The sequence below is a fragment of the Bufo bufo genome, chromosome 3 (assembly GCF_905171765.1).
Source record: "Bufo bufo chromosome 3, aBufBuf1.1, whole genome shotgun sequence".
In the NCBI taxonomy this organism is placed as follows: Eukaryota; Metazoa; Chordata; class Amphibia; order Anura; family Bufonidae; genus Bufo; species Bufo bufo.
This window is the reverse complement of record NC_053391.1, coordinates 361,431,758-361,575,936: the sequence shown is the minus strand read 5'-3', so window position 1 is coordinate 361,575,936 and position 144,179 is coordinate 361,431,758. Positions and strand designations below refer to the sequence as shown.

Below are 144,179 nucleotides of genomic sequence, written 5' to 3'. Positions count from 1 at the left end.
AGGACAGCTGAGCATGACAAGCCGGAGGGAGAGGAGTTTGATGGTCCTGGCTTGTTATGGGAGACTTTTTCAGAGCTGGAGTTTGGGATCCCTACACAAGCCCGGTTCCGTGATCTCTTGGAATGGAGGGAGAACAGGTATGACTGGGACGACACTCATGAGATTGAGCAGGACCTGGTCCACTTGGTGACCCGGGAGATGGAGCTGGAACAGGGCTACCAGCAGCTGTTCCACTCCAGTGAGAAGTCTCAGCAGGAGAGCAGAGTGTCAGACCCAGGTCCAGAGCCCTTCAGCTGGGAGGATATTGTGGATGTTTACTGGGAAGAACCCCAGGTGGCCGGTGGAGATGGGACCGAGGTCTCTCCACTGCTCCTGCAGGGAATTGGGGGCCCAGTCTCCATTCCCCAGTGGCAGGCTGAGTTACAGGGGGCAGAGACAGTCAGTCCTGTCCCCCAGCGGCAGAGTGTCCTACAGGGAACAGAGAGACCAGTCTCCTTTCCCCAGCAACAGGACACTGTATTGGGAGCGGAAACAGTCGGTCTCCCTCCCCAGAGGCTGGAAGTATGTATGGGAGAGGAGCTTGTTACCCCCTCTCCCTATTGGCAGTGTGAATTGCAGGGAATTGGGAGCCAAGTCTCCATTCCCCAGTGGCTGGGTGATTTACAGGGAATTGGGAGCCCAGTCTCCATTCCCCAGCGGCAGGCGGAGTTACAGGGGGCAGAGACAGTCAGTCCTGTCCCCCAGCGGCAGAGTGTCCAGCAGTGAATAGAGAGCCCAGTCTCCTTTCCCCAGAAGCAGGACACTGTATTGGGAGCGGAGACGGTCGGTCGCCCTCCCCAGCGGCTGGAAGTATGTATAGGAGAGGAGCTCGTTACCCCCTCTCCCCAGCGGCAGCTTAACGCACCAGGGGGAGACAGTAAGCCCCACAACAGTGCAGATGGGACCGTGGTCTCTGCACTTACAGCACAGGGGGTAGGGACAGTCGGTCCTGTCCCCCAGCAACAGAGCTGGGTATCCAAAGGGGAGACAGTCGGTCTCCCCCTCCAACAACCAGGCTCCAACCAGGCTTCTTCCATGGTAACGCTGGCACCAGGGCAGAGTACCGCTGATCCCTGCCCACAAAGCAACCTCCACTCCAAGCCAGGGAGCAACACAGAGACCGGGAGTACCAGCTACCAACATAACCTTGGTGGACTCACTGGACAGAGACAGGCTACCAAATTCAACAGGTCCAGTATTTGGTTGTGGGTGGGCTGCCAGACTAACTCAGGTACCGACCGGCGTGAGGTCAGGTATCTGGTTAGTCTTCCCTGGGAGGGGGAGATGTGTGGCGAAAATAACCTCGCCACTGGGTTTTGGAGGGGCCTGTTTGCCAGCCTCTTGCCTCAGGATTATGGCCCATACTAACTTTAAAGGAGAAGACATACCGGCCGCACAGCTTAAATCTGTGGAACTGTTTTGGGCAGGAAAGCCATGCTTGCGGTCGGCCAAATGTGACTTCCATGGAATTCGGGAACCCCTGCTCGGATCTGGGTGATTTTTGGATATGTTGTTCACCCAGATCAGAGCTATCCATGGATTTATACATTATGGGGATATGTGGGGTTTTGAGGTGTGACAGAACCATCTGTCTTTGGAATTTGATTTGTATGTTATGTGAGGGTACCAAGATAGCTAATAATATGCACTCAGACTTGAGCTATCTGAGGATATGTTAAATGTCTGTGTTTACTGTAAGGGTTGTGACATTGTATGTTTAAATGGTGATTTCTGTCCTGTTGTCCCCACATGTGTATTTCCCTTTGTCCTGAGAGATAATTGAATTACTCCTCGGGTGTCTCCAGGGCAGAGAGGAGGAAACCATGATGCATTGTGGGGATGTATTGTGTCTGTGTATCCTGAATTGCTGCATATCTGTCCTGTGTCACAGTCTTCCATCTGGTCCCCTAGGGGAGTGTCCACCAGATGGGGACCTGCATAAATATGGGCGGGTAGCCCTCAATAAAGAGTTCCTGTTTTACATTCAACATAGAGCCTTGTCTCATGTGTGTGGGGATTGCTATACGTATATACTCCCCTGGCTATTACTCCTAGCTCTTGTAAGAGCTGTTCCTGTTCCTGGTTAAGGTGGTGGTATCGGTGTCGAGCGGAGTGCTTGGAGTCCTCGGGAGGCACTGGGAGCATTTATCAACGGAGGTACCCGGTTGGGGTGCTAGGAGATCCGTTACATTACGTAAGACAGGAGAGAATTGGCCAGTCTTCTGTTTATTCAACGACGTGGTGTTGCGATGGAGAAAGCATTCCAACAAAAAAATTACTCTCCTCCTGGAGCGAATCCTTTCAAGATTGATGCAAGTGCGGTATTGGCTGCTCATCCAGCAAGATACTTCTGGGGGAACCTGCCTGCCAGGCTTAGGCCTCTACTAGTGACAGACAATGAGAAGAAGACAAAGCTGGCCTGCAGTAAAATTTATATCTAAAGACCGTCTAATATACCTACAGCCACATAATCACTTGATGTTTTCTGTCCAGTGAATGCCTTATGTTTGGGGCCTGTACTCCTATGGCCTAAAATAAAAATCTTCAAGGCTCCAGCATGGCACATTTTTGAGAGTTTCAATTTAAGACGCATAAAAATGGCCCCTGATTAAAATACATATTTTTTGTGGGAATTTTTGCCATTGATCCCCCTCTGGTATGTCACTGTCCATGTTGTGGGACGATTTGTGCACTTCTTGTAATTATTTAGTGGCTACAAATATGAGCTGAAGGTTTTTCAGGTTCGCCTGCCATTAAAGTGCATGGGGCCCGCCGCGAACTTGCGGTTCACGAACATTTGATCGCGTTTGTGAACCGTTCCGGCCGATGTTCGTCCATCACTATTGTCCCTTGCGCACGTGGATTTCTCGAGATTCTCAGAATCTTTATCTTTTGATAATATTACGTACTGTAGATGGTGGGATATTCAAAGTCTTCACAATTTCGCTTTGAGGAACATTTTTCTGAAATTGTTCCACAATTTTTAGACCCAGTTTTTCCCAGATTGGTGAACCTCTGCCCATCTTTGACTCTTCCTCTCTAAACCCAGTCATGTGACTTAGTAGCAAATTGCTCCTCCAGCTGTTTTTTATCAGTAGCACTTACTTTTCCATTCTTTTGTTGCTCCTGCCTGAACTTTTTTGAGATGTGTTCTAGATGAGTTTTTTTTATTATTATATTATTTTTGGAAATGGTAAAATGTCTCACTTTTAACATCTCATATGTGTTCTATGGTCTACAATGAATAAAATATGGGTTCATGAGATTTGCAAATAAATGCATTTTGTTTTCATTTACATTTATTCACATTTTCACACCGTCCCAACTTTTGGGGAATTGGGGTTGTACATTGTCAGGACTGCAGTGAATGTGCACAGGACTCCTCTCAATAATGCTAGCATAGTACAGCAATCCAGACTGTATTTCAGCACAGTTTTGAGGGGGCAGAAGGAAAAAAATATTTGATCTGGACTCCTTTTCTGCAGTACTACCAATGTATTGCTGCAGATAATAGTCCAGAATGGCAGTGACAGATTCCCTTTAAGAATATTAGTTTGGTAGTACATTTAATTGTTACAAGTGACAGAACAGATATCGCTTAAAATGAGTGTGTGTGTGTGTGTGTGAGGCGGGTGATTGTGGAGGACAATCTACATATTTTGTAAAGTGTAAACTTTAGATGACTGTATATGATAAATGATTTGTTCCAGTGCAAGCAGGAAGCTAATCATCAGATTATTTAAATGACAGATTAAAAAGAATAACTGAAATACTCAGAATTGAACTCTGCAAACATGAAAAACATAAAAAAAAGAGTTTACAAAGGGAGGGGAACATGCCCTAACATAAAAAATAATGATAACAGATCTAGCTAGTATACTAATTTTAAGGATTTTTTTTTTTTTTTACTCATAACATACAGCCTTTTAGTCAGAGTGCTAAAACTATTGATATTGAAATTATTGATTAAATAGTGTTTGGTGTCTATTCTCAAAGGGGGCTACAACCTTGTTAGTCATATAATAACTTACCTTGCTATGCTACAATGTACTGTATAGTACATAGTAAGAGAACTGAGTTACTTTTTGTAAAGGTCTTCAAGAACAAGGGTTATAGGACATCTGTTAGCAAATTTGTAACTATGTAACTGGGTGACCTATTACATGTGCACTTGCCGTCTGTGTTGGTCCCATGTTCATATGTGCCTGCATTGCTTAGAAAAAATATGTTTTAATATATGCAAATTAGCCTCTTGGAGCAATGGGGGCGTTGCTGTTACACCTAGGAGCTCTACTGTCTCTATAACTGCTGCATCCTCAGTACAGGGACTGACGCCCAGTTGTGGGGTTACTGCCTAGGGTGACCGTGCAGGTAGGTAGGAATAGTAGGTCCAGGAAGTTTTAGGGCTGCACTATCCCTGTTTGTGTGTGACGGTAGTCGCTTTATCCTGACAGATGTACGGGGTTCCTAACAGGAGGTACATGAGGTCACTAAATTAATATTCCTCTGTGTGCAATGCCAGAGGTACGACACATCACCAATGAGGCTAATGATTGACTGCAGTAGTCAAGTGCTGGTAGCTGGTGTACAAGAATTATCAGAGCATCTGAATTGAAGAAGTAAGTAATGTGTCATTTTTTTTTTTTTATGGAATGGATGTGGATTTTTTTCCCCCCGAAAACTGGACAACCCCCTTAACCCCTTAAGGACACAGCCTTTTTACACCTTAGGACCAGGCCATTTTTTGAAAATCTGACCAGAGTCCCTTTAAGTGCTGATAACTTTAAAACGCTTTGACTTATCCAGGCCGTTCTGAGATTGTTTTTTCGTCACATATTGTACTTCATGACACTGGTAAAATGGAGTCAAAAAAATAATTTTTTTTGCACCAAAAAATACCTAATTTAACAAAAATTTGGAAAAATTTGCAAATTTCAAAGTTTCAGTTTCTCTACTTCTGTAATACATAGTAATACCCCCAAAAATTGAGATGACTTTACATTCCCCATATGTCTACTTCATGTTTGAATTGTTTTGGGAATGATATTTTATTTTTTGGGGATGTTATAAGGCTTAGAAGTTTAGAAGCAAATCTTGAAATTTTTCAAAAATTTACAAAAACTCAATTTTTAGGGACCAGTTCAGGTCTCAAGTCACTTTGCGAGGCTTACATTATAGAAACCACCCAAAAATGACCCCATCTAAGAAACTACACCCCTCAAGGTATTCAAAACTGATTTTGCATACGTTGTTAACCCTTTAGGTGTTGCATAAGAGTTATTGGCAAATGGGGAGGAAATTTGAGAATTTCATTTTTTTGTCTAATTTTTCATTTTAACCCATTTTTTCCACTAACAAACCAAGGGTTAACAGCCAAACAAGACTGTATCTTTATTGCCCTGACTCTGTCGTTTACAGAAACACCCAATATGTGGCCGTAAACTACTGTACGGCCACACAGCGGGGCGTAGAGTGAAAGGTGCGCCGTTTGGTTTTTGGAAGGCTGATTTTTATGGACTGGTTTATTTACACCATGTCCCATTTGAAGCCCCCTGATGCACCCCTAGAGGAGAAACTCCCTAAAAGTGACCCCATCTAAGAAACTACACCCCTCAAGGTATTTAAAACTGATTTTACATACGTCGTTAACCCTTTAGGTGTTGCACAAGAGTTATTGGCAAATGGCGATGAAATTTGAGAATTTCATTTTTTTGCCTAATTTTCCATTTTAACCCATTTTTTCCACTAACAAAGCAAGGGTTAACAGCCAAACAAGACTGTATATTTATTGCCCTGACTCTGCTGTTTACAGAAACACCCCATATGTGGCCGTAAACTACTATACGGGCACACAGCGGGGCGTAGAGTGAATGGTGCGCCGTTTGGTTTTTGGAGGGCTGATTTTGCTGGACTGTTTTTTTGGCACCATGTCCCATTTGAAGCCCCCCTGATGCACCCCTAGATTATAAACTCCATAAAAGTAACCCCATCTAAGAAACTACACCCCTCAAGGTATTCAAAACTGATTTTACAAACTTTGTTAACCCTTTAGGTGTTGCACAAGATTTAATGGAAAATAGAGATACAATTTCAAAATTTCACTTTTTTGGCAGATTTTCCATTTTAATATTATTTTTCCAGTTACAAAGCAAGGGTTAACAGCCAAACAAAACTCATTATTTATGGCCCTAATTCTGTAGTTTACAGAAACACCCCATATGTGGCCGTAAACTACTGTACGGGCACACGGCAGGGCGCAGAAGGAAAGGAATGCCATACGGTTTTTGGAAGGCAGGTTTTGCTGGACAGTTTTTTTTTACACCATGTCCCATTTGAAGCCCCCCTGATGCTCCAAAAAAGTGACCCCATTTTAGAAACTATGGGATAGGTTGGCAGTTTTGTTGGTACTAGTTTAGGGTACATATGATTTTTGGTTGCTCTATATTACACTTTTTGTGCGGCAAGGTAACAAGAAATGGCTTTTTTGGCACCGTTTTTTTTTTTGTTATTTACAACATTCATCTGACAGGTTAGATCATGTGGTAATTTTATAGAGCAGGTTGTCACGGACGCGGCGATACCTAATATGTATACAATTTTTTTTATTTATGTAAGTTTTACACAATGATTTCATTTTTAAAACAAAAAAAATGTTTTAGTGTCTCCATAGTCTAAGAGCCATAGTTTTTTCAGTTTTTGGGCGATTATCTTAAGTAGGGTCTCATTTTTTGCGGGATGAGATGACTGTTTGATTGGCATCTATTTTGGGGTGCGTATGACTTTTTGATTGCTTGCTATTACACTTTTTGTGACGTAAGATGACAAAAAATTGCTTTTTTTACACCGTTTTTATTTTTATTTTTTTACGGTGATCATCTGAGGGGTTAGATTATGTGATATTTTTATAGAGCCGGGCGATACGGACGCGGCGATACCTAATATGTATACTTTTTTTTTTTATTTATGTAAGTTTTACACAATGATTTCATTTTTGAAACAAAAAAAATCATGTTTTAGTGTTTCCATAGTCTAAGAGCCATAGTTTTTTCAGTTTTTGGGCGATTATCTTGGGTAGGGTATGATTTTTGCGGGATGAGATGACGGTTTGATTGTTACAATTTTGGCGTACATGCGACTTTTTTGATCACTTTTATTACCTTTTTTGGGAAGTAAGGTGGGCAAAATTTCAATTTCATCATAGTTTTTTATTTTTTATTTTTATGGCGTTCACCGTTCGGGTAAAGTAACATGACCGTTTTATAGATCAGGTCGTTACGGACGCGGCGATACCAAACATGTGTAGGGAATTTTATTTTTTTCATTTTTTATCAGTGATAAATGTGTTTTTTGATTTTTACTTTTTTTTCACTTTTATTCACTTTTTTTTGACCCAGACCCACTTGGTTCTTGAAGATCCAGTGGGTCTGATGTCTGTATAATACAGTACAGTACAATATATATTGTACTGCACTGTATTTTACTTACACTGAACAGATCTATGCCTTTTAGCACAGATCTGTTCAGCACCATGGACAGCAGGACGCCTGAGAGGCGTCCTGTTGCCATGGGAACCTTCCCCGTCTGCTCAGTTCTGGTCAGAACTTCGCAGACGGGGAAGGGTAAGGAGGGGATCTGTCGGGGGGCTGTCTGGGGGCTCTCTCCCTCCCCATCGGGGGGCTGCAAAGGCACAGCAGCCCCCCGATGGGAGAGGGAGGGAGCTCCCTGCGCTGTTAACCTTTTCCATACAGCGGTCCGTACGGACCGCTGTATGGAAAGGGTTAAATGGCTGACATCGCATCGCAGATGTCAGCCGTTTATACCAGGGTGCCAGCAATGTGCTGGCACCCTGGTATACCCACTGGAAACCAACGATTATACAAGGGGAGGCGGGCGGGGGACCGCCTGCCGCACCGCCCGCCTCCCGCACCGCCCACACCGCCCGCAACCCTCCCCCTGCACCTCCCGCCACCATAAAATCATTCGGGGGTGCAGGGGGGGGTGACCGCGGGGACCAGAAACTGCAGAAATCGCAGCAAACCGCAGGTCTGAATTGACCTGCGGTTTGCCGCGATCGCCGACATGGGGGGGTCACGGGACCCCCCCGCGCATTTAGCCTAGGTGCCTGCTCAATGATTTGAGCAGGCACCGGGTTCCGATCACTGCCAGCCGCACGGCAGTGATCGAAAATACACAGGGCGTACATGTACGCCCTGTGTCCTTAAGTACCAGGGCACAATGGCGTACCTGTACGCCCTATGTCCTTAAGAGGTTATTAACCCTATGCACCTCACATAACCCCATAACAACAAGTCCCTTAATCTAGTAATCCTGTGTTTAAAATTCCCACAGCCCATGCAGTGCTTGGCAGAGACAGAAATGGGCACACATCAGATGTTCGTTGCCCATGCCTCTCTCTGTCTTTACCTCTTCTTTCTATCTTTCTCCCTTCCTCAATCTGTTAAGCAATTGGTGGCAGTGGTCACTGACTTAGTTGTAGAGAAACGTTCCGCCTCTCAAACAGCCATTATTACATGATGCTGCAGTAAAGGAGTGCTGTTTCTCCTTCACTGCCCAGTTTATCTGCTAGCTGTAATCTTGGCTGAACAGGATAAGTTTGGACACGGTGCTGTAACGGGGTGCCGAAGGCGCACTCGGTCTCCCATCAGCCGCAGACCTGCTGCTTAGCTTCGGGAGTAAGGATCTGTGTTTGACCTTGTTCCCAGGGCAGCTTTGCTAGCTGGGAGGCTCCCTGCTCCTAGGTCTACCTTGAGCGCCGAGCTGATCACTCGGTGCTCGACTGGTCGGTCTGTCGGTCATGTGATGCTGGCCACGTCACATGACCCTCACTCCCCACTATAAATACAGGCAGCCTGCTGGCCACAGGTTGCCTGTTAATTTTAGGTATCTGGTGATTGTTTTGTTCCTGCATACTTACCTGATCCTGTGTTCCCTGACGATTCTCTGCCTGCTCCTCCTGTACTGCGCATCTCTCCTGGTATCCTGACCCCGGCTTCCACCTGACGATTCTTTGCGGACTCCTGTTGTACTTCGTTTCTCTCCTGGTATTTGACCTCGGCTTTTCCTGACTATTCTCTGCTCATTCCTTAGTACTGCGTAGCTCTCTAGGTATTGACCCGGTCCGTTCACGTTCCGTTATTTGTCTTGTCTGTCTTCCCAGCACGTATCCTAAGTTAGGGACTGCCACCTAGTTGTCCCCTGTCATTAGGACTTGCGAGGCAAGTAGGCAGGGCCAGGGGTGAGGGTGGAGCGCAGTGGTCACTATCCTCCCCCCTATGTGTAGTGTACGTTACCGTCACAGGTACAGCCGCCAGCTAACACTGCTGCACTCCGGGTCTGGACAGCTGCCAAATCCCGACTGTAGTCAGCCAGCTGAGTACTCCTGGTATAACAGTTAGTACTCAGTATTACTCTAGTAGCCTGGCTACTGGAGTTAATAAAGGGGTTGCCTGGCTTAAGAGCTGACAAACCCATTCCTGAGAACCTGTGCCCAATAAAAAATAATAATATGTGCTCACCAGTCTACAGCCCCCCACTCCCACACCACGCCTCTGTTGCCAGCCACTTCACCATCATACCAGAAGAGGCTTGATTTCGTGACCGCTGTGGCTTATCACTGGCCGCAGTGGTCACATGTTCGAGAACAACACATCCTAGCAGGTCACTAGTACAGTAGTGAAGCCAGATGATAGGATTGCAGTTTTTTTTAATTGGGCACTGGTTCTGAGGATCAGGTTCTAGGCCGGACAACCCCTTTAATAACTCATGTTAGCCTCCTTGCCATTTTAACCAACAATGGTCAAAAAGAGCTTCAGTCTACAGGATACAGAGGTTTTTTTTGTAACAAATTTTTTATTAAGTTTTAAATTACATAAAAATAAATTAGTTGAGTAAAATGGCAGACGTTTTATATGATTTTAAATAATACTAAGGCTAGAAAACTTCTCTGCCAGGAAGTAAATCGGATACCACAATTCTGTTACTTGAAGGATATAAAGAGAGATTATAAAGCATGATTAAGTGAATACACAAACACATACACATGCACACATATTTATAATGTTCTTATTATACTGTATATATATATATATATATATATATATATATAATGTTCTTGATATTTACTAATACTGAAACCTTAGGTGTGCTAATGCGTTGGATGCATTAACATTGTCACTTGACATTTATTCTCTCCGTCTAATGCTACCTGGTTAAATGCATTTATCTTTCCTGAGTGCCATTATAGTACATTTTGCAGTATCACTTATGTCAGACAAACCTAGAGGGAAAACAATGACAAGATCCAGAAGCAGGGATTTCAGTGTCACGAGAAATATCTATGAAATACAGGTAGGATACAAACATCTAGAAGCCAGTGATTATGCTGCCTCATACAGGACCATCAGAAACACTGAAGGGGAAATTTACTAAGACTGGATTTTTATACTCTGGTCTTATTCCAAACTGCGCTGGAATAAGATACGACAAATTAAGAGGTCAAGTCCTCCTCCCACATTTGTTCCATCTTTGCCTATCCATGTATCAGGAAATCAAATCTATGCAACTATGAAATCTGTCAGACCAGCAGAGGTCACACACCTCCTACTCTGCAATGCCAACTTTTCTGAAATGAGAGAAGAGTGGCAGAAAACAACCAAATGGTGCATATTCTTATACAAATGAAGCAACTAAATATAGCCAATAATAATAAATGCCTCCCTTTCTCTTAAGGTGAATGTCCAAAAGTAAACAGAAAATTTTCCCAAAAAGTTTAAAAATTCTATGCTGACTTTTTATTTTTAACACATCTTTGTTTTTCTGAGGCAGCCCCAAATCCTATGCAAAGACATACATTTTAAAGAATAGCATGTAGGCCGTCTACAGCCACCACTACAAATTCAATGCAATAATAACACATCAGAGGAGAGACCTGCACCTATCAGACATTTATAGCATGTGCTATAAATGTTTCAGATGGAAATAGTCCTTTAAAAAATAATCAGCTCAAATTTTGGACCTAAAACAAAAATATAAAAAGTATTGATTCACTTGGCTGTGCTTAGGCTCCTCATAACCACCTTAATTATATGTAAAATCTGAGCCGAGGGTCAGGAGCATAAATAATAAATTAACCAATATTCAACTGTTTAACCCCTTAAGGACTCAGCCCTATTTCACCTTAAGGACTTGGCCATTTTTTGCAAATCTGACCAATGTCACTTTAAGTGCTAATAACTTTAAAACGCTTTGAATTATCCAGGCCATTCTGAGATTGTTTTTTCGTCACATATTGTACTTCATGACACTGGTAAAATGAAGTAAAAAAAAATTATTTTTATTTATAAAAAAAATACCAAATTTACCAAAAATTTGTAAATAATTGCAAAAGTTTCAATTTCTCTACTTCTATAATACATAGTAATACCTCCAAAAATAGTTATTACTTTACATTCCCCATATGTCTACTTCATGTTTGGATCATTTTTAGAATGATATTTTATTTTTTGGGGATGTTACAAAGCTTAGAAGTTTAGAAGCAAATCTTGAAATTTTTCTGAAATTTTCAAAAACCCAATTTTTAGGGACCAGTTCAGGTCTGAAGTCACTTTGCAAGGCTTACATAATAGAAACCACCCAAGCTATAAACTACACCCCTCAAGGTATTCAAAACAGATTTTACAAACTTTGTTAGCCCTTTAGGTGTTCCACAAGAATTAATGGAAAATAGAGATAAAATTTTAAAATTTCACTTTTTTGGCAGATTTTCCATTTTAATAGTTTTTTTTTCCAGTTACAAAGCAAGTGTTAACAGCTAAACAAAACTCAATATTTATGGCCCTGATTCTGTAGTTTACAGAAACACCCCATATGTGGTCGTAAACTGCTGTACGGGCACACGGCAGGGCGCAGAAGGAAAGGAATGCCATACGGTTTTTGGAAGGCAGATTTTGCTGGACTGGTTTTTTGACACCATGTCCCATTTGAAGCCCCCCTGATACACCCCTAGAGTAGAAACTCCAAAAAAGTGACCCCATTTTAGGAACTACACCCCTCAAGGTATACAAAACAGATTTTACTAATTTTGTTAACCCTTTAGGTGTTCCACAAGAATTAATGGAAAATAGAGATAAAATGTCAAAATGTAACTTTTTTGGCAGATTTTCCATTTTAATAATTCTTTCCCAGTTACAAAGCAAGGGTTAACAGCCTTGTAGTGAAATATAATTACACGCACTTCATACGTTTCAAAGGCTTTTATCGACAATTACATGACATTTATGCAAAGAGTCAGTATTTGCAGTGTTGGCCCTTCTTTTTCAGGACCTCTGCAATTCGACTGGGCATGCTCTCAAACAACTTCTGGGCCAATTTTGTGAGTGAGCCCACTCCCTTGGATGAGAAGCAACCCCACACATGAATGGTCTCAGGATGCTTCACTGTTGGCATGACACAGGACTGATGGTAGCGCTCACCTTTTCTTCTCCGGACAAGCCTTTTTCCAGATGCCCCAAACAATCAGAAAGAGGCTTCATCGGAGAATATGACTTTGCCCCAGTCCTCAGCAGTCCATTCACCATACTTTCTGCAGAAGATCAATCTGTCCCTGATGGGTTTTTTTGGAGAGAAGTGGCTTCTTTGCTGCCCTTCTTGACACCAGGCCATCTTCCAAAAGTCCTCCCTGTGCGTGCAGATGCGCTCACACCTGCCTGCTGCCATTCCTAAACAAGCTCTGCACTGGTGGCACTCCGATCCCGCAGCTGAATCCTCTTTAGGAGACGATCCTGGCGCTTGCTGGACTTTCTTGGACACCCTGAAGCCTTCTTAACAAGAATTGAACCTCTTTCCTTGAATTTCTTGATGATCCTATAAATTGTTGATTGAGGTGCAATCTTAGTAGCCACAATATCCTTGCCTGTGAAGCCATTTTTATGCAACGCTTAACAATGCATGGTTAACAATGGAAGAACAATGATTTCAAGCATCACCCTCCTTTTAACATGTCAAGTCTGCCATTTTAACACAATCAGCCTGACATAATGATCTCCAGCCTTGTGCTCGTCAACATTCTCACCTGAGTTAACAAGGCGATTACTGAAATGATCTCAGCAGGTCCTTTAATGACAGCAATGAAATGCAGTGGAAAGTTTTTTTGGGGATTAAGTTAATTTTCATGGCAAAGAAGGACTATGCAATTCATCTGATCACTCTTCATAACATTCTGGAGTATATGCAAATTGCTATTATAAAAACTTAAGCAGCAACTTTTCCAATTTCCAATATTTATGTAATTCTCAAAACTTTTGGCCACGACTGTACACCCCACAAGGTATTCAAAACTGATTTTACAAACTTTGTTAACCCTTTATGTGTTCCACAAGAATTAATGGAAAATAGAGATAAAATTTAAAAATGTCACTTTTTTGGCAGATTTTCCATTTTAATAATTTTTTTCCAGTTACAAAGCAAGGGTTAACAGCCAAATGAAACTCAATATTTATGGCTCAGATTCTGTAGTTTACAGAAACTCCCCATATTTGGTCGTAAACTGCTGTACAGGCACACGGCAGGGCGCAGAAGGAAAGGAATGCCATACGTTTTTTGGACAGCAGATTTGGCTGGACTGGTTTTTTGACACCATGTCCCATTTGAAGCCCCCCTGATGCACCCCTAGAGTAGAAACTCAAAAAAAGTGACCCCATTTTAGAAACTACGGGATAGGGTGGCAGTTTTGTTGGTACTATTTTAGGGTACATATGATTTTTGGTTGCTCTATATTACACTTTTTGTGAGGCAAGGTAACAAGAAATAGCTGTTTTGGCACCGTTTTTATTTTTTGTTATTTACAACATTCATCTGACAGGTTAGATCATGTGGTATTTTTATAGAGCAGGTTGTCACGGACGCGATAATACCAAATATGACTTTTTTTGGTTGTTTGTTTTAGTTTTACATAACAAAGCATTTTTTTTTTTTTATGATTCTTTAGTGTCTCCACATTCTGAAAGCCATAATTTTATTTATTTTTTTGGGGGCGACTGTCTTTTGTAGAAGCTAATTTTTTTTGGAATGAGATGACAGTTTGATTGGCACTATTTTCGGGTGCTTATGACTTTTTGATCGCTTGCTATTACACTTTTTGTGATGTAAGGTGACAAAAAAAGGCTTTTTTTACACAGTTTTTATTTTAATTTTTTTATGGTATTCACCTGAGGGGTTAGGTCATGTGATATTTTTATAGAGAAGGTTATTACGGACGCGGCGATACTTAATATGTTTACTATTTTTTTTATTTATGTACGTTTTACACAATTATTTCATTTTTTAAACAACAAAAAACTATGTTTTAGTGTCTCCATAGTCTGAGAGCCATAGTTTTTTCAGTTTTTGGGCGATTATGTTGGGTAGGGCATGACTTTTGCGGGATGGGATGACGGTTTGATTGGCACTATTTTGGGGTGCGTATCATTTTATGATCGCTTGCTATTACACTTTTTTTTTTTACGGTATTCACCTGAGGGGTTATGTCATGTGATATTTTTATAGAGCAGGTTATTATGGACGCGGAGATGCCTAATATGTATACTTTTTTTTATTTATGTAAGTTTTACACAATAATATCATTTTTGAAACAAAAAAAATCATGTTTTAGTGTCTCTCCATATTCTGAAAGCCATAGGTTTTTTAGTTTTTGGGCGATTATCTTAGGTAGGGTTTTATTTTTTGCGGGATGAGATGACGGTTTGATTGGTACTATTTTGGGGTGCATATTACTTTTTGATTGCTTGCTATTACGGACGCGGCAATACCTAATATGTGTACTTTTTTTTATTTACTTAAGTTTTACACAATAACAGCTTTTTTAAAACCCAAAAAAATTATGCTTTAGTGCAGGGCTGGCAAACCTGAGGCTCTCCAGCTGTTGTAAAACTACAATTCCCACCATGCCCTGCTGTAGGCTGATAGCTGTAGGCAGTCTTTGCATGCTGGGAGTTGTAGTTTTGCAACAGCTGGAGAGCCGCAGGTTGGCCATCCCTGCTTTAGTTTCTCCTTATTCTGAGCCATAGTTTTTTGTTTTTTTTTGGCGATTGTCTTTTTGGCGATTGTCATTTTTTGCAAGATGAGGTGACGGTTAGATTGGTACTATTTTGGTGGGCATACGCCTTTTTGATCACTTGCTGTTGTACTTTTAGTGATGTAAGGTGACCCCAAATTTTTTTTTAGCACAGTTTTTCTTTTTTACGGTGTTCATCTGAGGGGTTACGTCATGAGATATTTTTATAGAGCCGGTCGATACGGACACGGCGATACCTAATATGTCCAATTTTTTTAACTTTATTTGGGAAAAATTAGGTTTTTTATTTTACCTGAAACTTAATTTTTTTGGGGGAAACTTTTTTTTTCAACTTTCTTTTTCACTTTATTTTTTGTCCCACTTTGGGACTTCAACTTTTGGGGGTCTGATCCCCTTTACAATGCATTCCAATACTTCTGTATTGAAATGCATTGGCTATATGAGTAATACAGTGAGTATTACTGATACAGCTTCCTGCCTGTGAGATCCAGGGGGCTGGATCTCACAGGCTCTTTACCGGAAGGCAGCCCCGATGCCTAAGCAAGGCATCGCGCTGCCTTCCTTGCTATCGGGTCCCTGTCACAGCAGCACGGGAAGCCGATAGCCACTGCACTCGCCCCCCGAACCACCCGGAAACGCCACAAACCGCAGGTCTAAATTGACTCGATGCGATGAGGGACTTCCATGTGCTCCCTCAAACACAAACCTCTTCTATCCTGAAGGGGTTAATTCGCAGCGATTGCCGATACGGGGGGTCACAGGACCCCCCTCGGCATTGTCCCAGGGTGCCTGCTGATTGATTTTAGCAGGCACCCAGTTCCGATCACCGCCCGCCGGTGATCGGAACTACACATGACGTACTGGTACGTCATGTGTCCTTAAGTACCAGGACATCATGACGTACCGGTACGTCATATGTCCCCAACAGGTTAATAAGGCTCTTATCTCTATACATTTTTAAAAACTGCCTGTCATGGTTTGAATCTCTCTGTGACAGTGGCCACACCCATCTGCCTCCGAGCCAAGCTCTTGAACTAATCCCTGCTTACCTCATTTGCATAGCCAATCAGAGGGGGTTTTACAATTTACCAATTCAAAGAGGTGTTCCAACTGTCAATATAAATATATGTGGGGCATTCAATAAAGAATTTTGTCAGTTTGAACTCACATACAGCCTGACTGGTGTTAGTTCTGTGAGAATTAAAACGACACGAGCGGTCGTTTGAGGCCGGATCATCAACGGCGGAACCAGCAGATATTGTGGTCACATCAGGGAGTGCCGTGAGAGCAGAATAGAGCGAGCAGGGGCTCGTTACACAAAAACACATAATAAATTGGGGACACTATGTACTTACCCCACTATCCATTGTCACTGGAGTGCTGGCTCATGTGAGATTTAGTAATGGCTTACCTTGTTGTTTCAGATTTCCAGCAAGAGAATTTTATACTCATTGCCAAAGCGGTGATCTGTAGTCACCAAAATGATCTCATATGTATTTATGGTATCTACAGAATGTCACAATGTCATTTTGACTAAACTCCTCTGTAATATACAGGGTACATCTAACCAGGATCAGTGTGTCATAATCGTGCAGCTTGGGTGGAACGGGGTGTAGCATCCATGTGGCTTAGACTGCATCGATTTGTGAAAGCCATGGCAATCAGATAGAAATTATGCAAATGTTGCATAGGAATGAAGGGAAACATAGCTAAAGGGGAGAAAGAAAGAGAGAGAAAGGTAAAGGAAATAAATCACCCTACATCATTTATTAGCAATAAAAGGATCAGGGCATCCAGATTGTATTAAAGGGGTTGTCTGGGCTTTTAATATTGATGACCTATCCTCAGGATAGGTCATTAACATCAGAGCGGTGGGGGTCCGACACCCAGCACCCCCGCCAATCAGCTGTATGAGGAGACGACGTGCAGTGAGTAGGAAGAGAGAGGAAAGGCGGCACGTGCACACTGTGTGCCCCGTCTCCTAATACAGCTGATCAGCGGGGGTGCTGGGTGTCAGGCCCCAGCCGATCTGATATTGATGACCTATCATGAGGATAGGTCATCAATATTAAAAGCCCGGACATCCCCTTTTAGTTATGTTGTGTTATAATAGTACTACTACTACTAATAATAATAATAATAATAATAATAATAATAGTCCTTGATATCAACTTTATGGGGTTTTCCAAGACTAGGAATTTGAAATGAGCACCAACACACATGAAATGAATTAGAACTTATTTTGAGGAAACTCCGAAAGAGATTTTGTAATAACATTTCAGTATATGATTTTTGGATGTTTAACAAAAATATTAGAAATTATATATTTGAATGTAGAATGTTTGGATTTTTGAATGCATCCAACAGACATAGTCATGTCCTAACAATACCTGTGAAAATCTGCCTGTAGAAATATAGTTAGTCAGTCTCAAAGGGACACTGTGCTTTTTTTTAGTAACCCTTTATAATCTGCTTGGGTCAGGATTATGTTGATGGATGTCTTAGCGGTGGAGGGGGCAGTCTTCTAAGCACTTTTCCAGAGCCTGGATTTCTCCAGTTAGTCTCTCATTTGATTAATTAGATAAACGAGTCCCCGTCTGGGATCTGGTCATAAACTAAACACAAACTAAAAAGCAACCAGAAGCACAAATACATGGCTAAAATAATGATGCAATTTCATTGTAGGATATACTTTTTCGCTAATATAGTTCTGTGCATCCCCCACTCCTGTGGCTCATCTAGATTGCTCTCTCAGATGAGGCCCGGAAGCTGCACTGACCATTTCCCAATTTCCCACAGTGTCACTGTATATAATGTTATTTTATGATACTGTTGAGGGGGCCCTGACAATAAAATCTTTTAGTTCTCCTCCTGGATGGGCCTCTTCTGAGTTTGGGCCCCAAAGCATCCACTTCCCCTATAGCTACGCCCCCGGTGCTGTCCTTCCTGAAATGTTACTATTGTAACCTCCATCAGAAAACATAATCACAGGGATACTATATCCATGACCTCCCAAGGGTTCTCAGGGCAGCGGCATATTCTACATAATCTTTGAAGGCCTAGTTTACTTCAGTCAGTGAGATATTGCATACATTCCTAAAGCACACTGGAGTGTATTATGAAAGGTACCTTCCTGTAAACCAATAAATCATACTGAGGAACCAAAGCTGACATCAGCAGTTGGAGCTTGAACAGTGTTTTCTGCTGAAGTCATTAGTCTCCTATAGTTTTAGCTATCAGAGAACAGAAGGCTGAACGAGTTAATTAGGGAGCACCCCTCCATAGTTTGGCACAAACTAGTCAGAAGTTTGGGCAGTGATGGCATCTGTCTAGATCAGTTCAGCTTTCATTCAGTGTAAACAGCCGAGGATTTTTCTTGTACAAACTGCAGGGATTCCTCAGAGCACAGTAAACTGAATCTATGTCTATATGTTCCTGTAATAAAAGAAGAAAGCATCTGCAGATAGGTCTCTCAGTCCTAGTCAACGAAACCAGGTGTTGTTTCTTTTTGACAAATGTAATAGATTCTTCTCTTCTCAATAATCCACCTATGAAGCACAGACTATTAGCAGCACACAAAATAAGGTCCCACGCACATAACCGTATTTTTGGCCTGCATTCAATCCTCAATTGTTGCGGATTGGATGCAGACTCATTCATTTCAATGGGGCCTCAAAAATGCGGAAAGCACAATGTGTGCTGTCCGCATCCATATGTCTATGCTGTAGCCCAGCCAAAAAATTAGTACATGTGCTATACATTTCCATTGAAGGGAAAATGAAAATGGCGGCGTGCACATGGCTGGTATGTGTGTTTTGTGGATTTTTGGACTGCAAAGCATTTACGGTCATGTGCATAAGGCCCTAAGGACATTTAAATATATGCATGGACTAGGCACACCCAAAAAAACACAGCCAACAGAAAAAATCTCACACTCCCTAGAGAAAACCATCAGAAAGGGTCCCGAGTAGTTTCCCCTGACAGATGCTAGGAAGTATGTATGAGAAAATAGTGACTTATAGTATCACTCTCAATGCTGTGCACGGGGCAGCTGGCACATGATGGCCCCACTCCTTTCCATTTGATTGCATTCATATGGGCTGGGTTTCCACATTAAGGTGTTTTCATGTTGTTTTAGAAGCCAAAGCCAGGAGTAGATTCCCTCAGAGTGAAAACCCAACAGTAAATGTGGGTTCAAAAGAAATAAAAAGAAAAAAAAGAGTCAATAAGAGTTCAAAATAAAAAGAAGATTACTTTCCTAAACCATTCTCCAGCCGCTGCTGGTATGCTGCTCTTCCAGTCCGTGCTTTCTCCACTTTCTGGTCAAGACTTAAAGGGGTTATCTAAGACTAAAAAATGCTCTCCATATTCCAGGGCCCCTCTCATTGAATATACTTACCTGGCTCCCCATGCCACTCCTGGTCCCCACACCGCTGCTGCAGCTTCTCCCCGTGCACGGATTAAAACATCCGGTGTCGGCGGGTGGGGTCGTGCTGTCAGCCAATGTCAAGCAGGGACAGGCATGAGCCTCCCTAGCATTGCCCGTCCCCACCTGCTATTGGCTGCCCCAGCCCTGACATCGTATGTTTTCATCTGTGCACGGGGAGAAGCAGCAGCGGCGTTGCGGGGACCAGATGCGGTGCAGGGAGCGAGGAGCCAGGTAAGTATTAGTGTTGAGTGCGAATATTCAAATAGCGAATTTTAATCGCGAATATTGGCACTATGAGAATTCGCGAATATTTCAAATATAGCGTTATATATTCGTAAAATCGAATATTAGTTTTTTTTTTTAACACAGTACACATCAGGTGATCATCCCTCCCTTCTTCTAGCTTGTGGGCCAACGAGAAGGCTTTGTCACAGCTTAGCAACATCCCTAGCAACCAATAGAAAAGTTGCCAACCTCTTACTATAGCCGAAAATTCGCAAGCGCAAATATATTGGAGCACTCTATCTGCATATGAAGCTATTCTAATGTTCTGCTGGGCCAACCATTTTCTCCAGTCTCAGGAAACTTATACCAGCTTGAAAAATGTAGCATAAGTGACCCACGCCTGTATTTCGGGCGCTTTACGCGAATATTACATTGCCGATTTTCGCAATCAAGAATATAATCTTGAATTCTTGAATATATGACAAATATTCTACAAAATATTTGCGAAATATCGCGAATTCGAATATTACCCTTGCCGCTCATCACTAGCAAGTATATTCAATGTGAGGGGCCCAGGCATATGGGGGACATTTTTTCAGTCTGGGATAACCCCTTTAACACGCAGGAAATGCCAGGAAAGGCCTGCTCAGCCAACCACTGGCTCAAACCACCAAGAAATCTGAATATCAAACTCAAAATATTGGTGTATGTTTGTTTGTTTTGGCTGCTTTAACAATTCTTTAGGCAATAGCTGGCATGAATTGTTCCTGTTTGTCCATGCAAATAATATAATAATTCTTCAAAATACAATAAATATAGTGCAAATAAGAATGTAGCATGTGGTAGTCTACAAGATTTATAGTATAAAAAATTATTGAGTTTTGAAAAATGTTCACTTTTTTAAGCCTTGTAAACTGTTACTATGTTAGATTTCACCCTTTCAAAAAAAAATTTAAAATGCGTAGGGAAAGTGATACAGATCATTTTTGCAATATATTTTTTTTTTATTGATTTTGCACTTTTTCATGACAAAACTGCCTTGAAGATGTCTCTTCATTGTTCAGTACAGTGAAGTACTGAACAGTAAAGACGCTCCTCGCTCACTGCTGCTGTCCTCACTCTCTTCCTCATATATAGCTAAAACTGGTCAAAAATTCTTCATACAGGTGAAACTCCAAAAATTTGAATATCGTGAAAAGTTCATTTATTTCAATAATGCAACTTAAAAGGTGAAACTAATATATGAGATAGACTCCTTACATGCAAAGCTAGATATTTCAAGCCTTTATTTGTTATAATTTGGATGATTATGGCTTACAGTTTATAAAACCCCAAAGTCTCAATTTTGAGGTACCCTTTGCTCAGGGGGTATGGATTAATTAGCTGACTAGAGTGTGACACTTTGAGCCTAGAATATTGAAGGTTTCACAATATTCAAATTTTAAGTTGCATTACTGAAATAATTGAACTTTTGCACGATATTCTAATTTTTCGAGTTTCACCTGTATATGTCTGGCTGATATCAGTACACTGTCAGCAGTGAGCGTATATATGATCTGTATGCCTAGTGCTCTGAATAACTAACGAGCCGCCGGGAGATTCAGCAGCGCCAACAGTGATCTCCTGCATCTCCCAGCAGCTAGTTAGTTAGCGAGCGCACCAGGCATACAGATCACTGTCAGTGCTCACCTTGACAGGGAACTGATGTCTGCCAGACAGGGCAGTATATATAAAAATAAAATAAATAAATAAATACCGTATTTTTCGCTTTATAAGACGCACTTTTTTTCCCCCAAAAGAGGGGGGAAAATGACAGTGCGTCTTATAAAACGATGGTTGACTTTTTTTACAGGGCTGACACGGATGTATCGCCGGCCGCTATGCTGCACAGTCTGGCCGGCGATACATCAGTCACAGTGCGGGGAGGGAGGAGGGGCTGGAGGCAACTCACAGCGGGGCCCGGTGCAGTCACTGTATTACACCGGGCCCCGCGCACAGAAGTCTCTTTGTATGTAAAATCTTTCATTAATCCTTTATACCGTAAATCGCTCTCCTTTTGATAAACTTTACTAGCCTAATCGCCTGCATCAGTACTCACTATGAATGTAGCGTGCGGTCCGGCCGGCGTGTGACTGACTTCACGCTCCTCCCACTTCATTAATGAAGCAGGAGCAGGCTGAAGTCATGCGCCGGAGGGACCGCACGCTACATTCATAGTGAGTACTGATGCAGGCGATTAGGCTAGTAAAGTTTATCAAAAGGAGAGCGATTTACGGTATAAAGGATTAATGAAAGATTTTACATACAAAGAGACTTCTGTGCGCGGGGCCCGGTGTACTACAGTGACTGCACCGGGCCCCGCTGTGAGTTGCCTCCAGCCCCTCCTCCCTCCCCGCACTGTGACTGATGTATCGCCGGCCACACTGTGCAGCATAGCAGCCGGCGATATATATCAGTGTCAGCTAGTTTATCAAATGGAAAGCGATTGATTCAGGATTAAATAAATATTTTACATACAAAGAATAAAATACTGTAATGCTGTGAAACATAGGGCCATGAGGGGGACCAGCATAAGATACTATATGTGTGTCACCCACACATATAGCATCTTATGCTGGCCCCCCTCATGGCCCTATGTTTCACAGCACACATCCCCCATAACAGTGCATCATCCATAGATCCCCCCCATAACAGTGCATCATCTACAGATTCCCCCCCCCCATAACAGTGCATCATCCACAGATTCCCCCCCCATAACAGTGCATCATCCATAGATCCCCCCATAACAGTGTGTCATCCACAGATCCCCCATAACAGTGCGTCATCCACAGATCCCCATAACAGTGTCATCCCCAGACCATTAGTTCAAAATCCACCAAAAGCACACCTTTTGGTTCAAAATATTTTTTTTCTTATTTCCCTTACTCAAAAACCTAGGTGCGTCTAATAATCAGGTGCGTCTTATAAAGCGAAAAATACGGTATATATAGTATTTATGGCCGGTTTTAGCTATACATAAGGGAGGCAGTGAGGGCAGCAGCAGTGAGCGAGGAGCGTTTTCACTGCGCTGTGATGACAGATTAGGTAAAATGTCAGAGGCAGTTTTGCTATGACAAAGTGCAAAATCGACGAATAAAATATATTGTATAAATTACCCCACATTTAGCAAAAAAAAATCAAAAACAAACAAACAAAAAAAATTTACATTTCGTGGTTAAAAGACATGTTCTCCCATAAAGCCATAACAGGTTATATGCAGAGATGGGTTGCCCTCTTGTGGACACTGCAAGAAACACTAATTATTTTTCCAACCAGAATTCAGCTGTCCATACAGACGAAATAAAAGTTGGTTAAAATTGACAATTTTGGTCATTTTAGCCGATCATGAAAATTTAACACAAATGTTTGCGAAGACTGGCTGCAGCATTCTGTGTGCCACAAATTTTATCCATCAGGTTGGAAGATTTCGGCAGTGATCGTGGAAATATGGGAGCCATTTTTGTAGAGGTGGTGCAGTGTAATTACAACTGCTCATCCCATTCACTCGGATAGGAGCTATGTGAGGGCTAATTTTTTGCAGGGAAATGTGTACTTTTCATTGATATGATTTTGGGGTGTGCAAGAATTTTTTATCACTTTTTATTCCATTTTTTGGGGGGGGGGGGGAGGTGAAGTGAAGAAAAAACTGTGAATCGGCCACTTTGATTTTTCTTTATCCGTTGCGTCGTTCTCCGTATGTGATTTAAAAAATTTATGATAAGGCATTTTGGGATGTAGTGATGCTTATGATGTTTATTTTTTAATAGTTTACTTTCTTTTTTTACATCTTGAACAAGCAATCATCAGATCACCTCTTGAATCCAATGCATTAGATTTGAAATCTATGAGAAATTCGTTATTTCTCATAGGCAGGGTCTCCATAGGCACATAGTTGTGGCAGCCTCATATCCTTCACGGGGACAGAGGGTCCTGCAGGGAATGAACGGCTCTGCCAATCGCCGCTAGGAGGAGCTTTTCCAGCCCCGGGATCGCAGCGCTCAGATGCCATGGTCAAATTGGACCGTTGATCCGGACCGGAGAGTGAGCCACCTTTAAAAAGACGACATCTGGTTCTGGCATCGGGATGTGAGGACGCAGGAGAAGGTCTCTCTCATCTCCCCTTGTTATTTAGCCTAGTCAGGGACGCAAACTGGGCTACCACAAGCTGGGAGATCCGCCTGCAGGGGCGGATTGGCCATAGACCCTACAGGGAAATTTCCTGGTGTGCAGATGCCCCAGGGGGCCATCCAAGTCCTCCTCTCTGCCACTGACCAGGTACATAATGAGCTCTCAACAGTAATTATTGCTGTGAGAATCAGTTACTCATGTACCCAGCCAGCAGCCGAACATGCCCTCCTGAATTCAACTGCTGTGGCCCGCACCTCACCTCCTAAGCCCCCTGTCCCATAGACAACTGGAGGAGGAGGAGGAGGACAGAAGATGATAGCTATTAATGGCCACCACAGAGGGTGACATTTTGGGGCAGTATGTTGCGCTACACTGTTATTTGGTTCTGCTGGGATGGTGTTTTGCACCATGGTATTGTTAACCCTGCCTACTTGTGTTGCCCCGCCTTCTGTTCATTTGGGCCTTTCTACATGTTCCCAGGGCGACGTAAGTTCCCAGTCCGCTCCTGCCTCCCTGCAGCGTGATCGCTGGCAGCTGAGACTCCTGCTACTAGGAACTGAACGAAACAGTCAGCGGGGAGACAAGTGCATGCCGCCATCTGTCCAGGGACCACGTGTCGCACCTCTGCACCTGAGATGGCCAAGTCACTGGTGGTCTCTTGTTTAGTTCCATCTGGGGATCTGTCAGGAGTGCAGGTTGGCAGGTACAAGCCGTGACACAGCACAAGGACAGCACGGGCCTTTCATTACCTGGGACCCCCCACAGACAGAGGGAACTGCAGTTCATATTGTGACTGCAACACAAATAACAGACAGAGCGCCCACAGGCTGTCTACCTAAAGAACTTGACAAATACTGTAGTACAGACAGCTTCTGCCAGCATTGTGCCACGTTGAACTCTAAAGCTCATAGGAGCAGATGCTTTTGTAGGACGTGAAACAGCATTCCCTTTTGCTACAGTGCTCATTTCTCCACTTTATGGAGTGCTTCCTCCTGTATCAAAGATCTAACAACCCTCCTCAAGCCTGCAGTGGTGATATACCAGACTCTGGGGACCCCAAACAACCTGACCATGAGCACCTCTCAAGAGATATCTATAGGGGATCTAGTTCCCTCTCCTCCACCTCCATCATCCCCTGTTGCAAATGCTCATACAGTCCTGATCAAAAGTTTAAGACCACTTAAAAAATGGCAAAAAGTCATATTTAGCATGGCTTAACAAGGTTCCAAGTAGAGCTTCAACATGCAACAAGAAGAAATGGGAGTGAGACAAAACATTTTTTGAGCATTCAATTTAATGAAAACAACGAATAGACTGAAACAGGCTGTTATTCAGCTGATCAAAAGTTTAGGACCACACCTCCCAAAAACCCCTAAACCCCCCAAAACAGAAATCCAACTTCCAAACATGAACATAGTAATGAGTAGCTCCGCCGTTATTGTTAATCACTTAAAAAATTCGTTTCGCCATGCTTGATGCAAGCGTTTCCATGAGTTGAGTGGGAAAATTTCTCCAAGTGGTGAAGATGGCCGCACGAAGGCCATCTACTGTCTGGAACTGTTGTCCATTTTTGTAAACTTCCCTTGCTATCCATCCCCAAAGGTTCTCAATTGGATTTAGATCAGGGGAACACGCAGGATGGGCCAAAAGAGTGATGTTATTCTCCTGGAAGAAGTCCCTTGTCCTGCGGGCATTGTGTACTGTAGCGTTGTCCTGTTGAAAAACCCAGTTGTTACCACACAGACGAGGGCCCTCAGTCATGAGGAATGCTCTCTGCAACATCTGGACATAGCCAGCGGCCGTTTGACGCCCCTGCACTTCCTAAAGCTCCATTGTTCCACTGAAGGAAAAAGCACCCCAGACCATTATGGCGCCCCCTCCACTGTGGCGCGTAGAAAACATCTCAGGTGGGACTTGCTTGTCATGCCAGTAACGTTGGAAACCATCAGGACCATCAAGGTTACATTTTTTCTCATCAGAGAATAAAACTTTCTTCCACCTTTGAATGTCCCATGTTTGGTGCTCTCTTGCAAAGTCCAAACGAGCAGTTGTGGCGTTCAAGGAGACAAGGTCTTTGAAGACGTTTTTTGTTTTTGAAGCCCTTCAGTCTCAGATGCCATCTGATGGTTATGGGGCTGCAGTCAGCACCAGTAAGGGCCTTAATTTGGGTCGAGGATCGTCCAGTGTCTTGACGGACAGCCAATTGGATCCTCCGGCTCAGTGCTGATGAAGTTTTTTTGGGTCTTCCACTTGACATTTTTGTTCCATAACCCTCAGGATCATTTAAGAAATTCCAAATGACTGTCTTACTGCGTCCCACCTCAGCAGCGATGGCGCGCTGTGAGAGACCCTGCTTATGCAGTTCAACAACCCGACCACGTTCAAAAAGGGAGAGTTTTTTTGCCTTTGCCATCACAACGTGTGACTACCTGACAGAAAATGACAATGAATCCACATCTTTGCACAGATTTGGCCTTTTGAAGGCATGTGGTCCTAAAATTTGGATCAGCTGAAAAACAGCCTGTTTCAGTTTAATCTTTATTTTTAATTAATTGAATGCTCAAAAAATTTTTTGTCTCACTCTCATTTCTTCTTGTTGCATGTTGAAGCTCTACTTGGAACCTTGTTAAGATCCAACAATGTAAAATAAGATTTTTTGCCATTTTTCAAGTGGTCAACTTTTGATCAGGACTGTACTATAGATGACAAATTGTTACTATTGAAGAGGCTAGGCAACTTGCTACAGACAAATAGAAAACGCTAGAAGCCACGCTGAATGCGCCGCTCTCTAAACTCCAAGCCTAAGTAGAGCAAAATACAGCTAGAATTGAAAACATGGAGCAACGTCTGACTTTCTTGGAAGACAACTATGATTCTATAAGACAGAGCCTCATCTGTTCTTCACACAATTGACTACAAGATTTCTCACGTGTCTCTCCCCTACTCTGGAACTCACTACCCTAACACAACAGACTCCCCTCCAACATCCAAACTTTCAAGAGTAACCTGAACAGGCTGCCACCATGCAGCCACATGAGCAGCCTATATCCTCACCTACTGTGTTCTCCCCTTCCCTTATAGATTTTAAGCTTTTGTGGGCAAAGTCCTCTACCCCTCTGTATCAGTCTGTTAATAGTTTCTTGTATTTTTAGATTTGTGTAACCCCGTCGGGATGTACAGCACCATGGAATTAACGGCGCTTTAAAATAAATAATAATACTAATAAAGTGCTGAAAGAGAATACATGGCTACATGATAAAGTGGATGATATAAAAAATATCACCAGCAGAAATAACCTGTGTCTGGTAGGTTTGAAAGAATCAATATTACCCAAAGATCTACAAAATGTATGTGAAAAGGGTCTACCCTTCTGCTCTGGGTATAACAAACCTACCAAGTAGAGAGAGCCCCTAGAATTGGACTGGATCCATGTCTTTAGGGACCCCGAGCAAACAAAGACCTGCAGCATCCCAGACAGATCATTATGAAGTTCCTGGATTATAATGATAAAGTTGCCATTCTGAAAGCATACCGACCGCAAGATCTGCCTATTTGAGGACTTCTCGGCAGAAGCAGCATGGAAAAGGAGAGCCTTCAGCAAAGTGTGCACTTCCTTATTCCAAGCAAAGAAAAGGTTTCAGCTTCAATATCCAGCAACCCTGAGGATCTTCCATGGCAACGTCATGAAGTGGAAAAGGCTCTGGAAGATGATCATCTTTGGCAGCAAAAATCTCCACGTCCTCCAGGCGCTAGCAGCCCGTCGACCAAACATCACCTACAGGCAGAACTACTAGACGGGATGCAATGGTTTAGTTGGTTATGTGCCTGTTTGTGGGAGCAGTTAAGTTTACTGTATGCTGGGGGCATAAATCACAGACAGCCTCGCTATCTAGGAAAAAAGAGGTCCACAGCACAGTTGGGTGGATGATTTTAATGAGATCACCTTTAGGTGCTTCCATTTTTCTTCACTTTAGTATTGTTTTTTAGTTCTCATGTTTTCCTCTCTCGATGCACACACCACATTGTATGACCTATTACCTAACAGAAATCCTGCAGTTGCTTGTATGTTGAGCCCACGAGTCTGACCCAGGCTTCTTCTATATGTTTCTGCTAATTAACTGTCCCTACATACACTAAGATTATGAATATTATCACATGGAATGTTAAAGGACATAAGCCCCCAAATAAACAATTCAGGGTCTTATGACACCTAAAACAACTTCATCTCGAAATAGTATTATTGCAAGAAACTCATCTGGCAGAAGCTGATTTTCATTGAATGAGGAAGTTCTGGGTCAAACATGTCTTCAGATTGGCAGCTAAGGATGAGAGGGCAGGGGTCCTTTATATTAATCCACCAAAACCTTGTGTCTTCTGAATCTGAGGTATCTGACATACTGAGGGATTAGTAGTGTGTTCCCTCCTGGAGATTGGGGAGAGCTGTGTAGTTTTCACAGAATTTATGGGCCCAATGATGAAAGTATATTTTTTTTCCAGTCCCTAAGGAACTGCTTATAGCAAGCCCCCATTCGGTTACAGATGATGGGGGTGGGGACGACGACACATGAACACTGTCTTGACACCAGGGGAAGCTAGAATGGGATAGATTCCAAGACCTCAGAATCGGAGAGGTTGTGATTCTGTGTTTTCAACTTTATTAGACCCGATTGGCCTAACTGATATAAGTCGTATATTCCACCCTTGCACAGAGTATACTTACGTTTCCCATGTTCACAAGTCATGGTCACGTATAGATTACTTATTCACCAGTATAGAGGCTTTTAAGTGAACAGAGGAATCGTCAATTCACGATCTAGTCATTTCAGAGCATGCCCCAGTGCCAATGGATCTCCACACGCTGTACCCGAGGCTCAGACTATATTTGGAAATTCGCCTCCTTTCTTACCAAAGATACATTTCTAGAATTGGAGAGGTTGGTGGCTAGAGTTTGATGCAAACAACTCAGTGAGCAGATCTGACTTGAGTTAGAAACACCTATACTAGTTTTCTGGCCTCTCCTACTACGGCGAATAAACTGGCAAGGCAAGAGGCTTGGACATTGTACGAACTATCGGTGGATAGAAGGGATAGGTTTTATCTCTCTCAGTTTGAGGCAGAAGAGTTTCACTTTGGTAACAAAAGCGGGAAAGTTGGACACTGTGATACCAATTATCTTTATTTTATTTTTACTGTTTATTTTCATTTGTAAAATAGGGAAATGAGGCGATTTGAAATTTTTACATTTTGTTAAAAACTTTCCTTTTACTTGTTTTTACCTTTATTTATAGTCTCTATAGGGGACTTAAACATTTAATTATTTGATCGCTTACACCATTGAGGTCAATGATTTACCAGTGCAGTCTAAGGTAAAATCACTGCCTTTCTGTCAAGCATTCCCACAGGCCTTTTTACTATGGCAGGTCTCGGAGCCTTCAGAAGGTCGCAGGCGGCCACAAAATGAAATCGCTCCTGCCGTGTCATTGCCGGAGTGCAGAGCTCCCAATGAATAACTGCTCAGATACCGTGGTCACAATTGACCGTGGCATCTGAGGGGTTAAAATTCCATGATCACAGTTGTCTCTGATCAGACTCTGCCACTGGATGTCTGCTGTGTCAAACAGCAGGCACCCACTGGCTATCTTTAAGGACCGGAAATCCTCTGTACATGTACAATGCTATGTGAGCACTTCTCTCCTCGTTCTAGTGATTAATGCAGTCTCAGCATTCAGACCCCTACTGATAAAAAACCTTTGATATGTCACTTTGACATAAAAGTTTTTTCAGTGACACTTTAAATCAGGCATCCTCAAACTGCGGCCCTCCAGGTGTTGCAAAACGACAAGTCCCAGCATGCCCGAACAGCCTACAGGTATCAGCCTACAGCAGGGCATTGTGGGAGTTTTACAGCTGGAGGGCCGCAGTTTGAGGATGCCTGCTTTAAATGTTAGGGTAAGAACATATCTATGAACAGTCTATGGCCTTAAAAGGAATGCACACAGACAGCTATAACATTCACTTAAACTGTGGCATTTCAAGGGATTTTCTGGTTCAGCCAACCTTTGATCACTTGAGCAATTCTCTGACAACATGCTGAATGTCGCTAGTCAGCTGTTATCAATACTGCAGAATGGGGGCGGACAGGTTGTCCCACACAGGGGACTCAACGATATTGCATTTTTAAAAAGAAAACTTATTTTAATTATGCTTAAAGAGGCACTGTACTTTTTGTAAACGTTTGATTTGTCATAGGGACATACCAAAAGTTTAGACCGTGGGGGTCTGAGTGCTGACACCCCCAACGACCTGTAGAATGAGGGGAGAGAAGCAATCGCTTAGCCTGTTCTCTCTCCTCGATGCAGGACAGGAAGCGAGTCGGACTCAATAGAAAGTCTAAGGGCCTGTCTCGTAAAGAGTACAGACGTGCATAGAAAGCTCAGGAGATCAACAGTTTCTAAGTGACTTGGGTGAAAAGAACACTTAGGCTCCATTCACACGTCCGCAAATGGGGCCGCATTCGTTCCGCAATTTTGCGGAACGGGTGTGGACCCATTCATTTTCTATGGGGAAGGAAGGAATGGATGCGGACAGCACACAGTGTGCGGTCCGAATCCGCATTTCCGGAGCGCGGCCCCGATCTTCGGGTCCGCAAAAGATAGAACATGTCCTATTCTTGTCCGCAGCTTGCAGACAAGAATAGGCATTTCTATAGGGGTGCCGGGCGGGTGTGTTGCGGGTCCGCAACACACCACAGACGTGTGAATGGAGCCTTAGACCTGTTTCACATTTGCGGTAAGCAAATCTGGCAGGCTGTTCTGGCCAGCAACGGCCTACCAGATCCGTGAATAGCGGGTGCTGCCGACATACGGTCCGGCCCCATTCACTATAATGGGGACCCGGCAGAGATTCGGCCACTACCTGGCAAATATGCCAAGAAGCATACTGCTGCGTGCACCAATCCTTACCTGGTACCCTCTCTTCATCTGAAGATTCGCCAATTCCCAGGCTCCTGTTTTCTCATCCAAGATGGCCTCACCACTTCTCAGACTACCTAAGCATCGACAGTCCAAGACACTTCCTGCTTGTCAAGCCGTCCCTTTGGAGTGGCCAGCACTATCAATCGTACAATGTGCCATCTTGGATCAAAGAAAAGGAAACCAGGAATCAACGGATCTACAAAAGGGCACCAGATAAGTGTTCTATTTGCTCCCCAGTTAAAAAAATTCCCCCCCCCTTGAACCAGAGGGTCGCTTCAAAGAGAAACCACAAGTTTACCAATACTATACACAGTTTTAAATGGGTAACGAAAATGTGGTTATCTACATATAGGGGTATACATTTTTTCCTTTTTCTAATCACTTTGTTATTTTAAACCATTTTATTGGATGATAAAAAAAAATAAAAAATAACCCCTTTAAGGAACTAAGGGCTATCTGTTTGTAACTGCTGACCTATCCTCTTTACACGCATTGCCCCTCCCTTACCTTCAGATGCAGCCTATGTACATGGATGATAATCATCCAACTACCAACATTTTTCAATAAAGGTGCAAAAAGTAGATGGGGCCAGTGGCAATTATAATATGCTTGGCCTAACAAATATTCTGACAGGACCTGACAACCATGTAAAACCTGCGCATTTTAATTTTTTACATTTTACTGTATATAATTTTATTTTTTTACTATGTAGGCAAATTATGTGTTCCCTTCTGTCCCCATACACCGATCAGCTTCCTTTGATCTGTATAGGATAGACATGTACAGTAGACACCGATCACATCTTCACTTCATGCCACCAAACCCCCCCCCCCCCATGCACAGGTAATACCTGTGATACAAATCACTGACATTATGCCGTGTCCAAATGTGGCACTTCTGCATATGTGTACAGCGCTCAATGAGCGCTATTTCCAGGGGTTCTCGGTGACCAGGAACTGATTTACTTCCCTGTCATTGTACATGGAGAGCACGATTCTGCTGATGCCACCAAGTGCAGAAGCGCACGGTGACATCAAACTCAATTATTCTGTTTCTACGGGTTACATCTACCAGTGGGTCCAGGTTTTAGTGATCATGCTTGCACAGATTTCTGTCCTCAAGTCTGTCCGTTCCTAAGCTAGGGTTATGTGCAGTGCATTTTCTGTGCACGTGCCAAACGGATACTTCCTCTATCCTGTCCCCGACCCACTGTGAAGTCGGACAGCGGGAGTGACCAATGGGAGTGGAAACATGGCCCATATAAGAGAACCAGGCAGTAAGGGGTCATTAGAGGGGAAACAAGAAGCTGTAAACTAAAAGGGACGCAAGTGCTCATAAAAATTTTGATCTGTGGGGGTCTGAGTGCTGAGAACCCTACCAATAGCTACAACGAAGAGGGGAAGCGCTTGCATATTTTGCTCTTTCTTCTTGCAAAAGACAGGCTCAATAGAAGTCTAATGGCCCATCTCTATGGTCTTCTCTGCTGCGAGGAGAGTGCTGCTCTCAACTCATTCTAGGCATCAGTAATTAGAACGCTCTGAGCTGCACTTGTGCGTTTCTTACAAAGATTCCTCCTGTGTAGCGGCAGGCTGTTCTGCATTATGTAGATACATGCTTGTATGGTTGGAGTACTTCCCTTTCCCCCATGAAAAGCCACCTGGCATTAAATTTCAAGAGCCGAGTTAAACTTCATAAACTGGCTTGTTCTTGGGCAGCTGAGTGATGGCTGATGAAGTCAGGCCGTTGGAATTGCCAAGCTGATTTTTTATCCATCTGCATTAGGACTTTTTTCACTTGTTAGTTATGAATATACACTGCTACAGCAATCTTCTGGTTGCCCAACATGTTATTACACTAATGGGGTCTTTTATCAAACTGACAAAGTAGAACCAGCTTAGTCTACTTTCACACTCGCGTTTTTGCTTTCCATTTGTGAAATCCGTTCAGGGCTCTCACAAGTCATCCAAAACGGATCAGTTTGCATTCTGAATGGAAAAGCATCCGCTCAGAATGAAACAGTTCAGTCTCCATTCTGCTTTAGAGATGGACACCAAAACGCTGCTTGCAGCTGAGCCATGGAAACGAGAGGTGTATAATGTGATGGTAAAAAAAAAAAAGGAATCCAGCCAGAAAAGGAAGTAATGTGGATAAGTGCCTTTTATTAACTTTCTCTATATGATAAATGCCACTTGAAATGAGACAATCTCATGGGAAGACCCTCTCTCCTTCAGTATCAGTATGTAACTCGTCATGCTTATGGCAAATGTCTGTATTCTGTATGTACAACCCTTTACATATGTACAGCGTCATGGAATGAATGGCATAATAAATAATAATAACAACCCCCTTAACACCCCAGAAAATGTACGAGTACGTGACAATGGTTGGTTATATTCCCTGGTATAAATTTGCAAGAAAATGGGCAGCCCTTTTAAAGGCTACATGGGTCATACAGCAGTCATTTTGGATGTACAGATTGCCTCAGGGGCCTAAAAAAATCTACAGGTCTCTACCCACATATCCTCAAACTGTATCTCCACCACTGAACTCCATTTTGAAGATTATAGGTAGATTATTTCTGTATATAAAGTTAAGTGCTTCTGTAAATAGACTGCATTAACCTCTTAAAAGGGGTTTTCCAGGCTCCTGGTATTGATGATCTATGGTCATGCCATGTTACGGCAGATCAGCTCCCACTGAAGTGAATGGAAGATGAGATGCAGTACCCTGTTATGGCCACAACACTTTGAACGGAGCTGTGCTTCCTGCTTTATTCAATGTGCAAGTTCTGGAGCCGGAGGCCGCAGGGAAAACAGCTAAGCGGCAGGGTGTCGGATGTCCTCTAACTGCATACTGATGACCTACCGTGAGGAGAAGTCATCAATATTAGGAGCAAGCACTTTTTTTAAAAAAAAAATTCCTTTGTTTTCTCAGTCACATTCCAAGAGCAAAAATCCTTCCATGGTTTTGTTTTCCATGCAGCATAAGTTTCATAGTTAAAGGCACAATATTATTTCAGGGTACCCATAACCTTTTCTTTTAACCCTTTGTAGGGGAGGGGGAAACTGCAAATTTTTTTTCATTTTCAAATTCTGCACCATTTACTGTGAGGCATAAATAACTTTCATTATGCAGGTCAGTATGTGTAGAGATGCACCAATTATTTATGATTTACTACTTCTGCACCATAGAAACACTTAATAATGCATTTTAATGTGGAAAAGGTTTACCTTTTTTTATTTATTATGAAACAAACATTGTATACATTTTTGTTTCTACATTAACAAAAAAAACCTCTTGGTGTACACTTTGATTGCTAGTATAATACATTGCAATGCATAAGTACTGCAGTGTATTATGTCAGTTAAGAAATACAGAGAGGTATCCTGAGGCTGTGTCTGGAGCATGGCTAAGTACTAAGAAGGCAGTTACAGAGGGCGCCGGGGGGGCAATGGATTTGTCAGTTACCTTGCTGAACTCCTGATATGCCGTAGTCTGAGTTATCTCCAGTCTCGACCACAAGCCGAGGATAAGCACTATATTTAAAGTCACCTTTCTGTGCAGATTTTTTTTCCATATATACACATGTTGTAAAATTATGTCAATGGGTGACATAAAAAGAATTAAAACATATCTAAAAAGAAATTTTATTGCTGTGGAGTGCAAAGATTTCACATGCATTCAATGCAGACTAGCACAATACTTAAAATAAAAAAAGAAAATGAAAATATATACATTTATAACATTCAAACACCTGTTCACATTGACCAATTTGAATCACAAACATGAACAGAATAGGAAGCCAAAAAGGTTATAATAAATTGCCCTTCCTTCCATTAAATCTTTACAAAAAGGCAGAATTGAAAAAGACAAAAAACAAGGAAAAACTAGGAAAAAGGTACAAACGAAATGCAGGCCATATTCTGTTAATATATTTTAGCAGAGGGAGATAAACACTCTAGCCCTTCCAGGGGGGGATGCCATGTGGGACCCCAATGGCATTTTGAAATTGTTGCTCAAGTGTGTTTATTGTACAGTGTGAACAAGACGACTGCTAAAAAATACACAACGCAAACAAGTGCATTGGGCTTCTCAAGTTCTTTGTTGCGGGGCTGCTGGGTACAACTGTCCACCTTCCTTGTTGAGCACTACAGTGATTTTCAGGTCTTACTATGTGCACAAATATCCCGTAGGAGTAAATGTTCCATTTATTACGAATGGAGCATAAACTGCAGACTCTTATCCACTTAATGTGCTGAAGTCAAAGCATGCAGCAGTCTATCCGTGTGTTTGTGAATGCCTGTGCTCAGTATCCCATTGCCCCTTTCATTCCCTGGTCTTTCCATCAGTCTCCAGTGACCTGTGTAGCTTGTCCATCATTTCCCTGACCGCTCGACTGGATGAACAAGGGCTGTGTGATATCCTGGCCAGCAGGCATGGTAACTTGCTGGATCTGATATAATTGCTGAAAAACAGGAAATGGACATTACACGAAGCCATAACTGGGAGAGAACGGTTGTTTTAAGAGATTTAGAAATTCCGTTCTGGACTTTACCTGTCCATCAGTGAACTGGCTGAATTGCTGTTGACCTTGCTGCACTTCTGCTTGTGTTAACTAAAATAAATAAAAGGATCTATAAGTAACATATTTCTTTGGTATATACTGTACTAATACCTCTCAGCACTGATTCTGTATCTCCCATGATTAAAATATAAGAAATTGAAAATTTTTCACGAGAGCATTTGCCAGCAGTATTAACCCCATTAAAACCAGACATATGGTCTGATAGTGTTGATCCTGCTTACTCAAAGGATACCTTATTTACGGTTCTACATGGCTCTGTTCGTGAAAAATGTATTAATATGCAAATGAGGCAATTTGAGCACCAAGAGGCTGGACTGAGCCCCCAGAACACCACCCAGCAGCTCCAGCCACTCCCCTCTTGATCGTTAGGGCCAAACCCATCACCTGGTCCTGCATTCTTGTGCCTGTGCCGTTGTTTCGGGTATCAGCGCCCGTGCAAAGGATCTGCTGCTCTTTCCCAAGCAGTGAACACCATGAAGTGGGGGCCGCAGCTTCAGAAAGAGTTGAGCAAAGATCTGCTTGACTCCTTCACCTAAAGCAGCTGCATCCACTTGTGGGTCTATATTGATGTCATTGACATACATACCGATAACCAGAACAATAGCAAAAGGCACAAGAATACAGGGCCAGGGAGAATGTCTGGTCCTGTCAATCAAGGGGAAGGGGGCAAGTGGGCGGAGCTGCAGGGTGGCAATATGGTGTTCAAGGGTTCGGGCCAGCCCCTTGTTGCTCCAATGCTCTTACATGCATATAAATAAAAATCTTAGTTTCTTGGGAACAGTGCCAACAAAACATAAGTCGGGTATAGTTTGAATCAGCAGGATCAAACCTACTAGGCGGAATGCCTGGCTTAATAAAGTTGATCCTGCTGACAGAGGCACTAAGCAAATACAATTTCGGTTGGTGGTGGTGACTGCATGTGTGTCACCACCACCAGATGTACATAAATATATTGGTGCAGGTTCAGTAATGGATATAGGTATAAACCATACAAAAAACATGTATGATATACTAAGCCAAAAGTGCATACACTAAGTGCCAGAGATAAAACACCAGGGTACACACACCACACTTGAGGCATGTTTTGCCAACAGGTCATCCTGTACCCACACACCCATTTTCTTGGAACATCCATAACATGCCATGCTAAAGAGCTGTTTTTAAAAGAAAAAATGTGTACACACTTTAAACAGATCGAGTCATCTGGCTCCACAAGCCGTAACAGATGAGATCACCAAGAGGTAAAAGGCAGTGGCCTGACAGTCCCTCTGGAAACATATATCCTCCATATTTCTTGCCTTACTAAGGCTCCATTCACACGTCCGCAATTCCGTTACGCATTTTGCGGAACGGAATTGCGGACCCATTCATTTCAATTCCGATCTCGAAAAAATAGAACATGTTCTATTCTTGTCCGCAATTGCAGACAAGAATAGGCATTTTCTATTAAGTGCCGGCGATGTGCGGTCCGCAAAATGCGGAACGCACATTGCTGGCATCTGTGTTTTGCGGATCCGTAAAAAACACTGATGTGGACCCTAAATCTGATGCTGTGTTATTCTAATCAACAGCATTATATAGGAATATTGCTGACAAAAAGCCTTGTCACAGTTATACGTGAAATAACAATCTTACCTGCTGCGCATTGGCTGTTAAGGTCTGAATCTGTCCCTGCACAACCTGCGTTCCAGACACTGGCTGAGCAAGACGAATGTACTGAAGCTGCCCCGTGTTAAGCTGCACCTACAGGAAAGCCATCAAAAGCAAAGAAGCATGAGAGGCAATACAGATTCTCTGTCTAGTCCAATGGCCTGAGCATGCATGCTTCATCTGTAATGTTGTCCCATGTTCAAAAACAAGTTAAAAAAATATAAATAAATCACATATTAAGAAACGAAACAAACACAGTCAATGGTCAGATTCCCTAGTAATCACAGGATCTCAGCTAATGCACAACACGTGTCTATTAGGAGACATGGAAGCACTGAGATCTTGCATCACTGGCAAGGTATGACGACGCTGATAAGGATATACTAACATTAAAGAGAACCTGTCATACTGAACATGGTTTCTGAGCTGCAGGCAGATTATTATAGAGCAGGAGGAGCTGAGCAGATTAATGTTAGGTGTGTGGGAACAGATACAATAAAACTTGTATTTCACACATTTAAATTCTGCTCATTCTGGACTTAGGATCGCCTCCCTGACTTCAATCAGTGATTGACAGCTATCTCTGTATACACAGTCCTACAGGGAAGGCTGTCAATCACTGATAGGACCATCTCCTCCACTTCAAAGTGCAGAATGAGCAGGAATTTAAAGATTGTAATATTGATGACCTATCCCCAGGATAGGTCATCAGTATCTGACTGGTGGGGATCCGACACCCGAGACTTGTGCTGACTAGCTGTTCGAGGCGACAGCAGTGCTTGCAGTAACGCTGCGGCCTTCTTGCTGCTTTCCCTAGGACAGTGACGACACGTTCATCTGTCACGTGGCCTTGGTGCAGCTAAGCCCCACAGAAGTGAATGGGGCTGAGCTGCGATACTAAGCACAGCTGCTATACTATGTACGGAGCTGTGCTTGATGAGCATGGAGAAGGCCGTGGCTCTCACAGGAGCATCAGTGCCTTCTCAAACAGCTGATCTGCGGGTTTCCCCACTGATCAGATACTGGTGACCTATCAAGAGGATAGGTCATCAGTATTAAAATTTCAGAAAACAGTTTTAAAATTAATAAAATACACATTTTACTGAATCTTTTCCCATAAAACTATATATCAATCTGCTGAGCTCCTCCTGCTCTATTATATACTCCCTGCAGCTCACAGACCATGTTCAATATGTCATGTACATGTCCAAAGAAGTATGGTAGTTTATGGAGAAATGCAAAGGAACTCGAGCCCCTGAATCTCTTTATTAGCAAATCACTTAAAATCCAGTACAGGAAACATGTATAGTTGACGCTTGTCAGCTGAAAGTATGTGAAATAAATCTGGCAATGTTATGTCGCTCGCCAGTCCCTGTCATACTGTTAGAAGCGTACCTTTGGGCGAATTGGTTCGGGCCAAACAACAAACGATGTCTAGCTGTCAATGCTTGAGATCACGGGGATATCCCGGCTGGATGTTCAAACATGCCTCACATACTGTGATTAAGAACGGATTGGACCTGATCTGTCCCAAATTATTAGACTCCGATTCAGGCTCAAATAAAAATCCTTCCCCTATACCGTTTGGAATTTTCTTCCATCTGTAAACGTATTCACAAATAGCTACCTGTACTCCATCAGGATCCGGATCTGTCCTTTCTATAGGATACAAGTGTGTGTCCAGGAGGGCTCCTACACTGGGACAATTATGATCTCCTAGTTTGATCCTATCATCTAGAGGTTCCAATTTCATCATGGCTTTCCCCGAGGGGAACCTATAGATGCGGGCGTTGTTCTGTTATTAAGGTTTCACACTCTTGTACCACAGGCAGGAGTTGTAGATTACAAGATGTGCAAGTAGTCCAATCTACAATACATGTGTCGCCTGCACTACATGTACCTTGAAGACATGGATCAGACGGCATATTTCTGATGCATTTAAAGACCAGCCTATTTTAAAAACTTGACCTGCAGTATCTTTATATTTTTTGCAGGTTCACAATAAAAACATTTCTAGCATGTCTCTCGGCCATCTAGGGGAGGTGATCAGAGAACGTTGTTCGGAGAGACTTTTTGGCCTTTTCTGTTGAGGATATGTGCCCCCTTGGTCTGAATGGAAATAGAGATTTCATCTTGCACTACTAAGCTGTTCCTTATTTATTTCAGGGGTTTTGCCTTTGATTGTACCCAGTCATGTGCTACTCTGAAGGGTCATCATTGGTTCTTGGCACCTTTTAGTACCCATTTGTTCACGGTGTATTTTAGGTCTATACTGTTAGCCGAAAAGTGATTTGCCAATAAAGACTTGGAGATTCAGATGTTGGGGTTCTTTTGCATTTCTCCATTTACAGCGTTTCCTGCAGGTCCGTGCATCCTCCGGTAGTCGCTGAGCTGGCTTCTACTTTTTCTTTATGGTAGTTTACGGTTACACAAGTCAACACTTCATGTAGTATTACAGAGCGTATAGCAGCAAACCGGGGAACTAAGTACCTACCGTTGTTCCTAAAAGAAAATTTGCATCTAGTCCTCACCTAGGTATGGAATTACTTACATTTCGTATAAACCACATGCAAAGCATTAGCTAGTTTGAATACAGGAGATCTGAAAACAATGCAACTAAACCAGGCAAATAAATTATGAGAAAAGCAAGTCATACATACAGGAATCTGCTGGATCTCTCCGGTATTGGTGATTATTTGCTGCATAACTTGCATAGTTTGTCCTGTTCCACCCTGACCTTGCTGGTTCTGACCTTGTGGTTGAGCCTGGAGAATTTGCACTTGCTGACCTTCTCCCACCTGCATTGTTACGGGTGTATTCTGTACAGGAAACACAAATGGCAGATGAGAACACATTATTCAACCCTGCAAGCGTATACCAGGGCTGTCCGCAAAAATGCAGATCCGTTTTTTTTTTTTCGCGCATTAGATGCTGACCCATTCACTTCTATGGGGCCCTTTTCTTCCATTCTACGGCTTAGCAAAACAAATGAAACATGTCCTATACTAGTCAGTGAAAATCAAGACCTGGCCCAATTGAAATTTATGGGTCCGCAAAAAAACGGAATGCAATCCGTTTGTTGCGGACATGCTGAACTGTCCGCATAAAAATGGATCCGCATTTTTGAGGAAAACATATGTCCATCTGAATGAGCCTTTATAGATATAATATTAAATAAGGGGGGAATGGGGGGGGGGGGGGGGGTTTGTCAACTCCTAGTGAAGGAACCCTCACATTCCCTTTGAAAAATGCAACAGTGGACCTGATGGGGACATAAAAGGCAATTATTCTCTTTTTCCCTTGAACAAATTTTTGGAAGTCTTCTCCACAAACATTGCTTTAACTCCTGGAACAACAGAACCACATTCTTCTCAGCAATTTTGTGCACTTGGTGGTTTAATAGCTGAAATCTGCAGAGCTTCCAAAATAATTTTTGCAAAGTTTTTTTTTTTTACGTGACTCTTAGGGCCCTTGCACACGACCGTATGCCCTCCGAGGCATACAGTCCGTGAGCGGGCCACATGTCCCGGAGTGGCATTGATCGGGAGCACACAGCATCAAAGATTACAATGATGCTGTGCACGTCAGGCTGCCCCCGGTGCTATTGTTCTGCAGTCATATGATTTTATGAGTGCAGGACAACAGCATCACAGGCGGCCTGACGTGCACAGCATCATTGTAATCTATGATGCCACTCCGGGACATGTGGCCCGCTCACGGACTGTATGTCTCAGAGGGCATACGGTCGTGTGCAAGGGCCCTTAGGATGTTTTTATACTTTTGTGTGTTATTTTTATTTTTTATTATTAGTTTTATTAGCGGTAGGGCTACATTCACATCAGTGTTGGAGGCAGTTAGGAACCTCGTTGCAGAAGCTGTCAAAGCTGAACATCATATCACAGCATTCTGCACTACTACTGGTAAAATGGCATACTCCCTAAAAGAAAGCAGATGGACCCCATTAAAGTCAAAAGAGTCTGTCTGACCCGTTAGTTTCAGCTATGTTCTGAATATGGCACTTCAGTTATTTTCGTGGCTCTGCTTCTATAACAGCAAAAAAGAAATAACACTGGAGTGAATCCAGCTAAAGTAAAGTAAAAAAAACGAATTTTTCCTTCAAATATTCAACTGGACAAAGTACTAAACTGGATTCCCTACGCTGCTTCGGGTGCTCTGCTACACAGTATAAGGGCTCAGGCACACAAACGTATTTTCTTTCGGTGTCTGTTCCGTTTTTTTTTTGCGGACAGTATACAGAACTATTCATTTCAATAGGTCCGCAAAAAAAAAACCCGGAAGGTACTCTGTGTGCATTCCGTTTCCGTATGTCCATTCTGCAAAAAAATAGAACATGTCCTATTATTGTCCGCATTACGGGCAAGGATAGTACTGTTCTATTAGGGGCCAGCTGTTCCGTTCCGCAAACTACGGAACGCACACGGACGTCATCCATATTTTTTGCGGACCGCAAAATACATACGGTCGTGTGCATAAGGCCTAATAGATATAGGTAGCAGCAGTCTGGGTTGATATGGGCAGTGTTTTTCCCCCTTTATTTATATTGTATTTTTTCTTTAGATTTTTTCCACTGTAACTGGGCTCCCTACAGTGACATGCAGGGGGCATTCAGGGATAACATGTCTGCCAGGTCCAAATAAAGCAGCGGTATTGTCATTGCCTCTTTTCACCACCTAACGCTCATTGACGGCCGGGAATAATTACTTTTTATCTAATGCCTGCCTCTGTAAACAGAAAATTCATACTTACCTGCTTCCTGCCGCTACAGGGTCTCTATGTTCTGGCCCCTGGACTGTTTACATCCAGCAACGCATGGGCATGGTCACATGCTCTGCTGCCAATGACTGGCTTCAGCAGTGACAGGTACACAATAAGCAAGTCACCAATGAAGCATGTGACCATGGCCATGCTGTGATGGATGTCAAAACTGCGGGACCAGATCATGGCCACAACGTGGGTAACCAGAGCGCAGGTCAGTATAAATCTTCGGTTTACGGACACAGGTTGCGAGCATTAGATAAGTAGTTATTCCCAGAAAACCCCTTTAAAGCAGCCATGCCAAGAGACGTGGCTGGAGACTTAGAAGAACCTGCACCATCAGCGTTCAAAAGATAGCCTAATGTAATAAGGGTGTCTCACTTCTAACACCTTACCAATACAAAAAGAAGTGTAACAGAAGCAGCAAATATTCATCTGACCTGTCCCTGCTGCGGCTGGGCAATAATGATCTGGCCAGGCTGAAGGGTAGTTGAAGTTGTAGTCTGCTGGCCTGCTGCCTGCCCCTGGACTTGCACAGCTGTTGGCTGTTGGGCCAGAGTAAAGTAGTACTGGATGGGTTCTGCTGGGGTCACTGCTTGCCGAACTTCTTCCTAATCAATACAACAGCATAAAATAAAAGATGAATAAGAGTAAAACCTTTATTACCGTAATTTAGCGCACGTGTTATGATTTAGTGTACTTCATCTTACCATGATACACCAAAATGTGCAGGTTATTCCATGCCAGGGGGGGTAAACACCCTTCTCCCAGCCGCCCCATATTCACAGCTGAGAGTGTAGGATGTTTACAAGCCCTGCACACAGGCTTAACTCCAGGAGAAGAAAGATTTCATCCGTCCTTTACCTTACCTGTCACCCGCACAGCTGGCAAACACCCAGACAAGTCTCAAAGGTCTCCATTGTGTCTTGCCTTGTTATTCAGAAGCAAGGGGCAAGGTGTAAGAGATGCTCCCCACTAATAATTATCAGAGTCTCACTGCTGGAGGAAAGTCAGCCGAATGAAAGATGCAGACAAGGTAGCTATTATGTTACAATAAAACCAAATCCGAGATGCGGTGTAATCTCACACAGGGAAGAGCAATTACAATCAATTGTCCTCACGTATATGCCTTACATCACCAGAGTCTAAAACAAAACCAAGAGACAATTTATCTTTAGGAGCTAAATCATTTATGTGTAAACGCAAACTGCTGTCACAGAATAATGCTCCTTTGCAAACCCAATCTAATAGCATTAACCCTTTTTCCACTCCAGCAGGTCCCATGCTAGTGCTCGGCGACAGAAATAACGTGCTGTGTGTGATTCTTCTCTAAATCACAGGATAGTAGGGGCCCGACCAATCACGAGAATGAAGACCCCTTGCCCCCATATGAATGAAGCGACAGGTTGAGTATTTCTGCTGCCGAACCATTCTTTCCCTACGAGACTGCCGGAAATGACCGAAGTACAGAGCTGTATTCATCTATTTCCAGCAGTCCCAGAGGATGACTGGAGCGGCAATAGACATTCACAACCTGCCACTCCCACTGATACGGGGTAAGGACCCTAGGTTTCACGAGTGGTGTGGGTTTCTAGTGCTAGGCAGTTATTCCATCTTGTACTCCATTCACCCCCCACTGTGATTTACTTGTCCCCCAGCATCTTTGAATTTCCCCATTTCACTCATACTAAACCCACCAGTGTCACAGACAGCAAATTACCCGATGAGATGGAGTCTGGAGGAAACCAGAGCACCCTAAGAAAAGGTGCAAACTGCCACAGAAGACAATGTAGATGAATGCTAATTACAAATTACAGCATGTAATCATTTTTGACATTCCCCAACTAAAGTTATTTTCCCTTAAAGGGGTTGGCCTACCTGGGATATTGGTGGCATATAATATGCCACAAGTGTTGGATAAATGCAGGTTTCAACTCTGGGGTTGGCTCCTATCTAGAGGATGGGTCCCGGATGTGAAGGAGGTGCACCATGCATTTAATCACTATTCCAAAAATAGCCGCACAAGTGCGCTCGGGAATCGGATGCTCATGAATGAGGACTTGTCAGCATGCGCTGGAGCCATAAGGTAAGCGTAAAAACACATAATGTGTAAAACCAGTACCAATTCTCTTTATTGAGGTTGCTGAACGGTTAAGGTGCCGGCTTCATTTCACCCGTGAACTTTGGCAGAGAGTAGCAGTCAACAGCTGTAAACATCCGACTGAAAGCCTTTTCCACGGTTTCACAGCTTCCAGTCAAGGATGTTTACAGCAGCTGAGACTGCCCGTAGATAAAGCAGAGCTGGAACCAGACATGTGGCACAGTTCACAGGACAAAACAGTGGTAATCAATTTCAGGCACCGAGTCTCCCACTGCTGCGTGCCATTCACAATTCTACTCTTCTTACTGTCAAGGGAAACCGGTCATGACTAACTTACACTAGCTTCTTTGGGGTTTCTTCACACACATTTTGCAAAAAAATTAATAAAGTTCAGGCTTATTTTATGTGGCCGTTTATATTCTGTAACACTTTGTACAGGTAATCAGCTTGGAGTTTTTGAAATTAAAAACAAAAACAAAAAAAACAACACTACTAAGGCCTCTTTCACACTTGCGTTGTCCGGATCCATCGTGCACTCCATTTGCTGGAGGTGCCCGCCGGATCCGGAAAAACGCAAGTGAGCTTAAAGCATTTGAAGACGGATCCGTCTTCAAAATGCGTTCAGTGTTACTATGGCAGCCAGGACGCTATTAAAGTCCTGGCTGCCATAGTAGTAGTGGGGAGCAGTATACTTACAGTCCGTGCGGCTCCCGGGGCGCTGCAGAATGACGTCAGAGCGCCCCATGCGCATGGATGACGTGATCCATGAGACACGTCATCCATGAGCGTGGGGCGCCCTGACATCACTCTGGAGCGCCCGGGGAGCCGCACGGACGGTAAGTATACTGCTCCCCCGCTCCCCACTACACTTTACCATGGCAAACAGGACTTTAGCGTCCTTGCAGCCATGGTAACCATTCAGAAAAAGCTAAACGTCGGATCCGGCAATGCGCCGAAACGACGTTTAGCTTAAGGCCGGATCCGGATTAATGCCTTTCAATGGGCATTAATTCCGGATCCGGCCTTGCGGCAAGTGTTCAGGATTTTTGGCCGGAGCAAAAAGCGCAGCATGCTGCGGTATTTTCTCCGGCCAAAAAACATTCCGGTCCGGAACTGAAGACATCCTGATGCATCCTGAACGGATTTCTCTCCATTCAGAATGCATTAGGATAAAACTGATCAGGATTCTTCCGGCATAGAGTTCCGTCGCAAGTGTGAAAGAGCCCTAAGATAAAAGCACCACCTGCCGCAAAAATGGAACATAAAAAACCCCCAAAAAAGTGTGTATGTCAAACTTGTAGCCCTCCAGCTGTTGCAGAACTACTACTCCCGGGATGATGGAAGTTATAGGGCCACGAGTTTGACATCCCTGATGTACACCTTTCAATATTTTGCCATAAAACTTAAAGGGAACCTATCACCTGGATTTTGGGTATAGAGCTGAGGACATGGGTTGCTAGATGGCCGCTAGCACATCCGCAATACCCAGTCCCCATAGCTCTGTGTGCTTTTATTGTGTAAAAAAAAAAGATTTGATACATATGCAAATAAACCTGAGTTGTTGTATGTAGTCCTGTACGTGAGATGAGTCAGGGACAGGACACATCTCAGGTTAATTTGCATATGTATCAAATCGTTTTTTTTTTTTACACAATAAAAGCACACAGAGCTATGGGGACTGGGTATTGCAGATGTGCTAGCGGCCATCTAGCAACCCATGTCCTCAGCTCTATACACAAAATCCCGGTGACAGGTTCCCTTTAAAGACACATCTGTCTGCATTTTTTAACTTTTAGGGTAGGTCAACATAGGATAGATTTTGGGCGCAGGTTTCAGCACAAATCTGCGCCAAAACCACTCTGCTTTCAATTGGAGTCTATGTCACAGTTCATGCCTCCTAGAAGTTTTTTTTGCCATGCATGTTTTAAGACCATGCCAAGAATGGTCCATTCTTAGCGTGGTTACCTCTCACAAAGCTACAGTGGGAGCTTGCTTGTGGTTTAGCGCCATTTAATGAAGCTAAACCTAGTGCAGAACCGCTTGAAAACCCACCCAGCACTGCGGTTTATGTCTTGGGGTGCGCAGAGGATTTTGTCGCTGTGAAAATCCTTTGTGAACCTACTCTAAACAAAAATCAGCAGGAAATTTTTACTTTAAAACAGGTTTGAATATCAATGGACTGTCCAAAGGGGACAGCCTTGGTGTAGTCTGCACACACCGTACAGCGTCACCATCTGCAGAAAACGTACCTGCCGTTTTGGAGGCTTTAGCTCGTCCCTGGGAACAATGTCAATAAGGAAATCGAACTGGTCAAATTTTGTGATCGCCATCGCAATGTCGTTCCTCTAAGAAGATAAAACAGAAAATATATTCTTAGTAGTAGTTCAAGGCCTGAATGGAAATACAAGAATAAAAAGGGTTTAACTACTATCAGATAAGTATGCAAACTGTCTACTTGAAGAACGTATGATGTCAATCACTATGCAGCCATCCATTTACGTGTGCCATACCGCAGTCTACACTAGAGGTACATACGCGGTACATCTAGCTCCACTTCCCCAGAACAGCAGATAAACACTAAGCATGTGACAATGTCATCCTCCACTCAGAAGAGTAGACACATGCAGTTTTTATTCACACTGTTGGCGAAGCAGAGTCAGATGCACTGCACGAGCGCAGACAATAAGCCGAGGCAGATGCACTGCACGAGCGCCGACAATAAGCCGAGGCAGATGCACTGCACGAGCGCCGACAATAAGCCGAGGCAGAGGCACTGCACGAGCGCCGACAATAAGCCGAGGCAGAGGCACTGCACGAGCGCCGACAATAAGCCGAGGCAGAGGCACTGCACGAGCGCCGACAATAAGCCGAGGCAGAGGCACTGCACGAGCGCCGACAATAAGCCGAGGCAGAGGCACTGCACGAGCGCCGACAATAAGCCGAGGCAGAGGCACTGCACGAGCGCCGACAATAAGCCGAGGCAGAGGCACTGCACGAGCGCCGACAATAAGCCGAGGCAGATGCACTGCACGAGCGCCGATAATATAGCCCAAGATGCAAGTGCAAATTTACTTGATGAGATGCCTGGAACGGTCAATCAGGGGGATGGGGACGTGGGAAGAGGTGCAGAAGCTCTGGTTCGCCAATGGGCCCAGGCCCGCCCCTCTGTGCACTGAAGATCTAATTTACAGGTCACTAAAAATTGATACATCTTGGGAATGGCGCAACGAAGACACAGAAAATAAGGTATAATGCTACTCACTAGGATAAACCCTACCAGGCACTAGGCCTGATTTAATTAGGTTGATCATGATGACAAGTGCTCTTTAAAAGAGTTGTCTGGCTGTTCCCTGACTGATGCTCCCAGGTCCCTTGCTGGTCTCCTCTTCCGTGTGCCTCATGACAATCACTGGCTGAGCAGGCATTTCTCATGTGTCAGGAGGGAACAAAAAGGAGAGAGCCGTGTCTGGTGCTGCAGCTCTGTCCCATTCACATAAGACTGAGCTACAATACCAAATGTACAGTACTGTTCCTGATAAATAATGAAGGGGATGCTCCTCTTACCAGCATGCCACAGCTGATCGGTAGGTATACCGGGGTAAATCACCCTTCAGTCTAATCCTGATGATAGGCCAACAACGTCAAACCCTTCCCATAAGGCACTATAGCAAACCCCCACCATTACCTGCAATGTCCTCCTTTTGTTGTCTTCTGTGTGAATCCAGGCACGCAGGGTCAACTCGGTTATAAAAATCTGAGCAGCTTTGGCAAACAGAACTGGGGCTTCAGCGCTGATCATCTAAATCACAAATGAACATAGTTCAAGTCTAAACAGAATAAAGGCCATTTTAGGCTAATTTCACATCTGTGTTTTTACTTCAGGTTTTAAGATACGGCAGAGGATGTCAAAACCTGAATTAAAAGGATCCGTTCCATTTAATACATCCTGATGGCTCCATTTCGGCTGAACCAGGCTGTATTAAGGGCTTCTGTCACCCCACTAAAGTCTTTTTTTTTTTGGATACTTATAATCCCTATACTGCGATATATGAATACATAATGTGATTAATCATTTTGGTTCAGTAGTTAATAAAAAAAACGGACTTTTATAATATGCAAATTACCTCTCTACCAGCAAGTAGGGCGGTTACTTGCTGGTAGCAGCCGTATCCTCCTTTCATAAAGACACCCCCTCCGCATGTTGATTGACAGGGACAGCGAACGCGCTCGTTCTCTGGCTGGCCCTGTCTGCATTAAAAATCTGGCGCCTGCGCCGTACCTGTCTTCAGTCGGCGCAGGCGCACTGATAGGAGGACGCTCGCTCGGCCGCTCCTTCCTCGGTGCGCATGTGCCGGGTGTAGATGTGACGTCATCGGCGCAGGCGCATTGAGGATGGAGCGGCCGAGCGAGCGTCCTCCCCTCAGTGCGCCTGCGCCGACTGAAGACAGGTACGGCGCAGGCGCCAGATTTTGAGGAGGGGCGTCTTTATGAAAGGAGGATGCGGCTGCTACCAGCAAGTAACCGCCCTACTTGCTGGTAGACAGGTAATTTGCATATTATAAAAGTCTGTTTTTTTTTTATTAACTACTGAACCAAAATGATTAATAACATTATGTATTGATATATCGCAGTATAGGGATTAGGGCCGATACCGATACTTTGTGAACTTTCAGACCGATAGCCGATAATTTATACCGATATTCTGTGAAATTTCATTTTTGAAAAAAAAAAAATTCCTACACACATCTGCTGAAAATGAATAATTTTTATTGTTAATGTGTAGTTAGTTTGTTTTTTGTAAATCTTTCTTTTTTATTTATACTTAATATTTTGGTGTTTATTTTTTTACTAACTTTTAGCCCCCTTAGGGACTAGAACCCTTGTCCTATTCACCCTGATGGAGATCTATCAGGGTGAATAGGATCTCACACTGTCCCTGCTGCTCTGTGCTTTGTGCACACAGCAGCATAGAGCTTATGGCAGCCAGGGCTTCAATAGCGTTCTGGCTGCCATGGTAACCGATCGGAGCCCCAGGATTACACTGCTGGGGCTCCGATCGGAGGAGGAGGGGACCCGGGACCCTGTGGCCACTGCCACCAATGATTAAAACTGGGGGGGGGCGCACTGCGCCACCAATGATTAATACTGGGGGTGGGGGGCGCACTGCACCACCAATGGTTTTTAATATGGGGGTGGGGGTGGGGGGCGCACTGCGCCACCAATGATTAAAACTGGGGGGCTTGGGGGGGCCACACTGCGCCACCAATTAACAAATCTCTCATTTATTCATATACAGGAGGCGGGAGCTGGCTGCAGAATCACATAGCCGGCTCCCGACCTCTATGAGCGGTAGCTGCGATCCGCGGCACCTAAGGGGTTAACTACCGCAGATCGCAGCTACCGCTCATAGAGGTCGGGAGCCGGCTAGGTGAGCCAGCTCCCGCCTCCTGTATTTGAATTAATGAAAGACTTATCTTCATTGGTGGAGCGGTGGCCACAGCCCCTCCACTTCTTTTGTCCTCTCTCCTCTAATTGGCGGCAGCAGCAGCACAGGGGGAGGGAGACACTGCTTCCTTCTCCCCTGTGCTGCTGAGTGAACACAGAGAGCGCTGAGAGCAGCGCTATCTGTGTTCCCCATACGTTATCGGTATATCAGCAAAATAGATGCCGATACCGATAACTGTCAAAATCCTGAATATATAATCGGTCGATCCCTAATAGGGATTATAAGTAGCCAAAAAAAAAAAAAAAAAAGACTTAGTGGGGTGACAGAAGCCCTTTAAATAAAAACTAAACAACCCCGATCGGGCATGTAAATCACTAAGTCAATGTGCGCCTGATCTGTTTTTTTTTTTCTGTAACAATGATTTTCATGCCTGATCAGGTTTGTTCAGTTTTTCAAACCGGACACAGAAACATTGCTTGCAGCGGTTTTGTGTCCGGCCCCAAAACACAATTAAAGGAAACCTGTCACCAGGATTTTGTGCATAGAGCTGGGGACATGGGCTGCTAGATGGCCACTAGCACATCTGCAATACCCAGTGCCCACAGCTCTCTGCGCTTTTATTGTGTTAAAAAACCTTTTTGATCAATATGCAAATGACCTGATATGTGTCCTGTGTCCGGAGATGAGTCAAGCGGAAAGGAGCCCAGCACCGCCCCGCGTCCTCCGAATCTCCTCCTTGCTGGCTGACATCACAGAGCTGAAGCGCCGAAATCTGGCGATGCGCGAGGTAGCGCATGCGCAGTGTCGGCATCATGTTCATTCCCTGTGCTGGCATCAGCACAGGGAACGAACTGCGCATGCGCTAGCTCGCACATCGGGAGATTTCGGCGCTCAAGCTCTGTGACGTCAGCCAGCAAGGAGGAGATTCGGAGGACGCGGGGCGGTGCTGGGCTCCTTTCCGCTTGACTCCTCTCCGGATACAGGACTCATATCAGGTCATTTGCATATGGATCAAAACTGTTTTTCAACACAATAAAAGCACAGAGAGCTATGGGGACTGGGTATTGCAGATGTGTTAGCGGCCATCTAGCAGCCCATGTCCCCAGCTCTATGCACAAAGTCCTGGTGACAGGTTCCCTTTAAGGCTACTTTCACATCTGCGTTTCTGATGGATCCATCATAGATCAGCAAAAACGCTTCAGTCACCATATTACAACTGGCTGCATCAGTTATAAGCGGATCCGGTTGTATTCTCTCTAAAATAGCCAAGACTGATCCGTCTCTAAAATATCATTGTAAGTCAATGTGGGACGGATCCACTTTCTTTAGCGTCCAAGAAAACGGATCCGTCTGCATTGACTTACATTGTGAGTCATGATGGATCCATCTTGCTCCGCATCCCAGGACGCATTCAGAAACGCTGTTTGCAACTCTTTTGTGTGCGTCATGGAAACGCAATGAAACAAAACGCATTCTGGTGCATTCCGTTCCCTTCAGTTCAGTTTTGTCCCCATTGACAATAAATGAGGACAAAAGCGTTTTCCCCACATCTGCGTTTTCTGGAAAGGGAAAGCACAGAAAGTAGCCTAAACTGATCAGTTTTGTCCCCATTGACAATGGATGGGAACAAAACTGATCAGTTTACTTAAGGTTTTGAGATCCTCTGCCGAATCTCAAAACCAGAATTAAAAACGCAGATGTGAAAGTAGCCTTACATGGGTAGAAGATTGGGCCAAACATCGGGGACAAAGGTAAATGTGCCACTGACTATCTCACAAACAAGCAAACACTCATTTGTTGGGTGATCGCATCTTTCATGTGCCACCAAAAATCCCTGTTTGTCGGCAGCACATGGCCCTATCAGCATCATCACTCCTGGATGCCAATCAGTTGTTCGGGGATAACTACAGTGCCGTCCACTGAGCAGAGGACAGAGCTGGTTACTACAGTGGTGCTCCCATTCACACTTCAGTAGGAGGAGACCTGCAGTAACCAGCTCTGTCCACCACACAGTGGATGGCGCTGTAGTTCCAGCACCAGAGATGGTGCAGAACAGCCGATGTGTCAGACCCCGGCCAAGCAGCTTTTGATGGCCTATACTGAGGAAAAGCAATTAACATAAAAGGACTAGAACTGCGCCGTCTCTCAGCGCGATTTAGTCTCATACTGAAAATCAAACATACATATTAAGACATCTTTTATGCATAATTGACCATCATTCCTTTCAAGCAGGTTGGAAGCCCGTCAATCTAGAAGTTATCCCCTATTCAGTCGACGGGACAACATCTTTGTTATCTCAATAAGTTTAACCCTTTAATGAACAGGAAAATGGCAATTTTTTATTTAATTTATTTTTTTTACTCCTAGCCTTCCCAAAGCCATAACTTTTTTATTTTTTCATACCTCTATGAGGACTTTTTATTTTATTTTTATTTTTTTGCAGGACAAGTTGTTCTTTCTAAAAGGCATATATTTACGGTTGCAAACAATGTAGTGGGAAGCGGGAAAAAAAATCCAAATGGGGTTGAATAATAAAAAGAAAAAAAAAATTCTGCCAGTTTTATGGGTTTTGTTTTTACAGCGTTTTGTGAATGAGGCATAAAACACCATGAGCGATGCCTGCAGGAGGTTAACAAGTCTTGTGCATGCGAGAATGAGCTAACGAGGGGGGCAAGGCTGTCTCCTTGTAAAGTTTAGCTTTCCAATAAAAGAAATGGGCTGGTACGGCTGGTGTATGTATTCAACTAAAAATCAACCGACAACACTGCAAAACCATGGAGGGCTGACACATTTCAAAAGGTAAAAATAAAGTTACATTTCACTCTATCACGTTTCACTCTCAAATTCTAAGCTCTATGCAGCCATGTTTTTTTTTTTTTTTTTTTTTTTTTAACGATTCCAACACCGGTTACAGTGAGAATTTCAAGGATTGACTCCCAAAACAACCAGCAAGTAAAAAAAAGAAAAGAAAAAAGAAAAGAAAGGGAATTTGTCACAGTGCCTTGGAGGACTAGCTCAGCTGAATGTAACGATACCTTTCACTTAGCAGTTCATTGCTTCATTGTAGAGAAACAGTACCTTAAATCCATATGCAAATGAGCAATTAAGTGCATCGGGGGCAGGCCCAAGCCACCCTGTGCATCCTTGCTGCTCCTGCTTCCTCTGCCAGCCCTGCCCTCTCCTTGATTGACAGGGCCAGGTTCCAGCATAGTTTGTGTGGCAGTTTATATTTCTAAGTTCACACTTCAGTTATTTGGGCAGTTTTTTTTCCCATCAGTTAGGCCTCATGCACACGACCGGTGTGTTTTGCGGTTCGCAAAACACAGATGGCGTCCGTGTGCGTTCCGCAAATCTGCGGAACGGCATGGACAGCCTTTAATATAACTGCCTATTCTTGTCCGCAAAGCGCGGACAAGGATAGGACATGTTATATTTTTTTTGCAGACCACGGAACGGAGCAACGGATGTGGACAGCACACGGAGTGCTGTACGCATCTTTTGCAGCCCCATTGAAGTGAATGCCAAAACTGCAGCTCGGATGCGGACCAAAACAACGGCCGTGTGCATGAGGCCTTATTGTGAGCCAAAACTAGGTGCAGGTCAAGAACACAGAACAGGAGCCAATCTTTCCATTATACCTTATCTCTATGTAGGCCTTCACTATGGGTGAAGTTATCACAATAACTGATGGAAATAACCGATGGAATAACTTAGGTGTGATCTCAGCCTTAGGGCCCTTGCACACGACCGTATGTCCTCTGAGACATACGGTCCGTGAGCGGGCTATATGTCCCGGAGCGGCATTGATCGTGTGCACGGGAGCGCACAGCATCATAGATTACAATGATGCTGTGCATGTCAAGCCGCCAGTGGGACTATTGTCTTGCACTCATAAGATTATAGGAGTGCGGGACAATAGCCCTGCGGGTGGCCCAACGTGTACTCCTATGCGCATGATCAATGCTGCTCCGAGACATATGGCCCGCTCACGGACTGCATGTCTCGGAGGGCGTACTGTCGTGTGCAAGGGCCCTTAGGCTACATTCACACAAATGTATTTTGTTTCCGCGTCCGTTACGTTTTATTTTGCGGATAGGCTGCAGATCCATTCAATTCAATGGGTTCGCAAAAAATGCGGACAGCACACTGTGTGCTGTCCGCATCCGTATGTCTGTTCCATAGCCCCTCAAAAAAGATGGACAAGAATAGGACATGTTCTGTTTTGCGGACAAGGATAGGCATTGTTATAATGGATCTGCAAAAAAAAAAAAAAAACACGGATGCCATACGGACGTCGTCCATTTTTTTTAATTTATATGCGGACCGCAAAACACATATACGGTTGTGGGAATCTAGCCTTAGTGGAAACAAACGACCTGGACAGGTAACCTACTGGATCTCGTCCAACCCGGACATAAATCATGGAGTGTATGCCATCCCCGAACATATGAAATACTAAATGTGTATAGGTAACACATACTAGAAAAATGCTAATTCTCTTTAAGAGCTGCCAGGATAATTGAAGCTAGTGATAACTGTCCTATTGAAACCTACACATAATACATGGGAATATGAAGCAGAGCTTTTGGGAGAATTTCAGTACATCTTTTGATTTGGACAGGACACACTAAGGAAAGTTACCCATTAAGGAGGACCGGTCACATCTCCTGACTTGTCCATTTTAGTAACTACTTCCATTCCCTGTGTAATACCAATTCTGGAGCATCTATTCATATAATTCTACATTGTGCCATTCCTCTATTATTCCTTCTAGAAGTGTATGAATGAATTGCGAAGTCTGCAATAGGTACATCTAGGTTATTACCAATTGGGGAGGGGTCTCAACACAGTCTTTATAGTGGCAAACTGCAGGGCCACCTCCTCTCCCAACTGGTAACACCCAGATGCAATTCATTCATGCACTTCCAGAAGGAATAATGGAAGATTGGCAACATAAGAGTCACATGAAAACATGCTCCAGAACGGTTATTACAGGGGAATGGAAGTAGTTACTAAAACAGACATGAAAACCTTACCCCACAAGTAAAGCTTGCATTAAAAAATAAAATAAAAGTAAAAAAAATTAATAAAAAAAAAAAAACTCACTTTAACATCTTCATCAAGCTTCATGATTTTTTTGATTCGAGCCAATGGAAGTTCCTGAACACGGAAATCTTTCTGTGTGGAGAAAACAGAAAATATTTGTCTGATGCTTAAGGCCACGTTCACGTGGTTAACCAGAGGCACAGATCCTTCCATTATACTTTTTCCTCTGTAGGTTCCACTCCTGGTTTGGGCTTATATATTGTATACTGACCAGTGCCGAAACACAGCGAAAACTAGGGGTGGGCGGTATAGGCGATATAGGAGATATGCGATATAAATTTGGGCCACGATATGGATTTTCGCCATATCGCCGGACCGCGATATGATTGCGCTCTCTGCGCGCACCATTTACTCCTGAGCCCGCCGGCCGGCACAGTGTAGGGAGAAGGAGGGAGTCCCTCCCTCCCCACTGTGCGCGTATGCCGCTGAACACCAATGAGGATAGGACAGAGTAGGAGGAGGAGGGGAGGGACTGTGGCCGGCCATATCCCACAGGGTTTCCCCCCCCTAGTTCATTGATGGCAGTGGGCAGTTCCGATCGGAGTCCCAGCAGTGTAATGCTGGGGCTCCGATCGGTTACCATAGCAGCCAGGACGCTACTGAAGTCCTGGCTGCGATGGTATGTTAGTGAGCAGCATTTTACTCACGTGCGCCGTGGCCGCCGGTCGCTCCTTCTTCTGTCTGTGCGGCGCATTGCTAATGCTTATAGCATTAGCAATGCGCCGCACAGACCTATGAGAAGAAGAAGCGCCCGGCGGCCACGGCGCACGTGAGTATAATGCTGCTCACTAACATACCATGTTAGCCAGGACTTCAGTAGCGTCCTGGCTGCTATGGTAACCGATCGGAGCCCCAGCATTACACTGCTGGGACTCCAATCGGAACTGCCCACTGCCATCAATGAACTAGGGGGGGGGAGGGGGACCCTGTGGCCACTGCCACTAATGATTAATATTGGGGAGGGAGGGGGGGGGGTGGGTTTGAGTTACCATAGGGGGGCAGATAAGAGGCTGGGGGGGGGGGGGGAGCAGATCAGAGGCTGGGGGGGGGGGGGGGAGCAGATCAGAGGCTGGGGGGGAGCAGATCAGAGGCTGGGGGGCACATGAGAGGCTGGCTGCCATGGTCAGCTCCCTGCTGTTGTGTGCACAAAGCACAGGGCAGCAGGGAGAGTGTAAAGTCCTATTCCTAGGTGGGCGATATGGCCTAAAATCTATATTGCGATATAATTAAGCATGTGCGATACATATCGGGGAGGGGGGGGGGCTCCGATCAGAAGCTGCCACCCTGGGGCCACTGCCACCAATGATTTAATCGCGTGGAGAGGAAGCGCAATTAATATAATACTTAGAAGAGGAGGAGTAGAGGGGAGGGGCTATGGCCACTGCGCCACCAATCAATATAGTTAATATGCCTGAATACAAACCTAGCCTGCATGTGTCGGCCATATCCCATACCTGGCCTCTATTACTGTGTGCCGCGATCCGCCGCAATTAACCCCTCCCCTCCTCCTCTCTGTTCTCATTGGTGGCACAGTGGCCACAGTCCCTCCCCTCCTCCTCCTAGTCTGTTCTCATTGGTGGTCAGCGGCAGCCGCACACAGTGGGGAGGGAGGTTTATATTGCATATCGTCTATATCGCCCACCCCTAGCGAAAGCCACACGAAAACTCATGCATAATCAACACTGCTGTGTGCACGTACCCTAAAAAGGAGTTTTCCAGGACATCCAGCACCCTAGCAGGAGCCGCAGCTCTGTACACGGTGTAGCGGCTGTGCCAGGATTCAGCAGCGGAACCCATGACTCGCTGAGTCAAGCATGCATGTATATGGGGGTTGGAAGGAATAGCTGTCAACCGCTCTGAAGGAAGCATGGCCAGCATCACAGTCAATGGACAATTCCAACCCTAGTCAACAGCGCTGAAGGTAAAATCGGCCAGCGCAGCTACAGCAACCCTTCTGAGAATACGGTGCGAGGTTCCCCGACATGGAGAAACTTTCATTTGCACATAACACAGAATACAAACATACCATAGAGAAAAAGTCCAACACTTCTATAATGTCATCTTATCTATACCCATCTATTAAGAGGAGTATTAAAAAACCATTTCACTGCCAGATTTATAAAAATGAGATTCTAGGAACAACTGGGGCATTGCAATTACACTTAGATGCTCCGCAACGTGGGCACATATGAACATGGGACCAACACAGATGTCACAGTTCAGCCGGTTCCATAGGCACAAGTCTGCTGACCGGTGCCCTTTAAAAACTATTCAAAAAAAAGGGGCAGAATCTGTTGGTCCCACTTGGTATGCCTTCTTTTCTAGAGGCCCACTGAACAGGAAAGCACAGTCTGCTGCACTTTTCTATACAGTAAACAGGGCACACCAACACATACAATAAAACAGAGGCCAACTGGACACCTGTCCTCCACTGGGTTAATGGGGAGCTTTTACTAGTGTTAGGCCTCATGCACACGACAGTTGTGTGTTTTGCGGTTCGCAAATTGTGGATCCGCAAAACACGGATGGAGTCTGTGTGCGTTCCGCAATTTGCGGAACGGCACGGACAGCCATTAATATAACTGCCTATTCTTGTCTGGACAAAAATAGGACAGGTTATATATTTTTTTTACGGACCACGGAACGGAGCAATGGATGTGGACAGAACACGGAGTGCTGTCCGCATCTTTCGCGGCCCCATTGAAGTGAATGGGTCCGCATCCAAGCTGCAAATAACTGCAGCTCTGATGCGGACCAAAACAACGTTAGTGTCCATGAGGCCTTAGGCTACTTTCACACTAGCGGCAGGACGGATCCGACAGGCTGTTCACCCTGTCGGATCCGTCCTGCTGCTATTTCGCCATGCCGTCGCTCCGTCCCCATTGACTATAATGGGGACTGGGGCGGAGCTCTGGCGCAGCGCCGCTGGACTAAAAGTACTGCATGTCTGACTTTTTAGTCCAGCAGCCTCTCACCGCGAACTGCTGTACTGCGCCGGAGCTCCGCCCCCGTCCTTATTATAGTCACGGGGAAGGAGTGGCGGCCCGGCGAAATAGCGGCAGGACGGATCCGACAGGGTGAACCAAAGGGGTCATTTTGCACTGACAACCCCTGGTCCGACTAGGGGTTACAGAAATCACAGACTGGAGATTGGCAAGCCTGGCATGTCCTTTCATTCCACAGATGGCCATTCATTGAACAGACAGGTGTTTAAGTCTCATAGTACTGGCCGGACTTGCAACAATGAGTGGGGCATCACTCCAGCCTGGTGGTGGGGCCTTTGTGAGACACCCCTTCAATACCACAGCTTAGGTATTATATACGTTTGGCAACAGACACAATATCTCTGCAGTCATAACCCAAGCAATAGACCCTTCCATCAGCAGGTTATATTGTCAGCATGAAAGATGATTATCATTTCTGATAAGAAAAATGGATTCCATAAGGCTCATTTCACACGAGCGATCCGGAATGAGACAGGGAAAAACTGATGGTTCTGCATGCAAGTTTAATCAGTTTTGTCCGCAACTGCATTCAGCCCTTACTTTTTCTAGACTGATACAATCAGTTTTTGATGCGTTTTTTTACGCACATAAAGGAAACTGAACAACACTCAACATCTTCTAGCCACCATCAGTGAAAAAAGCATTACATCCAGATGCTTTCCGTTTTTCCACACAAGCCCCATTCACTTCTATAGAGCCAGGGCTGCATGAAAAACGCAGAATATAGAACATGCGATTTTTCCTGAACGCAGATAGGATCGGTGATAAACGACACTCACAGACCCATTGAAACCGTCCTGAAGCAAGGCGTTGACTACACGCATCGCATCTGGACGGAAAACTGTCTGGTCCGAAAGGGGCCTTCGTGTTCATTTCAGCACTGCATAGGGAACATGATAAATATAAAATGACTTTCATTTCCCCTATTTCAGACATGAACTCTTACCACTGTTAGGTTTCGGATATCCTCCATCACCCTTGGCCAGAAGGACTGCAAGCTCTGCTGTGCATCACTGTTTGCACCGAACCCTCCATCAGCAGACATGTTCAAATCTGAAAGACAAAGTGAAACATTTGGATGGATATCTTCTGGGAAACACCCGGAGAAATGGTAGATTTAATGCCCTGCAATGTCCAGTTCTGTGGCAATATGCAATGCACTAAACAAAGGCCCCATTGAGACAGGCGCTTCACCTGCACGACCGCCATGAATTCCAAGTGCATGTTCTGCCATGCTGTATCGGTGTAGTCAGTGTGCATGTATTTGGGGGTGGGTGAGGAAATAGGTGCATCTGACAGCGATGGCCAGACTCCATACACTGGATATTGATGAAATAGCAGATTCTGTTTTTGTTTTTTTCCCCACATACACTTTACATAGGTTTGAATAATTCTGTGAAAAATGGCATGTTGGGTAAGATTTTTAACCATTAGCATATTGTGAATGGCGGCCTGTAACAGACCTGCTCTTCGCCGCTGTCTGCCGGCGGTCGGCTTCTAAGAACCCCCTTCATGTCCTCTGTGAAGAGTGAACAATCCCTGCACGCAGCTCGTGACAGATACAAGTGCGCGGTGTGCTATGAATCATGGACAACGTGGAGCTAAATCTGGCTGCACACAAGTCAGAGAATGGGTAAACCGAACCGCTAGCAGAGCAAAGCCATTACACTATTACTACTGCTGACTTCTAATTAAAAAGGAAATGGCTCTCTCCACGTGGCGACAGGAACGCAAACCCCCTAACAGCGAAGATCCCGTCACCGACTGCTGCTGCCCTCCACTCTCTATATCAGTGATGGCTAACCTCCAGCACTGCGGCTGTGGGGAGACTACGACTCCCAGCATGCTCCATGTTCTGAGAACAGAGTTTTACCACAGCTGGAGTGCTGGAGGATAGCCAGGGGCAGCAGCAGTCAGTGTGGAGCAAGTCTCCACAGTAAAGTAAACAGAAGGCACAAAATGGGCCACTTTACAGCTATTTTTACTAACAGAAATGTCCAATTTTAATAATTAAAGTAGATTGTAGATTACAAAAATCACCAGTATCACTGCCCCTACACATTACAAAAAAAAAACAAAAACTGATGGGCAAAAAAAAAGATTTCATTCTGCTCTGCGCCCCTTCAGCTTCAGTAGAGAACAGGGACACAGAGGGTGGCGAGAAACATTCTTCTACTTCCAGGTATCGGGCAGTGCAGCATTTCTGGTGTCAGGAAGCAGTCGTCTGAAGTCACAGTGACGTGGGATACCATGATGCTATAGAGCAGGGGTGCACAACCTTTTTTGGTCTGAGGGCCGCATTGTCACATCGCTCTATTTCAAGGGGCCGCAATGTACACAGGCCGATGTAAAGTGACTGGGGAGGAATGATCGCTATCACAGTCATTCCTCCTTCATTTAGTTACATTGACTATCAGTAGCACATCCCTGATCACACAGAGATGTGCGGCACGATTATACCGCCAGTTATCATGAGTGAGTGTCCCTATGAAGACGTGTTTCCAATAATTGACCTGAATATCTCGCTGCTGGCCCTGGAAAAATACTAACAGGGGCCCCGTTTTGTAGTCGGGTATAAATTGATGGAAGTCCGGGCCAGCAATACCATATTGTGGCACATTATACCGCCCCACAGTTCATCACACAATACTGCCCCCATGAGCACAAAATACATCCCCAAAAACTCTCACTGGCTGGCCGTGAGGAGGACCCAGACAGCCCCCCGGGAAGTTTCCCTGTGAGATCTATGGCTAATCCACCCTGGCTTAAAGGGATTTCCCAGTAAAAATGAATTTAACATGTTCTTGCAGCATGGCACCTTAAACCGAAGAGTTATACTTACCTGCTCCCAATGCTGATTACACCTGTCAGTGCATGGCCATATGTACCTCTGCAGCCAATCACTGGCTTCAGCGGTGATGTGGCCACAAGCAGCGTGTCACTGCTGTAGCCAGTCATTGACTGGAGAGGTGTATGTGACCATGGTCATGCACGGACAGGTGTAAAAGTGCAGGAACCGGAAGATGGAGGCAGCGGGGGCAGGGCGGCATGGAGCAGGGAGGCAGCGGGGGCAGGGCGGAATGGAGCAGGTAAGTATGCATCTTCTGGTTCAGGGGCCACGCTGCAGGAACTTGTTCATAAATCAGTGATTTTCCTCACTGTAGAGGCCGTGCTCCCTGGTTATTACCGCCTCCTGCCAGTTACAGGCGCCCTGCAATAACCAGTAAGCACTTTCTCTTACTAGTGGGGAAAGCGCTTATTGGTTAACACTTTAATAACCAGGCCTGAAAAGACACTTTTTTTGTGTTTTTGTGCACCTGGTGGTTCGAACGGTTGTAACTTTTTTAATGTGTTGAGACTACCAAAATAATTTTTGCAACAATTTTTCACTTGACAGATAGGGACTTTACTGCACAAAACATTTAAAAAAAGTATTTTATTTTTTTTCAAACTATAGCTCCTTATTCTTTAAATATGCAAACTGACACCAAAATAAATTATTATAATTAGTTCCCTATTTTGTGTCGTTCGTTTTGTTATATTTATATGTATAGTTAGTTTCACATGAATGGGGCGATAATGGCAACGGTTTTGGTTGGTGTGGGTGTTTTTCTTTTATGTATTTTATTATTTTTCATCTTTTTTAACTTAATTTTTTATATATTTCTGCTACAAATAATATCCCCCAAGAGGTCATAAAAAGACCTTTGGGGAACACTGACACTTTGTGAATTTTTCACTATTTCTTTTTTATTTATTACTTTTATTTGTATTTTAATAATATTTTATTGTATTCCACCCAAGGGGTCACAAAAAGACTGTTGAGGGACAATGAACACTCTACTATTTTGCACTTTTTTTTCTTTTATTTGTATTTTATTATTTTTTTATTTTTAATTTTCTATATTTTTTTTTTATATATTTTTGCCACATAATGACAAGGGATCATAAAAAGACTGTTAGGGGGCAGTGAACACTCTTTTACTTAGCAATTTTTCCTTTTATTTTATTCCTTTTATTTGTTTTGTATTTTTTTTATAATTTTCTATTTATTTTTTGCCACAACATATTTTATTTTTTATTTTATTTGTGATTTATTATATTTTTTAAATAACTTTTTAACTTATTTAATATATTTTTTCCACATAATTTGTCCCCAAGAGGTCACTGAAAGACCTTTGGGGACACAGACTTTTTTTTTGCACTATTTCCACTGTAACTGAGGCATCCAAAGGAGCTCCAGTTACAGGGGAAACCAGCCTGCAGTGGGGGCATTGTACACAGGCATAGCTAATCAGGTCTCCTAACCCTGCAGCTCAGCGCTCCTCTGCCCCCAAGCCGGGTCCACCCTACACAGCGCTCACCTGTGTGAGGAGAAGGCAGAAGCGCTGATAACTGCTTCTGCCTTCTCCTCGGCTCCCCCGCTGTCACTGACAGCCAACGACCCGTCGTGCTCCTGCGGCAGGGGCAGGGGCTGTAATGATCCATCGCGCGGCGCTGCTGGCAGAAACACAGCTGATTTTACGATCAGCTGTGTTTCTGTCCAGGAGGACGGGGGCCGCATGCGGCCCGCGGGTTGTGCACCCCTGCTAAAGAGGAAAGGATACCAGGACTGAATACTGCCCTTCAGCCTTAATCTCATATTCAAAAGGGATGGCCATAATGGACAGTTACACTTAAAGGGGATGGCCATTCTTTAAATACTTTCCACTACTGTGTGGCAGGCAGGGAAAACACGACGTTCCTAATATACTTCATTAAACCCACCTGCCTGCTTTTCTTTCAATTATAAGCCATGCCCCCTTAGTCCTTGCTCTACCTTGCAGCTGAGTTGGTCCATGGCTGCATGCAACATGGAGGAGCTTGAGAGCAAGTGCAGTCTGCTCCTGTCAGTGGTCGGCTCCCTGCTTCCCGCTCCAACTCTGACAGGAATCAGCTGCTTGTTCCCTCTCTACAAACAGCTCATTCCTGTCAGAAGCTGGCTGTAATAAAAACCTTCAGAGTCCCTACTGCAGTAGCTACTTAGTCAATGCCCATCCCCCCCCTGCACTACCACCACAGCCGACCCACTAAGCCACACCCACCGGTCCCGTTATTTTCATCTAATGAGAGTGCCATTTTGATTTATAATAAAATTATTTACATACACTTAATATATTTATATGTGTATATACATTGCGGTCCGCAATGCATGGGCACTGACCGTATGTGTGTGTATATATGTGTGTGTATATATGTGTGTATGTATATATATATATATATATATATATATATATATATATATATATATACACACACACACACACACACACACAGGGCTCAACAAATCCTGGGCGCCAGGTCGCCATGGCGACCAGGAATTTGGTCCTGGCGCTTGGGTATTTGTCAGCCCGTTTTCAAAGATGCGCTCTCGGCGCGCACCATGGTTTCCTGAGTCGGCACAGTGGAGAAGGAGAGGAGTACCTCCCTCCCCACTGTGCGCGGCTGCCGCTGGCCACTAAGAACAGGGTAGGAGGAGGAGGGGAGGGACTGTGGCCACTGCGCCACCAATGAATGTGCCGGCCATATCCCGGCCCCTATGACTGCACGCTGTGATCCGCGCGATTAACCCCTCAGTTGAGGGGTTATTCGCGCGGATCACAGCGTCCTGTCAGAGGTCGGGTTCTTCAGTCTCGACTCTCTGCATTGGTGGCAGTGGGCAGTTCCGATCGGAGTCCCAGCAGTGTAATGCTGGGGCTCCGATCGGTTACCATGGCAGCCAGGAGTCACACTACTGAAGTCCTGGCTGCGATGGTATGTTAGTGAGCAGCATTATACTCACGTGCGCCGTGGCCGCCGGGCGCTCTTTCTTCTGTCTGTGCGGCTCATTGCTATGCTTATAGCATTAGCAATGCGCCGCACAGACCTATGAGAAGAAGGAGCTCCCGGCGATCACGGCGCACGTGAGTATAATGCTGCTCACTAACATACCATCGCAGCCAGGACTTCAGTAGCGTCCTGGCTGCCATGGTAACCGATCGGAGCCCCAGCATTACACTGCTGGGACTCCGATCGGAACTGCCCACTGCCACCAATGATGGGGGGAGGAGGGGGACCCTGTGGTCACTGCCACCAATGATTAATACTGGGGAGGGAGGCGGGGTGGGTTTGTTACCAGAGGGGGCTGATAAGAGGGAGGCTGGAGGGGCGTATAAGAGAGAGGCTGATAAGAGAGAGGCTGGAGGGGCGTATAAGAGAGAGGCTGATAAGAGAGAGGCTGGAGGGGCGTATAAGAGAGAGGCTGATAAGAGAGAGGCTGGAGGGGCGTATAAGAGAGAGGCTGATAAGAGAGAGGCTGGAGGGGCGTATAAGAGAGAGGCTGGAGGGGCGTATAAGAGAGAGGCTGGAGGGGCGTATAAGAGAGAGGCTGGAGGGGCGTATAAGAGAGAGGCTGATAAGAGAGAGGCTGGAGGGGCGTATAAGAGAGAGGCTGATAAGAGAGAGGCTGGAGGGGCGTATAAGAGAGAGGCTGATAAGAGAGAGGCTGGAGGGGCGTATAAGAGAGAGGCTGGAGGGGCGTATAAGAGAGAGGCTGGAGGGGCGTATAAGAGAGAGGCTGGAGGGGCGTATAAGAGAGAGGCTGGAGGGGCGTATAAGAGAGAGGCTGGAGGGGCGTATAAGAGAGAGGCTGGAGGGGCGTATAAGAGAGAGGCTGGAGGGGCGTATAAGAGAGAGGCTGGAGGGGCGTATAAGAGAGAGGCTGGAGGGGCGTATAAGAGAGAGGCTGGAGGGGCGTATAAGAGAGAGGCTGGAGGGGCGTATAAGAGAGAGGCTGGAGGGGCGGATAAGAGAGAGGCTGGAGGGGCGTATAAGAGAGAGGCTGGAGGGGCGTATAAGAGAGAGGCTGGAGGGGCGTATAAGAGAGAGGCTGGAGGGGCGTATAAGAGAGAGGCTGGAGGGGCGTATAAGAGAGAGGCTGGAGGGGCGTATAAGAGAGAGGCTGGAGGGGCTGATAAGAGAGAGGCTGGAGGGGCTGATAAGAGAGAGGCTGGAGGGGCTGATAAGAGAGAGGCTGGAGGGGCTGATAAGAGAGAGGCTGGAGGGGCTGATAAGAGAGAGGCTGGAGGGGCTGATAAGAGAGAGGCTGGAGGGGCTGATAAGAGAGAGGCTGGAGGGGCTGATAAGAGAGAGGCTGGAGGGGCTGATAAGAGAGAGGCTGGAGGGGCTGATAAGAGAGAGGCTGGAGGGGCGGATAAGAGAGAGGCTGGAGGGGCGGATAAGAGAGAGGCTGGAGGGGCTGATAAGAGAGAGGCTGGAGGGGCTGATAAGAGAGAGGCTGGAGGGGCTGATAAGAGAGAGGCTGGAGGGGCTGATAAGAGAGAGGCTGGAGGGGCTGATAAGAGAGAGGCTGGAGGGGCTGATAAGAGAGAGGCTGGAGGGGCTGATAAGAGAGAGGCTGGAGGGGGGCTGATCAGAGGCTGGAGGGGGGCTGATCAGAGGCTGGAGGGGGGCTGATCAGAGGCTGGAGGGGGGCTGATCAGAGGCTGGAGGGGGGCTGATCAGAGGCTGGAGGGGGGCTGATCAGAGGCTGGAGGGGGGCTGATCAGAGGCTGGAGGGGGGCTGATCAGAGGCTGGAGGGGGGCTGATCAGAGGCTGGAGGGGGGCTGATCAGAGGCTGGAGGGGGGCTGATCAGAGGCTGGCTGCCATGGTCATCTCCCTGCTGTTGTGTGCACAAAGCACAGGACAGCAGGGAGAGTGTAAAGTCCTATTCACCCTAATAGAGCTCTATTAGGGTGAATATGACAAGGGTTCTAGCCCTTAAGGAGGCTAATAGTTATTAAATAAAGTAAAAAAAAAAAAAAAAAAAGTTTAAACACCCCCCCCCCCCCCAAATATAGAAAACAATATATTGCGATATACATGCTTAAAATTATATCGCGGCTCCGCCTGGCTCCTAACTTTTTTAGCTGGCTCCTAGATTCCAAGGAAATTTATCAAGATATATATATATATATATATATATATATATACATACACACACACATACACACATATTGCGATGCGCAATGCACGGGCATTGACAGTGTAGTCTGCAATCTGCATCCGACAGTACTTTTTCACGGTGCGGAGGCATGGACAGAAAACCCATGGATGCACTCCATAAATTTTCGATCTGTGCTTCCATTCCACATCTTTCGGATTTCAGACCCATTAACTTGATACGGTGCGCACACGGCTGGTGCCTTTATATTGCGGACGCCCTGTTCGCGGGCCACAATACAGGCAGTCTATGGTCATGTGCATGAGGCCTAAAGCCATACCTCCTTCCAGTATCCGGCAGGACAGTCCTGGATTTCCGTGGCGATCCTGGTACGGGTGAGGTATGTCCAAAATGGATCAGTTTTGCCCAAATGCATTCTGAATGGAAAAGGATCCGCTCAGAATGCATCAGTTTAGCCTCCGTTCCGCTTTGTAGGCGGACACCAAAACGCTGCTTGCATGCTGCCTGATGAAACTGAGCCAACATAAAACGGATCCGTCCCCCATTGACTTTCGATCAGTCATGGCTATAGAAGACATAATACAAACGGATCCGTTCATGACGGATACATGAGGTTATATTATGGTAACGGAACCGTTTTTGCAGATCCATGACGGATCCGCAAATTCCTGCGGCGAGCAGGTAAACGGAGGTGTGCAGTGTAATTACAAGTATGGCATCCCCATTCACTTCTATGGAACAGCTCTGTAGTCTTTACTTGGACACGAGCGCTGCCTTCTTTTCAAACAGTTAATTGGTGGGGGTGCCGGGAGTCTGACCCCTGCCGGTCTGATACTGATGACCTATCCTGAGGATAGGTTATCAATTGTAAAAAGCCTGGACAACCCATTTAATACATAAGTTCCAAAACAACTTCAAACGGTTTTTAGGGCTCGCTTGACAAAGAGGGTGTAGCTTCATGAAAAGGGACACGATTTTATAAGGAAAAGGGGCATGGTTTAACGTGGCACTGACCAACAAAATTATCAATTTTTTTTTTTTACATAAACTAAGCCAAGAAACGGGTAGTGTAAAGTTAGACTACGATTTAGAGGTGCGCCAGATTTATCATTCAGTGCCAGCCACTGTGTTAAATAAATGTCTGAATGAAGCCTCCAAAGCTGTACCTGCAAAGACTAGTATTACGAACACTTCACACGACATGGAAAGACTACACAAAGCGTAACTGATAACAAAGGGGGGGGGGGGAGCTAAGTCAACTTTTACTACAGTTTATCCTTTTAGAATTAACTCCCGGCTTTGGCTAATAGGGAAAGAAAAAAAAAAAAAAAAAAAAAAAAAAAAAAAACGTCCTCACAGATTGTTTTCCAAGGGCATAGGTTACTAAGGTGGTGGTGGGAACCAAAAGCACCCACTGGAAAGCACTCATTTTAGAAAAAAAAAGAACTTCAAAAGGAAAAATAACCATGGTGTTTGATTTACTCCTCCCTCGCATCCTTCAGATATCAGCCATCACGCGTGTCCCACAGACATTAGAAGGCCAACGGATCCTCGTCTTCCCTGCTATGTTTATTCCATAGAATTAACTTCTATGAACAAATCTAGAAATCCAAATTCTATCTTTCCGTAAGGCTCTTACTGTACTGGTCAGCCTTGGTCCCAAAGCTTTTAGCTACAAGGTATTTGTTGATGAAATCTTACCGCTCTCTCCATCGTCAGAATCTCCCAAGGACACGCACTGTCTACCAATTATGTTCTTATGGTGGGCTTTATAGCCAGAAATACCCTCCATTTTACAGCCTGGAGAAGCAAACCATCTGCAGATTATTAACTTTATACTGCAAGCTGAACATTCACATCCCACTTAGAAGAACTGTCTTCAGGTCTTCTAAATGACATGCAAGATACCTGAAGGAACAAGTAGCTACGAAAGTGCTTGTTCTTACCAGATTTCTACCGTAAGGCAAAGGCCTGGACACTTTTTGCTCACTTAACGTGCTACACAAAAGTTTGTCCTTCATTCTCCCAACTCTAAAGCAGCAGCATTTCAAGGTCATACCAAGTGAAAGAGGCCCGAGATGGAGAGAAGTCAGAGAATTAGACAAGAATGACATCCTCCAAGCATCCTAGTAGTCTCTGCACAAATGCCTCAATCCCCTATGAGAAAGAAACGAGCAAGACAAATCCCTAACCACGGGGACGTGGGGGATGGAGGTGGCTGGGCTGCACACATCACACATTCCTATGACCTTCATACCTGGTGTGAAAACCTCTAGCCTAAAAGCAACCCTCTCGTCACAACTAGGACTCTGGCTTGCCTAGGTCGGAGCTGGGGTCACCGTTACCTATGTGCAAGAATGAGGGGTGACTTATGGATGCAAAGAGACTGCTTACCTGCAAGGTACAAGGGCAAGTGGAGGGGGGGGGGGGGGGGGGGGGGAGCAGATAGCTTTCAACACGCATAATAAATACGACGTACTCATCGGAGGCGATGACTGGAGACCAGTAGATCTAAAGTTGGGTGGTTTAGGCAATTTCATTCTACATAACAGCTGTTCGATGGTGGCGACCGAGGTGGTGAAAATGAGCAGGTAGGGGGGCAGCAGATCTAGGTTACAAGGTATAACCCCTCTTCCTGCGTTGTACCCTGTGTGGGGCATGAGCTGGGAATGGTGTAGGGGTTTTCAGTAGTCACATATATACACACATAGGTCGAGTGCATTCTGTACTGGTTCTTATCACTGCCTATCAATAACACAACGGCAAAGAGAGGAATCCACACTGCACTGTGCAAGAGGTGCAGCAGAAGGTATGCCTGGAATGCAAGGGGCCATTTTCTTAGACAGTACAAAACTTGGATTCCTCCGAAAAGACAAAAAAAAAAAAAATATACTAAAAAAATCATCACACAGCTTTACTTTACCAAGATAGTGAAGGGTAAGAACTTACCAGGGCAACCGGTACCAGTTCAGGCAATTCCCATTTCATGAGGCCACAGCAGAGCACTTACATTTCTCCCCTTCAGCTTCACTCTCACCAGCCCTCCCCCCTCTCGGGAAAGAGGGGGGGGGGGGGGGGAAACACACAGAAGAAAGGACAAAGGCATGAGGACATGCAAGGAAGAGACAGTGCAACATCCATCCCAAGGCCAAACTCAGTCAGCTCTCCCTGCAAACTCCTCGCCATTTTTCTTTGTCTTTCAGCTGACCCCTGTCTAAAGGAAAAACTCCCAAGTCTCCAATAAAAAAATCCAGCAGCCTCCTTCCACTTTAACAGTCAAAGGCATTCAATCTAACCTGCTACATGACACCAGCGCCCGCCTCCGCTCCCACCCCACTGGCTGCAGCCTGTTATTGCGGGGCACTGCTTGCTGGCTATTGGCTGATGGCGTTATCAATCAGCTCTACTGTAACACTTCCTGCTTAAAGTTACCTTGAGACAAGCAGGGGTCAGAGCAAGAGACTTTAAAGAACGGAGTACATTCATTAAAACCTATGAGCTCTTCAATGCAGCATTGTTCTCGGCTGCTCACCCTCAGCTTCCTCCGTGCTGCTGTGTCACAGCTCAGCAAATACAACCCCCGTCTACACCGAATACAGGACAACTTCCTGCCATCAGGGTTATTAACGTCAAATGACATACACCGGGGCTTGGCAGAATCCACAGAACATTGTAAACCCAGCCACAAGCTTAGAAAAGTAGCAGCACTTCACCTTCACACAGCATATGCAAAAATAATTTTATATATATATATATATATATATATATATATATATATATATATATACATACATACATACATACATATACACACACTGCTCAAAAAAATAAAGGGAACACAAAAATAACATCCTAGATCTGAATTAATTAAATATTCTTCTGAAATACTTTGTTCTTTACATAGTTGAATGTGCTGACAACAAAATCACACAAAAATAAAAAAGTGGAAATCAAATTTTTCAACCCATGGAGGTCTGGATTTGGAGTCACACTCAAAATTAAAGTGGAAAAACACAGTACAGGCTGATCCAACTTTGATGTAATGTCCTTAAAACAAGTCAAAATGAGGCTCAGTAGTGTGTGTGGCCTCCACGTGCCTGTATGACCTCCCTACAACGCCTGTGCATGCTCCTGATGAGGTGGCGGACGGTCTCCTGAGGGATCTCCTCCCAGACCTGGACTAAAGCATCTGCCAACTCCTGGACAGTCTGTGGTGCAACGTGACGTTGGTGGATAGAGCGAGACATGATGTCCCAGATGTGCTCAATTCGATTCAGGTCTGGGGAACGGGCGGGCCAGTCCATAGCATCAATGCCTTCGTCTTGCAGGAACTGCTACCACACTCCAGCCACATGAGGTCTAGCATTGTCTTGCATTAGGAGGAACCCAGGGTCAACCGCACCAACATATGGTCTCACAAGGGGTCTAAGGATCTCATCTCGGTACCTAATGGCAGTCAGGCTACCTCTGGCGAGCACATGGAGGGCTGTGCGGCCCTCCAAAGAAATGCCACACCGCACCATTACTGACCCAATGCCAAACCGGTCATGCTGGAGGATGTTGCAGGCAGCAGAACGTTCTCCACGGCGTCTCAAGACTCTGTCACATGTGCTCAGTGTGAACCTGCTTTCATCTGTGAAGAGCACAGGGCGCCAGTGGCGAATTTGCCAATCTTGGTGTTCTCTGGCAAATGCCAAATGTCCTGCACGGTGTTGGGCTGTAAGCACAACCCCCACCTGTGGACGTCGGGCCCTCATATCACCCTCATGAAGTCTGTTTCTGACCGTTTGAGCAGACACATGCACATTTGTGGCCTGCTGGAGGTCATTTTGCAGGGCTCTGGCAGTGCTCCTTCTGTTCCTCCTTGCACAAAGGCAGAGGTAGCGGTCCTGCTGCTGGGTTGTTGCCCTCCTACGGCCTCCTCCACGTCTCCTGATGTACTGGCATGTCTCCTGGTAGCGCCTCCATGCTCTGGACACTACGCTGACAGACACAGCAAACCTTCTTGCCACAGCTCGCATTGATGTGCCATCCTGGATAAGCTGCACTACCTGAGCCACTTGTGTGGGTTGTAGACTCCGTCTGATGCTACCACTAGTGTGAAAGCACCTCCAGCATTCAAAAGGGACCAAAACATCAGCCAGGAAGCATAGGAACTGAGAAGTGATCTGTGGTCACCACCTGCAGAACCACTCCTTTATTGGGGGTGTCTTGCTAATTGCCTATAATTTCCACGTGTTGTCTATCCCATTTGCACAACAGCATGTGAAATTGATTGTCACTCAGTGTTGCTTCCTAAGTGGACAGTTTGATTTCACAGAAGTGTGATTGACTTGGAGTTACATTGTGTTGTTTAAGTGTTCCCTTTATTTTTTTGAGCAGATATTAGATTATATATATATATATATATATATATATATATATATATTAGGGTTGTTGCGGGTATCGAAATTTCGATACCCAATCGATACTTTTGTCCCGGTATCGATACGATACCGGGATTTCCGTTTTTTCGATACTGGGCTGCGCTTCTGCGCAGTCTAGTATCTCTGAACATGAGCGCGCTGCTATCGGCGCGCTCATGTTCTCTCTCAGCAGCACGGGGAGAAGGAAGCTGTCCTCCCTCCCCCTGTGCTGCTGCCGCTGCCACCAATGAGAAGAGAGGGGCGGAGGAGGGGCGGCAATGAGAAGAGAGGGGCGGAGGAGGGGCGGCAATGAGAAGAGAGGGGGTGGAGGAGGGGCGGCAATGAGAAGAGAGGGGCGGAGGAGGGGCGGGCGCACTGCGCCACCAATGATAGGATTACTATCGGAGCGATGGGAGGAGACATCAGCTTCACTAGTGGGCGTTCCTTTTCCCTGCGCTGCGATTGGACAGCGCTACAGCCAGGGAGAAGGAACGCCCACTAGTGAAGCTGATGTCTCCTCCCATCGCTCCGATAGTAATCAGCAGCATGTGGAGCAGGAGAGGAGACAGTAATGGGGCACTGCGGGCGAACGGAGCGGCGCCCAGGACTAAATGGTGAGTGCTGAGACATCGCTGGGCGCCGCTCTGTGTGGCCTAATAGTGAAAGTCTGGACTCATATACAGTAGTCAGTCTTTAACACATACAGGAGGCGGGTGCCGGCAGCAGAATCGCATTGCCGGCACCCTGCCCCTGACAGGGAGCTGCGATCAGCGGCAGTTAACTGCCGCTGATCTGCTAGTACCCGCCTCCTGTATAAAGGGGTAAAATCATTTGTGGTGCAGTGTGCCCCCCCCCCAATCCCATTAAAATCATTGGTGGCACAGTGCGCCGGCCCCTCTCAACCCTCCAGTATTAAAATCATTGGTGGCAGTGGCCACAGGGACCTCTCCACTCCCCCTCATTGGTGGTGCAGTGGCAGCTTCTGATCGGAGCCCCAGCTGTGTAAGCCTGGGGCTCCGATCGGTTACCATGGCAGCCAGGACGCTACAGAAGCCCTGGTTGCCATGGTAACATCCCTGATGCTGTGTGCACAAAGCACAGAGCAGCAGGGACAGTGTGGAGTCCTATTCACCCTGATAGAGATCTATCAGGGTGAATAGGAAAAGGGATGAAAGATCCCAGGTTCTAGCCCCTAAGGGGGGAAATAGTTATTAAATAAAAAGTGGAAAAAAAAAACAAACACTAAAATATGAAGTATAAATCACCCCCCTTTTCCCAATTTCACATATAAAATATATAAATAAACATATTACATCGCCACGTCAGAAAAGTCCAAACTATTAAAATATAGAAAAAAAATCTAGGTGGTGAATGCCGGAACAGAAAAAATAAAATAAAAACTGCGCGATTCGCCATTTTTAAAAATGAGGAATGCACGTGGCTTTTTTTGTTTATTTTTTTCGCGTGGTATCGAATGGTATCGAGTATCGCAATACTTTTTCATGGTATCGAAACCGAATCAAAAATTTGGTATCGCAACAACTCTAGTTATAATCTGATAAACTAACTCCGGAATGTCTACAAGGTATATGTAAGAAAACAGAGCCAAGCTGACAGCACTGGCACATGGCTGACATGGACATCAACGATGAGGTAACCAAACTGTACCATTAACTTCATACCGGTCCAGGACAAGTTTGGGATCCCGTACCGGGAGGAGTTGGTATGAACTCAAGGGAGAAAAAAGGAGAAAGAACCCTCCCGATGAAACCAGGCCAACCGAGAACCCACCTGTCCGCATACGTCAGAGGCAGTCTTAAGGGTTCCACAAGATCTTTACCTGGCACTAGCCAGGAGACACAGGGACTGAGAAATGGCAAAAGGTTACAGGACCTGTGCAGCTTACATAGCCGCAGCTTATATGTGTGAGCATAGCTGCAAGTGTGAATGTGGACAGAGGAAGGCATAGTCTCTATTGCAGATTTGTAGCTCCCTGGGTTGGCGTGCAGTGAGGGGAGTCTCCTTCCCCGGAGGGGACAGAGGTGCCCTTGAGGTTATGGGTATTAGGTGCAATGAAGGCAAGGTCCCTAATGTTCGTGACATCAGCATCCTTAGGTGCAAATAGATAGAACAACATAGAGAAGAGTTGTTGGGCATAAGTTGACATTTACTGAAAATCACTTGTCTTGAGGTGGATATACCAATTTATTGCCATAGAAGTGATAGCTATAATCAATACAAGACAAATTCCAGGCACCACTGCTCGCAGGCCAGCAGGCACAGAGGCCATGAGGCGCACACGCCAGGCACAGAGGCCATGAGGCGCACACGCCAGGCACAGAGGCCATGAGGCGCACACGCCAGGCACAGAGGCCATGAGGCGCACACGCCAGGCACAGAGGCCATGAGGCGCACACGCCAGGCACAGAGGCCATTTTTCCTAGATAAAGGAATCAAGTCACACATAACTAAGCCAGGTTGCTAGACCTGAAAGATTTAAGTCTGCGACCTTGTCAATTAAATGCAGCATGAAAATTTTAGATCCACGTTCAGTCCTTATTAAAGAAACAGGTGACGCTACTATCGCCTGAGTTCCCATTTAGATCCACACACAGATTCTCAATTAAAGAGGACCTTTCATGGGTCCAGATTTTATAAACTAAGTATATGGGTATGTAGGGCATACAGCGTGGATCTAATAGCGCTAACAATTTTTTCTGGGCGCCGCTCCGTTCCTGTTAAATTCTGCGGCCAGGTATGTTAATGAATAGCATCGGTACAGGGAGGAGGAGACTGCTCTTTTTCTCAATGGGCGTCTCCTTCTCCCTGGCTGTAGCACGGTCCAATCACAGCGGAGAGTGTCACAACCAGAGAGAAGTTATTTTTTTCTCCCTGGCTGTGACGCTCTCCTTTGTTATTGGACCGCGCTACAGCCAGGGAGAAGGAGACGCCCATTGAGAAACAGGGCAGTCTCCTCCTACCTGAACCGATGCATTTGATATCAGACGGGATAATTCAACAGGGGCACAGCGGGCGAACGGAGCAGCGCCCAGAAAACAATAATTGCTCTTACCAGTAATTGTTTTTCTTAAAACCCATGCGACTAGGACCTCCCATCCAGGACAGCAAACCTGAAGAGATAAAATGGTTCACATCCCCACCACACCTCAGTGATTATAACAAACCGACCTCGGTGGGCGGCACGCCTCCGAAAAAAGAAGAGTTGAAAAAAAAAAAAAAAAAAACAGAAAGCAACACACAATGGTAAAGAGAACCTATCCGGTAACTTCTCTAAATTCCATATATATATATTTTGACACAGTGAGTTGTTGTGACTGGCAAGGCAGGTATTTTCCTCACAGCATGTGCAGCTGAGCTGGTTTCCAGCCAGGTGAGGTCAAATACTGGACCGGAGTTTAAGTGCCGGTCTGGGTTTTGGCAGCACCTGGCTGTCCTTAAATAGGCAGCTGGGCTCAGCAGAGATGTCTCTGTTTTTTGGGATCTGAGGCTTTGTGCCGTGCTGGAGGGCTGAGAGCCGCATGCTGGGGAAACTTTTAGGCCCCCTAAAGCCAGCTGTGGACTAATGGAGGCAGAACTGCCGTCAAAGCGACTTGTGTTAAATGAACTTTCCATTGTGTGTGAATTAACACCAAGACTGTAAAGTTACGTGCTGTTTTGTGCAATTGCCTAGAGTATGAATAAACACTGACGTTTAGAGTTAAGTGCTTGTATTTTGCTTCTGTACTGCGCCTGCTTACCCTATCTAGCAGAGCGAAAACCCACTAATATATATATATATATATATATATATATATATATATATATATATATTTATTTTTTTTATTTTTTTTTAAATATATTACGGAGGAAATTTTTGGGGTGCAGTCATGGGTTTCAAGAAAAACAATTACCAGTAAGAGAAATTATTGTTTTCCCCTAACCCATGACGGCACCCATGCAAGACTAAACTATAAGACAAAGAAAATTTAGGGAAGGGGGGAGAGAGAGACGGACTACAGCTTGTACCACTTTCCTCCCAAAGGCCGCACCTGAATCAAGATGCAGTCTGCAATGTCTAAAAAAAAAGTATGGGGAGAGCTCCAACAGCGGCTCTACAAATCTGGGCCAAAGAAGCATCTGCCCTCTCTGCCCAAGAGGTCGCAATGGCCCTGGTAGAATGAGCCCCAAACCCCGTTGGAGGAGGCAGGCTAAGAGAAGAATAGGCAAGAGAAATTGCATTCTTTACCGATCTAGCAATAGCACTAGTGGAAACTTTGCGGCCACTACACTTTCCCTGAAACTGGTTAAGTAGATTCTCATCTATCCTCCAAGGTGATGTGGAATCTAGGTAAAACACTAGACACCTCCTGACATCTAGGCAATTAAATTTTTCTTCTAATGTATTGACTGGATCTGGGCAAAAATAAGGTACTATCACATCCTGACTTCTGTGAAAATCTGAGACCACCTTGGGATGGAAAGATGGAATTGGTCTAATGATCACTTTATCCTTCAAAATCGTGGTATAGGAAGAGAAGGCAGAAAAAAGCTTGAATCTCAGATACCCATCTAGCCGAGGTTATTGCTAGAAGGAAGGTCATTTTAAAAGAAAGCATATTGATAGAGATTTTGCTTAATGGTTCAAACAGCTTCTGAGATGGGGCCGAAAGAACAGTATTCAAATCCCAGGGAGTAGACAATGGTCTTAAAGGGGTTCTGCACTTTGTTTAAACTTATGATCTATCCTCTGGATAGATCATCAGCTTCTGATCGGCGGGGGTCCGACACCCGGGAGCACCACCGATCAGCTGTTTGAGAAGGCAGCAGCGCTCCAGCAGCACCACAGCCTTCTCCCCGTTTACCGCTGGCCAAGTGACGTCATGACTTGTATCAACTGGCCTGGGCGGGGATAAGCTCCATTCAAGGGAACAGAGCTTAGCCGCGCCCAGGCCAGTGATACTAGTGGACCCTGGTAAAGAAGATCCTCTCTCAATGGTAGGGACCATGGAGGCTGTACTGCCAACCTCAGAAGATTCGAATACCAGGACCTCTTGGGCCACTTTGCAGCTATCAGAATAACAGAGGCTTCCTCTCTCTATTTTCTTTAATACTTGTGGGATAAGGCAAAATGGACGGAAGGCGTACCGCAATTCTTGGCTCCAGTCCTGTGCTAACCCGTCCACTTCTGATGGGCTGTCCAAATGATTGAGGGAGAGAAATTTTTCTGCCTTCCTGTTGGCTCTTGAGGCAAAAAGGTCCACTGTAGCAAGACCGTACTTCTGGCCTATCTGCAAAAATATTTCTTCGTTTAGACACCATTCTCGCTGTTTTATGGAAACTCGACTGAGGCAGTCCGCTATAACATTCCCCTTCCGATGTACCGCTGAAAGGAAAAGCATTCTTCTTTCTGCTATGCAAAGGATCTCCTGGCATAGATGTAGGAGGGAAGAGACTCTTGTTCCTTGACGGTTTATGTAGGCCACCACTGTTGAATTGTCTGAATAAAAACAATCTTCCTGTATTTATTTATTTTTTTCCCAGAAGAGCCGTCAGCGCCATCTCTACTGCTTTTAACTCCTTGAAATTGGAGGATGCTTTTCTCGTAATCAGATTCCACCTCCCTTGCCAGTATCTGTTCTGGGAGTGAGCTCCCCAACCCCAAGGGCGTCTGTGGTAATTATAGTCTGGTCTGGAAATGTCCATGGAACTCCTGCTGATAGATGTTCTGGTACCGTCCACCACAACAGGGAGCATCTTGCCTTTGAGGAAAGGTGGAATTTTTGATCCAAGGAATAAGGGGAGCAGTCCCACAATCTTAGGATGTCTGCTTGAAGATCTCTGGAGTGGATCTGTGCATAAGGTACTGCTGATGTCATCTGCCCTAATACTGCCATTGCTTCCCTGAAAGTACACTGGTAGGACAGGAAGACTGACCATATTTGTTCCATAATCGACTCTCTCCTTTGAGGTGGAAGAAAACTTTTTTGTAGTAGGAGTCTAACTGAATCCCCCCCCCAAAAAACCCAAACTTAAAAAGGAATTAGAGTAGATTTTTTCCAATTGGATTATTCATCCTAGATTTTCTCAAGTGGAGCAGAGGAATTTAATATCTTTTTCTAGCTCTTCTTTTGACTGAGACTATAAAAAAAAAAAAAAAAAAAATCATCCAGATAGGGCACCAGAGTAATTCCTGTCTTAAAAAAGCCGCGGAATGGGAGGCGGAATGGATTGGAACATGGTAATACGTATCCTCCAGATCCAGGCTTGCCATCCAGCAATCCTTGAAGAGGAGGTTCACAGCTGTTTTTTTTATTAGGGATCGACCGATTGATTTTTTAGAACAGATACCGATAATCTGGGAACTTTAAGGCCGATAGCCGATAATTTATACCGATATTCTGTGAATTTACATTTTAAAAAAAAATAATACTACACAAATCTGTTGAAAATGAATGTTTATTGTTAACGTGTAGTATTTTTTTTGTAAATCTTTCTTTTTAATTTTTACTTAATATTTTGGTGTTTGTTTTTTAACTTTTAGCCCCCTTAGGGACTAGAACCCTTGTCCTATTCACCCTGAGAGATCTATCAGGGTGAATAGGACTTCACACTGTCCATGCTGCTCTGTGCTTTGTGCACATAGCAGCAGGGAGCTGACTATGGCAGCCAGGGCTTCAGTAGCGTCCTGGCTGCCATGGTAACCGATCGGAGCCCCAGGCTTACACTGCTGGGGCTCCGATGGTAACTGCCACTGAGGAGGAGGAGGGGGATCCTGTGGCCACTGCCACCAATGATTAATACAGGGGGGGATTGGGGGCGCACTGCGCCACCAATGAAGATAACTCTCTCATTAATTCATATACAGGAGGCGAGAGCTGGCTGCAGAATCACATAGCCGGCTCCCGACCTCTATGAGCAGTAGCTGCGATCCGCGGCACCTGAGGGGTTAACTACCGCGGATAGCAGCTACTGCTCATAGAGGTCAGGAGCCGGCTATGTGATTCTGCAGCCAGCTCCCGCCTCCTGTTTAATTTGAATGAATAAGTTAACATCATTGGTGGCGCAGTGGCCACAGCCCCTCCCCTCCTCTTGTCTTCTCTCCTCTCATTGGCGGCAGCAGCATCACAGGGGGAGGGTGACACTGCTTCCTTCTCCCCTGTGCTGCTGAGTGAACACGGAGAGCGCTGTCAGCAGCGCGATCTGTGTTCCCCATACGTTATCGGAATATCGGCAAAATAGATGCAGATAACTGTCAAAATCCTGAATATCGGCCGATCATATCGGTAAAACAGATAATCGGTCGATCCCTAGTGGTTTAGCATATGAAGCTGACAACGCTACTCTACATCCTCCACATTCTTTATGTTTAGTTTTGCCGGAAGATGTTTTAGGTGTTTTTGCTACCTACAAAAAAAGCAAACACCAAAGTTTATTAGTAGAGGATCAATCTTACAAATTCGGAGTCAAGCTTCCCAACTCCTCAGGTCCAATACCGGGCTTGTGGGCCTCGAGGGTCCAAGGGATCGGCGCGTCCAGCGTAATCTGCTTCCGACATGTTTCGTGGAGGCTCCAGATCCCGCACAGCACTGTGTGCGCACCAAGGCTGGCTGTCCCCTCCTGCTGCCAACTTATTACGCTCCTTGGCTCCTTTTAATACCACGCCCAAAAAACGCCTAATCAATGAGGCAGGTGAGCCCTCCCCCTTTCAGTCAGCGCTGCCGAAAACAGCATCAATGCGCCGGAAGAAGCCTGCGCGTAGCGCATCGGGAGCATGCTCCACCATTTTGGAAGTGGGACGCCGGCCACCGCACTACTATGGACCGGGAGCCGCCTGAAAACGGCCACAGCGGCTCTCCAATGAGGCAGGAAGCAGTACAGACTTAGAAAAAAAAAAAGAGAGAGAGAACTCCACAGGTACCTTCCATCCGGAGGACAGGAAACCTGAACTGAGGTGAGGTGAGGTGAGGTGTGGTGGGGAAGGGGGGGGGGGGGGTGAACCATTTTATCTCTTCAGGTTTCCCCTCCTGGATGAGGGGGAAAAAATAGTAAGCGATATTACATCCCCGCTCTATGCCCTACATAGCCTCTTCAAATGGGGGTTATCCTTTGGAGAGTATTGCACAAAAAAACATTTTCCTCTCCAGTAGTGCCCCAGCCGTTTATCCTTCTGGTCCACCTTCTCCTGCATTCAGCGGTGGACTGACATGCTCTGTAGCTTCCCTGCTCCCTTTCTCCTCTGAGTGCCATAGTGAAGCGGCCCAGACACGGTTCATTCATCCCTACGTCTAAATTCATAAAAATATATAGCTATGTCTCTCTCTACACAGTGGAGACGGAAAGTGTGTGTGTGTGTGTGTGTGTGTGTGTGTGTGTGTGTGTGTGTGTGTGCTTCTACCCACACACAGAAATCAAAGAAACCAGTTGCACAAAGGCGAATACGAGCTCATTCAGATGGCCATATGCTGTCCGCAAAAATTCAGATCCGCTTCTCCTGCAATGTCGACAACGAGCAGGTAAAGAGAGAAGAGAACACAGCGCTCCTATAAGCACTGCTTCTCTTTATACAGCGGAGTCAGACGCTGCTCCCCAGTATTAGCAGTTAATCATGGGGTAGACTGCTGATAAAGTATATATATATATATATATATATATATATATATATATATATATATATATATATATATATACACACACACACACACACACACATACATATACACCAGGGCTCGACAAATCCCAGGCGCCAGGTCGCCATGGCGACCAGGAATTTAGTCCTGGCGCTTGGGTATTTGTCAGCCCGTTTTCAAAGGTGCCCGGGCGATGGGTGCGGAGCTGCCGTTCTGTCCCGAGGCAGCACCGTGTGAAGCAGCTCCTCAGTCAGTGAGTCACAGCACACAGAGAGCGAGACGCTGGCAGCAGGGAGGGGAGGGGCTCGGGAGGAGTGTAATCTGATCCTAGAATGGAAGCTGGTTTCTGCCAGCCCCTCCCCTCCCCGCCCACCAACCAATCAGAGCTGAGGCAAGGCAAGCACCAGCAGCTCTGAGCCGTCTGTACAGGGAGTTAGAATAGAAATGAATCGAATGAGACACAAGTTTAAAGAATCTAAAGATCCGACTTATAGAGACTCATTCGATTCATTGAGGTAAAAGAACAGTCAGTCAGACTCTAGAACAGTTTACACTGAGGCTGTGCTGATGCTTTTGCAGCAGTGATGTGACAGGACACAGTTCAGATTACAGTGTGAATTAACCCTTTAGGATCAAATTGGCTTCTCAAGGAGATCTATATGTTAAAAGGGATCCCTTCTTCTGTCTCATTCAGTAGCTATAGAACTAAGGCTACTTTCACACTTGCGGCAGGATGGATCTGGCAGGCGGTTCACCCTGTCGGATCCGTCCTTCCGCTGTTTCGCCAGACTGCAGCTCTGTCCCCATTGACTATAATGGGGGCAGAGCTCTGGCGCAGCACGGCAGTGCATGGTAAAAGTACTGCATGTCCAACTTTTTAGTCCGGCGGCCTCTCACCGCGAACTGCCATGCTGCGCCGGAGCTCCACCCCCGTCCCCATTATAGTCAATAGGGTCCGGGGACGGAGCGGCGGTATATGTAACATGGTATACAGCATTATTGGGGGGGCTCTGTGGGGGGGGGCACTATGCGGGCACCTACTGGGGGCTTTATGACGCGGCTCCGCCTGGCTCCTAACTTTTTTAGCTGGCTCCTAGATTCCAAGGAAATTTGTCAAGCCCTGATATACACACACCGTGTTAGCCAGTAAAGATGAGAAAAGATAGCGATTCCTCAGTGGTTTATACCTTTTAATGACTAGCTGAAAAGATGAAGACACAAATGCAAGCTTTCGAGGCCACTTGGGCCTCTTCGTCAGGAGTCTCTTAAGACAGTATCTGAAGATTAACATATTTATACACCAAGTACATAGGAATAATGCGGTAGATGAGACAAGTGATGTAAAGCAGATCAATGTGAGTGGAGGAATAAAAAAACAGATGTAGCAGTAAATGGTTGGAGCAATTTTAGAGGAGGATTATAGATATGAAGTGTGTCACATTCAAATACAGTGGAAAACCAAATCGCCAGAGCCACCAGATTACCAAGGAGTGAGCTCCTAAAATACAAAACAAGAAGTTAATCTGGTACGTCTAGTAGTCACTGACAACCGAATTCTGGAAAATTCTAAGAAGGGTTGCTCAGAGACTACATCCAATACTACAAAATCTCAAACATTGTCAGAAGCTCGCTGTCCTCTCTAAGGCCCCTTTCACAGGGCGAGTATTCCGCGTGGGTGCAATGCGTGAGTTGAACGCATTGCACCCGCACTGAATCCTGACCCATTCATTTCTATGGGGCTGTGCACACGAGCGGTGATTTTCACGCATCACTTGATAAAAGATCATGTGACGAACCATGTGATGACCGGAGTGACGTCACCACAGGTCCTTTTCCTGCACACAGCAAAGACGCCGACAGAAGAGACGCCGGGCTGCGCAATCAAGTGGATTAAAGCGAGTTAAATAATTTTTTCTTTTTTTTAACCCCTCCAGCGCTATTGTACTATGCATTCTGTATTCAGAATGCTATTATTTTCCCTTATAACCATGTTATAAGGGAAAATAATACAATCTACAGAACACCAATCCCAAGCCCGAACTTCTGTGAAGAAGTTCGGGTTTGGGTACCAAATCGCGCGTGTTCCCGCAACGCACCCGCACCTTTTCCCGCAACTCCCGTGTGAAAGAGGATTAACAACAGGAACATTCCCCTGCAAACAGACCAAATATAAGACCTGCCCGTACATAATGGCCACTGACAAAGTACAGATCCCCAGTACAGATCAGGGCTATAAGATCCCAGGTATAGTCACCTGCACCACGTCAAATGTGGTCTATTTGACTGTATGTACCAAATGTCCTACTGTCTGTGAAACTGGTTAAAAACTCAGAAGAATGAACTCTCGTTACCATGCAATAAAAGAACAAAAGATTTCCCTGTAGCTAAACACTTTGTCAGCCTTGACCACAACACCACAGGTATGAAAGTCTTGATAGTAAAAGGGAATTTCAAATCTCAGAGGGACAGGAGAATCTGAGAATACAAGTTCATGACCACCTTTGACACACTCAGATCAGGAATGAATGCGTCTAATGGATTTATGTCCTTCTACATCTCTTAAGGAATGTGGCCCTCAGATCTCTTGGGTTCATGACAATCATGGACTGATATCAATTAGGACAATAAAACTTTCACACTCCTTATCTATAATTTCCACAACCATTTACTGCTACATCAGTTTGTTTCCTCCTCCACTCACATTGATCTGCTTTATATCACTTGTCTCATCTACCTCATTATTCCTATGTACTTTGGTGTATAAATATGTGAATCTTCAGATACTATCTTAAGAGACGTCTGACGAAGAGGCCCAAGTAGCCTCGAAAGACTGCAATTTTGTCGTCATCCTTTCGGTTAGCCATTAATCAATGAGGAATCGCAATCTTTTTTTCATCTGATGACTGCTGAAGCTTCTGAGCTCACAGGCAGTGACACTATCCTAGAAGGAGATTTTGACAAGGTTCATTAAACCGCAACCAACAGATGACAAGTGAATGCAATGCGAGCAAGGACTGGCATTGGCAGTCAGCCCTGTACATACACCAGCACCCTTCCTAGGCTGCCAGCACATCATGGCTAGAACGAGAACAAGCCCTAAAGGACAAAGACACGATACACAGAAATCCCTGTCATATAAGAGTGCCTCTCACCAGCCTTCACAACAAACTGAGGTAGGCGGGCTGTACATTACCTGCCACCCTCCTTTCTAATTTCCAACATTTTAGGAACCAGATGAATATTCTCAGAGGTACAGCAGCCACACATATAGCTAGACACAGCTCAAATGTAAATGAGGACATCTCTAAACCAAGGCAGTCATCGGTTACCACGAGACGGAAGCAATGTTAAATGGACCTTATGGGTCCATCAGACTGGGTACTAAGAAGGTGTGAAAGCAGACTTATAGTACCCAGCAGTGGAGTAGCCTGCCCTTTTCCATATGGAGAGACAATGCACACCCACCCCATCACTAGGAATAAGGGTAGAGTCACCCATGTCCCATAGAGGTGCCAGAGATCAACCTCCAATGATCAGACAGCTAGTATGCCATAAATGTATTTTGTGGGAACCCGACAATGTACAAGGATAATGGAACATGTACATGAGACGGTGCGGTGCTCCTGGCATCAACCTGACATTACAGATGAAAGCATTCAAGATACAGGTTCTCTATATTGAGAAGACGCTAATTTATTACGACAGCTTGCAAGAATGCCCTACAGCCCCTTACATGAGCCAGAAGAAGACATATTCCCTCTTCTGACGACCTCTTCACAGGATACAAACTCTCCTTTATATCAGTAGGAGCCTAGAACAAAAAGGCAGTTGTCTATTTTCTTTCATTTAGTGACCAAACCAAAGGCAGGTATATTCAGCGCAACGGTGGAGATGGTCAACCCAACGGCGGGTAAAATACCTGGATTCAGAGATCTGCCAGTGTCACTATTTGAGGGTGCATTTCATGAGGGAACTACTCGGCATCTCTCTTTCGTGCAGCCATAGTCATCAGGAGTGCATGTCCCACAGAGGAATAGGATATCGGCAGAAACCTGCAAATCTACTGCAACACGTATGACTGAAAAATACTGGCAAAGAATACAGTTTGAACACTATAGCCCACATCTATCAACCCCTCCATGCCAGAAAACAGGCATCAAAAAGTCACGAAGCTTGCGGTCAGCCCACTTAGGCTACTTTCACATCTGCGTTGTGCTGTCCGGCACAGGGTCTCAAAAACACTTCAGTTTTGTCCCTCTCCATTGTCAACGGGGACAAAACTGAACAAACCAGAACGGAGTGCACCAAAATGGATTGTGTTCCGGTTTGTTCAGTTCCCATGCTGGGGACAAAACCGCTGCAAACAGCGTGCCGGATCCAGCCCCAAAAACCATGTAAGTCAATGGTGCCGGAGTCGTTTTTCACAGAGGCGCCCATTGACTTACATGGTTTTGGTGCTAGATCCAGTTCCTTCATTTTCGATATAATACAACCGGATCGGTTCTGAACAGATGCAGCAGGATGTATTATTTATTACAACGGAAGCGTATTGCTGTGGTTTTGAGATCCAATGCCGGATCTAAAAACCGGACTGCAAGATCGCAGATGTGAAAGTAGCCTCACGCAAAAATCTGTGACGTTTCTAGGAGTTTTGCACCCTTCTGGCCACTTTTCCCAAAAATTGGATAATGCGGGGCCGGGCCTAACTGGCACAGTATAGTTTACAGGGCTGCAAATCATACCCGAAATCTGTGCCAGCTCCTGGCTGGCACAGATATCTGATCTGGTGCATAGACAGCAGAGATACGCCACAATTAACTGTGGAGCATCCCATGCCCGGGAGATGGCATAGTGTAACTGTGGCACACCCCATGCCTGGGGGGCCTAACATCACCCTTAATAAATCTCTCTCCTTGTTCACGCTAGGGTTGCAGGATGAATGGAAATATGCTGCATATAGGTTCAGTACCGACACTATCTGAGTACTAAGCCGGTCATTCCGCCCCGGTCAGCACTCAGCCAGTGAAAGGAGATGCTCTGGGTCCCTGTATATATTACTTTCATTCCATCTCTTCTTTCAGCTTGCCTCTGCCTGGTTTTGAACCCAGGACCTGCTGTATGTGAGAGACTAAAACCAGTGAGCCACAGGTTTCACTGTTAATGGAAAGATTTTCTCTGAAAAAAGATCTCAATAGTATTCTTCACATGTATAATGGACTGGTATCTGTAGACCTATATCCCAGCGCATTGTAGGTCTACATGATTTTTGGACCGGTGTTGGCAAACCCAGAGGTTCCAGCCCAGAGGTGGCACTACAAATGGAAACCTGATCTCTCAGCGATCCAGAAATGCAATCTGCGACAGTTTCTTTATGGTCAGATATACAGTATTTTCCGCATGCAGAAGCTATTGGCTCATCAGAGCCAATAGATTCTAATACTGTACGGAGATCCTGCTCCTGAAGTTTTATGCGAATCGACTTCGGATGTTTCATCCGAAGTCGATTGGCTCATCCCTAGTCATTAGTACCTGACTGGTGGGGGTCTGACACAGGGGACATCCACCGATCAGCTGTTTGAGAAGGCAGTAGCCCCGCAGCCTTGTGACTACACACCCATCGGTCACGTGGCCTGGGAGCAGCTTAGCCCCATTGAAGTGAATGAGGCTGAGAGCGATACCAAGCACAGCCACTGTACAATGTATGGAACTGTGCTTGGTGTGAGAGGGTCTCCACTGCCTTACCAAACAGCTGATCAGCGGGGGTCGCATAGGTCATCTGTAAAAAAATAAAAAACAGTTCTCGGAAAACCCTTCTAATGACTCAGTGATGAGAGCAGGCTGCACCCTAGTTCACACAGTGCAGTACACGGTGAGGATGAGAGAACCCCCTGAATGCAGAGCAGTGGGGCCCTAGTACATCACAGGTGCATGGTAATGGTGGCCCCCAGCACATACATGAGGTGAGTAGAGGGCACACTCCTTCGTCCAGGTGGGAAGGTGCACTGCTGTGCCCACCCCGGGACAGCTGCCATCACCGTACACTGGGGATGAGAGAACCCCCTGAATGCAGGGCAGTGGGGCCCTAGTACATCACAGGTGCATGGTAATGGTGGCCCCCAGCACATACATGAGGTGAGTAGAGGGCAGACTCCTCAGTCCAGATGGGAAGGTGCACTGCTGTGCCCACCCCGGGACAGCTGCCATCACCGTACACTGGGGATGAGAGAACCCCCTGAATGCAGAGCGGTGGGGCCCTAGTACATCACAGGTGTATGGGAATGGTGGCCCCCAGCACATACATGAGGTAAGTAGAGGGTACACTGCTGTGCCCACCCCGGGACAGCTGCCATCACCGTACACTGAGGATGAGAGAACCCCCTGAATGCAGAGCAGTGGGGCCCTAGTACATCACAGGTGTATGGGAATGGTGGCCCCCAGCACATACATGAGGTAAGTAGAGGGCACACTGCTGTGCCCACCCCGGGACAGCTGCCATCACCGTACACTGAGGATGAGAGAACCCCCTGAATGCAGAGCAGTGGGGCCCTAGTACATCACAGGTGTATGGTAATGGTGGCCCCCAGCACATACATGAGGTAAGTAGAGGGCACACTGCTGTGCCCACCCCGGGACAGCTGCCATCACCGTACACTGGAGAAGCAGCCGCCATCTATCACACCGAGCCTTGTTCTTCCCCCTCCTAAACAAGCTGGTTTCCGGACTAACCGACCAATCACACCGACCAGGCCTCGGCCTCCACCAATGAGCGGGGCCTGAGGCGGGGAGTGCGGCCTGTCACCGGTTCGTGCCCTAAAGTTCAGCCTTTGACTCTCCCCATCGGGTAACCCCGCGCCGATCCTCCCCCCAGAGCCCCCTACACAAAAGGCACACTCACCGAGCGGCTCTCTGCCAGACACACGGCACTTCTCCCGTCCAATCAGCAGCCGAGGTCGCGGAAAGCACGTGACAAAGGGAGAATTTCCTTATCCTCTCGTACGCGCTCCGGTAGACAAGGGGGAGGGGTCGGCGGGAACCGAAACAAGATGGCGGGGACAAGAGGAGAGAATTCACGCCCCCTTGACCTCTCTCCCGCCGTGGAAGTTTAGCGCATGCGTTTTGCCGACTAAGCCCGCCTACCTTGAGTAGATATGCTAACCAGTAAGAAGTGGAGGAAGGGACGTGTGAGCGCTGTCGCCATGGTAACGCGGCCTAAACGTTGTTTCTGGATAGACCCGAAGTCTACCTCATCACAAGTTGTATTTGTGCCTAGAAATATGTGTGGTCATAAGCAATACATTTCAGGGTGTCAGGTGTCGATCTGTGCAGTGGAATGGCTTCTATTGCTCTTTGTTACCGGCCATTAGATCAAAGGCTTGGGGGAGATTTATCAACCAGCCAATCAGATTCCATCTTTAATTTCTTAGAGCTCCTTTGGAAAATGAAAGATGGAATCTGATTGGTTGTTATGGACGCCTGTCAGTTTTTCTTTACATCAGTTTGATAAATGTCCCTTGCAGGATCCAGAAAAATGGCCGCCTACAACTGCTAAATCGCGCAGGGCAAAGGCATTTTTTGGAGATCCGGTGACGTACCAGGCTCTCCATGCGGCTGCCCGGAAGCCTGGTTACGTCACCGGCACTGATGGGCAGGCTTTAGTGCTGCCCTGTAAAACGGCTAGGGCAGTGCTAAAGCCCGCCCATCAGAGCCGGTGGCCAGTTTGCCGTGTTCGCCCGCGAACACATGCGGGCTGCCATCTTAACTCACAAGTCCGGCGATGCACAGGTAAGTCCGTGCCTGTGCGCAAGCCGGTCTGAAACAAATGCGGTCACCGGGAGCAGGCAGTTCCGAGAACAGCCCCCGGGGGCCTTCATCGGGCTGTTCTTGGAACTGCCTGCTCCCGGTGACCGCATTTGATTTCAGACTGGCTCGCCGGACTTGTCAGTTAAGATAGCAGCCCGCATGTGTTCGCGGGCGAACTGGCCATCACTGCCGGTGACGTCACTGAACACACTGCTGGGCAGAAGCTTCCACCCGGCAATGTGTTATTGTAAATAAGAGCCCTTGCCCTGTGTGATTTAGCGCAGGGCAAAGGAGAGCATTGGAGCATGAACTGCTCTGATGCTCAAGTTAGGGGGGCTGTCTGGGTGAAAATGGAGGTTTGTCCGGGTTCAGCTCAGAACCGGGACAACCCCTTTAACAAAAAAAAGCACCAAAACCGCGATAAATAGTGTGGATTTATGTGTGGTTTTGGTGCATATTTCTTGCAGATTTTCTTACACAAACCTGCATTGTGCGCAAGGGGCCTAATCGGTATTGAGTCAAGAAAATAGACACTAGTGGCAAGTGACTGGCTCCAAAGGCTGCGCCAAATGTTTTTTTTCTCTCTGGACCTTTGAATCCCCATATGGTGTGAGAGCCTGGGCCCACCAGAGGGTCTTCTCATACTCTGGTGGGCTGGTCCAACAATATAGATAGATGATGGACAGGTATGAGGTGCACTATACGGCCTCTTTATTACCAGTAGCTGATCTTCAACCGTTTTCACATTGCATCCCCAAGATTCAATAAGTAGGAAGCTCTTAGTCTAGGAGGGAATTAAGGGATTTTCCAGAGTTTGAAAGATTGGCAGCTGCATATGCAAATGAGCACATGACATCACATCATTCCATGACATCGCAATGATGGTCCCTGTATAAGTGACACTTGAGACTGCTCATTCCTTTGCAGGAGGGCGACCTGCTTGGTCAGAGGCCACAGCTGGTATGTTTGGAGGTTCTCCAGCTAACTCTATGCTCACAGGACACACTGGGAGGATTTATTATTAGGAACAGTGTGGTGATACAGGTATCCAGATATTACAATTATTTTTAGGAGTAGGCAACCCCTCCCTTTACATTCTGGTTTTGGGTCATAACCTCGTCCATGTTCCCTTCCCAAAACCAGGTCAGGAGATTGTAGCCATAAAATCAGTAAGGTGGAAGCACTTCACAGAGACCCCTATCATAAAACTTGAAGATAGCGTGAGGGTCAGACACAAACCTTTCACAGACAAGAACCGTTAGAGGGGGCAGGAAAAGGCTAGCGTCCTCTACAGCCGAGGTCACACATGAAAACCCCTATCTTGAGATATACATCAAAAAAGTACGTGGTTTAATCCATATGTGGGTCGCATGCTTCCACCTGAGAACTCAGGCCACGTATATGCGTCTACGGTATCAGAATGAAATAGATCCCAGTAACAGGGAGCATTTAGATAACTCAAGCTATCCTGCCATTACCTCCGCCATGTTTAGTATGCACGTGTACGGGACATTAGGACGGAGTGGATGGAAGTAATATGAAGTCGCTTGGATGAATACCAGAAAAGATACAGTGAGGTCCATAAATATTGGGACATCAACACAATTCTAACATTTTTGGCTCTATACACTACCACAATGGATTTGAAATGAAACGAACAAGATGTGCTTTAACTGTAGACTGTCAGCTTTAATTTGAGGGTATTTACATCCAAATCAGGTGAACGGTGTAGGAATTACAACAGTTTGCATATGTGCCTCCCACTTGTTAAGGCACCAAAAGTAATGGGACAATTGGCTTCTCAGCTGTTCCATGGCCAGGTGTGTGTTATTCCCTCATTATTCCAATTACAATGAGCAGATAAAAGGTCCAGAGTTCATTTCCAGTGTGCTATTTGCATTTGGAATCTGTTGCTGTCAGGGTGGATTTGATTTAAATCAAACTGATTTAAATTGCGATTTAAATCACTAGTCAGTAAGGCTTAATTTAAATCTTAGTTTTCTACATAAAGACTAATTCTTGCTGGTATAACTTATAATATGCAAGTAGATGAAGATTTTTAGAATAACAACTTTTCATATTAGTTTGATTAGGTTGAGTCTGTATTCATAGGTTTGTAGAAGTTAGGATTAAGGTCTTTTTATCAACTCTGTTCATGTTATAACATTTTTGCTGTGAAGAAGAGGCATGTGATCTCTGCTGAGTCAAATTCAGTTTTGAGAACTGCAAAAGTAAACCAAGAATCTGTGATAATATCTTGTAGGCAGAGAAACTGCCCAATAATCTTACAAAAACCTCTGGAAGAGCATGACATTGTGAATGGATTAATGGAATTTATTTACCAAAAAAATGAATCATATACAGCCTTAGTCTACTACATAATTAAAAAACAAATCTTTATTTAATGATGGAATAACCTTTTGGATGGTAATATATTTTTCTCAAAAAGCATTTTATATAAAAAAAATCCAATTAAAATAAAAAAAATCTTTTTTTTTTTTTTTTTTTTTTTTAATTATTGATTTTTATCCACCCTGGTTGCTGTGAACTCTCAAGATAAGATTCAAAGAGCTGTCACTATCAGTGAAGCAAGCCATCATTAGGCTGAAAAAACAAAACAAACCCATCAGAGAGATAGCAAAAGCATTAGGTGTGGCCAAAACAACTGTTTGGAACATTCTTAAAAAGAAGGTGCTCAGGAGCACCAAAAGACCCGGAAGACCACGGAAAACAAATGTGGTGGATGACCGAAGAATTCTTTCCCTGGTGAAGAAAACACTCTTCACAACAGTTGGCCAGATCAAGAACACTCTCCAGGAGGTAGGTGTATGTGTGTCAAAGTCAACAATCGAGAGAATGCTTCACCAGAGTGAATACAGAGGGTTCACCATAAGATGTAAACCATTGGTGATCCTCAAAAAGAGGAAGGCCAGATTAGAGTTTGCCAAACGACATCTAAAAAAGCCTTCATAGCTCTGGAACTACATCCTATGGACAGATGAGACCAAGATCAACTTGTACCAGAGTGATGGGAAGAGAAGAGTATGGAGAAGGAAAGGAACTGCTCATGATCCTAAGCATACCACCTCATCAGTGAAGCATGGTGGTGGTAGTGTCATGGTGTGGGAATGAATGGCTGCCAATGGAACTGGTTCTCTTGTATTTATTGATGATGTGACTGCTGACAAAAGCAGCAGGATGAATTCTGAAGTGTTTCAGGCAATATTGTCTGCCCATATTCAGCCAAATGCTTCAGAACTCATTGGACGGTGCTTCACAGTGCAGATGGACAATGACCCAAAGCATACTGCAAAAGCAACTAAAGAGTTTTTAAGGGAAAGAAGTGTAATGTTATACAATGGCCCAGTCAATCACCTGACCTGAATCCGATTGAGCATGCATTTCACTTGCTGAAGACAAAACTGAAGGGAAAATGCCCCAAGAACAAGCAGGAACTGAAGACAGTTGCAGTAGAGGCCTGGCAGAGCAACACCAGGGATGAAACCCAGCGTCTGGTGATGTCTATGCGTTCCAGACTTTAGGCTGTAATTGACTGCAAAGGATTTGCAACCAAGTATTAAAAAGTGAAAGTTTGATTTATGATTATTATTCTGTCCCATTACTTTTGGTCCCTTAACAAGTGGGAGGCACATATGCAAACTGTTGTAATTCCTACACCGTTCACCTGATTTGGATGTAAATACCCTCAAATTAAAGCTGACAGTCTGAAGTTAAAGGGCTTCTGTCATCCCACTAAACATTTTTTTTTTTTTGGGGTACTTATAATCCCTATACTGCGATTTATCCATACATAATGTGATTAATCATTTTGGTTCAGTAGATTCTGCTAAAAACGTACTTTTATAATATGTAAATTACCTGTCTACCAGCAAGTAGGGCGGCTACTTGCTGGTAGCAGCCGCATCCTCCTATCATAATGACGCCCCCCTCCGCATGTTGATTGACAGGGCCAGCGGACGGGATCTTTCTCTGGCTGGCCCTGTCTGCTATCAAGATCTCGCGCCTGCACCGTAACGGTATTCAATCGGCGCAGGCGCACTGAGAGGAGGACGCTCGCTCGGCCGCTCCATCCTCAATGCGCCTGCGCCGGGTATAGATGTGACGTCATCGGCGCAGGCGCATTGAGGATGGAGCGGCCGAGCGAGCGTCCGCCTCTCAGTGCGCCTGCGCCGATTGAATACTGTTACGGTGCAGGCGCGAGATCTTGATAGCAGACAGGGCCAGCGGAGAAAGATCCCGTCCGCTGGCCCTGTCAATCAACATGCGGAGGGTATGTAAATTACCTGGTAGACAGGTAATTTACATATTATAAAAGTACGTTTTTAGCAGAATCTACTGAACCAAAATGATGAATCACATTATGTAAGGATAAATCACAGGATAGGGATTATAAGTACACAAAAAAAAAAAAACTGTTTAGTGGGGTGACAGAAGCCCTTTAAAGCACATCTTGTTCGTTTCATTTCAAATCCATTGTGGTGGTGTATAGAGCCAAAAATCTTAGAATTGTGTCGATGTCCCAATATTTATGGACCTGACTGTCCCAGGCAGGGGTCGTAAAGGGTCATTACCATACTTGCTGGCCTCCTCTTACATCACGGGGGGAGGGGTTGTGGGGGGATCTACAGACCCTTTTTAACATGGATTGACCGATATTTCTGCTTCTCCAGGCAACTGGACTTCGAGTAACGTCTTAAGTTCTGTCTTTATCCCTTTTATTTTCCATACTGTTATTTTGCACTGTATGTATATGTCTGTGTATTTTGTTATGTTTTCTATGATAACCCCATTGTTTGTACACACTGTCCTTTTTTAATATTAAAATTTCACTTTAAAGGGGTTCTGCTGTTTGTTTAAACTGATGATCTATCCTCTGGATAGATCTTCAGCATCTAATCTACAGGGGTCCGACACCCGGGACCCCCAACGATCAGCTGTTTGAGAAGGCAGCGGCGCTCCAGCAGTGCCACAGACTTCTCACTGTTTACCGCTGGCCAAGTGACGTCATCAACTGGCCTGGGCAGGACTAAGCTCCATTCAAGGGAACAGAGCTTAACCGCGCCCAGGCCAGTGATACTAGTGGACCCTGGTAAAGAAGATCCTCTCTCAATGGTAGGTACCATGGAGGCTGTACTGCCAACCTCAGAAGATTCAAATACCAGGACCTCTTGGGCCACTTTGGAGCTATCAGAATAACAGAGGCTTCCTCTCTCTATTTTTTTTAATACTTGTGGGATAAGGCAAAATGGACGGAAGGCGTACCGCAATTCTTGGCTCCAGTCCTGTGCTAACCCGTCCATTTCTGATGGGCTGTCCAAATGATTGAGGGAGAGAAATTTTTCTGCCTTCCTGTTGGCTCTTGAGGCAAAAAGGTCCACTGTAGGAAGACCGTACTTCTGGACTATCTGCAAAAATATTTCTTCGTTTAGACACCATTCTCGCTGTTTTATGGAAACTCGACTGAGGCAGTCCGCTGTAACATTCCCCTTCCGATGTACCGCTGAAAGGAAAAGCATTCTTCTTTCTGCTATGCAAAAGATCTCCTGGCATAGATGTAGGAGGGAAGAGACTCTTGTTCCTTGACGGTTTATGTAGGCCACCACTGTTGAATTGTCTGAATAAAACAATCTTCCTGTATTTTTATTTTTTTCCCCGGAAGAGCCGTCAGTGCCATCTCTACTGCTTTTAACTCCTTGAAATTGGAGAATGCTTTTCTCGTAATCAGATTCCACCTCCCTTGCCAGTATCTGTTCTGGGAGTGAGCTCCCCAACCCCAAGGGCGTCTGTGGTAATTATAGTCTGGTCTGGAAATGTCCATGGAACTCCTGCTGATAGATGTTCTGGTACCGTCCACCACAACAGGGAGCATCTTGCCTTTGAGGAAAGGTGGAATTTTTGATCCAAGGAATAAGGGGGAGCAGTCCCACAATCTTAGGATGTCTGCTTGAAGATCTCTGGAGTGGATCTGTGCATAAGGTACTGCTGGGATTGCTGATGTCATCTGCAAAATTTCACTTTAAAGGGGTTCTGCAGTTTGTTTAAACTGATGATCTATCCTCTAGATCAGGGGTGCACAACCTTTTTTGGTCTGAGGGCCGCATTGTCACATCGCTCTATTTCAAGGGGCCGCAATGTACACAGGCCAGTGTAAAGTGACTCTATTTCAAGGGGCCGCAATGTACACAGGCCAGTGTAAAGTGACTCTATTTCAAGGGGCCGCAATGTACACAGGCCAGTGTAAAGTGACTGGGGAGGAATGATCGCTATCACAGTCATTCCTCCTTCAGTTAGTTACATTTACTATCAGTAGCACATCCCTGATCACACAGAGATGTGCGGCACGATTATACCGGCAGTTATCATGAGTGAGTGTCCCTATGAAGACGTTTTTCCAATAATTGACCTGAATATCTCGCTGCTGGCCCTGGAAAAATACTAACAGGGGCCCCGTTTTGTAGTCGGGTACAAATTGATGGAAGTCCGGGCCAGAAATACCATATTGTGGCACATTATACCGCCCCACAGTTCATCACACAATACTGCCCCCATGAGCACAAAATACATCCCCAAAAACTCTCACTGGCTGGCCGTGAGGAGGACCCAGACAGCCCCCCGGGAAGTTTCCCTGTGAGATCTATGGCTAATCCACCCTGGCTTAAAGGAATTTCCCAGTAAAAATGAATTTTTAACATGTTCTGACAGCATGGCCCCTTAAACCGAAGAGTTATACTTACCTGCTCCCGGCACTGATTACACCTGTCAGTGCATGGCCATGGCCACATTTATCTCTGCAGCCAATCACTGGCTTCAGCGGTGATGTGGCCACAAGCAGCGTGTCACTGCAGTGTGTCATTGACTGGAGCGGTGTATGTGACCATGGTCATGCACGGACAGGTGTAAAAGTGCAGAAACCGGAAGATGGAGGCAGCGGGGGCAGGGCGGCATGGAGCAGGGAGGCAGCGGGGGCAGGGCGGAATGGAGCAGGTAAGTATGCATCTTCTGGTTCAGGGGCCACGCTGAAGGAACTTGTTCATAAATAAGTGATTTTCCTCACTGCAGAGGCCGTGCTCCCTGGTTATTACCGCCTCCTGCCAGTTACAGGCGCCCTGCAATAACCAGTAAGCGCTTTCTCTTACTAGTGGGGAAATCGCTTATTGGTTAACACTTTAATAACCAGGCCTGAAAAGACTTTTTTTGTGTTTTTGTGCACCTGATGGTTCGAAGGGTTGTAACTTTTTTATGTGTTGGGACTACCAAAATAATTTTTGCAACAATTTCTCACTTGACAGATAGGGACTTATAATATATTTTTTTGTTTTACTGCACAAAACATTTTTAAAAAGTATTTTTTTTTTCAAACTATAGCTCCTTATTCTTTAACTATGCAAACTGACACCAAAATAAATTATTATAATTAGTTCCCTATTTTGTGTCAGTCGTTTTGTTATATTTATATGTATAGTTAGTTTCACATCAATGGGGCGATAATGGGAACGTTTTTGGTTGGTGTGTGTGTTTTTTCTTTTATGTATTTTATAATTTTTCATCTTTTTTAACTTAATTTTTTATATATTTCTGCTACAAATAATATCCCCCAAGAGGTCATAAAAAGACCTTTGGGGACACTGACACTTTTTGTGAATTTTTCACTATTTCTTTTTTATTTATTACTTTTATTTGTATTTTAATAATATTTTATTGTATTCTTTTTTTTATAATTGGTTTATTACTTATTATTTAAATATATTTTTGCCACATAATATCTCCCCCAAGAGGTCACAAAAAGACTGTTGGGGGACAATGAACACTCTACTATTTTGCACTTTTTTTTTTTCTTTTATTTGTATTTTATAATTTTTTTATTTTTAATTTTCTATATATTTTTTAAAATATATTTTTGCCACATAATGACAAGGGATCATAAAAAGACTGTTAGGGGGCAGTGAACACTCTTTTACTTAGCAATTTTTCCTTTTATTTTATTCCTTTTATTTGTATTGTATTTTTATTTATTTTTTTGCCACATCATATTTTTTATTTTTTTTTGTGATTTATTATATTTTTTAAATAATTTTTTAACTTATTTCATATATTTTTTCCACATAATTTGTCCCCATGAGGTCACTGAAAGACCTTTGGGGACACAGACTTTTTTTTTGCATTATTTCCACTGTAACTGGGGCATCCAAAGGAGCCCCAGTTACAGGGGAAACCAGCCTGCGGTGGGGGCATTGTACACAGGCATAGCTAATCAGGTCTCCTAACCCTGCAGCTCAGCGCTCCTCTGCCCCCAAGCTGGGTCCACCCTACATAGCGCTCACCTGTGTGAGGAGAAGGCAGAAGCGCTGATAACTGCTTCTGCCTTCTCCTCGGCTCCCCCGCTGTCACTGACAGCCGACGACCCGTCCTGCTCCTGCTACAGTGCAGGGGCAGGAGCTGTAATGATCCATCGCTCGGCGCTGCGGGCAGAAACACAGCTGATTTTACGATCAGCTGTGTTTCTGTCCAGAAGGACGGGGGCCGCAAACCTTGGCTCTGGGGGCCGCATGCGGCCCGCGGGCCGCAGGTTGTGCACCCCTGCTCTAGATAGATCTTCAGCATCTGATCTACAGGGGTCCGACACCCGGGACCCCCGACGATCAGCTGTTTGAGAAGGCAGTGGCGCTCCAGTAGCACCGCGGCCTTCTCACTGTTTACTGCTGGCCCAGTGACGTCACGACTAGTATCAACTGGCCTGGGCGTGGCTAAGCTCTGTTCACTTGAATGGAGCTTAGCCCCGCCCATGGAATTAGTCGTGACGTCACTGGGCCAGCGGTAAACAGTGAGAAGGCAGCGGCGCTGCTGGAGCGCCACTGCCTTCTCAAACAGCTGATCGGCGGGGGTCCCGGGTATCGGACCCCTGTCGATCAGATGCTGATGATCTATCGAAACTGCAGAACCCCTTTAATTTGAGCCTTCTATACATTTCATAACCTTAGAATAAGTGTTACCTACATTGAGGGATTAACCTGTGAATGCTAGTTGCATAGTGAGTTGTAGAATGTTCTTAGGTGTTATTTAGAGCAAGGTGTCTCGTCAGCCTGATCTGACGAGTAGTGGCAGCTGAGACTGATTCGTTTTGGATGACACAGTGCTGACAGAGGGAGGTCCCGCGTGACCCTTCAGGCTCCTATCCTGAATCTAAGTCCGTGATACTGATTGATATGAAATAGATATGATATGCACATCTAGTAGCTGATCTTGGGCTCCTTTCACATTGTGTCCAAAGGATCCAATGAGTGGGAATTTTTCAGTCTGGAAGGGAATGAAAGGTGTTTTACACAGTTTAATCATTTTTCTTCCCCATCTTCCTTGAGCCATAACTTTTTTTATTTTTCTGTTCACTTAGCTGTATGAGGGCTTATTTTTTGCAGGACAAGTACAGGGTGGGCCATTTATATGGATACACCTTAATAAAATGGAAATGGTTGGTGATATTAACTTCCTGTTTGTGGCACATTAGTATATGTGAGGGGGGAAACTTTTCAAGATGGGTGGTGACCATGGCGGCCATTTTGAATCCAACTTTAGTTTTTTAAATAGGAAGAGGGTCATGTGACACATCAAACTTATTGGGAATTTCACACGAAAAACAATGGTGTGCTTGGTTTTAACCTAACTTTATTTTTTCATGAGTTATTTACAAGTTTCTCTTTGTCTACAGCCATTGACATGTCGCCGAGGTTAACACGTGAGGAGCGGATAGAAATTGTGTTGATGTCTGGTGAACGCAGTAACCGGGTCATTGCAGCAGATTTCAATGCAAGACACCCTACGAGACCACCCATCTCCCATGCTACAGTTAGCAAACTGCTTGCTAAGTTACGTGAAACTGGTTCAGTGTTGGATTTGCCAAAATGTGGATGCATGAAATCTGTTTCTAATGAAGAAACATCAGTGGCTGTCCTAGCTTCATTCAGCAAGAGCCCACAGCGTAGCACTCGCCGCATGTCACTGGAGAGTGGCATTAGTCGAACATCCCTTCGGCGGATATTAGCTACTCACAAATGGCACCCTTACAAACTCCTGCTACTGCAGCATCTCAACGAGGATGACCCAGATCGGCGCACTGAATTTTCAGAATGGGCAAAACAAAAATTGGAACAGGACCCTCAGTTTACGCAGAAGATTTTGTTCAGTGATGAGGCAAACTTTTATGTGAATGGTGAAGTTAACAAACAAAACCACCGCTATTGGTCTGACACTAACCCACATTGGATAGATCCCTCCAAGACTGTTGGAACAAAAAAATTGATGGTGTGGTATATGGGGTACAAAGATAGTGGGGCCATTCTTCATCAATGGAAACCTCAAGGCCACTGGATATGCGAAATTGCTACATGGTGATGTGTTTCCCTCTTTAGGCACTGAAGCTGGCACGTTCCCTGAGTTTTTTCAGCAAGATGGTGCACCACCACATTATGGGTGTCAGGTCCGAGCATTCCTAGATGAACAGTTTCCTGAAAAGTGGATTGGTTGTCGTGGGCCAGTTGAATGGCCCCCAAGGTCTCCTGATCTGACCCCCTTATACTTTTATCTTTGGGGTCATCTGAAGGCAATTGTCTATGCTGTGAAGATACGAGATGTGCAGCACCTGAAACTACGGATACTGGAAGCCTGTGCTAGCATTTCTCCTGCGGTGTTGCTATCAGTGTGTGAAGAGTGGGAGAAGAGGGTTGCATTGACAATCCAACACAATGGGCAGCACATTGAACACATTTTATAAGTGGTCAGAAACTTGTAAATAACTCATGAAAGAATAAAGTTACGTTAAAACCAAACACACCATTGTTTTTCGTGTGAAATTCCCAATAAGTTTGATGTGTCACATGACCCTCTTCCTATTGAAAAAAAACAAAAGTTGGATTCAAAATGGCCGACTTCAAAATGGCCGCCATGGTCACCACCCATCTTGAAATGTTTCCCCCCTCACATATACTAATGTGCCACAAACAGGAAGTTAATATCACCAACCATTCCCATTTTATTAAGGTGTATCCATATAAATGGCCCACCCTGTACTTTCTAATGCCACCACTTAATATGGCATACAATGTAGTGGGAAGAGTGGAAAAAATTCCAAATGGGGTGTAACTGGGAAAAAAAACCGCAATTCCATTTGTGCCCTTCTTTCTCTGTGTCAGTATGATCACAGCGATACCACATATGTATAGGTTTTTATGTCTAAATAGTGTAAAAATTAATTTTGAGACCAGTTGATTTATGAAATGACATACACAAAGCATCTCGTGAATTCTGGGGCAAAAAATATGCTAATTCTTAGGTCTAACATCTTCTGCGATAGGCTTTAGAAAAGCTCATTTGAATATGTTTCCCACATTGCCTATAGGGCATCGCCTGGCCTACAATACTGCACACATGTATTCTTTATAATGGGGGCTTTCTAGCATGGGGAATCCACAGAAAGAGACCTGAACCAATGTCCAGAAAATGTGTATATACTGATATCCAGAAAACAAATTTAGGCCTCTTTCACACGAACGATACGGATTGTGTCAGGATGCGTTCAGGGTGCATTCAGTAATAAAACTCGCACCATTTCGCAAACTAGTTCACTCAGTTTTGTCTGCATTTGAGTTCAGTTTTTCAGTTTTTTCCACGCAGGTGCAATATTGAACATGCTGCGATTTTCACGCAACACAGAACTTAGGTGGAAAAAAACGCTAATGTACACAGACCCATTGAAATGAATGGGTCAGGATTCAGTGTGGGTTCTCTTTCTCTCTCTCTCCTCTCTCTCCCCCCTTTGGTGGGAATTAGTAAATTGGGAGCAGTATTACAGCAGTTATATGCTTAAATATAGAAGGCAATCCTACAGTAGTCATATTATTATACAAAGGAGGTAGTATTATCTTTCTCTTGCTTATTGGCTATTAATATATTGGAAGGAGTATTACAGCAGTTATCTCCTTTCATGTAGAAGGTAATACTATAGTAGTCATATTGTTATTAAAAACAGGCAGTATTACTATCTATCCCTTAGTAGTATAACAAAATAATAGCAAAGACAGGTGCACTCTGCGGTCTTACTAAACTCTCAAACTGATTTTTAAATTGAGAGATTAGCCAAAATGTCTTGCGGTGTAGGACATGCCTGACCTCGAGCACCGCGCCAAAGTTTCTCAAGTAGCTCGGGACCTAACACTCACCTATCTGTGCCATGTGGGCAATACCAGGAGCCAGTGGGCAAATTACAGGAGCATGAGGCCGACTCACAAACAGCTCACCAGTTACCTCCAGCATGTAACCATGCTAGCAATGGGAGGAGGGAGGAGTCTGCGAGTCCCACTCATGACTGGCTGATATGTCCCAGGCCTCACAGGTGCACCTAAATGTGGCCTGCAGATGGAAAACAGGCACATTTAAATTGGAGTTTATACACCTCCAGGCATCTCTATATATACAAACTGAAAAGAATGGCGTGGTATTAAACAAGCAGGAAGTGCTCAAACCCACATGCAGTTGTGCATATACACTCACCTAAAGAATTATTAGGAACACCATACTAATACGGTGTTGGACCCCCTTTTGCCTTCAGAACTGCCTTAATTCTACGTGGCATTGATTCAACAAGGTGCTGATAGCATTCTTTAGAAATGTTGGCCCATATTGATAGGATAGCATCTTGCAGTTGATGGAGATTTGAGGGATGCACATCCAGGGCACAAAGCTCCCGTTCCACCACATCCCAAAGATGCTCTATTGGGTTGAGATCTGGTGACTGTGGGGGCCATTTTAGTACAGTGAACTCATTGTCATGTTCAAGAAACCAATTTGAAATGATTCGAGCTTTGTGACATGGTGCATTATCCTGCTGGAAGTAGCCATCAGAGGATAGATACATGTTCTCATTCTGTTTACGCCAAATTCAGACTCTACCATTTGAATGTCTCAACAGAAATCGAGACTCATCAGACCAGGCAACATTCTTCCAGTCTTCAACAGTCCAATTTTGGTGAGCTCGTGCAAATTGTAGCCTCTTTTTCCTATTTGTAGTGGAGATGAGTGGTACCCGGTGGGGTCTTCTGCTGTTGTAGCCCATCCGCCTCAAGGTTGTGCGTGTTGTGGCTTCACAAATGCTTTGCTGCATACCTCGGTTGTAACGAGTGGTTATTTCAGTCAACATTGCTCTTCTATCAGCTTGAATCAGTCGGCCCATTCTCCTCTGACCTCTAGCCTCCACAAGGCATTTTTGCCCACAGGACTGCCGCATACTGGATGTTTTTCACTTTTCACACCATTCTTTGTAAACCCTAGAAATGGTTGTGCGTGAAAATCCCAGTAACTGAGCAGATTGTGAAATACTCAGACCGGCCCGTCTGGCACCAACAACCATGCCACGCTCAAAATTGCTTAAATCACCTTTCTTTCCCATTCTGACATTCAGTTTGGAGTTCAGGAGATTGTCTTGACCAGGACCACACCCCTAAATGCATTGAAGCAACTGCCAAGTGATTGGTTGACTAGATAATTGCATTCATGAGAAATAGAACAGGTGTTCCTAATAATTCTTTAGGTGAGTGTATATACAGGGGAGCAAATCCTGCACTTGTGGCCCGTTGCTAATGACGATCCCCAGCAAAAATGAATACAGTGGAGGATGCCTGCAGCAAACCACAATAGACATCCTACACAAGAAGCAATTATGTGGATGTGATAATCAATATAGCAATATAACAAAATAATAGCAAAGACAGGTGCACTCTGCGGTCTTACTAAACCCTCAAACTGATTTTAAAATTGAGAGATTAGCCAACATGTCCTACGGTGTAGGACATGTCTGAGCCCGAGCACCGCGCCAAGGTTTCTCAAGTAGCTCGCGACCTAACACTCACCTACCTGTGCCATGTGGGCAATACCAGGGGCCAGTGGGCAAATTATAGGAGCATGAGGCCGACTCACAAACAACTGACCAGTTACCTCCAGCATGTAACCATGCTAGCAATGGGAGGAGGGAGGAGTCTGCGAGTCCCACTCTCCCTTAGTAGGTATCGCTCTCCTTTAGTATCTATCTATCTATCTATCTATCTATCTATCTATCTATCTATCTATCTTATCTATCTATCTATCTATCCATACCACCAATGTAACTAATCTGCATGACATTTGATGCAATTAGTGACATGGTGTGGTCGCTACTTATAGGACAAAAGGCCTGGATTATAATATGTAATATGTCCAATGATACCTACCAGTGCCTACTGTCTCTTGGCTAGGTCATACTTTGTACTGGGAGTATCTCTGTGACACACCTGTGCTGATCAGTTTTTATATTTGATACTTTAATGAATTATTTTGTAATAATAAAGATATATTTATTCATCATTTATGTGTGTTAGATTTTTTGGGTTATTGATGTGGTGTAGCACACATTTTAGTTTGGTAGTCTTTCTACTTGTTGTTGGTTTTGCAAACTCTGTAAGTTGTAGCACATAAAACAACTACGGACGTCCATTTACCATCTGCAAACTGGCAATCTGGTAGAACAGTTTAACCAAACATTAAAAAATATGTTGAAAAGGGTAGTGTCTAAAGATGGGAAGGACTGGGACCTCCTTCTGCCCTATCTTATGTTCGCAGTGCGAGAGGTACCCCAGGCCTCTACTGGGTTCTCGCCCTTCGAACTGCTATATGGCAGACACCCTTGTGGTCTCTTGCACGTGGCCAAAGAGGCGTGGGAACAACAACCCACTCCACATAAAAGTGTGATTGAGTACGTTACCCAGATGCAAGATGGGATAGAGACAGTGTTGCCTCTTGTTAGGGTCAGTGGACATTGTGCTTCGTCCACACCGTCGGTATGGTTCGGCTTACCTGGACGATATTGTCATCCACAGTACCGACTGGGAAAGTCACCTACGCAAAGTGCAGGCTGTAGTGGACTCCCTTCGGAAAGCTGGCCTAACCGCTAACCCCAGAAAATGGGAGATAGGGTAAGAGAGACTAAGTACCTGGGGTATGTCATTGGGCGTGGAGTCATCAAACCCCAAGTGAACAAAATAGAGGCGATACGGAATTGGCCCTGACCTGTCACCACTAGGCAAATAAAGTAATTCCTGGGAATGGTGGGCTATTATATGAGGTTTGTTCCCCACTTTGCTACTCTAGCCGTGCCCTTGACAGAGCTCTTAAAGGGACGAAAATCAGTGATGGTTCGCTGGGATGATCGGGCGGAAGAGGCTTTTGCCGCTTTGAAGTCGGCCTTGTGTGGGTCACCGGTTTTGGTGATGAACAACTACAAGAGGGAGTTCGTGGTACAAACGGATGCTTCCGAAGTAGGCCTCGGTGATGTACTGTCTCAGGAAGTCAATGGGGGGGAGCATACCATTGTCTATCTAAGCCGCAAGCTCACCCCAGCCGAACCAAGGTATGGTATAGTGGAGAGAGAGTGCCTGGCTATTAAGTGGGCACTCTAGTCTCTCTGCTATTATTTCTTGGGGAGAAAGTTCTGCCTGGTGACCGACCACTCCCCTCTCAAATAGATGAGCCAGGCCAAAGACAAGAATACCCGGGTCACCAGTTTTTTTTTTGTCTCTGCAGAACTCTAAGTTCTTGGTAGAACACAGAGCAGGCCGGTTGCAGGGAAATGCAGATGCCCTGTCCCGGGTGCATTGTCTGGCGTGTGTCCACCCTCAGGGTTGAACAAGGAGGGGGGTATGTGACACAGTTAAAGGTTGTGTCTGGCAAGACTGGTATTTTCCTCCCAGCATGTGCGGCTGGGCTGGTTTCCAGCCAGGTGAGATAAAATATTGGACCAGAGTTTAAGTGCCGGTCCGTGTTTTGGCAGCACCTGGCTGTCCTTAAATAGGCAGCTGGGCTCAGCAGAGAGGTCTCTGTTTTTGGGATCTGAGGCTTTGTGCCGTGCTGGAGGGCTGAGAGCCGCACGCTGGGGAAACAGGCCCCCTAAAGCCTGCTGTGGAATACTGGAGGCAGAACTGCCAGCAAGGTGACTTGTGTTATATGAACTGTCTATTGTGTGTGAATTAACACCAAGACTGTAAAGTTACGTGCTGTTTTGTGCAATTGCCTCACGTGTGAATAAACACTGACGTTTTGAGTTAAGAACTTGCATTTTGCCTATGTATTGCACTCGCTTACCCTATCTACCAGAGCGAAACCCCACAATATATATATATATATACAAAAATTGGTATCTCTGTTATGGTAGTGACTGGCATAATAAAGATAACATGTCATTTTTCCTGTACTGTGTACAGGACAGTAATAAAAAGCAATAGCAGAGTTACTGCCTTATCTTTATCCTGCTTTCCAAAAAGCAAAATAAGAAGTAAAAGATGTATGTTCCCCAAAATTGAACCAATGATAATGGCAACTCCTTTCATAAAAAATAAGCCTTAGCACAGCTCCGTCAGGAGAAAAATAAAATGTGTGGTTCTCAGAAAATGGCTGTACTAGTATCTCAGAGGCTGTTCAATAGCAACATGTCGCCCGTTCAGGGCCGTCTTTAATATTGATTGGACCCTGGGCAAAAATTTACTTGGGCCCCCTGGATCCCGCCTTCCCACACAAAATCCACACATCTGGTAGAGTACAGTGAATGACTGTAAATACTTCCAGTTCTGAAGACTCCAGCGGCTCAGGATCAGTGCTCTGGGCTCAGGCTGGAAGTGGGCACCGCTCTGCAGGAAGGAGACCAAGGCTCGGCTCACCCTAGTGTTACAGTGCACCCCAGCACCCCACAGTATGCAGTATAGCACCCTATAGTATACAGCAACCCGCAGTATAGCACCCTATAGTATACAGCACCACACAGTATGCAGTATAGCACCCCACACTATACAGTACCCCACAGTATATAGTAGAGCAGTATAGCAGCCCACAGTATACAGCACCCCACAGTATACAACACCTCACAGTATACAGTAGAGCAGTATAGCACCTCACCGTATACAGCACCCCAAACTATACACGATACAGCACCCCACACTATACAGCCCCCACACTATACAGCCCCCCACACTATACAGTACAGCACCCACAGTATACAGCCCCCCACAGTATACAGCCCCCCACACTATACAGGCCCCCACACTATACAGGCCCCCCACACTATACAGGCCCCCACACTATACAGGCCCCCCACACTATACAGGCCCCCCCACACTATACAGGCCCCCCCACAGTATACAGGCCCCCCCACAGTATACAGGCCTCCACAGTATACAGGCCTCCACAGTATACAGCCCCCCCCCCCCCACAGTATACAGGCCCCCCCACAGTATACAGGCCCCCCACAGTATACAGGCCCCCACACATTATACAGCCCCCCACACAGTATACAGGCCCCCCACAGTATACAGCCCCCCCACAGTATACAGCCCCCCCCACAGTATACAGCCCCTTACAGTATACAGCCCCCCACAGTATACAGGCCCCCACACAGTATACAACACCCCACTATACAGTAGTTTACAGTATATTAGCATAACAGCCCCTGTCACCTTTTTCTGATGTGATCTTCACAAAAAAAGCTCCACAGTTAAGGCAAACTTCTCCTGCAACACTCCTGGTAGGACCTGTGATGACCTCATAGCCATGTGACCAGTAATATTGCTAGGTTACTGGTCACATGGTGATGATGTCATCTAAGGTCCTAGATCACAGCTCTCACAGTACGCTGCCTGGACTCAGTGCCGGCAGGCATGGCATGGCAGCACCCCCTGTGTAGCTGACAGCCTGACACCCGGGGCAGTGGCTAGCAGGGCTCAAGAGGCAGCTGCCTTGGGCCCCCCAGGAGCAACTGGGCCCGGGGCAGTTGCCCCTTTTGCCCCTTGGTAAAGACGGCCCTGCGCCCGTTAACCAATCCATCAAAATCTGCTCGGCAAAAGATTGTCTTTCCCTTCTGAACCCTGCAAAGTACTCAAACAGCAGTTTATATCCATATTTATGGAATTTTCCTACCTAAAAGAACTTAACCCCTTCCCGACCAGCGCCGTAATAGTACAGTGCAGCGGGACTTGACTTGCCGCCCAGCGCCGTACTATTACGGCCCGCTGATCTGGCAGGTGCAGAAGCTGCGCCCGCCCGATCAGCTGCAGGGGACCGGCTGTTCCCGTTAGCCGGACCCCTGCTGTATGCTCCGGCATCAGTGAAAACACTGATGCCGGCGCATTAACCCCTTCTATGCCACGGTAAGTGCTGACAGCAACATAGAAGGGGTTTTCTGCAGGTGAGGGAGCCGATTGGGTCCCCGCGCTGCTGTTGCGGGGACCCGATGGGTGAGAAGGCAGCCAGATGCCGTGCAGAGGCTGCCCAATGCCTTGCACGGCATTGAGACCTTCCTTCTACGGGTGCCCAGGAGATCCAGCCCCAGGCTGGGTCTCCTAAGCAACCTGTTAGTGTATTACTCTGTGTAAGGCCGAATGCACACGACCATGGAACACAGACCTGAGCGTTCCGTGGTATCCTGGCCTGGCATCCTGCTGAGAGCAGGAGCACACGGCGTCATTGGTTGCTATGACGCCGTGCGCTTCATGCCGCCGCTACAGTACAGTAATACACTTGTATAGATCATACGAGTGTATTACTGTACTGCAGCGATGGCACGAAGCGCACGGCGCCATAGCAACCAATGACGCCGTGCGCTCCTGCTCTCTGCAGGATGCCAGGCTGGGATACCACTGACCGCTCACGTCCGTGTTGCACGGTCATGTGCATTCGGCCTAATACACTAACAGGCAATGCATTACAATATAGATGTATTGTAATGCATTGCAGAGGGGATCAGACCCCCTAAAGTCAGAAATAAATTTTAAAAAAGAAAGTAAAAAACAGTGTTTTTAATAAAAAAATAATAAAGTTTCAAGTAAAAAACGCCCCTTTTCCTCTAATTTTATAATAAAACATTGAAAAAAAAAAGAAAAAGCACACATATTAGGTATTGCCGCATCCGTAACAACCGGCTCTATAAATATATCACATGATCCACCCCATCTGATAAACACCATAAAAAATAAAAACTGTGTCAAAAAAAGCAATTTTTGTCACCTTACAACCTTAAATCACAAAAAGTGCAACACCAAGCGATCAAAAAGGCGTATGTCCCACAAAATGATACGAATAAAACCGTCACCTCATCGTGCAAAAAAATAAGCCCCTACATAAGAAAAACTATAGCTCTCAGAACATGAGACACAAACATAATTTTTTGTTTCAAATAGGCTATTATTGTGTTAAAGTAAAATAAATAAAATAAAGTATACATATTAGGTATCGCCACGTCTGTAACAACCAGCTCTATAAAAATATCACATGATCTAACCCCTCGGTGAACACCATAAAAAATAAAAACTGTATCAAAAATGGTATTTTTGTCACCTTACATCACAAAAATTGCAACAGCAAGCGATCATAAAGGCGTATGCCCCCCAAAATAGTACCAATCAAACCATCACCTCATCCTGCAAAAAATGAGACCCTAACTAAGACAATCGGTCAAAAAATAAAAAAGCTATGGCTCTCAGACAATGGAGAAACTATAATGTGATTTTTTTTGCTTCAAAACTGATATTAATGTGCTAAAGTGAAATAAATTTAAAAAAGTAGACATATTAGGTATTGCCATGTCCATAACAATTTGCTCTATAAAAATACCACATGACCTAACCCCTCAGGTGAAGACTGTAAAAAAAATAAAAACAGTGGCAAAAAAGTCTTTTTTTGTCACCTTACATCACAAAAATTGCAACAGCAAGCGATCAAAAAGGCGTATGCCCCCCAAAATAGTACCAATCAAACTGTCACCTCATCCTGCAAAAAAGTAGACCCTACCTAAGACAATCGGTCAAAAAATAAAAAAGCTATGGCTCTCAGACTATGCAGACAGTAAAACATCATTTTTTGGTTTCAAAAATGCTATTATTGTGTAAAACTTAAATAAATAAGAAAAAGTATACATATTAGGTATTGCCACGTCCGTAATAATATGCTCTATAAAAATATCACATGACCTAACCTCTCAGGTGAACGCTGGAAAAATAAATAAATAAAAACTGTGCCAAAATTACACATTTTTTGGTCACATTGCCCCATAAAGTGTAATAATGAATGATCAAAAAATCATATGTACCCAAAAATGGTACCAATAAAAAGTCAACTCTTCCTGCAAAAAACGAACAGAAAATAAAGAAATAAGGTGTTCAGAAAATGGAGACACAAAAACATAATTTTTTTTCAAAAATGTTTTATTATGTAAAACTGAAACAAACAAACAAACAAAGAAAGTAGACAGGGGCCGTAATAACCTGCTCTATAAGGCCCCTTTCACACGGGTGAGTATTCCGCGTGGGTGCAATGCGTGAGTTGAACGCATTGCACCCGCACTGAATCCTGACCCATTCATTTCTATGGGGCTGTGCACACGAGCAGTGATTTTCACAAATCACTTATGCGTTGCGTGAAAATCGCAGCATGCTCTATATTCTGCGTTTTTCACGCAGAAGTGAATGGGGCCGCGTGAAAACCGAAAGCATCCGCAAGCAAGTGCGGATGCGGTGCGATTTTCACGCATGGTTGCTAGGTGACGATCGGGATGGGGACCCGATCTGTATTATTTTCCCTTATAACATGGTTATAAGGGAAAATAATAGCATTCTGAATACAGAATGCATAGTACAATAGTGATGGAGGGGTTAAAAATTAAAAAAAATTAACTGACCGAGTCCTCTTGATCGCGTAGTTGCGGATCTCTGTCTTCTTCTGTAATGTTGAGCTGCCGGCTAAGGACCTGTGGTGACGTCACATCACATGATCCAATCACATGGTCCCTCACCAAAGGTGACGTCATCAAAGGTCCTGTGCACAGCAAAGAAGAAGACAGAAGAGAAGCCGGGCTGCGCAATCAAGTGGATTAAGGTGAGTTAAATTTTTTTTAAATTTTTTTCATCCCCTCCAGCCTTATTGTACTTTGCATTCTGTATTAAGAATGCTATTATTTCCCCTTATAACCATGTTATAAGGGAAAATAATACAATCTACAGAACACCTAACCCAAACCCGAACTTCTGTGAAGAAGTTCTGGTTTGGGTACCAAATATGCAGATTTTTCTCACGCGGGTGCAAAACGCATTACAATGTTTTGCACTCGCACAGAAAAATCGTGCATTTTCCCGCAACGCACCCGCATCTTATCCGGGCAAAAAACATGACGCCCGTGTGAAAGAGGCCTAAAAGTAGCACATGATTTACCCTGTCAGATGAATGTTGTAAAAAATTAAAACTGTGCCATTCTTTGGTTACCTTGCCTCACAAAAAACATAATATAGAGCAATTAAAAATCATATGTACCCCAAAATAGTACCAATAAAACTGGCACCTTATTCCCTAGTTTCCAAAATGGGGTCACTTTTTGGGAGTTTCTACTGTAAGGGTGCATCACGGGGGCTTAAAATGGGACATAGCATCTAAAAACCAGTTCAGCAAAATCTGCCTTCTAAAAACCATATGGCGTTCCTTTCCAACTGCGCCCTGCCGTGTGGCCATACATCAGTTTACGACCACATGTGGGGTGTTTCTGTAAACCGCAGAATCAGGTTAATAAATATTGAGTTTTGTTTGGCTGTTAACCATCGATGTGTTAAAGAAAAAAATGGATTAATATGGAGAATCTGCCAAAAAAGTTAAATTTTGAAATTTCATCTCCATTTTCCTTTAATTCTTGTGGAACACCTAAGGCTAGGTCTACACGACGACATGCTGCACGACAGATAGGGCACAACTACACTTCAACATTTGTCGCATGACATTTTGTCACAGCAATGTCGCGCAACAATTTTTATAATGATAGTCTATGGTGTCGCAATGCGACATGCTGTGACGCGACAGTCGCTGAAAAATCCATCTTGAATTGTCGCAGCATGTGGCATGTCGCAGTGCGGCACCATCATTATAAAAATTGTTGCGCGACAAATGTCGTCGTGTAGACCTAGCCTAAAGGGTTAACTAAGTTTGTAAAATCAGTTTTGAGTAGGTTGAGGGGTGTACTTTCTACAATGGCGTAATTTATGGGTGGTTTCCACTATGTAAGCCCCACAAAGTGACTTCAAACCTCAACTGGTCCTTAAAAAGTGGATTTTGGAAATTGCTTCTAAAATTCTAAGCCTTCTAACATCCTAAAAAAATAAAATGACATTTACAAAATGATGCTAACATAAAGTAGACATATGGGGAATGTTAAGTAATAAATATCTTATGAGGTATCACTTTCTGTTTTAAAAGCAGAGAAATAAAAATTTTGAAAATTGAGAATTTTTCAAAATTTTGGGTAAATTTAGGATTTTCTCATAAATAAAGGTGAAATATATTGACTCAAATTTATGACTATCATGAAGTACAATGTGTCACGAGAAAACAATCTCAGAATGGCTTGGATAAATAAAAGTGTTCCAAAGTTATTACCACATAAAGTGACACTTGTTGGATTTGCAAAAAAATGGCCTGGACAGGAAGGTGAAAACTGGCCCGGGGTAGAAAGGCTTAAAAGGGTTATCCTATGATTAACCCTTTCCTAACGCGGCAATTTTCCATTTTTGCGTTTTTTTGTTCCGTGCCTTCCCAGAGCTCTAGCTTTTTTATTTTTTCGTTCACATAGCCGTATCAGGGCTTGTTTTTTCGGGACAAGTTGTACTTTCTAATGCTACCATTAGTACAGGTGTTTTCGCATGTGGCGATGTCCATGATGTTATTTTTTAAATTGTCTATTTATTTTGATTTTGGGGAAATACATTTTTGGAATTTTTATATTTTAGATTTTTTTATATTCTTCAAACCTTTTTTTTTTTTTCTTTTTCTTAGGTCCCCAAGTGGACTTGGAGTTGGGAGTTGTTGTTCATGTAATGGCCACTGATAATAATGGCCTATAATAACGGTCTGGACATGCTGGGAGTTGTATTTCTCTCCTCTTATACACCTCTCCTTATAAGGACCCCATAATAATAGTATGGGCAAGTTGGGAGTTGTAGTTCTGTCCTCTTGCACCCCTCTCCCTATAATATCCTCAGATGCCCCGTAATAGTCTGGACATGTGGGTAGTTGAAAATATCTCTTCTTTTTTTTTTTAAACACACATATAGACTCATCACCAGCAACGTCTAAAGAGGAAGATCAAATAGATTTCTGAGAGATGGATAAGGTTTCTGTCAGAACAGAAGAAATTCCTTCCAACAAAATAGCCAAACTCACTGTGTAGACAAAATGTATCCACACTTCCTGCCTTATATGCATGAGATGGAGGAGTAGTAGAAAGAAGGGGTAATAGACATGGCTGCTGTCTCAGAGAGCAATGCACTGCTTTGTTAGTTCATTTTTCATGGTCTGAAATTGTGATATCTGACAAAACAAGAACAAATAAAGGCGCATTTAGACGCTGCGAGGAGCAGCCAATTGTCAGGAAGGAAGTGTTACTCCCTGACAATCGGCTGCTCGTTACGTGGAGGTGAAGAGCTGCATTTACATGCAGCGATCACCTCCACAGTATGAGGACGAGAAATGGCTCCTGCTATAGCTCGTCCCCATGCAAAATCATTGTTCCTGATCAGCAGAGTACTGTGTAGATTTGTGATGATTTAGGTGTGCACACCTCAGATCATTTTATCCAAAGATCTGCAACACCTTTAGATGGGCAGATTATCAGGAACGAGCATTCATAGGTACATCGGGCCGTGAAACCACAGCTTAAACGGGTATTCTTGTTGTAACATGTTATCCTCTATCCACAGGATAGGGGATAACTATCAGATTGGAACTCCCACCGATCACGAGAATGGGGCCCTGTACCCTGTGGAGCACGGCTGGTCAGAAATGTGCACCACTGCTCCATTCATTTCTATGGGAGCGCCGGAGATAGCTGAGCTCTGTGCTCAGCTGTCTCTGGGACTCCAATAGAAATAAATGGCCCCTGTTCTTGTGATTGGCAGGGGTCCTAGTGGTGGGACTTGTTACAAACGGAATACCACTTTAACAAAGACACATACGTGGATTATGTTACATTTTATTGGTCCTTTTTTGTGTTTGGATTCTGGCTTTAGTTCCCATTTAAAGAGGACCTTTCACTAGAATAAAAAAAGTAAACTAAGCATACAGACATGGAGAGCGGCGCCCAGGGATCTCCCTGCACTTCCTATTATCCCTGGGCGCCGCTCCGTTCTCCCGGTATAGGCTCCAGTATCTTCATATGTTCAGCTCAACTGGGTGGAGCCTGCCGGCGTCTCCTTCTCCCAGGCTGTAGCGCTGGCCAAGCGCAGCGCTCATCTCATAGACTGAGAGTTTTTTTTTTTTTATTCTAGTGAAAGGTCCTCTTTAAGGTGAAAATGACTGGGTCCTGAAGATGTTAAAAGGCAGGAGTTTGCTGAATGTGTAAATGAGCAGCTGACATCACAATATTCCATGACATCACAGCATTCCATGACATAACGGCATGGTATGCTGGCACCAGACATTGTTGAGGCTGCTCATTCTTTTGCAGGAGGGTGACCTACATGGTCAGAGGTTACAGCAGCTATGTACAGTGGTTTTCCAGTTTCCTCAATACTCACAGGAAACACTTGTCATTATTGGTAACAAGTACTGTATATAGATATGAAATAGATTGATAAATATGAGAAAGATGGATAGCTAAATGTGAGATATGCATTCAGGAAGGCACTGGTGCTGCAGCACTCAACTGGCTGTTGTTAATATTGTCATGTAGATTGGCAGGCCCGGACATTCAGCCTGGCCCTTACAATTTCTTGCCTGCACAATCACAGCGGCGAAGGCGAGGCCCTTGTTCTGCTTATTGGGGTAGCGGCACAGGCAGGAAATTGTCAGGGTGGGGCTACATGTCCAGCCCTGCAAATCTAGGTGGGAGCTTCTTCCACTGTGGCAACAGCACCCTACAGGTGAGGAAGCCCTGCTGATGAGATGAATTGATTTGTTGGAATCAGTTCGCTCATCTCTAGCCTGAAGTCCTCCTAGCCTCCATAAAACCTCGGAGTGTGCAGCGGTATTTGTCCGAATCCCGCCATATTTGCAGTGAAGTGGCCGGATCCCCTCCAGACCCCATTATAGTCATTACTGCTGGCGGGCATCTGGTAACACGCCAGACCCGGAGAGCTCCGGCAAGGCCGTTCTCTGCCAGAACAGCTATCCGGCACTAATGAAACAGCTCAAACTGGTTGGTTGACACAGTGGTTCCACATCCACTGATTGTTATACCCTTTCACTTTTTTCACATTTGGTTATATTATGGGCTTGTGCTAAAATAAAAATAAAAATTATTTTCACAGAATTTGAGAAATTTGTTCAAATTCATTAGAAAGAAAAAAAAAATTACATTTTGCATGGACATGTGCATTCAGACCCTTTATGATGCTTGAAATTTAGCTTTGGGAGCCTCCCTTTCGGCCAATTTCACATGAGCATATTCAGTGCAAGAAATATGCTCCTATGACATAGACCCACGGCATTATAATGATTTATAACGCTGTGTGTTCCTGCCCATCTTCAGCTCTAATGAATTTTACTCACATAATTCCATCAGAACAATTCATTAGAGTTGAGGTCAGGGAGGAACACATAGCACTGTACACAGCAGACATGCGTGGCTAATGTCTGCGACCAGCAATAATGCTGATCTCAGACATTTAACCCCTCAGATGCTGTGGTCAATTTGAGACAGCAACTGAGATGGCTTCCCCAGGAGCCCTGCGCTCCAAGGGCCCGAACGACTTCCACGCAGGTTTTGTTTTTACAGTGTTCCCTATGCTGTAAAACTGACCGGTTCTCTTCATTCTCTTGGTCAGTATGATTATGGCGATACCATATTTATATAGTTTTTCTTGTGCTTTAATACTGAAAAATAAACTTTGAAAAAATGTTTTTTTCTTTTAATCGCCATATTTTGACCTCCTTTATAGTTATGTCTAAGGAGATGTGTTAGGGTTCATTTTTTGCGGCATGATCTGTAGTTTTTATTGACATAATTTTGGGGTGTGAAGGACTTTCTTAAATTTTGGGTAGGGAGGTGAAATGATGAAAAAAATGACGAATCAGCCACATTGATTATTTTTTCCTTTACGCCATTTACCGTATGGGATAATTCTCTTTTTATATTTTAATATTAAGGGCATTTTCGGATGCAGCCATGCCTAAGATGTTTATTTTTTTATTATTTATTTATTTTTACTTAAATTTTGGGTAAAGGGGGGTAATGTGAATATATCTTTTTTTTAAACTTTTTTTTACTATTTTGGGTGTTGGCTGTGTGAAACAGCCAGGAACTGGTAGCTATGGCGCTTGCTCTGCTCCAGAGCGGGCGCCATCTTTAAAGATCTGACATCCACCGTACATGTACAGCGGATGTCGGAAGGGGTTATAACTAAGAAAAACTATATAAATGTGGTATCGCTGTAATCATACTGACCCAGGTGTAACGAGGACATCACCATAGCACCAAAAGCCACAATCCTTGCTGCTACCCTCCCCCCAGCATTAAATGACAGGGCCAGGCAGTGACAACATATTCTCGCCTAACTGACCGACCCTGGCACAATTGAATATTTTTTTTACAATTTCACCCCATTTGTATTTTTTCCAGCTTCCCAATACATTGTATGCAATATTACATGGTGCCATGTTCTGCCAAAAACAAGCAAAATGTGAATGGAGAAATAAAAAGATAATGGCTCAGGGAAGGTAGAGAGTAAAAAATGAAAACGCAAAAACAGAAAATCACCATTTCCTCAAAGGGTTAAAGTCAAGCCAAGAAGATCTAATATACATTTTAATTAGTTCCCTAACTGTTGGTGCCACCTTTAGGCTGCGTTCACACGAGCGTGTCCGGATTAGTTCCGGATACGTCCCGGTGTGTTGCGGCAAACCCGCGCGAGTAGGAATGCAATTGCAGTCAGTTTTGACTGCGATTGCGTTCCGATGTTCAGTTTTTATCGTGCGTGTGCAATGTGTTTTGCACGCGCGTGATAAAAAACCGACTGTGGTACCCAGACCCGAACTTCTTCACAGAAGTTCAGGTTTGGGTTCGGTGTTGTGTAGATGTTATTATTTTCCCTTATAACATGGTTATAAGGGAAAATAATAGCATTCTGAAAACAGAATGCTTAGTAGGTGATCAGTTGAGGGTTAAAAAAATAAATAAAAATTAACTCACCTTCTCCTGTTGTTCGCGTAGTTCTCCCGGTCTTTAGTTCTTTAAAAGATGAACTATGGGCTAAAGGACCTTTGGTGACGTCAGATCACATGCTCCAATCACATGGTCCATCACCGCGGTGATGGACCATGTGATTGGAGCATGTGATCTTACGTCACCAAAGGTCCTTTAGCCCATAGTTTATCTTTTGAGAAGTAAAGAAGAGACCGGGACTTACGCGAACAAACGGAGAAGGTGAGTTAATTTTTTTTATTTTTTTTAACCCTCAACTGATCACTTACTATGCATTCTGTTTTCAGAATGCTATTATTTTCCCTTATAACCATGTTATAAGGGAAAATAATACAGTGAATAGACTGTCACCTAGCAACCATGCGTGAAAATCGCACAGCATCCGCACTTGCTTGCGGATGCTTGCGATTTTCACGCAACCCCATTCACTTCTATGGGGCCTGCGTTGCGTGAAAAACGCAGAATATAGAGCATGCTGCGATTTTCACGCAACGCATAAGTGATGCGTGAAAATCATCGCTCATCTGAACAGCCCCATTGAAATGAATGGGTCCAGATTCAGTGCGGGTGCAATGCATTCACCTACCGCATTGCACCCGCGCGGAAATCTCGCCCGTGTGAACGCAGCCTTATAGCTAAATTTGAAGCTTGAGTGTACACCGTGGGTGGATATTTTGGCATAGTTGGACCAAAAATTGTATCTTTACATAAAAAAAATTCCAATCCTTATTAATTTTTCTTTCAATCTGTTTATGCTGAGTATTTTGTGATCACAGAGTACCTTCACCAGTGTAAAACGTAACCTTAAGGCCTCATGCACTCGACCGTTTGTTTTGCGGTCCGCAAATTGCCCATCCGCAAAACACGGATGGCGTCCGTGTGCGTTACGCAATTTACGGAACGGCACGGACAGCCATTGATATAACTGCCTATTCTTGTCCGCGAAACGGACAAGAATAGGACAGGTTATATATTTTTTGTGGACCACGGAACGGAGCAACGGATGCGGACAGCACACGGAGTGCTGTCCGCATCTTTTGCGGCCCCATTGAAGTGAATGGGTCCGCATCCAGGACGCGAAAACTGCGGCTTGGATGCAGACCAAAACAACCGTCGTGTGCATGAGGCCTTACTGATGATCATTAAAAATCACCCAATTTGTGCCCTTAAAAAGCAATTAACAATGAGGCTGGGCAGGACAAGGAAAGGAAAATTGACTCACCCTCACATTTGCCCTAACGAGCTAAAGGCCCTGCCAAACAAAACAGAATGGCCGCCCCGATAGGGGCCATCCTGTGTCAGGAACCTCCTGATAGACCCTATATGTCCCTGACAAGGGATAGATACCGTCACTCAAGAAGAGACCTAATATGACTACAGTCCAATAGTAATGTCATAAGTCAATGCATGTATCAGAAAATAATAAAGTTACAACAAAAATAATGTCACATAATACATATATGCTCCCAAATAAACCAGTGGCGTCCAGGTTTTGATCACCAATGGAAAAAAAGGAGCACATTCCATATGTCCCAGGAATTCAAATTTTGTCCCGACGCGTATCTCTGAACCGTTCTCTGGGGTCAGTTCACCAGGGGACCATATATAACAAAAAAAACTCCAAAAAACAAACGAGACAGAAATGGAGGCAATAATATGTGTGCAAATCAGATTATATTCTTGTAGTAATACCCAAATGGTTAATCTCATGACCATAAAGGACAATTCCCACATATTTGGGACCAAATATAATGCATGTGCATCACATACCAAATGTCCACGGTGCTGCTACTACTGAGACCCTTTTAAAAATCTACCACACACCATTTAAATACTTATAATCAAATAAATAAAATCGAAATAACAACAGGATAGGCCAATAAACATAACAATCGCTATGACAGAAAGGTGAGGATATGGGTATACTTCCCTAAATCCTAGATGAGATGCCATGCCTGGAGAGGGTACGATAAGGGATCAGTCCGGGTCAGCACAGGAGCATTGGTGGTGCAGTGGTGGTCATCTTGATGGAAAGTGCAGACTTTCCATCAAGATTAGGCTCCTTTTTTTTCCACTGGTGATCAAAACCTGGACGCAACAGATTTTTTTGGGAGCATATATGTATTATGTGGATAATTTTTGTTGTAACTTTATTATTTTCTGATACATGCATTGATTTATGACATTACTATTGGACTGTAGTCATATTAGGTCTCTTCTCGGGTGGCGGTATCTATCCCTTGTCAGGGACATATAGGGCCTATCAGGAGGTTCCTGACACGGTATCGCCCCTATCGGTTCGGCCATTCCGTTTTGGTAGGCAGGGCCTATAGCTTGTTAGGGCAAGTGTGAGGCCTCTTGTACACGACCGTATGCCCTCCGAGACATACAGTCCCTGAGCGGGCCACATGTCCCGGAGCGGCATTGATTGTGCGCACGGGAGCGCACAGCATTATAGATTACAATGATGCTGTGCACGTCGGGCTGCCCGCGGTGCTATTGTCCTGGACTCATATGATTTTATGAGTGCAGGACAATAGCCCCGCGGGCGGCCCGATGTGCACAGCATCATTGTAATCTATGATGCTGTGTGCTCCCATGCACACGATCAATACCGCTCCGGGACATATGGCCCGCTCACGGACCGTATGTCTCGGAGGGCATACGGTCATGTGCAAGGGGCCTGAGGGTAAGTCAATTTTCCTTTCCTTGTCCTGCCCAGCCTCATTGTTAATTGCTTTTTAAGGGCACAAATTGGGTGATTTTTAATGATCATCAGTAAAGGTTACTCTGTGATTACATTAAAACTAAGTTACACTAGTGAGTACCTGAAATCTGATGTCTATATCTATCAGAACTGTGAAAAATATGCTGAGTATTAAAATGTATTACAATTTTTTGTAGTATTATTCCCAATGTCCCTTTGTTGTTGAAATATTAATAGTTGATCAAAAATTAAGTTCTATTCATAGCTCTAACTTTTAGTAATGATTCCGCAAAAACATTTACCAGGTATTCTTTCTCTAAGGGCTCTTTCACACGAGCGGATGCTGTGCGGGTAATCTGCTGCGTGAAAGAGAGCCAAACCGTGCTGTGGACAGCAGAGACACGGAGCATTAACATGATTGATAATGCTCCGTGCCTCTCTGTGATCTTTTTACTACAAAACCACAGTGACAACTTTTTCTCACTGTGATTTTGTAGTAAAAAGATCACAGAGAGGCACGGAGCATTATCAATCATGTTAATGCTCCGTGTCTCTGCTGTCCAGAGGGCGACTTAGCTCTCTTTCACACAGCGGATTACCCGCTGTCACTCCTTGCCCTGTGAATGTGCGGAGGTCTGTCAGACTGGCTGCACATGTCTGACTTCTCTGTTTGTTTTGATTTTGGTTTGAGCTGGATCCACCTTCCCTCAGGTGTACTGGGTTTCATTGTTAGTGAGGCTTTTTATCCCTCCTTCCGCCAGTGGCCTGTGCGGGTTATAGTTCTTTTCTGGGAGCTCTTGATGTGTGGTGGATTGTCTGCTCCAGCTCTGCTCAAGATAATTCCTCTCCTTTATTTCCCTTTGTGTGTTTTATCTAGGCCTCTAGGGAGACGCTGGATTCCTCCTGGTTTGAAGAAGCAGGTTGCCTCTTCTCTTTTCCCTGCTGCTTAGGGTTTGCCCAGGGTGTTTAGGTTTAGGCACGAGGGCATGTGCATATCCACCATAAGGGTATGCACATGGGCACAGCAGTTTAGGGAAAGCTTTTAGGGATCGCTAGGAGGTGACCCTTTTCTCCCTAGCTTTTGGGCCTAGTCGTTTGTTCTGTTTGTTTTCCTGTGTTTGGTTATTTCCCCGCTTACTTACCTATCGTGACACCCGCACGGCATCCGCTTGTGTGAAAGAGCCTTAAGAGTTGGTTGATTCATTGTTCTGCCTCCCCTTCACACTGTTCTGACTGAAGGAATGTAACCACATAGCTGCATATCCATCCAAATAAATTGTTAGATGTGTGCTGGTCTCCTGAGTAAAACACTCTTTCTTCCATCCAGATTGGTGTCCAAAATCTGGAGAAATTCTTATTATTCTGATATGCAAATTAACTGCTTGGTGCAATGAGGACATCACCATAGCACCAAAAGGCACAATCCTTGTTGCTACCCTACCCCCAGCTTTAAATGACAGGGCCAGGCAGTTACGACATATTCTTGCCTAACTCTGTACTCTCACAGGGCCAGGTGAGATTGCATGGCCGCTGCCTGGACCTGTCACTCAAACGGAAAGGGAAGTCATAAGGAGCGCGGTTCTCGGTACAACAAGAGACCAGCACACATCTAACAATTCATTTAGATTAGTATGCAGGTATGTGGTGACAGATTCCCTTTAAAGGGGTTATCCGGGAATTATTTAGAGTGACCGCAAACATTCTGTCGTACAATGTGAGCAGGACTGGTTGACTTCACTTGCAAAGCTGCCTGGGTGAGGGAGCGGGACCTTAGTACACTCTGGCACATGCATATACTACACATTGGTGAGCGTTCCTGTCAGGCTGCTCAGCCATCATGACATATCAAAGGCAGGATCACAATATTACCTTCTTTTAACCACCTCAGCCCCTATAGCTTAAACACCCTTAATGACCAGGCCACTTTTTACACTTCTGACCTACACTACTTTGACTGTTTATTGCTCGGTCATGCAACTTACCACCCAAATGAATTTTACCTCCTTTTCTTCTCACTAATAGAGCTTTCATTTGGTGGTATTTCATTTCTGCTGACATTTTTACTTTTTTTGTTATTAATCGAAATTTAACGATTTTTTTGCAAAAAAATGACATTTTTCACTTTCAGTTGTAAAATTTTGCAAAAAAAACGACATCCATATATAAATTTTTCTCTAAATTTATTGTTCTACATGTCTTGGATAAAAAAAATGTTTGGGTAAAAAAAAATGGTTTGGGTAAAAGTTATAGCGTTTACAAACTATGGTACAAAAATGTGAATTTCCGCTTTTTGAAGCAGCTCTGACTTTCTGAGCACCTGTCATGTTTCCTGAGGTTCTACAATGGCCAGACAGTACAAACACCCCACAAATGACCCCATTTCGGAAAGTAGACACCCTAAGGTATTCGCTGATGGCCATAGTGAGTTCATAGAACTTTTTATTTTTTGTCACAAGTTAGTGGAAAATGATGATTTTTTTTTTTCTTACAAAGTCTCATATTCCACTAACTTGTGACAAAAAATAAAAACTTCCATGAACTCACTATGCCCATCAGCGAATACCTTGGGGTGTCTTCTTTCCAAAATGGGGTCACTTGTGGGGTAGTTATACTGCCCTGGCATTCTAGGGGCCCTAATGTGTGGTAAGTAGGTAAATGACCTGTGAAATCCGAAAGGTGCTCTTTGGAATGTGGGCCCCTTTGCCCACCTAGGCTGCAAAAAAGTGTCACACATGTGGTATCTCCGTACTCAGGAGAAGTTGGGCAATGTGTTTTGGGGTGTCATTTTACATATACCCATGCTGGGTGAGATAAATATCTTGGTCAAATGCCAACTTTGTATAAAAAAATGGGAAAAGTTGTCTTTTGCCAAGATATTTCTCTCACCCAGCATGGGTATATGTAAAATGACACCCCAAAACACATTGCCCAACTTCTCCTGAGTACGGAGATACCACATGTGTGACACTTTTTTGCAGCCTAGGTGGGCAAAGGGGCCCACATTCCAAAGAGCACCTTTCAGATTTCACCGGCCATTTTTTACAGATTTTGATTTCAAACTACTTACCACACATTTGGGCCCCTAGAATGCCAGGGCAGTATAACTACCCCACAAGTGACCCCATTTTGGAAAGAAAACACCCCAAGGTATTCCATGAGGGGCATGGCGAGTTCCTCGAATTTTTTATTTTTTGTCACAAGTTAGCGGAAAATTATGATTTTTTTTTTTTATTACAAAGTCTCATATTCCACTAACTTGTGACAAAAAATAAAAACTTCCATGAACTCACTATGCCCATCAGCGAATACCTTGGGGTGTCTTCATTCCAAAATGGGGTCACTTGTGGGGTAGTTATACTGCCCTGGCATTCTAGGGGCCCAAATGTGGGGCAAGTAGTTTGAAATCAAAATGTGTAAAAAATGGCCGGTGAAATACGAAAGGTGCTCTTTGGAATGTGGGCCCCTTTGCCCACCTAGGCTGCAAAAAAGTGTCACACATCTGGTATCTCCGTACTCAGGAGAAGTTGGGTAATGTGTTTTGGGGTGTCATTTTACATATACCCATGCTGGGTGAGAGAAATATCTTGGCAAAAGACAACTTTTCCCATTTTTTTATACAAAGTTGGCATTTGACCAAGATATTTATCTCACCCAGCATGGGTATATGTAAAATGACACCCCAAAACACATTGCCCAACTTCTCCTGAGTACGGAGATACCAGATGTGTGACACTTTTTTGCAGCCTAGGTGGGCAAAGGGGCCCACATTCCAAAGAGCACCTTTCGTATTTCACCGGCCATTTTTTACACATTTTGATTTTAGCGGAAAATTATGATTTTTTTTTTTTCTTACAAAGTCTCATATTCCACTAACTTGTGACAAAAAATAAAAACTTCCATGAACTCACTATGCCCATCAGCGAATACCTTGGGGTGTCTTCATTCCAAAATGGGGTCACTTGTGGGGTAGTTATACTGCCCTGGCATTCTAGGGGCCCAAATGTGGGGCAAGTAGTTTGAAATCAAAATGTGTAAAAAATGGCCGGTGAAATACGAAAGGTGCTCTTTGGAATGTGGGCCCCTTTGCCCACCTAGGCTGCAAAAAAGTGTCACACATCTGGTATCTCCGTACTCAGGAGAAGTTGGGTAATGTGTTTTGGGGTGTCATTTTACATATACCCATGCTGGGTGAGATAAATATCTTGGTCAAATGCCAACTTTGTATAAAAAAATGGGAAAAAATGTCTTTTGCCAAGATATTTCTCTCACCCAGCATGGGTATATGTAAAATGACACCCCAAAACACATTGCCCAACTTCTCCTGAGTACGGAGATACCACATGTGTGACACTTTTTTGCAGCCTAGGTGGGCAAAGGGGCCCACATTCCAAAGAGCACCTTTCAGATTTCACCGGCCATTTTTTACAGATTTTGATTTCAAACTACTTACCACACATTTGGGCCCCTAGAATGCCAGGGCAGTATAACTACCCCACAAGTGACCCCATTTTGGAAAAAAAACACCCCAAGGTATTCCGTGAGGGGCATGGCGAGTTCCTCAAATTTTTTATTTTTTGTCACAAGTTAGCGGAAAATGATGATTTTTTTTTTTTTTCTTACAAAGTCTCATATTCCACTAACTTGTGACAAAAAATAAAAACTTCCATGAACTCACTATGCCCATCAGCGAATACCTTGGGGTGTCTTCTTTCCAAAATGGGGTCACTTGTGGGGTAGTTATACTGCCCTGGCATTCTAGGGGCCCAAATGTGGGGCAAGTAGTTTGAAATCAAAATGTGTAAAAAATGGCCGGTGAAATACGAAAGGTGCTCTTTGGAATGTGGGCCCCTTTGCCCACCTAGGCTGCAAAAAAGTGTCACACATCTGGAATCTCTGTACTCAGGAGAAGTTGGGCAATGTGTTTTGGGGTGTCATTTTACATATACCCATGCTGGGTGAGATAAATATCTTGGTCAAATGCCAACTTTGTATAAAAAAATGGGAAAAGTTGTCTTTTGCCAAGATATTTCTCTCACCCAGCATGGGTATATGTAAAATGACACCCCAAAACACATTGCCCAACTTCTCCTGAGTACGGAGATACCACATGTGTGACACTTTTTTGCAGCCTAGGTGGGCAAAGGGGCCCACATTCCAAAGAGCACCTTTCAGATTTCACCGGCCATTTTTTTACAGATTTTGATTTCAAACTACTTACCACACATTTGGGCCCCTAGAATGCCAGGGCAGTATAACTACCCCACAAGTGACCCCATTTTGGAAAGAAAACACCCCAAGGTATTCCGTGAGGGGCATGGCGAGTTCCTCGAATTTTTTATTTTTTGTCACAAGTTAGCGGAAAATGATGATTTTTTTTTTTTTCTTACAAAGTCTCATATTCCACTAACTTGTGACAAAAAATAAAAACTTCCATGAACACACTATGCCCAACAGCGAATACCTTGGGGTGTCTTCTTTCCAAAATGGGGTCACTTGTGGGGTAGTTATACTGCCCTGGCATTCTAGGGGCCCAAATGTGGGGCAAGTAGTTTGAAATCAAAATGTGTAAAAAATGGCCGTTGAAATACGAAAGGTGCTCTTTGGAATGTGGGCCCCTTTGCCCACCTAGGCTGCAAAAAAGTGTCACACATCTGGTATCTCCGTACTCAGGAGAAGTTGGGCAATGTGTTTTGGGGTGTCATTTTACATATACCCATGCTGGGTGAGATGAATATCTTGGTCAAATGCCAACTTTGTATAAAAAAATGGGAAAAGTTGTCTTTTGCCAAGATATTTCTCTCACCCAGCATGGGTATATGTAAAATGACACCCCAAAACACATTGCCCAACTTCTCCTGAGTACGGAGATACCACATGTGTGACACTTTTTTGCAGCCTAGGTGGGCAAAGGGGCCCACATTCCAAAGAGCACCTTTCAGATTTCACCGGCCATTTTTTACAGATTTTGATTTCAAACTACTTACCACACATTTGGGCCCCTAGAATGCCAGGGCAGTATAACTACCCCACAAGTGACCCCATTTTGGAAAGAAAACACCCCAAGGTATTCCGTGAGGGGCATGGCGAGTTCCTCGAATTTTTTATTTTTTGTCACAAGTTAGCGGAAAATGATGATTTTTTTTTTTTTCTTACAAAGTCTCATATTCCACTAACTTGTGACAAAAAATAAAAACTTCCATGAACTCACTATGCCCAACAGCGAATACCTTGGGGTGTCTTCTTTCCAAAATGGGGTCACTTGTGGGGTAGTTATACTGCCCTGGCATTCTAGGGGCCCAAATGTGGGGCAAGTAGTTTGAAATCAAAATGTGTAAAAAATGGCCGTTGAAATACGAAAGGTGCTCTTTGGAATGTGGGCCCCTTTGCCCACCTAGGCTGCAAAAAAGTGTCACACATCTGGTATCTCCGTACTCAGGAGAAGTTGGGCAATGTGTTTTGGGGTGTCATTTTACATATACCCATGCTGGGTGAGATAAATATCTTGGTCAAATGCCAACTTTGTATAAAAAAATGGGAAAAGTTGTCTTTTGCCAAGATATTTCTCTCACCCAGCATGGGTATATGTAAAATGACACCCCAAAACACATTGCCCAACTTCTCCTGAGTACGGAGATACCACACGTGTGACACTTTTTTGCAGCCTAGGTGGGCAAAGGGGCCCACATTCCAAAGAGCACCTTTCAGATTTCACCGGCCATTTTTTACAGATTTTGATTTCAAACTACTTACCACACATTTGGGCCCCTAGAATGCCAGGGCAGTATAACTACCCCACAAGTGACCCCATTTTGGAAAGAAAACACCCCAAGGTATTCCGTGAGGGGCATGGCGAGTTCCTCGAATTTTTTATTTTTTGTCACAAGTTAGCGGAAAATTATGATTTTTTTTTTTTTCTTACAAAGTCTCATATTCCACTAACTTGTGACAAAAAATAAAAACTTCCATGAACTCACTATGCCCATCAGCGAATACCTTGGGGTGTCTTCATTCCAAAATGGGGTCACTTGTGGGGTAGTTATACTGCCCTGGCATTCTAGGGGCCCAAATGTGGGGCAAGTAGTTTGAAATCAAAATGTGTAAAAAATGGCCGGTGAAATACGAAAGGTGCTCTTTGGAATGTGGGCCCCTTTGCCCACCTAGGCTGCAAAAAAGTGTCACACATCTGGTATCTCCGTACTCAGGAGAAGTTGGGTAATGTGTTTTGGGGTGTCATTTTACATATACCCATGCTGGGTGAGAGAAATATCTTGGCAAAAGACAACTTTTCCCATTTTTTTATACAAAGTTGGCATTTGACCAAGATATTTATCTCACCCAGCATGGGTATATGTAAAATGACACCCCAAAACACATTGCCCAACTTCTCCTGAGTACGGAGATACCAGATGTGTGACACTTTTTTGCAGCCTAGGTGGGCAAAGGGGCCCACATTCCAAAGAGCACCTTTCGTATTTCACCGGCCATTTTTTACACATTTTGATTTTAGCGGAAAATTATGATTTTTTTTTTTTCTTACAAAGTCTCATATTCCACTAACTTGTGACAAAAAATAAAAACTTCCATGAACTCACTATGCCCATCAGCGAATACCTTGGGGTGTCTTCATTCCAAAATGGGGTCACTTGTGGGGTAGTTATACTGCCCTGGCATTCTAGGGGCCCAAATGTGGGGCAAGTAATTTGAAATCAAAATGTGTAAAAAATGGCCGGTGAAATACGAAAGGTGCTCTTTGGAATGTGGGCCCCTTTGCCCACCTAGGCTGCAAAAAAGTGTCACACGTGGTATCTCCGTACTCAGGAGAAGTTGGGTAATGTGTTTTGGGGTGTCATTTTACATATACCCATGCTGGGTGAGATAAATATCTTGGTCAAATGCCAACTTTGTATAAAAAAATGGGAAAAGTTGTCTTTTGCCAAGATATTTCTCTCACCCAGCATGGGTATATGTAAAATGACACCCCAAAACACATTGCCCAACTTCTCCTGAGTACGGAGATACCACATGTGTGACACTTTTTTGCAGCCTAGGTGGGCAAAGGGGCCCACATTCCAAAGAGCACCTTTCAGATTTCACCGGCCATTTTTTACAGATTTTGATTTCAAACTACTTACCACACATTTGGGCCCCTAGAATGCCAGGGCAGTATAACTACCCCACAAGTGACCCCATTTTGGAAAGAAAACACCCCAAGGTATTCCGTGAGGGGCATGGCGAGTTCCTCAAATTTTTTATTTTTTGTCACAAGTTAGCGGAAAATGATGATTTTTTTTTTTTTTTCTTACAAAGTCTCATATTCCACTAACTTGTGACAAAAAATAAAAACTTCCATGAACTCACTATGCCCAACAGCGAATACCTTGGGGTGTCTTCTTTCCAAAATGGGGTCACTTGTGGGGTAGTTATACTGCCCTGGCATTCTAGGGGCCCAAATGTGGGGCAAGTAGTTTGAAATCAAAATGTGTAAAAAATGGCCGGTGAAATACGAAAGGTGCTCTTTGGAATGTGGGCCCCTTTGCCCACCTAGGCTGCAAAAAAGTGTCACACATCTGGTATCTCCGTACTCAGAAGAAGTTGGGCAATGTGTTTTGGGGTGTCATTTTACATATACCCATGCTGGGTGAGATAAATATCTTGGTCAAATGCCAACTTTGTATAAAAAAATGGGAAAAGTTGTCTTTTGCCAAGATATTTCTCTCACCCAGCATGGGTATATGTAAAATGACACCCCAAAACACATTGCCCAACTTCTCCTGAGTACGGAGATACCACGTGTGACACTTTTTTGCAGCCTAGGTGGGCAAAGGGGCCCACATTCCAAAGAGCACCTTTCAGATTTCACCGGCCATTTTTTACAGATTTTGATTTCAAACTACTTACCACACATTTGGGCCCCTAGAATGCCAGGGCAGTATAACTACCCCACAAGTGACCCCATTTTGGAAAGAAGACACCCCAAGGTATTCGCTGATGGGCATAGTGAGTTCATAGAAGTTTTTATTTTTTGTCACAAGTTAGTGGAATATGAGACTTTGTAACTTGTGACAAAAAATAAAAAATTCTAGGAACTCGCCATGCCCCTCACGGAATACCTTGGGGTGTCTTCTTTCCAAAATGGGGTCACTTGTGGGGTAGTTATACTGCCCTGGCATTCTAGGGGCCCTAATGTGTGGTAAGTAGGTAAATGACCTGTCAAATCCGAAAGGTGCTCTTTGGAATGTGGGCACCTATGCCCACCTAGGCTGCAAAAAAGTGTCACACATCTGGTATCCCCGTACTCAGGAGAAGTTGGGCAATGTGTTTTGGGGTGTCTTTTTACATATACCCATGCTGGGTGAGAGAAATATCTTGGCAAAAGACAACTTTTCCCATTTTTTATACAAAGTTTGCATTTGACCAAGATATTCATCTCACCCAGCATGGGTATATGTAAAATGACACCCCAAAACACATTGCCCAACTTCTCCTGAGTACGGCGATACCAGATGTGTGACACTTTTTTGCAGCCTAGATGCGCAAAGGGGCCCACATTCCTTTCATGAGGGCATTTTTAGACATTTGGATCCCAGACATCTTCTCACGCTTTAGGGCCCCTAGAATGCCAGGGCAGTATAAATACCTCACATGTGACCCCATTTTGGAAAGAAGACACCCCAAGGTATTCAATGAGGGGCATGGCGAGTTGATAGAATTTTTTATTTTTTTTGGTACAAGTTAGCGGAAATTTTTATTTTATTTTTTTCTCACAAAGTCTCCCTTTCCGCTAACTTGGGACAAAAATTTCAATCTTTCATGGACTCAATATTCCCCTCAGCGAATACCTTGGGGTGTCTTCTTTCCGAAATGGGGTCACATGTGGGGTATTTATACTGCCCTGGCATTCTAGGGGCCCTAAAGCGTGAGAAGAAGTCTGGAATATAAATGTCTAAAATTTTTTACGCATTTGGATTCCGTGAGGGGTATGGTGAGTTCATGTGAGATTTTATTTTTTGACACAAGTTAGTGGAATATGAGACTTTGTAAGAAAAAAAAATAAATTTCCGCTAACTTGGGCCAAAAAAATGTCTGAATGGAGCCTTACAGGGGGGTGATCAATGACAGGGGGGTGATCAATGACAGGGGGGTGATCAGGGAGTCTATATGGGGTGATCACCCCCCTGTCATTGATCACCCCCCTATAAGGCTCCATTCAGATGTCCGTATGTGTTTTGCGGATCCGATCCATGTATCAGTGGATTCGTAAAAAACATACGGACATCTGAATGCAGCCTGACAGGGGGGTGATCAATGACAGTGGGGTGATCAATGACAGGGGGGTGATCAGGGAGTCTATATGGAGTGATCACCCCCCTGTAAGGCTCCATTCAGACGTCCGTATGTGTTTTGCGGATCCGATCCATGTATCCGTGGATCCGTAAAAAACATACGGACATCTGAATGCAGCCTTACAGGGGGGTGATCAATGACAGGGGGGTGATCAATGACAGGGAGATGATCAGGGAGTCTATATGGGGTGATCACCCCCTGTCATTGATCACCCCCCTGTAAGACTCCATTCAGATGTCCGTATGTGTTTTGCGGATCCGATCCATGTATCAGTGGATCCGTAAAAATCATACGGACGTCCGAATGGAGCCTTACAGGGGGGTGATCAATGACAGGGGGGTGATCAATGACAGGGGGTTATCAGGGAGTGTATATGAGGTGATCACCCCCGTCATTGATCACCCCCCTGTAAGGCTCCATTCAGATGTCCGTATGTGTTTTGCGGATCCGATCCATGTATCAGTGGATCCGTAAAAATCATACGGACGTCCGAATGGAGCCTTACAGGGGGGTGATCAATGACAGGGGGGTGATCAATGACAGGGGGTGATCAGGGAGTGTATATGAGCTGATCACCCCCGTCATTGATCACCCCCCTGTAAGGCTTCATTCGGACGTCCGTATGTGTTTTGCGGATCCGATCCATGTATCAGTGGATCCGTAAAAATCATACAGACGTCCGAATGGAGCCTGACAGGGGGGTGATCAATGACAGGGGGTGATCAGGGAGTGTATATGAGGTGATCACCCCCGTCATTGATCACCCCCCTGTAAGGCTCCATTCAGATGTCCGTATGTGTTTTGCGGATCCGATCCATGTATCAGTGGATCCGTAAAAATCATACGGACGTCCGAATGGAGCCTTACAGGGGGGTGATCAATGACAGGGGGGTGATCAATGACAGGGGGTGATCAGGGAGTGTATATGAGGTGATCACCCCCGTCATTGATCACCCCCCTGTAAGGCTCCATTCGGACGTCCGTATGTGTTTTGCGGATCTGATCCATGTATCAGTGGATCCGTAAAAATCATACGGACGTCCGAATGGAGCCTTACAGGGGGGTGATCAATGACAGGGGGGTGATCAATGACAGGGGGTGATCAGGGAGTGTATATGAGGTGATCACCCCCGTCATTGATCACCCCCCTGTAAGGCTCCATTCGGACGTCCGTATGTGTTTTGCGGATCTGATCCATGTATCAGTGGATCCGTAAAAATCATACGGACGTCCGAATGGAGCCTTACAGGGGGGTGATCAATGACAGGGGGGTGATCAATGACAGGGGGGGTTATCAATGACAGGGGGGTGATCAGGGAGTCTATATGGGGTGATCAGGGGTGATCAGTGGTTCATAAGGGGTTAATAAGTGACAGGGGGGGGGGGTGTATTGTAGTGTAGTGGTGTTTGGTGCTACTTTACTGAGCTACCTGTGTCCTCTGGTGGTCGATCCAAACAAAAGGGACCACCAGAGGACCAGGTAGCAGGTATATTAGACGCTGTTATCAAAACAGCGTCTAATATACCTGTTAGGGGTTAAAAAAATCGCATCTCCAGCCTGCCAGCGAACGATCGCCGCTGGCAGGCTGGAGATCCACTCTCTTACCTTCCGATCCTCTGAACGCGCGCGCCTGTGTGCGCGCGTTCACAGGAAATCCCGGCTCACGCGAGATGACGCGTATATGCGTCGCTGAGCGCAGGGCTGCCGCCTCCGGACCGCAATCCTGCGTTAGGCGGTCCGGAGGCCGTTAAAGAGCGGTGCAGTGAGGCTCCGCCCCCTCATTCCCTTAGGCAGCTCTGCAAGTTGGGCAACCATTCCTGCTTACATTCTAGGACAGGTTGCAGGTGACCATTTAAAACCATTCCCGAAGAACCCCTTTAAATGTCCTAGTAGACTAACCGGAACATTGAGTGACCATCTTGGAAGATGGCAACTCACTTTTAGCTATATCTGTCTACCGATTTGTGATAAGTACTACACTGATTTCTAAAACCTGGCATATGTATATGTAGGACCTTCTTAAAGGTCCATTTATAATGACCAATCAAGGGCATAAGTATAATAGTTGCAGAGAGAGGTTGAAGCTTGATGACTGAAGGGGCCCAAAGTTTCAGCAGTATTACAAATTGCTCATGGAAGATGGGGTGAGGTCCAGAAGCTTCAAATTAGCTTCTATTTTTCAGTGAGGTCCAGAAGCTTCAAATTAGGCATTTGTGAACAAGTATTATCAAGACTTATTTACAAGTGATTTCAATGATAATTGACCTGTCTGAATGTGGAGAAAGATACACTATAAGGCCTCATCCACACGACCGTATCCATTTTGCTTTCTGCAAATCATGGATCCAAAAAATATAGATGAGGTCTGTGTGCGTCTGCATTTTATTTGTGGTCTACATTTTTGCGGATGATCAGTGAGCTTTCCACATCCGTATGTCCGTTCCACAAAGCGATATACATGTCCTATATTAGTCCGCAAAATGCGGATGCAACACAGATTGCATCCGTATTTTGCGGATCCTCCATTTGTGAACCTCAAAATGGATACAGTTATGTGCATGAGTCCTTTAAGTGATAAATCATTGATCTTGATTGATCATTCCACCATAAAAAAAATTATTGTTATTGTAAATATAATAATTATTGCTGCCTAGGACACCGCTCAAGACAGCAATAACAGTCCTTGCTGGACTGCAAAGAAACTCTTCCCTGCTGCCAGCTAAGATTGTAATGATAAAAATGATGGTAATGATCATTTTACTTTCTGGTTTGTAAGGCTGGTTTCACACAGGCTTTGCGGAAAAAGATGCGGGTGCGTTGCGGGAACATGCGCGATTTTTCCGCACGAGTGCAAAACCTTGTAATGAGCTTTGCACGCGTGTGAAAAAACTCGGCATGTTTGGTACCCAGACCCGAACCTGGACTTCTTCACAGAAGTTCGGGTTTGGGATCGGTGTTGTGTAGATTGTATTATTTTCCCTTATAACATGGTTATAAGGGAAAATAATAGCATTCTTAATACAGAATGCATAGTACAATACGGCTGGAGGGGTTAAAAAAAATACAAAATAATTTAACTCACCTTAATCCACTTGATCGCGCAGCCCGGCTTCTCTTCTGTCTTCTTCTTTGAGGAATAGGACCTTTGATGACGTCACTGCGCTCATCACATGGTCCATCACATGATCCATCACCATGGTGATGGATCATGTGACGGACCATGTGATGAGTGCAGTGACGTCACCAAAGGTCCTTTTCCTGTGCACAGCAAAGATGAAGACAGAAGAGAAGCCGGGCTGCGCGAGCAAGTGGATTAAAGCGAACCTTTCACCAGGATTTCACCTAATAAACTATTACCAGTACCTTATAGATTATGCTCATTCTGTTTAAATGCATTCTTGTCCCGCTTTCCTGGGATGTATATTGATGAAAAAAACGACTTATAAAGTCCTTGTCTCCAGCTCCTGCAGTCACGGTGGAAGTCAAGGGGGTAGCCCTTCCCTCACTCCGGGCTGTACCTCCCCTGCCCTAATCCCCTCCTCTAACTAGTGAAACTGACACCCGGCTCAGTCGCCGGGACCGCGCTTGTACTGGCGGCGCATGCGCCGTTGGTCTCAGTAGCAGCGCGATCCCGTCTAGGCGCGGACTGAAGCGCGATCCTGTGAGTGAATTGCGCATGCGCCGTCCGTCCCCGATGCCTCCCTGTCTTCTGTTCTTCAGGCGCGCGCCTGAATAGAAGACAGGGAGGCATCGGGGACGGACGGCGCATGCGCAATTCACTCACAGGATCGCGCTTCAGTCCACGCCTAGACGGGATCGCGCTGCTACTGAGACCAACGGCGCATGCGCCGCCAGTACAAGCGCGGTCCCGGCGACTGAGCCGGGTGTCAGTTTCACTAGTTAGAGGAGGGGTTAGGGCAGGGGAGTTACAGCCCGGAGTGAGGGAAGGGCTACCCCCTTGACTTCCACCGTGACTGCAGGAGCTGGAGACAAGGACTTTATAAGTCGTTTTTTTCATCAATATACATCCCAGGAAAGCGGGACAAGAATGCATTTAAACAGAATGAGCATAATCTATAAGGTACTGTTAATAGTTTATTAGGTGAAATCCTGGTGAAAGGTTCGCTTTAAGGTGAGTTAAATTATTTTGTATTTTTTTTAACCCCTCCAGCCCTATTGTACTAAGCATTCTGTATTAACCACCTCCGGACCGCCTAACGCAGGATTGCGTTCCGGAGGTGGCAGCGCTGCGCAGAGTCACGCATATACGCGTCATCTCGCGAGACGCGAGATTTCGCTCCAAGCCGGCCCGCGCATGCGCATCGCGGGCCGGCAAAATTCAAAGAACAAGTTCGTCACCAGCCTGCCAGCAACGATCATTGGCTGGCAGGCTGGCGATTTTCAAAAAATCCAATCCAAAGTCATATAACAGATCATATTAGTAAATATGATCTGTTATATGGCTTGTCTGCTCCTGTGCTGGTCCTTTTCGTCGGTTGGATCCAGCACAGGAGCAGACTGAACTGTGAGTACACCAAACACTACACCTTAGCCCCAGATCACCCACCTGCACCCCAATTAACCCTTTGATCACCCCTTTGATCGCCCCTGTCAATCACTAGTGAAAGGAAAAAAAGTGATCAGTGTAAACTGTCACTTTTTTTTTTTCACTGGTATTGGCTGTTAGGTTTTAGGGATAGTTTAGGCCCCTTGGTTAGGTAGTTAGCGTCAGTTAGCGCCCACCCCACCGCACCGCAGTCACTTTTATTCGCTGTTTAGCGTATCGCTAATCAGCATTTGTACTTTTATAGTATCTGTAAGTGATCAAAACTGATCACGGTCAGATCTATAATAGTATTAGTGTCACCTTAGCTCGCCCTCCACCCAAAACGCAGTGTTTGCCCGATCAGGCCTGATCGGTCGCCCACACGTGCGTTCACCCACGCCCGCCCCACCGCAGTGACAAAAAATTATTATTTTTTGATCACTGCACATTCATTTTACACGCACTGCGGCGATAAAAAAATCAGTTTTGATATTTTTTATCAACCGCAGCAGCCTCCGGTACTTCGCTAGCCTCCCCTTTGTAAGACAGGTTTGCTTTTTTTCTTGGGTAGTCTCAGGGAATACCCCTAAATTTAGTAGTCCAAAATGTCAAACAGGGGGTATTCTTCTGAAGAGGCCTACAGGATTCTGACCCAGTCGGATGAGGAGTGGGAACCCTCATCTGACGAATCTAGCGGGTCAGAATATGAACCTGTGGAAAGCAGTGGCTCTCTGACCCAAAGTTCGGACGAGGAGGTGGAGGTCCCTGGCAGCACCAGGCGTACCCGGCCCCATGTCGCTAGACCACAGGTTACGCAGGATCCGCTTCAAGAGCAGCAGAGTGGGGCTGTCGCTGCCGGATCACGTGGTGAGGCATACACCAGCAGCGCAGCCCTTCCTGGACCTAGTACCAGCACTGCCGTACAACCTGGTGAAGTAGCGAGCACCAGAAGGGCAGTTGAAGCTGGTACGGTGGCACGTGCAATAGTTCCCCCTTTCACCGCCCAGTCTGGAGTTCGGGTTGAGACGGCTCAAATCGGTTCGGCCCTGGGATTTTTTGAGCTGTTCTTGACTGCGGAGCTCTTGGACTTAGTCGTGGCAGAGACCAACCAGTATGCCACACAATTTATAACCGCTAACCCGGGAAGCTATTATGCCCAGCCTTTCCGGTGGAAACCAGTCCAAGTTTCCGAGCTTAAAATTTTTTTGGGCCTTCTCCTCAACATGGGCCTGACAAAAAAGCATGAATTGCGGTCATATTGGTCAACGCACCCAATTCATCACATGCCCATGTTCTCTGCTGCTATGTCCAGGACACGATTTGAGACCATCCTACGTTTTCTGCATTTTAGCGACAATACCACCTCCCGTCCCAGAGGCCACCCTGCTTTTGACCGGCTCCACAAAATTCGGCCCCTCATAGACCATTTCAACCTGAAATTTGCAGATTTGTATACCCCTGAGCAAAACATCTGCGTAGACGAGTCCCTAATACATTTTACCGGGCGCCTTGGCTTCAAACAATACATCCCAAGCAAGCGTGCCCGGTATGGGGTCAAATTGTATAAGCTCTGTGAAAGGGCCACAGGCTATACCCACAAATTTCGGATCTATGAGGGAAAAGATCAGACCCTGGAGCCGGTCGGTTGCCCTGACTACCTGGGGAGCAGTGGGAAGACAGTCTGGGACTTGGTGTCACCCTTATTCGGCAAGGGGTACCATCTTTATGTGGACAATTTCTACACAAGTGTGGCCCTCTTTAGGCATTTGTTTCTAGAACGGATTTGCGCCTGTGGCACCATGCGAACTAGTCGCGTGGGCTTCCCCCAACGGCTTGTAACCACCCGTCTTGCAAGGGGGCAGAGGGCTGCCTTGTGTAACGAAGAACTGCTCGCGGTGAAATGGAGAGACAAGCGTGACGTTTACATGCTCTCCTCCATTCACGCAGACACGACAATCCAAATTGAGCGAGCAACCCGTGTCATTGAAAAGCCCCTCTGTGTCCACGACTATAATGCGCTCATGGGAGGGGTGGACTTCAATGACCAGATGTTGTCTCCGTATTTAGTTTCCCGCAGAACCAGACGCTGGTATAAGAAGGTGTCTGTATATTTAATTCAATTGGCGCTCTACAATAGTTTTGTTCTCTACAGTAAGGCTGGGAGAACAGGATCCTTCCTCAAATTCCAGGAAGAGATCATCGAGAACCTCCTTTACCCAGGAGGTTCCGTGGCCCCATCCACCAGTGTAGTTAGCCGTCTACACGAGCGACATTTCCCCAGTGTCGTTCCTGGTACCTCAACCCAACCGTCACCCCGAAAAAGATGTCGTGTCTGTAGCAGGAGTGGAATAAGGCGTGACACCCGCTATTTCTGTCCTGACTGTGCTGACCACCCTGCCCTATGCTATGGAGAGTGTTTCCGGAAGTACCACACACAGGTACACTTAGCATAGGGATCACATCTCACCAGGACAGGCACACAGGGCTATTAGGGCCCATTCACTCACAGCTGCTGCAAACCTCTCCTTTCACCTGGGATAAAGTGCATAATGTACTTCGCCACATCTTTGGGCGATTTGCGCTTTGCACATTGTCCCATGGGGAAGGAGAGGTTTGTTCTATAAAAGGTAAAAAAAACTAAACAAAAAAAAAAATACCGGTAAGTAAAAAAGTTAAATGTTCAGTTAAAAAAGTTTAAAAAAAGTTTCTATGTTCTGTTCAACAGTTAATAAAGTTATTGCTTTGCGGCCTGGTTTTTTCTTTTTTGTTTTGTTTTTTTTACCTTTCAGGTGGACCAACCGATCGACTAGCTGCAGCACTGATGTGCATTCGGACAGAAGCATTGCGCTGCTGTCAGATTACACGCAAGTCGGTGTATGCGGCGCTGCAAGACGAGATTTCTCCTCTGCAGTAAAAGATACGTTTGCCGAGGCATATGAGCTGAGGAGGTGGCGGTGTTCATATACTTTGGCACTTTGTATATATAAAAAAAAAAATCCCGGCAATGATTTATTCATCCACATCGATTGATGTGAATGGAGAAATCTGGTTTGCCAGGGCATACGAGCTGAAGTGGGTATGGATGTTGGGCGGAGCTCCTATGTCCTGGCAGACGCCTTTCCCCTCCTTTTTCTTTTTTTGGCAGAGATTTTTTCATCCACATTGATCGATGCGAATGAAGAAATCTGTGCCGTTCATTTTTTTCTTTCAGCCCAGAGGCTGAACGGAAAAAAAAAATCTCATTACCCGTATGCTCAATATAAGGAGAATAGCAGAAACTCCTAATGCTGGGCATACATGTAATGATTGCGGAGACCCTCAAATGCCAGGGCAGTACAAACACCCCACAAATAACACCATTTTGGAAAGAAGACACCCCAAGGTATTCGCTGAGGGGCATATTGAGTCCATGAAAGATTGAAATTTTTGTCCCAAGTTAGCGGAAAGGGAGACTTTGTGAGAACAAAATCAAAAAAATCAATTTCCGCTAACTTGTGCCAAATTTTTTTTTTTTAAATGAACTCGCCATGCCCCTCATTGAATACCTTGGGGTGTCTTCTTTCCAAAATGGGGTCACATGTGGGGTATTTATACTGCCCTGGCATTTTAGGGGCCCCAAAGCGTGAGAAGAAGTCTGGTATCCAAATGTCTAAAAATGCCCTCCTAAAAGGAATTTGGGCACCTTTGCCCACCTAGGCTGCAAAAAAGTGTCACACATGTGGTATCTCCGTATTCAGCAGAAGTTGGGGAATATGTTTTGGGGTGTCATTTTACATATACCCATGCTGGGTGAGATAAATATCTTGGTCAAATGCCAACTTTGTATAAAAAAAATGGGAAAAGTTGTCTTTTGCCAAGATATTTCTCTCACCCAGCATGGGTATATGTAAAAAGACACCCCAAAACACATTCCCCACCTTCTCCTGAGTACGGAGATACCAGATGTGTGACACTTTTTTGCAGCCTAGGTGGGCAAAGGGGCCCACATTCCAAAGAGCACCTTTCGGATTTCACAGGTCATTTACCTACTTACCAGACATTAGGGCCCCTGGAAAATGCCAGGGCAGTATAACTACCCCACAAGTGACCCCATTTTGGAAAGAAGACACCCCAAGGTATTCCGTGAGGGGCATGGCAAGTTCCTAGAATTTTTTATTTTTTGTCACAAGTTAGTGGAAAATGATGATTTTTTTTTTTTTTTTTTTTTTCATACAAAGTCTCATATTCCACTAACTTGTGACAAAAAATAAAAATTTCCATGAACTCACTATGCCTATCAGCGAATACCTTGGGGTCTCTTCTTTCCAAAATGGGGTCACTTGTGGGGTAGTTATACTGCCCTGGCATTCTAGGGGCCCAAATGTGTGGTAAGGAGTTTGAAATCAAATTCAGTAAAAAATGACCTATGAAATCCAAAAGGTGCTCTTTGGAATGTGGGCCCCTTTGCCCACCTAGGCTGCAAAAAAGTGTCACACATCTGGTATCCCCGTACTCAGGAGAAGTTGAGGAATGTGTTTTGGGGTGTCTTTTTACATATACCCATGCTGGGTGAGATAAATATCTTGGTCAAATGCCAACTTTGTATAAAAAAATGGGAAAAGTTGTCTTTTGCCAAGATATTTCTCTCACCCAGCATGGGTATATGTAAAATGACACCCCAAAACACATTCCCCACCTTCTCCTGAGTACGGAGATACCAGATGTGTGACACTTTTTTGCAGCCTAGGTGGGCAAAGGGGCCCATATTCCAAAGAGCACCTTTCGGATTTGACAGGTCATTTTTTTCAGAATTTGATTTCAAACTCCTTACCACACATTTGGGCCCCTAGAATGCCAGGGCAGTATAACTACCCCACAAGTGACCCCATTTTGGAAAGAAGACACCCCAAGGTATTCCGTGAGGGGCATGGCAAGTTCCTAGAATTTTTTATTTTTTGTCACAAGTTAGTGGAAAATGATGATTTTTTTTTTTGATTTTTTTTTCATACAAAGTCTCATATTCCACTAACTTGTGACAAAAAATAAAAATTTCCATGAACTCACTATGCCCATCAGCGAATACCTTGGGGTGTCTTCTTTCCAAAATGGGGTCACTTGTGGGGTAGTTATACTGCCCTGGCATTCTAGGGGCCCAAATGTGTGGTAAGGAGTTTGAAATCAAATTCTGAAAAAAATGACCTGTCAAATCCGAAAGGTGCTCTTTGGAATATGGGCCCCTTTGCCCACCTAGGCTGCAAAAAAGTGTCACACATCTGGTATCTCCGTACTCAGGAGAAGGTGGGGAATGTGTTTTGGGGTGTCATTTTACATATACCCATGCTGGGTGAGAGAAATATCTTGGCAAAAGACAACTTTTCCCATTTTTTTATACAAAGTTGGCATTTGACCAAGATATTTATCTCACCCAGCATGGGTATATGTAAAAAGACACCCCAAAACACATTCCTCAACTTCTCCTGAGTACGGGGATACCAGATGTGTGACACTTTTTTGCAGCCTAGGTGGGCAAAGGGGCCCACATTCCAAAGAGCACCTTTTGGATTTCATAGGTCATTTTTTACTGAATTTGATTTCAAACTCCTTACCACACATTTGGGCCCCTAGAATGCCAGGGCAGTATAACTACCCCACAAGTGACCCCATTTTGGAAAGAAGAGACCCCAAGGTATTCGCTGATGGGCATAGTGAGTTCATGGAAGTTTTTATTTTTTGTCACAAGTTAGTGGAATATGTAAAAAGAAAAAAAAAAAAAAATCATAATTTTTCACTAACTTGTGACAAAAAATAAAAAATTCTAGGAACTCGCCATGCCCCTCACGGAATACCTTGGGGTGTCTTCTTTCCAAAATGGGGTCACTTGTGGGGTAGTTATACTGCCCTGTCATTCTAGGGGCCCAAATGTGTGGTAAGGAGTTTGAAATCAAATTCTGAAAAAAATGACCTGTCAAATCCGAAAGGTGCTCTTTGGAATATGGGCCCCTTTGCCCACCTAGGCTGCAAAAAAGTGTCACACATCTGGTATCTCCGTACTCAGGAGAAGGTGGGGAATGTGTTTTGGGGTGTCATTTTATATATACCCATGCTGGGTGAGATAAATATCTTGGTGAAATGCCAACTTTGTATAAAAAAATGGGAAAAGTTGTCTTTTGCCAAGATATTTCTCTCACCCAGCATGGGTATATATAAAATGACACCCCAAAACACATTCCCCACCTTCTCCTGAGTACGGAGATACCAGATGTGTGACACTTTTTTGCAGCCTAGGTGGGCAAAGGGGCCCATATTCCAAAGAGCACCTTTCGGATTTGACAGGTCATTTTTTTCAGAATTTGATTTCAAACTCCTTACCACACATTTGGGCCCCTAGAATGCCAGGGCAGTATAACTACCCCACAAGTGACCCCATTTTGGAAAGAAGAGACCCCAAGGTATTTCGTTATGGGCATAGTGAGTTCATAGAAGTTTTTATTTTTTGTCACAAGTTAGTGGAATATGAGACTTTGTAAGAAAAAAAAAAAAAAAAAAAAATCATCATTTTCCGCTAACTTGTGACAAAAAATAAAAAGTTCTATGAACTCACTATGCCCATCAGCGAATACCTTAGGGTGTGTACTTTCCGAAATGGGGTCATTTGTGGGGTGTTTGTACTGTCTGGGCATTGCAGAACCTCAGGAAACATGACAGGTGCTCAGAAAGTCAGAGCTGCTTCAAAAAGCGGAAATTCACATTTTTGTACCATAGTTTGTAAACGCTATAACTTTTACCCAAACCATTTTTTTTTTACCCAAACATTTTTTTTTTTATCAAAGACATGTAGAACTATAAATTTAGAGCAAAATTTCTATATGGATGTCGTTTTTTTTGCAAAATTTTACAACTGAAAGTGAAAAATGTCATTTTTTTGCAAAAAAAATCGTTAAATTTCGATTAATAACAAAAAAAGTAAAAATGTCAGCAGCAATGAAATACCACCAAATGAAAGCTCTATTAGTGAGAAGAAAAGGAGGTAAAATTCATTTGGGTGGTAAGTTGCATGACCGAGCAATAAACGGTGAAAGTAGTGTAGGTCAGAAGTGTAAAAAGTGGCCTGGTCTTTCAGGGTGTTTAAGCACTGGGGGCTGAGGTGGTTAAGAATGCTATTATTTCCCCTTATAACCATGTTATAAGAGAAAATAATAATGATCGGGTCCCCATCCCGATTGTCTCCTAGCAACCGGGCATGAAAATCGCACCACATCCGCACTTGCTTGTGAACGCTTGCGATTTTTACGCAGCCCTATTCACTTCTATGGGGCCTGCGTTGCGTGGAAAACGCACAAAGAGGAGCATGCTGCGATTTTCACGCAACGCACAAGTGATGTGTGAAAATCACCGCTCATGTGCACAGCCCCATAGAAATGAATGGGTCCGGATTCAGTGCGGGTGCATTGCGTTCACCTCACACATCGCATCCGCGCTGAAATCTCGCCCGTGTGAAAGGGGCCTAATAGTTTTGATTTTTTTCAACTTTTGTTAATTTGCTAATTGGAGTAAATCAGCCTTTATACAAACCTTCTTTGTATTCTATTTTTCTTTTTTTCATCGGAGATAATGTGACCCAGTGGAGTTTGTGCTTTTTTAACATATAAAACGTCAATAGAAAGCTCAGATAATCCTTTTGAAAGTTATATCCCAGCTTTGTCAGATCTGTTTACGTGTAAGCTTGCTATCTCTTGTTGCCATTCTGTGGTGCAGATGCTGTTTCATTCCCTATGCTATTCAACTGCTTCTCAGGGAATGGAAAGAGTTGAAATGAAGGCCATACCTGCTGTCTTTAAAGCCTGGTGCTGGCAGAATTTTTTTTTTCTCAGATCTGAGTACCGTAGTTACATTCCAAGATATTGCCTCTCTAGATGCTAGTCGTGGAAAAATGTAGCTGTCCCTCTTAACTCAAGTCTTATATCAACCATAGCCTTTAATCACCAAAAAAAAACCCACCCAAACACCCCATTAATAAACTGGTAGAATAAATATTGTACTAAAATTCAGGATATAAGGCTTTATTTAAAATTTTTTCAACCAGCTGTGAAGAAAGAGAGGGGAGAAGGGGAAGAGAGAGGGGAGCACGGTAGGTGGCAATAGTCAGAAGGAAGTCTCTATTGGCTTACCGGCAGTTCTGCTCTTTATCAAAGCGAGACCTACAATATCCGGGCAGTAACAAGCATGGCAGTTCGGAAGTAAGGTGTGTTAGTGAATATCATGAAGAAGAATCTCCTGAAGTTTCCATTCCAAGTAGACCACCAAACTGCAATTATAAAGAAGGGATGGTGGTATGGTACTTTCTGAATTGTGGAGCCAGTCGCCACCTCCATATTTTAGAAGGTAGTGCAGTCATACAAAGATAGCTAAGCTGTGGGGGAGAAAAGCAAGAGGAAGCAGGGAAGGGGGGGGGGTTTGTTGGGAAGATGTGCAGACCAAAGTCACCACAAGGGTTCAGAGTAATTGTCACGGCTGAGGATGGGAAAAACCCTCAGCCGTGCGATGACGGAAGATGGTGGTCGCTGCTTGGCCAGGAGCACAGAATTAGGGAGCAGGTCACCTCCTAACGCATCCCTAATCTGACCCTGACTCCTAGCTGCTCCGTGCCTAGGAGGAGTGGGTTGTCTTACCCTGCTCCTTAGCCCAGGGACCGGTCGGAGGGTAAGTCAGGGATCTGAGGTTCCTGCGCATGGGTCCTCCTACCATCAAGGTCGGCCCATGCAGGTAGGAGACAGGGTCAGCGTTAGGGACGCAACAGGAGGTGACCTGCTCCCTGATTCTGTGTTCCTGGCGAGTAGCGACTGGACATCTTCCATCACCGCACGGCTGAGGATTTCCCACATCCTCAGCCGTGACAGTATGACCGGAAGGGTGGCCCTAACAAGAAGATGGAAATCACAGGAGGCTGCTACAGCAAAGCATGACTGAAGCAACCTCCTGAGCCATGCCAAAGTGAGAGGCTTTATAGGCCTAAGAGGCCACACCCAACGGTCGGACACACCCAGTGACATCACACACACTGGGAAGGGAGTTAACCCTTCCAGCACCACAGGAAATGGAAAACACCAACTTAAAGGAACAGTGTCCAACACAACAAACACACTGTGGTTGTTGCCGCAGGCAACGACATTGGTGGCAACCGTGTCCTGGGAGTCAGCCCAAGGCCGGGACACTGCCACCACATGTACACAACAACAAACGTTGCCACGGGCAACCACAATGCAGGAAAGGTGTCCGTGCACACCACACAATACACAGAGTGCACACAGACTAACAACAGTGCATACATACACACACACAAACTCCAAAGGGACCGCACACATACCTGTTGTCCGCGGCAACCGCACTTGAGGCATACAACATCAAGCCTCAAGCTGCGGTTGAAACAACAACCCAAACCGCGGGCAACTGTATGCGGCTCCCAAGGAGTCACGGCCAAAACCGTGGCCGTGACACTCCCACCCCTCAAAGCCCCCCCCCACCAAAAAAAAAAAAACACGTAAGGGACTCACACAAGGGGATGGGAGAAGGGGACGTCCACTCTCAGACACGGTTCCCAAAAAGTCGCTGTCAGCTGCATCCTCTCCCAGCACACAACTCAGCCAGTCCGACGAGGCCTGCAGCCAGCACCAGCGACACAGGGGGGAGAACCTTAGAGATGAACGAGGGGACTCTCCACACATGTCCCCACTCCAGTCGCTGCCAGCAGACACTCCTAACCAGCACGCAGCCGGACCACTTACGGAGTGCTGCCAGCAAACGACCAGAGATGGGAACATGGAGAGGGACGAGGGATCCCCAACACGGACACGGAAGGAAAGGTGGCGGGGAAAAGCCACCAACCGTGCCGTTAACGGAGATCCCCCCGGAACGCTCTCCCTCCGGAGAACGCGCATGCAGGCCACAAGAGTATGGCACTGCATGCTGCACCCTCTTTCGAAGGTGTGCACCCGCACACCAAACAAACACACCGGTGCCATAAAATCAGGGGGACGCCAAACGAGGAAACGGTGAAGGGATGGTGGGGAAACGCCACTCACCGCGCCGTCAGAGGCGAAACCCCCAGAACGCTCTCCCTCCGAAGAGCGCGCATGTACCCCCTTCTTCATGCTGCTTGGCCAGTGAGACTCCTGCTCCTCCGTGCCTAGGAGGAGTGGGTTGTCTTACCCTGCTCCTTAGCCCAGGGACCGGTCGGAGGGTAAGTCAGGGATCCGAGGTTCCTGCGCATGGGTCCTCCTACCATCAAGGTCGGCCCATGCAGGTAGGAGACAGGGTCAGCGTTAGGGATGCAACAGGAGGTGACCTGCTCCCTGATTCTGTGTTCCTGGCGAGTAGCGACTGGACATCTTCCATCACCGCATGGCTGAGGATTTCCCACATCCTCAGCCGTGACAGTAATATGGAAAAGAGTGGAGATAAAAAGGAAAAATTCACTTGAAAAAAGGTATGAGTGTTAACCTAACCAAATCTGCATGATGGTTTTCCGGGCGACAGGATTGTCAGTGTCAGGTAAGTTTACAAAAACAGCCTAGCTATTTGTTGGGTATGCGTTGGGTGGTGTGTATGTGTGTGAGTGAAAACGAATATCTTATTACAGACGGACTTATTCACTGGGCTGGCCCACAAACAGCTATGTCTGCTCCATACCTGGGACAAGCCAGAGTTGGTATCTTTCCTATTGGGAATTTTCTTAAAGGGGAAATGTAGCCACTATGTTCATTTTTCAGAAGCATTGCCCAATAGGAGATCGGCTGGAAATATTTTAGTGCATTTGAAAGAGCATTGAGAATTATTTCGGGAGCTTGAGATCACAAGAGGCCACTATTTATTAAAACCGGCATTTTAGGTGCCGGCCTCTAAATAACTTTGGGGCATCCACTGCTGGTCTAAATCTATGCCAGCTTCCTTGCTGGTGTAGATTTAGAACATTTTCTATGCCTAAAACAGGCGTAGAACATGATAAATGAGATGGGCCTGAGAGGGCTGTATGTGTGAGACAATCAATTAGGTCCTTTAATTTTTCACATCCCCTGTAGGGCCCATCTATGGAAAACGGGTGTGCTTTGCCTCTTTGAAAGGTTAGGTCATGACAGTAGGGAAGATATAGGAAGACTTTGCTGGGATTATCAAGTTGACGTCTAACAGTAACCCATGTGCTTCATGTGGATAGAAATTAGGGATTTCTCTTCACAGTATTGAGGAGAACATTATAAGGAAGCTGTAATAAACAGAGGATAGCTATGAGAGAGCACAGGACCTTATACTAAAATGGGAGTATAAGTAGATGAGCTATTCATCCAGTCCTCAAGGATTTTTATTGATCCAGATAAAAATGAATTGAAAATGGGTACTACTATGCTTTTTGAGCTACAAATGAAGTATCAGAGTCTAAACAAGTCTAAAGAAAACCTTACTCTGCTTCCTAGGGTGGTTTATCATAGTGCTTGCTATTTATGCAAGCAAAGAAAAAAGAAAAGTATAGTATCAGACAGTGGCATCTCTCCTCGTTTTGTGCCATTAATTTCAAGTTGTGGTTGGTGGGGGTGCTGAAACAACTGATCTCTAGAACGATGGGACTGAGTGCCATTTTTATGTCTCCCACGTGCCTTCATTGGAGAGCTATGTTCACATGATAAATACAGTATACTATACCCACTCTGTTCCATCTGTCAGAATGAGAACAAAAACGCATAGCGATAATCTTTAGCAAACTGCTTTTATGGTCATATTACTACATTTGCATCCACACACTTTAGTAGTAGCAAACCTTAGGCAGATCAGAGGATATAAATCCATCCACACAAAATTTGAAATACTCTTTTTGTACAAATTGGCTAACATGAAGTGTACTAAACAACCGCTATAATAGACATGTAAAACTCAGCTGCTGCCTGGCTA

At 44.8% G+C, this 144,179-nt stretch overlaps 1 protein-coding gene across 2 annotated transcripts; it reads right to left on the bottom strand.

Moving 5' to 3' along the window:
- Positions 1-34,145: 34,145 nt before the first annotated feature.
- Positions 34,146-86,724, bottom strand: NFYC (nuclear transcription factor Y subunit gamma). Of its 2 annotated transcripts, none has more exons than XM_040424527.1 (10): positions 86,505-86,724; positions 58,541-58,647; positions 54,590-54,661; positions 47,723-47,836; positions 46,287-46,382; positions 42,377-42,547; positions 39,821-39,979; positions 37,146-37,253; positions 35,481-35,540; positions 34,146-35,390 (listed from the first exon to the last, which is right to left on the bottom strand). In XM_040424527.1, the coding sequence occupies exons 2-10, from the start codon at positions 58,637-58,639 to the stop codon at positions 35,271-35,273; spliced, it is 999 nt and encodes a 332-aa protein (XP_040280461.1). In that variant the 5' UTR covers positions 58,640-58,647; positions 86,505-86,724; the 3' UTR covers positions 34,146-35,270. The 2 variants fall into 2 exon arrangements, with proteins under 2 accessions (XP_040280461.1, XP_040280462.1); XM_040424528.1 differs by lacking the exon at positions 86,505-86,724 and adding an exon at positions 68,527-68,853.
- Between the last annotated feature and the right edge of the window lie 57,455 nt (positions 86,725-144,179).

What these genes read in the sequence shown, in the direction of transcription:
- NFYC (XM_040424527.1), bottom strand. Translation starts at nt 58,639, where the DNA reads ATGTCTGCTGATGGAGGGTTCGGTGCAAACAGTGATGCACAGCAGAGC. An exon ending in AGCTTGATGAAGATGTTAAA is followed by an intron (nt 47,837 to 54,589) that starts GTGAGTTTTTTT and finishes TTTGTGATTTAG; the next exon opens with ATGATCAGCGCTGAAGCCCC. An exon ending in GAGAGATCCAGCAGATTCCT is followed by an intron (nt 37,254 to 39,820) that starts GTATGTATGACT and finishes GCTTTCCTGTAG; the next exon opens with GTGCAGCTTAACACGGGGCA.